Source organism: Haliotis rubra, unplaced genomic scaffold (genome assembly GCF_003918875.1).
Source record: "Haliotis rubra isolate DU_JTF1 unplaced genomic scaffold, ASM391887v1 Scf837, whole genome shotgun sequence".
Taxonomy (NCBI): domain Eukaryota; kingdom Metazoa; phylum Mollusca; class Gastropoda; order Lepetellida; family Haliotidae; genus Haliotis; species Haliotis rubra.
In genome coordinates this window covers 159583-303761 of record NW_025767565.1, presented here as the reverse complement: position 1 = coordinate 303761, position 144179 = coordinate 159583, and the positions used below count along the sequence as shown (strand labels likewise).

The 144179-nt window shown below is 43.0% G+C and overlaps 6 protein-coding genes and 1 long non-coding RNA gene across 8 annotated transcripts in view; 2 read left to right on the top strand and 5 right to left on the bottom strand.

Moving 5' to 3' along the window:
• LOC124262413 overlaps positions 1 to 2797 on the bottom strand; it is a 44615-nt gene extending 41818 nt beyond the window's left edge. Inside the window, exon 1 of one of the 2 annotated variants that reach the window (XM_046696891.1) lies at positions 2625 to 2797. In XM_046696891.1, coding sequence (XP_046552847.1) covers positions 2625 to 2676 — 52 coding nt within the window. In that variant the 5' untranslated portion in view covers positions 2677 to 2797. The remainder of the gene's footprint in view (positions 1 to 2624) is intronic. The other variant, XM_046696894.1, reaches the window with a different exon arrangement.
• A 2229-nt stretch (positions 2798 to 5026) lies between these two features.
• Positions 5027 to 20038, top strand: LOC124262415 (high affinity choline transporter 1-like). Its single transcript, XM_046696898.1, has 10 exons — positions 5027 to 5224; positions 7571 to 7806; positions 10141 to 10248; positions 11207 to 11362; positions 13199 to 13347; positions 14008 to 14133; positions 14382 to 14535; positions 16645 to 16752; positions 17339 to 17445; positions 17599 to 20038. Exons 2-10 carry the CDS (start codon positions 7626 to 7628, stop codon positions 18163 to 18165), a joined length of 1656 nt encoding a protein of 551 aa, XP_046552854.1. The 5' UTR covers positions 5027 to 5224; positions 7571 to 7625; the 3' UTR covers positions 18166 to 20038.
• A 2721-nt stretch (positions 20039 to 22759) lies between these two features.
• Positions 22760 to 77291, top strand: LOC124262404 (glycerol kinase-like). The gene is given in 18 exon segments (XM_046696885.1): positions 22760 to 22876; positions 49915 to 49988; positions 50067 to 50142; positions 50144 to 50174; positions 50791 to 50868; positions 56759 to 56838; positions 63176 to 63313; positions 64218 to 64327; positions 66331 to 66433; positions 67055 to 67122; positions 68168 to 68291; positions 68580 to 68658; positions 68787 to 68883; positions 70201 to 70285; positions 73726 to 73846; positions 74596 to 74739; positions 75161 to 75238; positions 75858 to 77291. Coding segments are annotated over 18 exon segments (1650 nt in total). The 5' UTR covers positions 22760 to 22810; the 3' UTR covers positions 75956 to 77291.
• On the bottom strand, positions 47078 to 58790 carry LOC124262405. Its single transcript, XR_006894583.1, has 3 exons — positions 58780 to 58790; positions 58510 to 58514; positions 47078 to 47248 (listed from the first exon to the last, which is right to left on the bottom strand). It is a non-coding gene; the product is annotated as an uncharacterized LOC124262405 (long non-coding RNA).
• Positions 77292 to 84169: 6878 nt separating the features above from the next.
• Positions 84170 to 85552, bottom strand: LOC124262409 (iduronate 2-sulfatase-like). The gene has a single exon (XM_046696888.1). It carries the CDS (start codon positions 85550 to 85552, stop codon positions 84170 to 84172), a length of 1383 nt encoding a protein of 460 aa, XP_046552844.1.
• A 2288-nt stretch (positions 85553 to 87840) lies between these two features.
• Positions 87841 to 88500, bottom strand: LOC124262408 (iduronate 2-sulfatase-like). Its single transcript, XM_046696887.1, has one exon. It carries the CDS (start codon positions 88498 to 88500, stop codon positions 87841 to 87843), a length of 660 nt encoding a protein of 219 aa, XP_046552843.1.
• Positions 88501 to 88655: 155 nt separating this feature from the next.
• Positions 88656 to 89222, bottom strand: LOC124262407 (iduronate 2-sulfatase-like). The gene has a single exon (XM_046696886.1). It carries the CDS (start codon positions 89220 to 89222, stop codon positions 88656 to 88658), a length of 567 nt encoding a protein of 188 aa, XP_046552842.1.
• Between the last annotated feature and the right edge of the window lie 54957 nt (positions 89223 to 144179).

Genomic DNA, 144179 nt, shown 5'->3' with positions numbered 1-144179 from the left:
TGTGTATATATAACGGTGATATCTGATATCAACAAGTTTAGATATAACGGTCATATCTGATATCAACACGTGTATATATATCGGTCATATCTGATGTCACAAATGTGCATATAACGGTCATATCTGATATCAACACATGTATATATAACGGTCATATCTGATATCAACAAGTTTAGATATAACGTTTATATCTGATATCAACACGTGTATATATATCGGTCATATCTGATGTCACAAATGTGCATATAACGGTCATATCTGATATCAACACATGTATATATAACGGTGATATCTGATATCAACACGTGTGTATACATAATGGTGATATCTGATATCAACACGTGTATATATAACGGTCATATCTGATATCAACACGTGTATATATAACGGTCATATCTGATGTCACAACTGTGCATATAACGGTCATATCTGATATCAACACATGTATATATAAGGGTCATATCTGATATCAACACGTGTGTATACATAATGGTGATATCTGATATCAACACGTGTATATATAACGGTGATATCTGATATCAACACGATGCTTCCATTCTCGTCTTATTGGACCTTTCGGCCGCTTTGACACGATTGACCACAGTGTTCTTCTCTCCACTCTTGAAGGAAGATTCAATGTCAAAGGCGTCGTGTTAAAGTGGTTCACGTCCTACATCTCAGACAGGAAACAATCAGTGGTTATTCAAGGTCAAATGTCTCTGCCTAGTGACTTAGTGTTTGGGGTACCACAAGGCTCAGTTCTGGGCCCTTTGCTTGTTACTGCCTACACAACCCCTCTTGGTGATATTGTCAGGTCCTTTAACCTCAGTATGCATCTTTATGCGGATGACACACAGGTTTACGTGTCCTTCAAGCCACTCGATTCTGCCTCAACATCCTTCACATTCACAGCAGTCCAGGAATGTGTTGACTGTATCAAAATGTGGATGTCAACGCACTGGTTGAAATTAAATGACGACAAAACCGAGCTCATCGTTTTCAGACCCCAGCGGCTCCGGGCAAAACTTGATCTTCCCACTTTCTCCATTGGGCACTGTGAAATCACACCAAGTTCTCAAGTCCGGAATCTTGGAGTAGTATTTGACCCATCTCTTTGCATGGAACCACATGTCAACAGTGTTTGTCGCAGCGCTTATTTCCACATTCGAAATATCGGCCTGATCCGCAGGTACCTTGACGAGAAAACAACGAGTGCTCTGGTGCAGGCGTATGTAACATCACACATTGATTACTGCAACTCTGGTGCAGGCGTATGTAACATCACGCATTGATTACTGCAACTCGTTGCTCAGTGGTATTCCAAATCATGTGCTACACAAACTACAGAGAGTCCAGAATTCAGCGGCAAGATTGATCAGCAGAACAAAGAAAATTGACCACATTACCCCTGTCATGAAAAATCTCCGTTGGCTTCCAATCAAATTCAGAATCCAATACAAAGTATTGCTTCTTGTTTTTAAATGCATCCATGGACTGGCTCCAGGATATCTTCCACAACCTGTAAAACCCTATGTGCCAACCCGATCTCTTCGCTCCAGTGACCAATCTCTTCTGCAAGTTCAATGTACAAGAACAAAGTCTTTTGGTGACTGAGCATTCACTTCAAATGGTCCAAAACTCTGGAAAAATCTACCTCAAGAACTTCGATCACTGACTGAACTTGCATCTTACAAAAGCCAGTTAAAGACCCATCTTTTTACCAAAGCTTACCTTTAGCTCCAGCGTGGACTCAGAGCGCCTTTGGGCGATTACATCGGATTCTGGCGCTATAGAAGTATTTGTATGTATGTATGTATGGATGTATGGATGTATGGATGTATGTATGTATGTAAGTATGTATGTATGTATGTACGTATAACGGTGATATCTGATATCAACACGTGTTTATAATGGTCATATCTGATATCAACACGTGTATACATAACGGTAATATCTGATATCAACACGTGTATACATAACGGTAATATCTGATATCAGCACGTGTATACATAACGGTCATATCTGATATCAGCACGTGTATACATAACGGTCATACCTGATATAAACACGTGTTATAATGATCATATCCGATATTAACACGGTCATATCTGGTACGCTATCTGATATCTACATGTACACAATAGTAACAGGATTATGTGTACCCGATTCAGTAGAGTATCGTTACAGTGTCATCATGTTGTGGTGTTTGGAAGAGAATGTTACAGATCGGGGATGCTTAAACATCAACTATATAGTACCCTGGGCCCCGTTTCACAAAGCCTACACTGGTCTTCAGAGACGTCAACGTGGATTGTGTGATCACTCAGTCTAGCCTACGTTCACTGGTCATCGTCACTCACTCTATCGCCCACTGGGTTATCCAGACATGCTTACTGACAGGCCACGGCCGCCGAGATAGAATGGCGGGTGGTTAAGCAACTCAACTACACCTCTTCAATATGCGCGTGTACTGGTGTGGATATAAACGAGTGTATGGCTATGTAGGTAGTGTTCAGACCTACCCTCTCACACAGCAGGACAGCATTGTTATCATGTACTGCCCCTGCAACGACGGGGGTGGAGAGGGGGTGGGGAGTAGATTACAGATTACATAAACCACCTACCTGTTTCCTTCTTTTTGAAGCCGAATAGTTGCAGGAATCCCTTAAACGGCATGTTGTGTCGATGCTGGTCGGTCGTGTAACTGCCTGGTCTGCTGTGGTTGTTCGTTGTCCCGTATTTCACTTCCGTGTTGCGGGCCCTCTGTCAACCGCGGTGTCATAAGCTTTCTTCCTCATACACTTCTCCGTTGTAGTGCCAAACGCCTCGTTGTAGCGCTACGTCAGCGTTATGCGTTGTTATCCAACCCTTCCCACTGCATGGGAACCCAGGACTGCGATATAAACATAGATTGTAATGCAGCCCGTCCATGGTGTTGTGTGTTTCTACTGTCATGTACACAATGTACAACTATCTATGTACTGGGATACATTCATGTACAGTCGTGTTGTACAGTGGGTGTGTCCATGTAGTTTTACGCTGTTGTCAACAGTATTCGCCTGCATACAGCGATCTGTACATACACTGATTCAGTACCAGGCAAACGCGTGGTTGAAGTCATGAGCAACTATTCACGCCACGGGTGGAAACAAAATCAGCCACGCTATCGAGGTCATTCAGGTCACTTGTCTGCTCCACATGAGGTAATTGGGACGAATATGATGTGGAACCCTCTCAGTAAACCTGTGAATGAGCATATAAATAATCGAATCTAGACCAGACAATCCAGGGATAATGATTGTCCCGTCCAGATCAATAGCATCTTTATCAACGTGAAGGAATCTTTTAGATAAGGATTTGGGGATGTCTGGCTTTTACACAAGCTGAGTTTTTAACATGTCACGTCAGACATTTTATTTACAGAATTGTTACCGCGATTTATCCGAAAGTCCCAAAATAGCGTATTATCACTATTTGAAATATTCTTTTCATCTGAGAACTATTTGAGTAGTTTTCTGTAGAGAAATTCAGCACCGCATTGTCTCGTTTTCGGCTAAGCTTACACAAATTAGAGACTGAACGTGGTCGACTTTCTAAAGTTCTTCGCGAACGTAGAAAACGAAAACTCTGCAACTTACATAATATCGAAAGCGATTTCCACACTTTGTTTATTTGTGTAGTTTAATGCCATCTTAGCCAAAGATACATACAACTTATACATGCCTCCAAATGTTTCGAAAAGTGTGTGTGTGTGTGTGAGAGAGAGAGAGAGAGAGAGTGTGTGTGTGTGTGAGTGTGTGTGTGAGAGAGTGAGAGTGTGTGTGTGTGTGTGTGAGAGAGAGAGTGTGTGTGTCAGAGAGAGAGAGAGTGTGTGTGTGTGTGTGTGTGTGTGTGTGTGTGTGTGTGTGTGTGTGTGTGAGAGAGAGAGAGAGTGTGTGAGTGAGTTTAGTTTTACGCCACACTCAGCAATGTCCCAGCTATATGGCGGCGGTCTGTAAATAATCGAGTCTGGACCCGACAATCCATGCAGTGATCAACAGCATGAGCATCGATCTGCGCAATTGGGAACCGATGACATTAGTCAACCAAGCCAGCGAGCCTGACCACCCTATATATATATCCACTCGTGAAGGTCCGGGTCAGTAACCCATGCTTGCCGTAAGAAGCGACTAACGGGATCGGGTGGTATACATATATAAAGAGCAAACATGATAACACCACACCACACAACCCAACACCTCTCTCCCGTGTGTGTGTACAGTTCCCGTGTACGTGTACAGTTCCTATCTCTATGAACAGCTGTCATTACTTGATAAGCAGAAAAAAGTGATGAACCGGCTCCCTCGAATCTTATCTAATCATGAGGAAAATGATACCTTGGTGTTCTTAATGGGGTTAAGTAATTCGGCTGACAATTAACAAGAGCAAACATGATAACGATATATTAGTCCATAATACACGTGCCAAACTAATTTTAAACACCCTCGCCGCGAGAGAGAGAGAGAGAGAGAGAGAGAGAGAGAGAGAGAGAGAGAGAGAGAGAGAGAGAGAGAGAGAGAGAGAGAGAGAGAGAGAGAGAGAGAGAGAGAGAGAGAGAGATGAAAACTAAGCTATAGTTTATTACGAAATATCTGTTTCAGTGCGCCTTACATCAGGCGTGTGAAGCTTTTGAACTCAACAAATTCTTACATCTTTCAGTGTTTCTGTAATAATGGAATGTACATTTTCCTGGGTACTGATTACTTAACTAGCGATTCTGGATCCCTGATGATGTGACAGACAGTACGTATACTCCCTCACTACTTCCTCAAGGTGGCCATATTGGAGTTTGAAGCTATGTTGGACTTGTTATATCCACAAGACCAAAGACTGACAAACTGACAACGTAAGGATGTCATCAATATGGTCTCTGATGTGACGGAGGGGATGACCCACGCCCTGCTACACCATGTTGTAACCAAACGAATCCTGTTCCGTTTCAGAACATCTTGCCAGTCCGTATTTTATAAGTACATTGTTTACGCACGTGTAGAAGTACAATATTGGGTCCAGTGGCACATATTGGAGGAATTTGAAGTGCAGTTTGGAGAAACTTGCATATAATGAATTAAAACTGACAGAGAGATGTGTGTTCCACATTTACTTTGTGTCTATAGTGTTGTCACGATCTAGATTTCGACGACTCGGCCGTGCCCCTGACTGAGATCAGTGGTATAGAATTACGGTGGGTATCCTAATTTCGTGATGTCATAACGAAATTTTTGGCAAGACTTCGGTCTTATGGACTCCACTGTGTAGCACCAGAGACCATATAATAGTCTATTGTATGGTCTCTGGTAGCACAGATTGGTTCAGTTCCCTTTTATTGTGTAAGTCATCAATTCTTAGGGTTGTGTATATTTGGTTACTACACACAGACACAATCTTCAGTGCTTGGATCATCTGTACAGCAATCTTTAGCAATCGTCATGGCAACCTTTTCGAGTGAGTACAAGTTATGCGGACATTGTTGTTTACATACCAGAAAACGGGTACCAGTCAAATTGCCCCAGGTACAAAATACCACAGCAAATTTGGTCAAAATGCCTCAGATTTTTTGTCAATTTGCCCCAGGTTTGGTCAAATCAGTGGTTAAATTGCCCCAGGGGGTAATCAAAATGCCCCAATTTATTTAAAATGATTAAATATATGTCATAAATGCATAGTTTTTGTCAACTTTGATAATATATTCTTCATATAAAAGTTATTATGAAAAAATATTTCTGATAAATGTTCCATTAGTAAACTCATAAGAACAAAAGCAATATTCCTGTACAGACAACACTGTAGCACCAATTATTGTGCATGTTGTTTACATTTGTGAATGCTTTTGTAAATAAAGAAATACAAGAATTAAAGGTCACATGCAACCAAAAAATCAAACATAATTAAAACACAATTATCACTTATTCATGACATATAATATACATTGCTGGTTATGAAAAAACATAAAAACAAAATTATAAGCGTACAATCGCAAATCAAAAGTGCGATATTTTGTACTTCGGTTTACTTCCCTCGAAACGAAGCAGCCGGGATACCGAACCCAGTCAGAGCGGGTGGGTGTGCACTCAAGTGTAACGGCTGGTTCATTTGCAGATGTCCTCACGGCTCATTGTGTGTGTATATATATAGAGATGTTAGGTTTTGTAAATACATGCTCATTATTTGTGTATAACATTTTGCAATCAAAGGACATCATAACATGTCATGTGTACAAGTATCACACCTGCCTGTCTGTGTAATTACATAATGTGACAGAGACCGAACTCGGGCCATAAATCAATGCGTTTTCTTTATGGTGTATAACCTGATAGGTGTTAAGTTCAAATTGCATGTGGTCAGTGATTGAAATTGTGTATTGAATATTGTCATTAGCAGACGGGCAGGCAGACACATAGGTGCCAATAAAACAGACATTGAGTTTTGCCGGTGACAACGACATATCTATATCACAGTTAGAAATTCTGTCGACGCTAAATAATGACATTGCTTTTAAGTATCGAACTGAGAAAGTGACTCGCTAAGAAGAACGTGTGGTGAAATAGACAAATGAAATTATATAAACAGTTTAATAGCTAATCTACTGTAATAACATATAAAAATCTCGCGCCGGTGAAATATCAACAAAACATTAGAAAAATAGCTCACACCAAAGCCTTCACTGAATATTCACCGGACAACCCGCTTTCAAGCTCTGCGAACCTATTTCACTGCACATGTGCTATGAGCGCACTTCAATTCCCCCAAGCGCTGGGGGAAAGTTGGTGAATCGTTTGAAGTACGATTTCGCGCGTTTTTTTTCATCGCATTATTTTTCAACTTTATAAGTTGAATTTGCATTTTTTGATGATTTGTTTTGGTAAGTCCATACTGAAAGGTATCAGAATCTGCAAAGTTGTGTTTTACGTTGCATGTGACCTTTAAGTAAAATGTTTGTATAATCACACTAATACACAAGTATGGCATTGGCATAATATCTATCAAAACAATCTACAGCTTTGTTAATCTATGGCATATATGCATTTATGGCATATATTTAATACGTTTAAATAAATTTGGGCATTTTGACTACCCCCCAGGGGTAGACCAAACCTAAGACCAAAATCTGCGGCATTTTGTAGAAGGGCTGACTGGTACCCATGACAACCTGAACCAGAGAAGGACTCCGACATGTTAATCGTGAACACACTGTAGATTGGGTTGATGGAGAATACATATCAACTGCATCCCAGGTGAAACACATTACATGTAACACATTATCCGCCAAGTCTGACCTCCCATTTAGAGGGTCACGCCTTCCTAAAGACCAGTTGTGGCAGTAGATATCACTGGACGAGTCACAGGAGGGGGTATGTGGGTGTAGGACGCATGTTTTAAGATTATGCCAAATGTTCATTATATTCAAACATCAAACTAGTTTCAATTTCTCAAGTGGATGAAAGAGATTGCAAAAAGTTAGTGAGAATGTAGATTTGTTTAACAGGATGGCGTTACAGTGAAACAGAAGGCATTTACACTTCTGTTGCAGACTCGGCTTCTATGAACCTGGCGGCAGCTCGAGTGTAGTCCGCTCACCCACAGGGATGGCGCTGAATGTCGTGGGCCTCATCGTCATCATCTTGTTCTACCTCCTGATATTGGTGGTGGGTGTGGTCGCGGCATGGAAGATCAAGGTCAAGGGTCAGCAGGAAGGGAGATCACTGGAAGCAACTCTTGTGGCAGGGAGAGACTTGCCCACAGTCGTGGGTGTGTTTACAATGATTGGTATGTTGGTGCGCTGGTGATAGTCAGGTTCGAAGTTGTCTTGTACTGAGGTTGGTTGGTTCAACTTGGTTGGTTCGTTGTTTAACGCTGCACTCAGAAATATTCCATCCATATGTCGGCAGCCTGTAAATAATCAAATCTGGACCAGACAATACAGTGATCAACAGCTTGAGCATTAATCTAAGCAATTCGGATACGAATACATGTGTCAACTAAGTCAGCGAGCCTGACCACCCAACAAGCATCAGTTTCTGAAGACGAATTCTAGCCGGGATCTTTGTACTAACGATTCTAGGGGCGGTGGGGTAGCCTAGTGATTACTGTGATTGCTCGTCACGCCGAAGTCCCGGGTTAATTCCCCACATGGGTACAATGTGTGAAGCATTTCTGATGTCCCCAGTTGTGATATTGCTGGAATATTGCTAGTCTGTCTCACAGTCCCTGAACCACATTAATTTCCCTACTGGCAAGCCCTCTCTGCAGTGCTAAAGCCCTAAATAAAGCAAATCTAGATTTCCTCAGGTTCTGAATCTCTGGTCTCCCTCGGGCTCCTTTTCAATATAAATGGGCTTGTTTGTTACTATCAAAATTATATATATTCAGAGACTAAGCCTTAGTCTAGAATATTGCTAAAGAGTGCATAAAACTTATTTGAGGATACCATGGCAAACTAGGTTTCCACCCTATCATATATGTATATCACCCCATCACCGGAGTGAGTTTCCTACCTGCCTGTGTATCATCTAGGTTTCCACCCTATCATATATGTATATCACCCCATCACCTGAGTGAGTTTCCTACCTGCCTGTGTATCATCTAGGTTTCCACCCTATCATATATGTATATCACCCTATCACCTGAGTGAGTTTCCTACCTGCCTGTGTATCATCTAGGTTTCCACCCTATCATATATGTATATCACCCCATCACCTGAGTGAGTTTCCTACCTGCCTGTGTATTATCTAGGTTTCCACCCTATCATATATGTATATCACCCCATCACCTGAGTGAGTTTCCTACCTGCCTGTGTATCATCTAGGTTTCCACCCTATCATATATGTATATCACCCCATCACCTGAGTGAGTTTCCTACCTGCCTGTGTATCATCTAGGTTTCCACCCTATCATATATGTATATCACCCTATCACCTGAGTGAGTTTCCTACCTGCCTGTGTATCATCTAGGTTTCCACCCTATCATATATGTATATCACCCCATCACCTGAGTGAGTTTCCTACCTGCCTGTGTATCATCTAGGTTTCCACCCTATCATATATGTATATCACCCCATCACCTGAGTGAGTTTCCTACCTGCCTGTGTATCATCTAGGTTTCCACCCTATCATATATGTATATCACCCCATCACCTGAGTGAGTTTCCCACCTGCCTGCCTGTGTATCATCTAGGTTTCCACCCTATCATATATGTATATCACCCCATCACCTGAGTGAGTTTCCTACCTGCCTGTGTATATCATCTAGGTTTCCACCCTATCATATATGTATATCACCCCATCACCTGAGTGAGTTTCCTACCTGCCTGTGTATCATTTAGGTTTCCCCCCTATCATATATGTATATCACCCCATCACCTGAGTGAGTTTCCTACCTGCCTGTGTATCATCCAGGTTTCCACCCTATCATATATGTATATCACCCCATCACCTGAGTGAGTTTCCTACCTGCCTGTGTATCATCTAGGTTTCCACCCTATCATATATGTATATCACCCCATCACCTGAGTGAGTTTCCTACCTGCCTGTGTATCATCTAGGTTTCCACCCTATCATATATGTATATCACCCCATCACCTGAGTGAGTTTCCTCCACCTGCCTGTGTATCATTTAGGTTTCCACCCTATCATATATGTATATCACCCCATCACCTGAGTGAGTTTCCTACCTGCCTGTGTATCATCTAGGTTTCCACCCTATCATATATGTATATCACCCCATCACCTGAGTGAGTTTCCTACCTGCCTGTGTATCATCTAGGTTTCCACCCTATCATATATGTATATCACCCCATCACCTGAGTGAGTTTCCTACCTGCCTGTGTATCATCTAGGTTTCCACCCTATCATATATGTATATCACCCTATCACCTGAGTGAGTTTCCTACCTGCCTGTGTATCATCTAGGTTTCCACCCTATCATATATGTATATCACCCCATCACCTGAGTGAGTTTCCTACCTGCCTGTGTATCATACTGTTCATGGTTTACTTCCCATCTTTCACTCACTCAGATCATGTGCTTCAGATCACGTGCGTCATCATTATGCCCAGAAGATCAGTGTTTCAGACAGTGAGGAACGACTTTATATGTTTCAGCAACAACGGTTGGAGGTGGCTACATCAACGGCACGGCAGAGTCGGTGGCAAGCTATGGGCTGATCTGGACGGTTGCTCCCCTCGGCATCTTCTGTGGCCTTTCTCTGGGTATACTCAACTGTGGATACTTGTAGTTGACTACAGATGGACCTTGGTTACACACATGTAGTTGACTACAGATGGACCTTGGTTACACATGTAGTTCATGAATGTGATATCAAAAAAAGTATTCACGGAAATTGAAATAATGTTTTTTTTGCATTTATTTCATAGTTTTGAACATAATTTAAAGTTTGATTGACAAATATTCTATGACTATTGTTTTTCCCAATTTATGATTTTAACACTTTTTGTAATATCATCCGAAATAGATGAGTTTGCAGGAGATCAAATCCTGTCATTTTTACCCCTTGAAATTTCAAGAAAGTCAAAATGTACATTTCTTATGCAAGCTATAGTATGCGAATGAGATGTACTCTCCATAGGTTCGCAAACGTAATATATATGGTTTTTTTCACCTATAAAATGGTATTGGGATGATGATTAGAGGACCAAAGTAAATGGCCTAGTTGGGAAAAACATAGTTATTTAAATATTTTTTAAACTAGCTATTTTAATGAAGTAATAAACAAAAAAATGCCAAAAAAACATTTAATTTCTATTTCCTTGAGTACTCTAATGGGGATTTTTTACTTATTGTGTTTCTTGACAAGTTCATGACAAGTAATCTTTAGAGAGTGACCTCCCTTTGGTTGAGTCCATTGAAGTATGTACCACTAAATGTGTGATGGCTAATGTTGACAAAGTCTCCTATCACCCCAGTTAATGGTGTCATGAGGCATTAGGTCACTTTCTTTGGAAAGCAAACTAGGATTGCAAGTTGTATGGAGTTACCTCCTTCAGATGCCGCTAACTTTATGGCGCCTCAGTAGACTCTGTCATAAGTGTCTAGTTATTCACTGACATATGTTTAATGTTGGCCATTGTTCAGCCACGGAGTGGAAGCGGAGTATTCCTTATTTACGCTGACCTATGTTTTTGCTGAAAGATGTTTATGCTGTTCCAGGGGGCGTCATCTTTGCCCGTGTTATGCGAGATCAGAAGTATGTGACGATGCTGGATCCGTTTCAGGTGCAATACGGGCACCTGCAGGTGCTGCTTGTGTACCTCGCCACACTGTGTGGAGATCTCTTCTGGACGGCGTCCATACTGTCTGCCTTAGGTGAGTGGAGTACACTCAGGTGTATGTTGTACAAGCAGGTGCCCCTCCCTCCATCAGGTGTATGTTGTACAAGCAGGTGTCCATATCTCCATCAGGTGTATGTTGTACAAGCAGGTGCCCATGTCTCCATCAGGTGTATGTTGTACAAGCAGGTGTCCCTGTCTCCATCAGGTGTATGTTGTACAAGCAGGTGTCCCTATCTCCATCAGGTGTATGTTGTACAAGCAGGTGTCCATATCTCCATCAGGTGTATGTTGTACAAGCAGGTGTCCATATCTCCATCAGGTGTATGTTGTACAAGCAGGTGTCCCTATCTCCATCAGGTGTATGTTGTACAAGCAGGTGTCCCTATCTCCATCAGGTGTATGTTGTACAAGCAGGTGTCCCTATCTCCATCAGGTGTATGTTGTACAAGCAGGTGTCCATATCTCCATCAGGTGTATGTTGTACAAGCAGGTGCCCCTACCTCCATCAGGTGTATGTTGTACAAGCAGGTGTCCCTACCTCCATCAGGTGTATGTTGTACAAGCAGGTGTCCCTATCTCCATCAGGTGTATGTTGTACAAGCAGGTGCCCATGTCTCCATCAGGTGTATGTTGTACAAGCAGGTGCCCATGTCTCCATCAGGTGTATGTTGTACAAGCAGGTGCCCATATCTCCATCAGGTGTATGTTGTACAAGCAGGTGCCCATGTCTCCATCAGGTGTATGTTGTACAAGCAGGTGCCCCTACCTCCATCAGGTGTATGTTGTACAAGCAGGTGCCCCTACCTCCATCAGGTGTATGTTGTACAAGCAGGTGCCCCTACCTCCATCAGGTGTATGTTGTACAAGCAGGCGCCCCTACCTCCATCAGGTGTATGTTGTACAAGCAGGTGCCCATGTCTCCATCAGGTGTATGTTGTACAAGCAGGTGCCCCTACCTCCATCAGGTGTATGTTGTACAAGCAGGTGCCCATGTCACTGTATGTGTTGAGATTTCAGTGATCTGGCCAAGTTATGGCTACTCTATATACTTCAGGGACAAGTCATGGCTACTCTATATACTTCAGGGACAAGTCATGGCTACTCTATATACTTCAGGGACAAGTCATGGCTACTCTATATACTTCAGGGACAAGTCATGGCTACTCTATATACTTCAGGGACAAGTCATGGCTACTCTATATACTTCAGGGACAAGTCATGGCTACTCTATATATACTTCAGGGACAAGTCATGGCTACTCTATATACTTCAGGGACAAGTCATGGCTACTCTATATATACTTCAGGGACAAGTCATGGCTACTCTATATACTTCAGGGACAAGTCATGGCTACTCTATATACTTCAGGGACAAGTCATGGCTACTCTATATACTTCAGGGACAAGTCATGGCTACTCTATATACTTCAGGGACAAGTCATGGCTACTCTATATACTTCAGGGACAAGTCATGGCTACTCTATATATACTTCAGGGACAAGTCATGGCTACTATATATACTTCAGGGACAAGTCATGGCTACTCTATATACTTCAGGGACAAGTCATGGCTACTCTATATACTTCAGGGACAAGTCATGGCTACTCTATATACTTCAGGGACAAGTCATGGCTACTCTATATACTTCAGGGACAAGTCATGGCTACTCTATATACTTCAGGGACAAGTCATGGCTACTCTATATACTTCAGGGACAAGTCATGGCTACTCTATATACTTCAGGGACAAGTCATGGCTACTCTATATACTTCAGGGACAAGTCATGGCTACTCTATATATACTTCAGGGACAAGTCATGGCTACTCTATATACTTCAGGGACAAGTCATGGCTACTCTATATATACTTCAGGGACAAGTCTGAGTGTCATCATAGACTTGCCGCTGACAGCAACCATCTGGGTGTCATCAGCAGTCGCGGTCGGCTACACTATGTTTGGTCAGCTCATCGCCGTCGCCTACACAGACATAGCTCAACTAGCACTCATCACATTTGGCCTGGTGAGTAGTTGGTTTGACCTGATCAGTAGGGAGGTGAGGCCTGATCAGTAGGAGGTGTGACCTAATCAGTTGGAGGGTGTGACCTGATCAGTAGGGAGATGTGGCCTGATCAGTAGGGAGGTGTGGCCTGATCAACAGGAGGTGTGACCTGATCAGTAGGGAGGTGTGGCCTGATCAGTAGGGAGGTGTGGCCTGATCAGTAGGAAGGTGTGGCCTGATCAGTAGGGAGGTGTGGCCTGATCAGTAGGGAGGTGTGGCCTGATCAACAGGAGGTGAGGCCTGATCAACAGGAGGTGTGGCCTGATCAGTAGGAAGGTGTGGCCTGATCAGTAGGGAGGTGTGTCCTGATCAGTGGGGAGGTGTGGCCTGATCAGTAGGGAGGTGAGGCCTGATCAGTAGGGAGGTGTGGCCTGATCAGTAGGGAGGTGTGGCCTGATCAGTAGGGAGGGTGTGGCCTGTTTGGGAGGGTGTGGCCTGTTTGGTAGTAGGGTGTTGCCAGAGTATGTCCTTAAATATGTTTGGCCTGTTTGGAAGGTGTGGCATGTTTGGAAAGGTGTGGCCTGTTTGGGAGGGTGTGGCCTGTTTGGGAGGGTGTGGCGTGTTTTGTAGTAGGGTGTGGCCTGTTACAGAGTATGTCCTTAAATATGTTTGTCTTTTTAGGTGCTGTCTGTGCCATTTGTTTTGACCAATGAAAATGTTGGAGACATTACAGCCAATTCTAGCCAATGGATGGGCAGCTTAGACAAGACAAGCTGTCTCACATGGGTTGATTTGTTCCTTGCAATGGTAAGGTGTACATTGGTAATCCTAGAACTGCCATTTAATGCTTAATGGCAAGTGTATGTTTATTTCTATTTAACAAACTGTATTATTTTGAAAAAAATCTATCTGGCCAAAGTAATGAAGAAAACGTCTGTATGTATTTTGTGTGTTACTACGGTGATGGATGATTCATGTGAACTAACATCTAGGATGTAGGTCATTGATAAGTTTACATAGTACTGTTGACGAGTCGTCACGATTCTGTGTTTTAGACCTTCGGCACAATCCCATGGCAGGCCTATTTCCAGCGTGTCCTGGCTGTCCGCAGTGGGGCCCAGGCACGTGTATTGTCCATCGTTGGAGGCTGTGGTGCCCTGGTCCTTGTCATTCCCTCCATCCTGATCGGAGCCGCATCAGTCTCTGCAGGTATGTAAATCTATCATCAGTCTGTGCAGGTATTTAGATCTGTCCTGTATGACCCTGTCTGTGCAGGTATTTAGATCTGTCCTGTATGACCCTGTCTGTGCAGGTATTTAGATCTGTCCTGTATGACCCTCCTGTCTGTGCAGGTATTTAGATCTGTCCTGTATGACCCTGTCTGTGCAGGTATTTAGATCTGTCCTGTATGACCCTGTCTGTGCAGGTATTTAGATCTGTCCTGTATGACCCTGTCTGTGCAGGTATTTAGATCTGTCCTGTATGACCCTGTCTATGTGCTGTGCAGGTATTTAGATCTGTCCTGTATGACCCTGTCTCCTGCATGTCTGTGCAGGTTTTAGATCTGTCCTGTATGACCCTGTCTGTGCAGGTATTTAGATCTGTCCTGTATGACCCTGTCTGTGCAGGTATTTAGATCTGTCCTGTATGACCCTGTCTGTGCAGGTATTTAGATCTGTCCTGTATGACCCTGTCTGTCTGCAGGTATTTAGATCTGTCCTGTATGACCCTGTCTGTGCAGGTATTTAGATCTGTCCTGTATGACCCTGTCTGTGCAGGTATTTAGATCTGTCCTGTATGACCCTGTCTGTGCAGGTATTTAGATCTGTCCTGTATGACCCCTGTAGGTATTTAGATCTGTCCTGTATGACCCTGTCTGTGCAGGTATTTAGATCTGTCCTGTATGACCCTGTCCCTGTCTGTGCAGGTATTTAGATCTGTCCTGTATGACCCTGACCCTGTCTGTGCAGGTATTTAGATCTGTCCTGTATGACCCTGTCTGTGCAGGTATTTAGATCTGTCCTGTATGACCCTGTCTGTGCAGGTATTTAGATCTGTCCTGTATGACCCTGTCTGTGCAGGTATTTAGATCTGTCCTGTATGACCCTATCTGTGCAGGTATTTAGATCTGTCCTGTATGACCCTGTCTGTGCAGGTATTTAGATGTGTCCTGTATGACCCTGTCTGTGCAGGTATTTAGATCTGTCCTGTATGACCCTATCTGTGCAGGTATTTAGATCTGTCCTGTATGACCCTGTCTGTGCAGGTATTTAGATCTGTCCTGTATGACCCTGTCTGTGCAGGTATTTAGATCTGTCCTGTATGACCCTGTCTGTGCAGGTATTTAGATCTGTCCTGTATGACCCTGTCTGTGCAGGTATTTAGATCTGTCCTGTATGACCCTGTCCGTGCAGGTATTTAGATCTGTCCTGTATGACCCTGTCTGTCCGTCTGCGCAGGTATTTAGATCTGTCCTGTATGACCCTGTCTGTGCAGGTATTTAGATCTGTCCTGTATGACCCTGTCTGTGCAGGTATTTAGATGTGTCCTGTATGACCCTGTCTGTGCAGGTATTTAGATCTGTATTCTGTCCTGTATGACCCTGTCTGTGCAGGTATTTAGATCTGTCCTGTATGACCCTGTCTGTGCAGGTATTTAGATCTGTCCTGTATGACCCTGTCTGTGCAGGTATTTAGATCTGTCCTGTATGACCCTGTCTGTGCAGGTATTTAGATCTGTCCTGTATGACCCTGTCTGTGCAGGTATTTAGATCTGTCCTGTATGACCCTGTCTGTGCAGGTATTTAGATCTGTCCTGTATGACCCTGTCTGTGCAGGTATTTAGATCTGTCCTGTATGACCCTGTCTGTGCAGGTATTTAGATCTGTCCTGTATGACCCTGTCTGTGCAGGTATTTAGATCTGTCCTGTATGACCCTGTCTGTGCAGGTATTTAGATCCGTCCTGTATGACCCTGTCCGTGCAGGTATTTAGATGTGTCCTGTATGACCCTGTCTGTGCAGGTATTTAGATCCGTCCTGTATGACCCTGTCTGTGCAGGTATTTAGATCTGTCCTGTATGACCCTGTCCGTGCAGGTATTTAGATCTTTCCTGTATGACCCTGTCCGTGCAGGTATTTAGATCTGTCCTGTATGACCCTATCCGTGCAGGTATTTAGATGTGTCCTGTATGACCCTGTCTGTGCAGGTATTTAGATCTGTCCTGTATGACCCTGTCTGTGCAGGTATTTAGATCCGTCCTGTAAGACCCTGACCTTGTGCTGTTGTTCCATGCCGCAGTCTGTCGGTTGATGTTGTAGACTGGAATGCCACTTCCCTGGAAGCGTCACCGTTGGCAACAGGAGAGTCAAGGATGGTGCTGCCGCTGGTGCTGAAGGAGTTCACGCCGACGCCGGTGGCGCTGTTAGGTGAGTATTGTTTTGCTCTAGTCTCTAGTGAGGGAAACATCATGCTTGTGAACTTTAGATCTCATCTGTTGTCCGCCTCTTCATCTCCTGATGTGCTGGGTATATCCATGTTGTTATCGCCGCCACAAAGTGGGAGGGGGGTGTTGGTTTGAGCTCTGTCCACCCATCAGTCCCAGATAAGGGGGAAAGATTTTCTCAAAAAAGTTACAGATGGTGAGACCAAATTTGGTGTGTGTTTTCAGGACATACATGCCGTGATGGTGTTTGAAAACGGAAACTGTGTTCCAATTTGTTATGAGTTATGGCCTTTGTCAAGGGTTTATTGACTTAGAGCATAATATACCCAATGGGGACAGATTTTTCTCAGAAACCATTATAGATAGGGAAACCAAATTTGGTATGTGACATGAATACTTTGATGAAGATTAAAGACAGGAACCAAATAGGAACAGAACACTGTGGCGGGGATATTGATGGCCATGTCTTCTTCTTGTACATACTATTGCTGCTGCCGTTACTGGGTACAAGTAAGTAAGTTTTGGCTGATAGTTATATGTGGTAGACAAACATCCTGTTTCTGTAACAGGCCTTGGTGCGATATCGGCGGCAGTGATGTCGTCAATGGACAGCTCCATCCTGGGTTCCAGCAGCATGTTCACCCACAACATCTACAACAACATCTTGAGGCCGCAGGTAGGTGGCCACACAAACATACTGTGTCCTCATCACCTCAAGCTTTCCTCTCAAACTGCAGGAATAAACCGGAATGTTACTGTGAACGTATTCCAAGCTGTGTTACACTATAGCCCGCACACCTCTGACAAATAACCATGGTGTCAATTTCAGGCCAAGAACTGGGAGCTGTTGGTGGTCCAGCGTGTTGCCGTGGTTACAGTAGGCGTGTTGGCCACAGTTATCTCCCTTCACGTGCGGATCATCTATGGACTGTTTATCCTGGCAGCTGACATTGTGTTCGTGATTGTGTTACCACAGCTGTCATGTGCACTCTTCCTCCCTCGCACCAACGCCTACGGTGCCCTCATCGGCTACATGGTGGGGCTGTTCCTCCGTCTTGGTGCTGGCGACAAAGATCTTCATCTGACGCCATTTATTCCATACCCATATTACACACCAGCTCATGGACAGCTGTTTCCGTTCAGAACCTTTGCCATGATCTGTTCTGCTTTGACTATTTTCATTGTGTCGGAAGTGTTCCGGAGTTTGTTCTGTTTGGATATTATACCCAGGAAGCTGGATGTACTGAAAGCATTTAGCCTACGAACCTCCTTCGTGCCAACGCAGAGCTCCACAGAACAGAGTATCGCTCTGGTGGGCCAAAGTGCAGAACAGGTCTTACCATCTCAGATGGAGCAGAGTAACTGTGTTAGGAGGGCAGAAGTTGGTGACTTATAGCTTCCTGGTGTTAATGGTGACCTAAACCATGTGTGACTGGAATATATTCCTCTTTTATTCCATCTTTCAGTAGATATGCTTCTGTTTTACAATGTGACTGGGTCATATGCTTGGGTTATGCCATGTGTGACAGGGTTGTATGCTTGTGTTATACTGCCTGTGACAGGGTTTTATCATGCTTGTGTTATGCCAAGTGTGACTGTGTCATATGCTTGTGTTATGCCATGTTTGACTTGGTTGTATGCTTGTGTTATGCCATGTTTGACTTGGTTGTATGCTTGTGTTATGTCATGTGTTACTGTGTTGTATGATTGTGTTATGCCATGTGTGACTGTTGTATGCTTGTGTTATTCCATATGTGACTGGGTCATATTCTTGTGTTGTGCCATGTGTCACTGTGTTTTATGTTTGTGTTATGCCATGTGTGACTGTGTTGTATGCTTGTGTTATGCCATGTGTGACTGGGTTGTATGCTTGTGTTATACCATGTGTGACTGTGTTGTATGCTTGTGTTATGCCATGTGTGACTGGGTTGTATGCTTGTGTTATGCCATGTGTGACTGGGTTGTATGCTTGCCATGTGTGACTGGGTGTTATGTGTGACTGGGTTGTATGCTTGTGTTATGCCATGTGTGACTGCGTGATACGCTTGTGTTATGCCATGTGTGAGTGGGTTGTATGATTGTGTTGTACTATGTGTGAGTGGGTTGCATGATTGTTATATCGTATCTATTTGTTGTATATTTCTGTTATATTTTAAGACATCAGCTATATGCTTGATATTCTGTGTATGTTATGTACATGTTTACGCCATGACCTACCATATCTCTGTTTCATGCTGTTTGTTTTACTGTGGGTTTTTTAGTGGCATTTGAGAAGTTGGGAAGTACAATATAGAACAAACTCTATGGATAACAACTACTTTTATTCATGAGTGTGACGTTTCGATAAAGATTCTTGTACCGTTGTCAAGCAGGGTGTCATCTGTATCGAAACGTCGCACTCACCAATAAAAGAAGTTGTTATCCATATGGTTTGATCTATTATGTTATAGAGTTTGATCTATTATGTTATAGAGTTTGATCTATTATGTTATAGAGTTTGATCTATTATGTTATATTGTGTGTATGTTATGTTCAGTGCGAGGAAGCAAACACGGAACATGTAGTGTACTTATCAGCTAAACACTGCTCCAGTCTGTCCTGTGATTGTATACGCTCTGATGGAACCAGTCACAATTACTGTTCACAGACATTTATTGTGCAAGCTGTAAATTGTTTTTACAGTATCTCTCAAAATTGCAAATCTTTTTGAATTATTTTTTGATTATCTCAAAATATTTGGAATAAAGCAAGGAAGCTGATTTTCAATATAGAAGTGAGAAGTGTGCAAGAGGACATGGCCATCACAAGGCCACGTGTGGAGTTTAAGTTGGCAATGTCACAATGTTTTAAGGTGTGTAACGCTGAAGACCCGGGTTCGAATCCCCACATGGGTACAATGAGGGAAGCCCATTTCTGGTGTCCCCCGCCGTGATATTGCTGGAATATTGCTAAAAGCGGCGTAAAACCGAACTCAGTCAGTCAGTCAGTGTAAGGTGTGTCGTGACATGGTGTGGAGACAGGTGCTCCCTTGCCACTGATACTGTGCCAGCATGTTACTGTGCCAGCATGTACCGGCACCGAAGTATTGGTATGGCATGGGATACACATAAAGGATGATAACTTCTGGGTGTCAACTTCTGTAAAATGAGGGTTTTGTTTGGCTGTTGTTTAACGCCAAACACAGCAATATTCCAGCTAGTGGCGGTCTGTAAATAATTGAGTCTGGACAATCCAGTGATCAACAGCATGAGCATCGATCTACACAAATAGGGAATGATGACATGTGCCAACCAAGTCAGCGTGACCACCCGATCCCGTTAGTCGCCTCTTACGACAAGCATGGGTTACGGAAGACCAATTCTGACCCGGATCTTCACTCCAAAACATTCTGTCCCTCATATGACAGAAGTTGACATCCCTAAATCTTCATGGTTTATGTCTCATACGCACTGTAAAATAGTCAAAATAGTAGTAGTAGCTGTTTTGTGTAAGATTGTGCCATATTTTTCTGTTATTTATTATTACGTTGACTTAATGTATAAAATGTTGCATAAATGATGTTAAGTGATAAAACATGTTGGGGAGTGGGAATCTCATGAGAGGTCATGTAGATGTTGGAGAGTGGGAATCTCATGAGAGGTCATGTAGATGTTGGAGAGTGGGAATCTCATGAGAGGTCATGTAGATGTTGGAGAGTGGGAATCTCATGAGAGGTCATCTTACATGTTGGAGAGTGGGAATCTCATGAGAGGTCATCTTACATGTTGGAGAGTGGGAATCTCATGAGAGGTCATGTAGATGTTGGAGAGTGGGAATCTCATGAGAGGTCATGTAGATGTTGGAGAGTGGGAATCTCATGAGAGGTCATCTTACATGTAGAAATCTCATGAGAGGTCCTACATGTTGCGATGGGAATCTCATGAGAGGTCATGTGTGTTGGAGAGTGAATCTTATGAGAGGCCAGGTACATCAGTATGCAAGATCATGTAGAAAAGGCCCTCCTTCATTGGGATTGGAGCATCTTGTGTGAATCTTACTCAGACGCATATATTGTTTTGTTTTCTTTGTTTTAGTAATTTGTTCTCAGGACTTGGTTTTGTTTTCCATAACCAAGTAATTTGTTCTCCTGTACTTGGCAAGTTTCCATAACCAAGTCCTGTTTTTCCCCTTCAGTCACCAGGGAAAGAGACCTTGATGTATATTTAATTTTATGGAAGGAGACCCAAATGTTACTGAGTTTCAGAAAGCAGGATTATATCTAGAAGGAGGTTTAAGTACTTAGTTGTCTTTGTGGGTGAACGTACTGGTGGTGCTCACTGCTTAACTCTGTAACGTGACTTGCATTGTCAATCATATCATTATTTATGAAACATAAAAGTATATTTCCTATCTTCATTGTCTGGCGTTATGCTCTATGGTGTATGCATGGGGACTTGTAGTGCACATGGTTTTCAAGTGATTGTCAAGTTACAAATTAGGTCCAATGTATCTTGGTCAGATTATGTATATGACAACCAGCCATTGCCTCAACATCAACAATAATGATAGTTGGGGGATTGTGTGTTGAAATCCCACAATATATGCCTCTAGGTGTATCAGCGACCAGGTAGACGTGAAACACCTACATTACTCTCCTCCAGCATGTCGGCATGCTGGTCGGCATGCTGGATGGTTACAGAAATACGTATCTGGACGGCAGAAACTGTTGATTAAAGCTATGAAGAAACAGACATGATTCCTACATTTACATGGAACGTGTGTATTTAACAACAGAAAGGTTTGATTAATGAGTGGAACCACACAATATTATCATACATTCCTGTGAGTGTCTTGAAGACCCTTGGAGGTGGAAGAGGGGAACACTGAGCTGGCGGATCCTGGATGTTGGAGAAGGTGGCAGTGCACATAAATCCTGAAGACCAAAGGAAATGCTTCCTCCTTCCCCTTCAGCAATTTTGTAGACAGAAATATTAAAACAATTATGCATTAAAATTATGGGAAGGGATTATGTATGCGGGACGGGGGTGGGTGGGTATCATTTACTTTGTACATAAATTTTATGGGGTCATTCACATTGTACATGCTTCTCCATAAAAATCATCATTTCTTTCCACACACACGCACACACACACACACACACCACCACCCATATGATGATCAGACTGTCCTACACTTACCATGTTTTAGAGTATGTTGTACGGTCCTGGTTGTGTTAGATAAGTGTTATAAGTATTTTGAGCGCCAGCTGTGAGTGTGGGTTCGAATCTCGGTCCGCCAGGATTGTGTTTCTCGGTCTGTCTGCTCCATACCCGAGTGGTAAACATGGCTATTGGTTGTTCTCCCACCTCTAGCTAACACGTACATGCCAAGACCGGAATACAGTTCATTGAAGTCAGTTCTTGTGAGCGGGCATCGCCCTCAGTTGAAGGCTGACACTTGTCGACAAGAGGTCTGACGTTCACAGTCCAACATCTCAAAACCTGTTCAATTGTCAGCTGTTTAAATTCAAATGTAAATTCACAGCAAACTGAAGTCCGCCAGCAGCGACATTAAGATATATTTCTTGGCAAAATATACACTTAAAATATGTAAAGGCGAGAAGAGAAGTCTTGCGTGGCATAGTAAATTACAAAACACACCCTTAATGCCGATCACTTAACATAACACAGAAAGGGCTTGAAGAATGGCAAGTACAACGGCTTATTCCGATCCTCTCCATGATCCCCGCTGTGCTTGAACTAGTTAATTATACGAAGTAAATACCTAGTTGAAATCTTAGTTTTCTAATAAAGCCGAAAATATCACCCTCTAGTGGATTCATGTAGAGGGAGAACAAATTGACAGCCAAACAAACTGGTCATTTTACAAGTTGATGCATTTTCAGAAATACCTAATCTCACAGAACATGTACACAGTTGAAAAGTAATCGTTTCCCAATCCCACTCCGTCTGAAAGCCAAGTAAAGTTTTAACAGAACCCGCTGGAATGGGAGATAACTCTTAGCCTGCACCCTGTGACAGCATTTGCAGCCGACAGTCACAATGTCGAAGAGTCGAGGGCCTCTCGTGGGTGCTATCGACCAGGGCACGAGCAGCACAAGATTCCTCGTGAGTGTTACCCATCTTGCTTCCATCATCTCGCTATACCCACTCGAGACAACTAACTATGGCTAAATGAGAGTGCGCACATGTTTCGTGAACTTGGAAAAGAAATGTTAGCACTACCACAAGGAAATGTTTTTCGTTTTAACCTTGCGTGCGTGCTTTTAGAAAAGTCATGTTAGTTAGTCACTAAATTATATTGACGACATTAAAATGATTGAATTTCTATTGATTGAAGTTACGAAGTCATCATTTTGAGTGCGTAGATCAGTTCGGGCGGGGTTGGCTGGGTCGGGGTTGAGCGTTGTGTTATCGAGATGTACCTTGAACCATGTCGTTATGAAGTGACAGGATAGTGAGTGTCGATCCTAGCAAGTATAACACGTCTAATACATTTAGCAAACAAACAGGGGTAGTCTGTCAGCTTGATGAATACTAATATGTTTTGACAGGCAGAGATATTACCCCAGCTTGGTTCGTGTTTCGGTTTATCAGCAGTAGAACATTGTCGGACAGGAACCGTGACGTTGTGACCCGCCCTTCAAACTTACCATTCAACGGTGTCGGTGTCTCTGCTCACAGCATCAGATCACTCTAAAGACATGGTGTTGAATATGTATTGGTGTTGGCCCCAAACATCAGTTGTTGCACTATGGATATTGTGTAGTACATGACTCAAACAGCAGGAGATATGGTTACTAAGAAGATGGGCTGTGCACAAACAGGAAGAATTGTGTCAAATTCTGTCTGAATACTTGATTGTATTATTGGAAAGCTGTGGACAAGTTTGATGGCTAAGATGTCACTTCTTGACAGTGTAACACTGAGTGTTAGAACATGGGAGATGTAGTATACACATACTACCACTAAAGATGTCTTCAGGTTATCTAGCTGTGGTAGTATTTGAATGTAGGGAACTTATCCGCATTTATTTATCTATTTATTATAATCTATTTATATAGCACCGAGTTCCAGCTAGGCTGCTCACAGACGCTTTGTTTTTCCCTTGATCATAGGATGTCAATCTCAACAGTACTTCGTAATATCAATCTCAACTCCCTGGGGATCATACAACTCTTGCAGCCCCTAGGCGCATCAAGTTAATGTGTCTTTCCCAACCTTACAAGGTACCCATTCACAGCTGTGTGGACTGGGACACATAGTCTCACAGCACTTTCTCCAAGTTTACTGCACGTTGCTGTACCTGCAACTAGGTGCAGGGATCCAGATAATTTTTCAACATCAGGAGTACATACTCCATATTTTTTCAATAGGGGAGTACTGGAAAACCTTACGAGTACATTTAGAGTACAGATTGGAATTTAGTGGAGTATCAGTAAGCTTGTGTTTCGTTTCATATATGCACCATATATGTTTTAGCCGTACATACGCCGATATGGCCCTTATCTGGAGCCCTGTAGGTGTCTGCGCGTATTCATGTGGCCACCATCTGGTCATATACCAATGGATTCGTGGGTCCTTTTAAGTGCTCAGGGTTGTGTACTGTACACTAGAGGTTGTGACAACACTGAAAGAGTCTGCACACAAAGTTGACTCCAAGGTTTTTTACAAGAAGAAGAAGAAATATAGTTTATTAACATGTCACATGCTGCAATTCATTAAAAAAGGATTTAAAAACAGCATCCGGCTGTATGGCCTATGAGACACAGATATCACAGTTGTATAGATACATTGGTAATAAAATCACACCCACACATAGTCACACGCAAGTCCAAACATGTGCACAAACACATGCACACATGCACGCACACACACACACACACACACACATTCACCTTCTTACTCTAAAAAGCATAAATTATGTAAATAGCAAACACCAGGTGGGCTCAATCCGTCACCTCAAGCTCGCTGGATTTCTAGCCTGGCACCTTAGCAAGCTCGCCCACCACACCCACGGCCATCACACATATATACTATACACTGACAGTCAAAATTCATTTTGCAGAAAAATTAAGTTTATAAGTATTCAGAATCATTTTGAAAGATGAACTAAGCTGATGACCTAAGAAAGATGCCTAAGCTGCTAAAGATAATGATGCCAAGTAACCCATACAGGCTATGGGACTCCAATACCTTCCGACTGAGTTCTCGCTGACATGGTGCATGTCATGGCTGGCTGATTTGTTCAGTCATCCTGGGCTGTAGTGTACTCAGGATTGGTTAAGGATAATCAAATAATTTCATTTAAGAATAAGATACCTTGAGAATCGGTGTGGCGTGTCACTGAAACTAGTGAAAGATAGTAATGTGCCTATTAAATGTGGAGCTGTATGTAAAGTGGAACAATGGATCTGTTGTTCTACACAGCAAACAGACAGCGTTGCTGTAGTGTTGAACATGTTACATTTAGAGGACACGTTTAATAACTAAATTACATATGTCCATGACTACAAGTACCCCTGGCCTTCACGTCTCACCCAGGACACATTGGCTGTGACAGACTTGTCTCACCATTGTCAAGTTACAGTGAGAGCACAAGTCCCAAACCTTCAGACTTGCATGGGGTTACCTAGCCTTGCTCCAACTCCAAGGCTGTACTGAATGCTAAGCCCATGGATGTATAGTAAACTATTAATTATTAGCTCAGAGACTTGTGCAAGTCTATGGTTACTGTTGCCTGGGCTGTGTGAATGTCAGACTTGTTGATTGTGTAGTTTGTGGCGTGTCATGTTCTGTATTATTTCTGTCTTGACTCATGAAAGTGACAGGTTCTTCCCTTGTTGTGATTTATGAGAGCAAAAAAACCCATGGCGACTCAGCTAATTCACATGTGCTTTGAGTGTGGTAAGCCAAAGTCCATTCTGGTCCTGGGCCCACTTGAGCTTTAAACTTGGGGCTGTTCAGAAATGGGTTAGGCTGTTCAGAAATATGATGGCCTGTTGGTATTCATGTTGTTTATATGCTAACCATAAGAACTGAAACCTTCATGATGAATGAGCAGGAGAAGACTTCTCTGGGCTGATGAGCATGCCCTGGCCTACCATTCATAGACCCGTGATGAGCATGCCCTGGCCTACCATTCATAGACCCGTGAAGATCCAGGTTAGAATTGGTCTTCAGCAACCCTCTTGTCGTAAAAGGTGACTAATGGGATTAGGGGTCAGGCTTGCTGACCTGGTTGACTGATGTCGTCATATCCCAATTGCATAGATCGATGCTCATGTTATTCATCACTGGCATTTAACAACCTACAAACCAACAAACCTACCATTTGCATTTGGGATGCTCTGCATATGTTGGTTGTAAGATGGGATGCTCTGCATATGTTGGTTGTAAGATGGGATGCAATGCATATGTTGGTTGTAAGATGGGATGCTCTGCATATGTTGGTTGTAAGATGGGATGCTCTGCATATGTTGGTTGTAAGATGGGATGCACTACATGTGTTGGTTGTAAGATGGGATGCACTACATATGTTGGTTGTAAGATGGGATGCACTACATATGTTGGTTGTAAGATGGGATGCTCTGCATATGTTGGTTGTAACCAGGGATGCACAGGATATGTTGGTAATAAGAGCTGCACACATGGCTTTTAGTTCTCTTGTTCTCCCCTTTCCATGGGACATGTATATTGAATTACTGCTGTGGGAACAGGTGGTTTTGTCTCTATCTGACACATCATAGAGCTGGGAGATATATCATTCTTGTAGAGCATTAATCACCAACAAATATTGACTACAGGACAACACATACACATACATGACAGAAGCCTCCTCTGATGACAAGTCACGAGACATGAGACAATGTAGTTACATGTTTCACAAGTATCCTTGTTATCTATATATTTATTTCGACTGTATTTTCCATCCTGCCATCAGATAGGGGATAGCACTTTACTTTGTCTGGTTTGGGAAAAGTGTGGTTGTTGACCCTTGTCTGACTCCACTCAGCACTGTGAGGGCACAGTGAGGTCACCAGTGTGGGGTGGCAGGGTCAGGACACTGTACATTAATCAGAGAGTGGAACCTGACACCCCTGACTGAGGGAGAGCAGCCTTCACCAAGGCTGTTTGTCATTATATAGACTAACGTTTAGTCCCTGAATACATATAATTGTGATAGTAGCAAATAAACCCATTTAAATTGAAAAGGAGCCCCAGTGAGACCAGAGATTCCTGAACCTGAGGACATTTAGACTTGCTTTATTTAGGGCTTTAGCATTGCAAGGAGGGCCAAGCATTGGGGAAAATAATGTGGTTCAGGGACTGTGAGACAGACTAGTCATTATACACCATCACTGTCTGTCTCTATAGTTCAGGCCTACCATACAAATGGTGAACAAATCATCAAAACTGAACTCATATACACCAAAACAGAACAATAATCACCAAAACTGCAACAATATCCTCTAAAACCGAAACAATACATCTGCAATGGAAGACTAATTGTTTGGAATGGAAACAAAACTCTCGATCAGCTACAAGATACGGTCGCCGAGCGTACAAAACGGCCTTCATAGCATCCCAACACAGCAGTCATAGCATCCCGAAACGGCATACAAATCGTCAAAGATGGCGGCGAGGGGAGACGAATAGGCTTTGGTACATAATGTATTTCATCACTATGAGTCTAATCTTGAAAATTTGATATCGGGATGTAGTGCATAAACCCCCTATTGTAGTAAGCTTCAAACCTATGTCCATACTTCTCAGTGTCAGGCTTGCAATTCTGCACAATGTGGTCCCTCGTTCAACCGAATAAGATTTCTTGTCAACATGCCAAGCTACAGTTTCTCTTCAGTTTTGTAAATAAAGTATTCATAGCATCACATTCAACATTACTATATTTTAGTGATTTAAAAAGTTTACAAAAACTTTGTTCATTCTCCGTGAATTGCATATCTAAGTGATTATTGGGAGGTATAGGCTCATGTCATCCCCATTATTGGGAGGTATAGGCTCATGTCATCCCCATTATTGGGAGGTATAGGCTCATGTCATCCCCATTATTGGGAGGTATAGGCTCATGTCATCCCCATTATTGGGAGGTATAGGCTCATGTCATCCCCATTATTGGGTGGTATAGGCTCATGTCATCCCCATTATTGGGAGGTATAGGCTCATGTCATCCCCATTATTGGGAGGTATAGGCTCATGTCATCCCCATTATTGGGTGGTATAGGCTCATCATAGAGTCATGTCATCCCCATTATTGGGTGGTATAGGCTCATGTCATCCCCATTATTGGGTGGTATAGGCTGCTCATGTCATCCCCATTATTGGGTGGTTTAGGCTCAAGTCATCCCCATTATTGGGAGGTATAGGCTCATGTCATCCCCATTATTGAGAGGTATAGGCTCATGTCATCCCCATTATTGGGAGGTATAGGCTCATGTCATCCCCATTATTGAGAGGTATAGGTCCATGTCCTCATTATTGGGAGGTATAGGCTCATGTCAACCCCATTATTGGGAGGTATAGGCTCATGTCATCCCCATTATTGAGAGGTATAGGCTCATGTCATCCCCATTATTGAGAGGTATATGCTCATGTCATCCCCATTATTGGGAGGTATAGGCTCATGTTTTCATTATTGGGAGGTATAGGCTCATGTCCTTATTATTGGGAGGTATAGGCTCATGTCGTCCTTATTATTGGGAGATATAGGTCCATGTCGCCAAAATGAAGATTTGTATCGATGCACTGTATCACAAGATATATAGAGAATACTACACGAGGTCTCATTACATACGAGTTATACGAAACGAGTGTCCTTCCCATGGTATCATAGGAAGGTCACGAGTTTCGTATAATTCGTATGTAATGAGACCTTGTGTGTGTATTTTATTTATTACCCACGTCTTACATGCATTAAGATGACAAAATAGCATATTTTTGTTCATATTTTGGTTTCAAACCGAAACCGGTTTCATGAAGAGGTTGCGGAAGAGTTTTGTACTGTAGTACAATATTTGCATGACGTCACACTGTAAAGACGTCACTACCTTGGTAACCGACGTCACGATGCATGTCAGTTGTCATCGCCTCGACAGCCTCCTACAGTAAACTACTCCGTAGAACCGCGTTTCTTGGTTTGCAGTTGCTTCATTCGGCTAGCATCACTGGTGGAAACATTGTGCTTATGTTTTTTGTCGGATATAATGTCTCAGTTTGACTCACAATTAAACAGCGACACGGCAACGTTCACAATGTTTACATTCCCACAATGCATTAAGTTGTAGAATGAATGAATTCGCGTGTTTGTTATGAGTGAAAAAATAGTTACGTCAGAATCTGACCTAGTTGAGAGGTTATCGGTTATCCCATCAAATCATTAGAATCTCAGGTCAAGTCGTTACGACACAGGTCAACGCAATATGACACTCGTGTGACATACGAGATCAGTATGCAACTACCAATACGCTGACCAATTGGGTAATAAAATGATGATCTCAATACCATCTATGAATCATTACACACCTTATTGATTCAAGTCAGAAGAAGAATGTGATCCCAAATGGCTGAAATCACCAAACTGTCCAGAAATAGTTAGTAACTGCTATGTTATGTATCCAGCTTACCTGAAGTGTCAGCACTGGGAGTTGGGGTCGGGTAGGTCAGGAAACTTAGATTGTAGCACTTAGTGTTCACCATCTCAGTCTGCACATTTGGCTTCTCCTCTGGAAATTTGACATCTCTTCTGGCTTATGAAGCTGAACATCGTCTGGGCATCACCAGAGCTATTGTACAGAATTCTGTTCCAATGTTCAGCATGGCTGTCCTGGCAAGTCCATAGTGAAATCATCTATACGTAGTTACATTCTTGGAATGGTAATTGGTGGTACCAGCTGGCTGCTCACTCCCGCTGCCATTCATGCACAGATGCCAACAACAGGTCAATTACAGAGCTCTTGTGTTTGTTAATGATTGTATGGTGTATTAAGGGGACCGATTAGGCTCACGTTTTAATTCATTAGTGAGAGTAGGGTTATACTGGTATAGCTGTACTGTCAGTATGTAGGGAGACTAATGTTTCAATTCATCAGTGAGAGTAGGGATATACTGGTATAGCTGTACTGTCAGTATGTAGGGAGACTAATGTTTCAATTCATCAGTGAGAGTAGGGTTATACTGGTATAGCTGTACTGTCAGTATGTAGGGAGACTGGTATAGCTGTACTGTCAGTATGTAGGAAGACTAATGTTTCAATTCATCAGTGAGTGTAGGGTTATACTGGTATAGCTGTACTGTCAGTATGTAGGGAGACTAATGTTTCAATTCATCAGTGAGAGTAGGGATATACTGGTATAGCTGTACTGTCAGTATGTAGGGAGACTAATGTTTCAATTCATCAGTGAGAGTAGGGTTATACTGGTATAGCTGTACTGTCAGTATGTAGGGAGACTAATGTTTCAATTCATTAGTGAGAGTAGGGTTATACTGGTATAGCTGTACTGTCAGTATGTAGGAAGACTAATGTTTCAATTCATCAGTGAGAGTAGGGTTATACTGATATAGCTGTACTGTCAGTATGTAAGGAGACTAATGTTTCAATTCATCAGTGAGAGTAGGGTTATACTGGTATAGCTGTACTGTCAGTATGTAGGGAGACTGATGTTTCAATTCATCAGTGAGAGTAGGGTTATACTGGTATAGCTGTACTGTCAGTATGTAGGGAGACTAATGTTTCAATTCATCAGTGAGAGTAGGGTTATACTGATATAGCTGTACTGTCAGTATGTAGGGAGACTAATGTTTCAATTCATCAGTGAGAGTAGGGTTATACTGGTATAGCTGTACTGTCAGTATGTAGGAAGACTAATGTTTCAATTCATCAGTGAGAGTAGGGTTGTACTGGTATAGCTGTACTGTCAGTATGTAGGGAGACTAATGTTTCAATTCATCAGTGAGAGTAGGGTTATACTGATATAGCTGTACTGTCAGTGTGTAGGGAGACTAATGTTTCAATTCATCAGTGAGAGTAGGGTTATACTGATATAGCTGTACTGTCAGTGTGTAGGGAGACTAATGTTTCAATTCATCAGTGAGAGTAGGGTTGTACTGGTATAGCTGTACTGTCAGTATGTAGGAAGACTAATGTTTCAATTCATCAGTGAGAGTAGGGTTATACTGGTATAGCTGTACTGTCAGTATGTAGGAAGACTAATGTTTCAATTCATCAGTGAGAGTAGGGTTATACTGGTATAGCTGTACTGTCAGTATGTAGGAAGACTAATGTTTCAATTCATCAGTGAGAGTAGGGATATACTGGTATAGCTGTACTGTCAGTATGTAGGAAGACTAATGTTTCAATTCATCAGTGAGAGTAGGGTTATACTGGTATAGCTGTACTGTCAGTGTGTAGGAAGACTAATGTTTCAATTCATCAGTGAGAGTAGGGTTATACTGATATAGCTGTACTGTCAGTATGTAGGAAGACTAATGTTTCAATTCATCAGTGAGAGTAGGGTTATACTGGTATAGCTGTACTGTCAGTGTGTAGGGAGACTAATGTTTCAATTCATCAGTGAGAGTAGGGTTATACTGGTATAGCTGTACTGTCAGTATGTAGGGAGACTAGTGTTTCAATTCATCAGTGAGAGTAGGGTTATACTGGTATAGCTGTACTGTCAGTATGTAGGAGACTAATGTTTCAATTCATCAGTGAGAGTAGGGTTATACTGGTATAGCTGTACTGTCAGTATGTAGGAAGACTAATGTTTCAATTCATCAGTGAGAGTAGGGTTATACTGGTATAGCTGTACTGTCAGTATGTAGGAAGACTAATGTTTCAATTCATCAGTGAGAGTAGGGTTATACTGGTATAGCTGTACTGTCAGTATGTAGGAAGACTAATGTTTCAATTCATCAGTGAGAGTAGGGTTATACTGGTATAGCTGTACTGTCAGTATGTAGGAAGACTAATGTTTCAATTCATCAGTGAGAGTAGGGTTATACTGGTATAGCTGTACTGTCAGTATGTAGGGAGACTAGTGTTTCAATTCATCAGTGAGAGTAGGGTTATACTGGTATAGCTGTACTGTCAGTATGTAGGAAGACTAATGTTTCAATTCATCAGTGAGAGTAGGGTTATACTGGTATAGCTGTACTGTCAGTATGTAGGAAGACTAATGTTTCAATTCATCAGTGAGAGTAGGGTTATACTGGTATAGCTGTACTGTCAGTATGTAGGAGACTAATGTTTCAATTCATCAGTGAGAGTAGGGTTATACTGGTATAGCTGTACTGTCAGTATGTAGGAAGACTAATGTTTCAATTCATCAGTGAGTAGGGTTATACTGGGTATAGCTGTACTGTCAGTATGTAGGGAGACTAATGTTTCAATTCATCAGTGAGAGTAGGGTTATACTGGTATAGCTGTACTGTCAGTATGTAGGAAGACTAATGTTTCAATTCATCAGTGAGAGTAGGGTTATACTGGTATAGCTGTACTGTCAGTATGTAGGAAGACTAATGTTTCAATTCATCAGTGAGAGTAGGGTTATACTGGTATAGCTGTACTGTCAGTATGTAGGAAGACTAATGTTTCAATTCATCAGTGAGAGTAGGGTTATACTGGTATAGCTGTACTGTCAGTATGTAGGAAGACTAATGTTTCAATTCATCAGTGAGAGTAGGGATATACTGGTATAGCTGTACTGTCAGTATGTAGGAAGACTAATGTTTCAATTCATCAGTGAGAGTAGGGTTATACTGGTATAGCTGTACTGTCAGTATGTAGGAAGACTAATGTTTCAATTCATCAGTGAGAGTAGGGTTATACTGGTATAGCTGTACTGTCAGTATGTAGGAGACTAATGTTCAATTCATCAGTGAGAGTAGGGATATACTGGTATAGCTGTACTGTCAGTATGTAGGGGAGACTAATGTTTCAATTCATCAGTGAGAGTAGGGTTATACTGGTATAGCTGTACTGTCAGTATGTAGGAAGACTAATGTTTCAATTCATCAGTGAGAGTAGGGATATACTGGTATAGCTGTACTGTCAGTATGTAGGGAGACTAATGTTTCAATTCATCAGTGAGAGTAGGGTTGTACTGGTATAGCTGTACTGTCAGTATGTAGGGAGACTAATGTTTCAATTCATCAGTGAGAGTAGGGTTATACTGGTATAGCTGTACTGTCAGTATGTAGGGAGACTAATGTTTCAATTCATTAGTGAGAGTAGGGTTATACTGGTATAGCTGTACTGTCAGTATGTAGGGAGACTAATGTTTCAATTCATTAGTGAGAGTAGGGTTATACTGGTATAGCTGTACTGTCAGTATGTAGGAGACTAATGTTTCAATTCATCAGTGAGTAGGGATATACTGGTATAGCTGTACTGTCAGTATGTAGGGAGACTAATGTTTCAATTCATTAGTGAGAGTAGGGTTATACTGGTATAGCTGTACTGTCAGTATGTAGGGAGACTAATGTTTCAATTCATCAGTGAGAGTAGGGTTATACTGGTATAGCTGTACTGTCAGTATGTAGGGAGACTAATGTTTCAATTCATTAGTGAGAGTAGGGATATACTGGTATAGCTGTACTGTCAGTATGTAGGAAGACTAATGTTTCAATTCATTAGTGAGAGTAGGGATATACTGGTATAGCTGTACTGTCAGTATGTAGGGAGACTAATGTTTCAATTCATTAGTGAGAGTAGGGTTATACTGGTATAGCTGTACTGTCAGTATGTAGGGAGACTAATGTTTCAATTCATTAGTGAGAGTAGGGTTATACTGGTATAGCTGTACTGTCAGTATGTAGGGAGACTAATGTTTCAATTCATCAGTGAGAGTAGGGATATACTGGTATAGCTGTACTGTCAGTATGTAAGGAGACTAATGTTTCAATTCATCAGTGAGAGTAGGGTTATACTGGTATAGCTGTACTGTCAGTATGTAGGAAGACTAATGTTTCAATTCATCAGTGAGAGTAGGGTTATACTGGTATAGCTGTACTGTCAGTATGTAGGGAGACTAATGTTTCAATTCATTAGTGAGAGTAGGGTTATACTGGTATAGCTGTACTGTCAGTATGTAGGGAGACTAATGTTTCAATTCATTAGTGAGAGTAGGGTTATACTGGTATAGCTGTACTGTCAGTATGTAGGGAGACTAATGTTTCAATTCATTAGTGAGAGTAGGGTTATACTGGTATAGCTGTACTGTCAGTATGTAGGGAGACTAATGTTTCAATTCATTAGTGAGAGTAGGGTTATACTGGTATAGCTGTACTGTCAGTATGTAGGGAGACTAATGTTTCAATTCATTAGTGAGAGTAGGGATATACTGGTATAGCTGTACTGTCAGTATGTAGGAGACTAATGTTTCAATTCATTAGTGAGAGTAGGGTTATACTGGTATAGCTGTACTGTCAGTATGTAGGAGACTAATGTTTCAATTCATTAGTGAGAGTAGGGTTATACTGGTATAGCTGTACTGTCAGTATGTAGGAGACCAATGTTTCAATTCATCAGTGAGAGTAGGGTTGTACTGGTATAGCTGTACTGTCAGTATGTAGGAGACTAATGTTTCAATTCATCAGTGAGAGTAGGGTTATACTGGTATAGCTGTACTGTCAGTATGTAGGAAGACTAATGTTTCAATTCATTAGTGAGAGTAGGAGTTATACTGGTATATAGCTGTACCGTCAGTATGTAGGGAGACTAATGTTTCAATTCATCAGTGAGAGTAGGGTTGTACTGGGTATAGCTGTACCGTCAGTATGTAGGAGACTAATGTTTCAATTCATCAGTGAGAGTAGGGTTATACTGGTATAGCTGTACTGTCAGTATGTAGGGAGACTAATGTTTCAATTCATCAGTGAGAGTAGGGTTATACTGGTATAGCTGTACTGTCAGTATGTAGGAAGACTAATGTTTCAATTCATTAGTGAGAGTAGGGTTATACTGGTATAGCTGTACTGTCAGTATGTAGGAGACTAATGTTTCAATTCATCAGTGAGAGTAGGGTTATACTGGTATAGCTGTACTGTCAGTATGTAGGAAGACTAATGTTTCAATTCATTAGTGAGAGTAGGGTTATACTGGTATAGCTGTACTGTCAGTATGTAGGGAGACTAATGTTTCAATTCATCAGTGAGAGTAGGGTTATACTGGTATAGCTGTACTGTCAGTATGTAGGAAGACTAATGTTTCAATTCATCAGTGAGAGTAGGGTTATACTGGTATAGCTGTACTGTCAGTATGTAGGAGACTAATGTTTCAATTCATCAGTGAGAGTAGGGTTATACTGGTATAGCTGTACTGTCAGTATGTAGGAAGACTAATGTTTCAATTCATCAGTGAGAGTAGGGTTATACTGGTATAGCTGTACTGTCAGTATGTAGGAAGACTAATGTTTCAATTCATCAGTGAGAGTAGGGTTATACTGGTATAGCTGTACTGTCAGTATGTAGGAAGACTAATGTTTCAATTCATCAGTGAGAGTAGGGTTATACTGGTATAGCTGTACTGTCAGTATGTAGGAAGACTAATGTTTCAATTCATCAGTGAGTAGGGTTATACTGGTATAGCTGTACTGTCAGTATGTAGGAGACTAATGTTTCAATTCATCAGTGAGAGTAGGGTTATACTGGTATAGCTGTACTGTCAGTATGTAGGAGACTAATGTTTCAATTCATCAGTGAGAGTAGGGTTATACTGGTATAGCTGTACTGTCAGTATGTAGGAGACTAATGTTTCAATTCATCAGTGAGAGTAGGGATATACTGGTATAGCTGTACTGTCAGTATGTAGGAGACTAATGTTTCAATTCATCAGTGAGAGTAGGGTTATACTGGTATAGCTGTACTGTCAGTATGTAGGAAGACTAATGTTTCAATTCATCAGTGAGAGTAGGGTTATACTGGTATAGCTGTACTGTCAGTATGTAGGAGACTAATGTTTCAATTCATCAGTGAGAGTAGGGTTATACTGGTATAGCTGTACTGTCAGTATGTAGGAGACTAATGTTTCAATTCATCAGTGAGAGTAGGGTTATACTGGTATAGCTGTACTGTCAGTATGTAGGAAGACTAATGTTTCAATTCATCAGTGAGAGTAGGGTTATACTGGTATAGCTGTACTGTCAGTATGTAGGAAGACTAATGTTTCAATTCATCAGTGAGAGTAGGGTTATACTGGTATAGCTGTACTGTCAGTATGTAGGAAGACTAATGTTTCAATTCATCAGTGAGAGTAGGGTTATACTGGTATAGCTGTACTGTCAGTATGTAGGAAGACTAATGTTTCAATTCATCAGTGAGAGTAGGGTTATACTGGTATAGCTGTACTGTCAGTATGTAGGAAGACTAATGTTTCAATTCATCAGTGAGAGTAGGGTTATACTGGTATAGCTGTACTGTCAGTATGTAGGAGACTAATGTTTCAATTCATCAGTGAGAGTAGGGTTATACTGGTATAGCTGTACTGTCAGTATGTAGGAGACTAATGTTTCAATTCATCAGTGAGAGTAGGGTTATACTGGTATAGCTGTACTGTCAGTATGTAGGAAGACTAATGTTTCAATTCATCAGTGAGAGTAGGGTTATACTGGTATAGCTGTACTGTCAGTATGTAGGAAGACTAATGTTTCAATTCATCAGTGAGAGTAGGGTTATACTGGTATAGCTGTACTGTCAGTATGTAGGAAGACTAATGTTTCAATTCATCAGTGAGAGTAGGGTTATACTGGTATAGCTGTACTGTCAGTATGTAGGAAGACTAATGTTTCAATTCATCAGTGAGAGTAGGGTTATACTGGTATAGCTGTACTGTCAGTATGTAGGAAGACTAATGTTTCAATTCATCAGTGAGAGTAGGGTTATACTGGTATAGCTGTACTGTCAGTATGTAGGAAGACTAATGTTTCAATTCATCAGTGAGAGTAGGGTTATACTGGTATAGCTGTACTGTCAGTATGTAGGAGACTAATGTTTCAATTCATCAGTGAGAGTAGGGTTATACTGGTATAGCTGTACTGTCAGTATGTAGGAGACTAATGTTTCAATTCATCAGTGAGAGTAGGGTTATACTGGTATAGCTGTACCGTCAGTATGTAGGGAGACTAATGTTTCAATTCATCAGTGAGAGTAGGGTTATACTGGTATAGCTGTACTGTCAGTATGTAGGGAGACTAATGTTTCAATTCATCAGTGAGAGTAGGGTTATACTGGTATAGCTGTACTGTCAGTATGTAGGGAGACTAATGTTTCAATTCATCAGTGAGAGTAGGGTTATACTGGTATAGCTGTACTGTCAGTATGTAGGGAGACTAATGTTTCAATTCATCAGTGAGAGTAGGGTTATACTGGTATAGCTGTACTGTCAGTATGTAGGAGACTAATGTTTCAATTCATCAGTGAGAGTAGGGTTATACTGGTATAGCTGTACTGTCAGTATGTAGGAGACTAATGTTTCAATTCATCAGTGAGAGTAGGGTTATACTGGTATAGCTGTACTGTCAGTATGTAGGAAGACTAATGTTTCAATTCATCAGTGAGAGTAGGGTTATACTGGTATAGCTGTACTGTCAGTATGTAGGAAGACTAATGTTTCAATTCATCAGTGAGAGTAGGGTTATACTGGTATAGCTGTACTGTCAGTATGTAGGAAGACTAATGTTTCAATTCATCAGTGAGAGTAGGGTTATACTGGTATAGCTGTACTGTCAGTATGTAGGAAGACTAATGTTTCAATTCATCAGTGAGAGTAGGGTTATACTGGTATAGCTGTACTGTCAGTATGTAGGAAGACTAATGTTTCAATTCATCAGTGAGAGTAGGGTTATACTGGCATAGCTGTACTGTCAGTATGTAGGAAGACTAATGTTTCAATTCATCAGTGAGAGTAGGGTTATACTGGTATAGCTGTACCGTCAGTATGTAGGAAGACTAATGTTTCAATTCATCAGTGAGAGTAGGGTTATACTGGTATAGCTGTACTGTCAGTATGTAGGAAGACTAATGTTTCAATTCATCAGTGAGAGTAGGGTTATACTGGTATAGCTGTACTGTCAGTATGTAGGAAGACTAATGTTTCAATTCATCAGTGAGAGTAGGGTTATACTGGTATAGCTGTACCGTCAGTATGTAGGAAGACTAATGTTTCAATTCATCAGTGAGAGTAGGGTTATACTGGTATAGCTGTACTGTCAGTATGTAGGAAGACTAATGTTTCAATTCATCAGTGAGTAGGGTTATACTGGTATAGCTGTACTGTCAGTATGTAGGAAGACTAATGTTTCAATTCATCAGTGAGAGTAGGGTTATACTGGTATAGCTGTACTGTCAGTATGTAGGGAGACTAATGTTTCAATTCATCAGTGAGAGTAGGGTTATACTGGTATAGCTGTACTGTCAGTATGTAGGAAGACTAATGTTTCAATTCATCAGTGAGAGTAGGGTTATACTGGTATAGCTGTACCGTCAGTATGTAGGAAGACTAATGTTTCAATTCATCAGTGAGAGTAGGGTTATACTGGTATAGCTGTACTGTCAGTATGTAGGAGACTAATGTTTCAATTCATCAGTGAGAGTAGGGTTATACTGGTATAGCTGTACTGTCAGTATGTAGGAGACTAATGTTTCAATTCATCAGTGAGAGTAGGGTTATACTGGTATAGCTGTACTGTCAGTATGTAGGAAGACTAATGTTTCAATTCATCAGTGAGAGTAGGGTTATACTGGTATAGCTGTACTGTCAGTATGTAGGAAGACTAATGTTTCAATTCATCAGTGAGAGTAGGGTTATACTGGTATAGCTGTACTGTCAGTATGTAGGAAGACTAATGTTTCAATTCATCAGTGAGAGTAGGGTTATACTGGTATAGCTGTACTGTCAGTATGTAGGAAGACTAATGTTTCAATTCATCAGTGAGAGTAGGGTTATACTGGTATAGCTGTACTGTCAGTATGTAGGAAGACTAATGTTTCAATTCATCAGTGAGAGTAGGGTTATACTGGTATAGCTGTACTGTCAGTATGTAGGAAGACTAATGTTTCAATTCATCAGTGAGAGTAGGGTTATACTGGTATAGCTGTACTGTCAGTATGTAGGAAGACTAATGTTTCAATTCATCAGTGAGAGTAGGGTTATACTGGTATAGCTGTACTGTCAGTATGTAGGAAGACTAATGTTTCAATTCATCAGTGAGAGTAGGGTTATACTGGTATAGCTGTACTGTCAGTATGTAGGAAGACTAATGTTTCAATTCATCAGTGAGAGTAGGGTTATACTGGTATAGCTGTACTGTCAGTATGTAGGAAGACTAATGTTTCAATTCATCAGTGAGAGTAGGGTTATACTGGTATAGCTGTACTGTCAGTATGTAGGAAGACTAATGTTTCAATTCATCAGTGAGGGTAGGGTTATACTGGTATGGCTGTACTGTCAGTCAGTGTGTAGGAAGACTAATGTTTCAATTCATCAGTGAGAGTAGGGTTATACTGGTATAGCTGTACTGTCAGTATGTAGGAAGACTAATGTTCAATTCATCAGTGAGAGTAGGGTTATACTGGTATAGCTGTACTGTCAGTATGTAGGGAGACTAATGTTTCAATTCATCAGTGAGAGTAGGGTTATACTGGTATAGCTGTACCGTCAGTATGTAGGAGACTAATGTTTCAATTCATCAGTGAGAGTAGGGTATACTGGTATAGCTGTACTGTCAGTATGTAGGGAAGACTAATGTTTCAATTCATCAGTGAGAGTAGGGTTATACTGGTATAGCTGTACTGTCAGTATGTAGGAGACTAATGTTTCAATTCATCAGTGAGAGTAGGGTTATACTGGTATAGCTGTACTGTCAGTATGTAGGGAGACTAATGTTTCAATTCATCAGTGAGAGTAGGGTTATACTGGTATAGCTGTACTGTCAGTATGTAGGAAGACTAATGTTTCAATTCATCAGTGAGAGTAGGGTTATACTGGTATAGCTGTACTGTCAGTATGTAGGGAGACTAATGTTTCAATTCATCAGTGAGAGTAGGGTTATACTGGTATAGCTGTACTGTCAGTATGTAGGAAGACTAATGTTTCAATTCATCAGTGAGAGTAGGGTTATACTGGTATAGCTGTACTGTCAGTATGTAGGAAGACTAATGTTTCAATTCATCAGTGAGAGTAGGGTTATACTGGTATAGCTGTACTGTCAGTATGTAGGAAGACTAATGTTTCAATTCATCAGTGAGAGTAGGGTTATACTGGTATAGCTGTACTGTCAGTATGTAGGAGACTAATGTTTCAATTCATCAGTGAGAGTAGGGTTATACTGGTATAGCTGTACTGTCAGTATGTAGGAGACTAATGTTTCAATTCATCAGTGAGAGTAGGGTTATACTGGTATAGCTGTACTGTCAGTATGTAGGAAGACTAATGTTTCAATTCATCAGTGAGAGTAGGGTTATACTGGTATAGCTGTACTGTCAGTATGTAGGAGACTAATGTTTCAATTCATCAGTGAGTAGGGTTATACTGGTATAGCTGAACTGTCAGTATGTAGGGAGACTAATGTTTCAATTCATCAGTGAGAGTAGGGTTATACTGGTATAGCTGTACTGTCAGTATGTAGGGAGACTAATGTTTCAATTCATCAGTGAGAGTAGGGTTATACTGGTATAGCTGTACTGTCAGTATGTAGGAGACTAATGTTTCAATTCATCAGTGAGAGTAGGGTTATACTGGTATAGCTGTACTGTCAGTATGTAGGAAGACTAATGTTTCAATTCATCAGTGAGAGTAGGGTTATACTGGTATAGCTGAACTGTCAGTATGTAGGAAGACTAATGTTTCAATTCATCAGTGAGAGTAGGGTTATACTGGTATAGCTGTACTGTCAGTATGTAGGAAGACTAATGTTTCAATTCATTAGTGAGAGTAGGGTTATACTGGTATAGCTGTACTGTCAGTATGTAAGGAGACTAATGTTTCAATTCATTAGTGAGAGTAGGGTTTTACTGGTATATAGCTGTACTGTCAGTATGTAGGAGACTAATGTTTCAATTCATCAGTGAGAGTAGGGTTATACTGGTATAGCTGTACCGTCAGTATGTAGGAAGACTAATGTTTCAATTCATCAGTGAGAGTAGGGATATACTGGTATAGCTGTACTGTCAGTATGTAGGAGACTAATGTTTCAATTCATCAGTGAGAGTAGGGTTATACTGATATAGCTGTACTGTCAGTATGTAGGAAGACTAATGTGTCAATTCATCAGTGAGAGTAGGGTTATACTGGTATAGCTGAACTGTCAGTATGTAGGGAGACTAATGTTTCAATTCATCAGTGAGAGTAGGGTTATACTGGTATAGCTGTACTGTCAGTATGTAGGGAGACTAATGTTTCAATTCATCAGTGAGAGTAGGGATATACTGGTATAGCTGTACTGTCAGTATGTAGGAAGACTAATGTTTCAATTCATCAGTGAGAGTAGGGTTATACTGGTATAGCTGTACTGTCAGTATGTAGGAAGACTAATGTTCAATTCATCAGTGAGAGTAGGGTTATACTGGTATAGCTGTACTGTCAGTATGTAGGAAGACTAATGTTTCAATTCATCAGTGAGAGAGTAGGGTTATACTGATATAGCTGTACTGTCAGTATGTAGGAAGACTAATGTTTCAATTCATCAGTGAGAGTAGGGTTATACTGGTATAGCTGAACTGTCAGTATGTAGGAGACTAATGTTTCAATTCATCAGTGAGTAGGGTTATACTGGTATAGCTGAACCGTCAGTATGTAGGAGACTAATGTTTCAATTCATCAGTGAGAGTAGGGTTATACTGGTATAGCTGTACTGTCAGTATGTAAGGAGACTAATGTTTCAATTCATTAGTGAGAGTAGGGTTTTACTGGTATAGCTGAACTGTCAGTATGTAGGAAGACTAATGTTTCAATTCATCAGTGAGAGTAGGGTTATACTGATATAGCTGTACTGTCAGTATGTAAGGAGACTAATGTTTCAATTCATTAGTGAGAGTAGGGTTTTACTGGTATAGCTGAACTGTCAGTATGTAGGGAGACTAATGTTTCAATTCATCAGTGAGAGTAGGGTTATACTGGTATAGCTGTACTGTCAGTATGTAAGGAGACTAATGTTTCAATTCATTAGTGAGAGTAGGGTTTTACTGGTATAGCTGTACTGTCAGTATGTAGGAAGACTAATGTTTCAATTCATCAGTGAGAGTAGGGTTATACTGGTATAGCTGTACTGTCAGTATGTAGGAGACTAATGTTTCAATTCATCAGTGAGAGTAGGGTTATACTGGTATAGCTGTACTGTCAGTATGTAGGAAGACCAATGTTTCAATTCATCAGTGAGAGTAGGGTTATACTGGTATAGCCGTACCATCAGTATGTAAGGAGACTAATGTTTCAATTCATTAGTGAGAGTAGGGTTATACTGGTATAGCTGTACTGTCAGTATGTAGGAGACTAATGTTTCAATTCATCAGTGAGAGTAGGGTTATACTGGTATAGCTGTACTGTCAGTATGTAGGAGACCAATGTTCAATTCATCAGTGAGAGTAGGGTTATACTGGTATAGCTGTACTGTCAGTATGTAGGGAGACTAATGTTTCAATTCATCAGTGAGAGTAGGGATATACTGGTATAGCTGTACCGTCAGTATGTAGGAAGACTAATGTTTCCAATTCATCAGTGAGAGTAGGGTTATACTGGTATAGCTGTACTGTCAGTATGTAGGGAAGACTAATGTTTCAATTCATCAGTGAGAGTAGGGTTATACTGGTATAGCTGTACTGTCAGTATGTAGGGAGACTAATGTTTCAATTCATCAGTGAGAGTAGGGTTATACTGGTATAGCTGTACCGTCAGTATGTAGGAGACTAATGTTTCAATTCATCAGTGAGAGTAGGGTTATACTGGTATAGCTGTACTGTCAGTATGTAGGAAGACTAATGTTTCAATTCATCAGTGAGAGTAGGGTTATACTGGTATAGCTGTACTGTCAGTATGTAGGGAGACTAATGTTTCAATTCATTAGTGAGAGTAGGGTTATACTGGTATAGCTGTACCGTCAGTATGTAGGAGACTAATGTTTCAATCCATCAGTGAGAGTAGGGATATACTGGTATAGCCAGTGTTCTGTCAGTATGTAGGGAGACTAATGTTTCAATTCATCAGTGAGAGTAGGGTTATACTGGTATAGCTGTACCGTCAGTATGTAGGAAGACTAATGTTTCAATTCATCAGTGAGAGTAGGGATATACTGGTATAGCTGTACTGTCAGTATGTAGGAGACTAGTGTTTCAATTCATCAGTGAGAGTAGGGTTATACTGGTATAGCTGTACTGTCAGTATGTAGGGAAGACTAATGTTCAATTCATCAGTGAGAGTAGGGATATACCGGTATAGCTGTACTGTCAGTATGTAGGAAGACTAGTGTTTCAATTCATCAGTGAGAGTAGGGTTATACTGGTATAGCTGTACTGTCAGCATGTAGGAGACCAATGTTTCAATTCATCAGTGAGAGTAGGGTTATACTGGTATAGCTGTACCGTCAGTATGTAGGAAGACTAATGCTCAATTCATCAGTGAGAGTAGGGTTATACTGGTATAGCTGTACCGTCAGTATGTAGGAAGACCAATGTTTCAATTCATTAGTGAGAGTAGGGTTATACTGGTATAGCTGTACCGTCAGTATGTAGGAAGACTAATGTTCAATCCATCAGTGAGTAGGGCTATACTGGTATAGCTGTACCGTCAGTATGTAGGAAGACCAATGTTTCAATTCATCAGTGAGAGTAGGGTTATACTGGTATAGCTGTACTGTCAGTATGTAGGAAGACTAATGTTTCAATTCATCAGTGAGAGTAGGGTTATACTGGTATAGCTGTACCGTCAGTATGTAGGAAGACTAATGTTTCAATTCATCAGTGAGAGTAGGGATATACTGGTATAGCTGTACTGTCAGTATGTAGGGAGACCAATGTTTCAATTCATCAGTGAGAGTAGGGTTATACTGGTATAGCTGTACCGTCAGTATGTAGGAAGACCAATGTTCAATCCATTAGTGAGAGTAGGGTTATACCGGTATAGCTGTACCGTCAGTATGTAGGAAGACCAATGTTCAATTCATTAGTGAGAGTAGGGCTATACTGGTATAGCCGTACTGTCAGTATGTAGGGAGACCAATGTTTCAATTCATTAGTGAGAGTAGGGTTATACTGGTATAGCTGTACTGTCAGTGTGTAGGAGACCAATGTTCAATCCATCAGTGAGAGTAGGGATATACTGGTATAGCTGTACCGTCAGTATGTAGGAGACCAATGCTCAATCCATCAGTGAGAGTAGGGTTATACTGGTATAGCTGTACCGTCAGTATGTAGGAAGACCAATGTTTCAATTCATCAGTGAGAGTAGGGTTATACTGGCATAGCTGTACTGTCAGTATGTAGGAGACTAATGTTTCAATTCATCAGTGAGAGTAGGGTTATACTGGTATAGCTGTACTGTCAGTATGTAGGAAGACTAATGTTTCAATTCATCAGTGAGAGTAGGGTTATACTGGTATAGCTGTACCGTCAGTATGTAGGGGAGACCAATGTTTCAATTCATCAGTGAGAGTAGGGATATACTGGTATAGCTGTACTGTCAGTATGTAGGAGACTAATGTTTCAATTCATCAGTGAGAGTAGGGTTATACTGGCATAGCTGTACTGTCAGTATGTAGGAAGACTAATGTTTCAATTCATCAGTGAGAGTAGGGTTATACTGGCATAGCTGTACCGTCAGTATGTAGGAGACTAATGTTTCAATTCATTAGTGAGAGTAGGGTTATACTGGTATAGCTGTACCGTCAGTATGTAGGGAGACTAATGTTTCAATTCATCAGTGAGAGTAGGGTTATACTGGGTATAGCTGTACTGTCAGTGCATGTAGGGAGACTAATGTTTCAATTCATCAGTGAGAGTAGGGTTATACTGGTATAGCTGTACTGTCAGTATGTAGGAGACTAATGTTTCAATTCATCAGTGAGAGTAGGGTTATACTGGTATAGCTGTACTGTCAGTATGTAGGAGACCAATGTTTCAATTCATCAGTGAGAGTAGGGTTATACTGGTATAGCTGTACTGTCAGTATGTAGGAGACTAATGTTTCAATTCATCAGTGAGAGTAGGGATATACTGGTATAGCTGTACTGTCAGTATGTAGGAGACTAATGTTTCAATTCATCAGTGAGAGTAGGGTTATACTGGTATAGCTGTACTGTCAGTATGTAGGAGACTAATGTTTCAATTTCATCAGTGAGAGTAGGGTTATACTGGTATAGCTGTACTGTCAGTATGTAGGGAGACTAATGTTTCAATTCATCAGTGAGAGTAGGGTTATACTGGTATAGCTGTACTGTCAGTATGTAGGAAGACTAATGTTTCAATTCATCAGTGAGAGTAGGGATATACTGGTATAGCTGTACTGTCAGTATGTAGGGAGACTAATGTTTCAATTCATCAGTGAGAGTAGGGTTATACTGGTATAGCTGTACTGTCAGTATGTAGGAAGACTAATGTTTCAATTCATCAGTGAGAGTAGGGTTATACTGGTATAGCTGTACTGTCAGTATGTAGGAAGACTAATGTTTCAATTCATCAGTGAGAGTAGGGTTATACTGGTATAGCTGTACTGTCAGTATGTAGGAAGACTAATGTTTCAATTCATTAGTGAGAGTAGGGTTATACTGGTATAGCTGTACTGTCAGTATGTAGGGAGACTAATGTTTCAATTCATCAGTGAGAGTAGGGTTATACTGGTATAGCTGTACTGTCAGTATGTAGGAAGACTAATGTTTCAATTCATCAGTGAGAGTAGGGTTATACTGGTATAGCTGTACTGTCAGTATGTAGGGAGACTAATGTTTCAATTCATCAGTGAGAGTAGGGTTATACTGGTATAGCTGTACTGTCAGTATGTAGGAAGACTAATGTTTCAATTCATCAGTGAGAGTAGGGTTATACTGGTATAGCTGTACTGTCAGTATGTAGGGAGACTAATGTTTCAATTCATCAGTGAGAGTAGGGATATACTGGTATAGCTGAACTGTCAGTATGTAGGAAGACTAATGTTTCAATTCATCAGTGAGAGTAGGGTTATACTGGTATAGCTGTACTGTCAGTATGTAGGAAGACTAATGTTTCAATTCATCAGTGAGAGTAGGGTTATACTGGTATAGCTGTACTGTCAGTATGTAGGAAGACTAATGTTTCAATTCATCAGTGAGAGTAGGGATATACTGGTATAGCTGTACTGTCAGTATGTAGGGAGACTAATGTTTCAATTCATCAGTGAGAGTAGGGTTATGCTGGTATAGCTGTACTGTCAGTAATGTTTCAGGAAGACTAGTGTTTCAATTCATCAGTGAGAGTAGGGTTATACTGGTATAGCTGTACTGTCAGTATGTAGGAAGACTAATGTTTCAATTCATCAGTGAGAGTAGGGATATACTGGTATAGCTGTACTGTCAGTATGTAGGGAGACTAATGTTTCAATTCATCAGTGAGAGTAGGGTTATACTGGTATAGCTGTACTGTCAGTATGTAGGAAGACTAATGTTTCAGCATTCATTCAGGGTCCTGGGGCCCGTTTCACAAAGCCCTCTTACCGGTAAGACCTCGTAAAGCAGGTCGTAGACCACCTTTTACTTTTTTACCCTGTTTAACAAAGACCTCGTATATTTACACCGTGCCGTAAACAGCCCAAAATTTAGGACCCTGATTGACCTGTCGTAAATGCTTTAGGAGGTCGTAAACACTAGAAAGATGGCGTCAACGATTATGGCACTGCAAGTGATTAAAACGCACTAACAAAGAAGACCTGAGAAATTTTGCGACAGGTCGAACGTGCTAGACACTCTGGATGATGCTGACATGATGTCGAGGTATAGATTTCCTAGGCATGGTTGTTTTCTAACTGTGCAGAAAGTTAGAGCCCCAACTGAACAAACCTACAAGGCGTTCACATGCTATTCCGACCTCCCTGCAAGTGTTGTGTACACTGAGGTATTTGGCAAAAGGGCTTTCCTCAGTGAAATCGGGGATCTCCCACGCAGTTTCCAGAGCTAGTGTGTCCAGAATAATCCGCGACACCACTAGTGCTCTGGTCGAGTCTCTGGACTTGATTAAAACCACCTGAGTGCCACAGGGATATACAAAAAGACTCGTGCAAAAAGTATTCGGACACTTGACGTAATTTCCATAGACTAACATGTGAATTTAGTCAATTAGTGTAGCATAAAGAATTTTCATGAATTTAATTTTAGTAAGATCCAAGTCAAATTTTGCACATTTGCGAAGAATCATCTTACCTACAATTGCATAATTTCTGTTTAATTTTCCGTTGCTTATTCATCGAATGGTAACAATTTAATCAACAAGTGTACAGTGCCATGAACGCTTTAAACATTGCGGCCTACGGGATTGGGCATTGTGGAACCATACATAAGTTGATAAATGTGATGTCATTAGTTATATAGTGGGTGGAAAATTGAACTGAAATTATGTGCGTAGAGCAGAGATGATTTCAAATTTGCCTGTCAAACTTAACAAAGATCTGTCTTAAATTCACTTCATGAAAATTATTTATGCTACACTTAAATAACATGTAAGTCGATGGAAATTAAGTCATGTGTCCGAATACTTTTTGCGCAGGTCTGCATGTCCTTCCTCTTCAACCCTCACTTTGAAGTCCAATAAAATTCTAAATATATCACGTACACAAATATACTTCACAGTTTTGTATTCTGCGTGAATTTCCCTGTTTCTTGATACCATCCACTATTATCTCAGACAAAGCTAAAGTGCTTATAATAACCTTTCAAAATAGGCTTCATCGTAAATGTCGCCATGTTTGACACAATACGAAATCGCGATTCACAGCGTTATTTGCTGTACAGTATGTTTTCAAATGTGAAAATCGGATAATTACTGGGTGTATTGAATTTCAAAAATATCATATTAATGATCATTGAAATCAGTTTTTCATGATATCACTAATGATAAATCTGAAACGCTGCCAATGAACCTTGAATTGGTGGGGATGTTTTCGAAAATATACCGAAGTGCGCTTTCCGCCATATTGGATAGTGTTTACAAAATCACGTCTCGCGAAGGCCGGTATTGAGACACCTTTGATACATCACGTATATTTAATAGTCAGCTGCAACAAATGCATCACTGAATTCCCCATACATTTTTAAATCAAATTACAACTGGTCTTTGTCACCAATACCAACTGTCTAGATAAAATGAAACAAAAGATATTGGGTGTGAAAACGAATGTTGTGCTCGGAAGACTGCGCTAGTTTGAAATGTAAACAAAGAAAATTCGGATTTTACACTGCGTAGCATTTTTTAAAATTCTTCGACATCCAGCCAGCTATTCATTGCTTGCAATGGCTCAATACCTTTAGAATATGCATAGAAAGAGTACCATAGCAAGAAAGAGGAAATTAAAACTAGATACAATGCAATGTTTTGATACTTCATAAGAAAAGTTTCCGTGCAGCGTGGCGCCATAACAGATGCAAAATCACGCAGAACGACAACGGTAATTATCAGCATTACTGGCATCTTCTCCAACATACAATGAAAACGATGAGAACATATAACAATACACAGAGTCACTCTGATTACTTACATCTCATATTTACAGTCAGACATCTCATATTTATGTACAAACGATCCCTGAATCAAGGGAAGTGTCCTCGCAAAATCCTGTGTACCCTTGTCAGCGAAGCCGCCATTTTGTAAGAAATCAGTCATCGGTTGTGATATATATGGCATTGTACATATTAGGCAATTTCTATGAGGTGAAGGTCGGTTGAAAAAGAGTAAGTTTACACAATCACCCTATCCTTCTGATTACACTTTCAGTTCTATGATGTATATTTTGCGTATCATTCAGATATTTTTTTTCATGAAACCAATTTCAGTACCTACATTAAGCCTTGTTCAATATCATATCATACGTAGATATAGGGTATACGTATTTAATCTTTGAAAGTTTGTGATTGTTTGAATAAAAGTTACAAAAGAAATTGACACATTTAGAGTATCACACCATATTTTAAAACTTTACACAAGTGTTAGTAGATCAAGCGTAGCCATAACTGCAACATTGACATTAGGTCCTATAGTGTGCAATATTCAATACATTGGGACTAATATTGCAGTTTCATATGAACAAGTTACCTTACCATACCTGGCCTGATGTGGAGCCCTGCAACCTATGTTGGTTGTACGCGGTGACCAAGTGGATGATAGTGTCTCAATAATGATCACTTTATTGTCTGCTCCATTATTGTCTTAACACAGCTGGAATATTGCAACAACAAATAAACGTAACCATGGTAACTGTAAGTGGTAAACAACAAGGAGTATGTGGGACATGAAATGGCTTCGTACATGGCCAGGTGGATCATTGCTGTCAACATGAGGGGGACACCTAGAATAGTAGACTTGCGTTATACTTATAGTCCTGTAGCTGACATCAGTGGGAGGTCCTGTATGTGGTGCATGTGTAGCTCACTTTCCGTGAAGGCAGATAAGTTGATGTAGTCTGGACCAAGGACATTTAGGTCTGCTGAATCAAATTTGGTTTTCATCAGCATTTTTTATGAATATTTGGTGGTATCATGTGGTATTTGTTACCTGATCTTACAAGGCCAAAAATAATTTTACTCTATTCAGGCTTTGTACTTGTTTGTAAATATATTAAAAAAACCACTGCACCTTACAAAGAGAAACTTTGCATTCTTGTTGACACTATGCAACACCAAACATTTTCGAATTTTTTTTATCCAATGTTCATTGCAGAAGCTATCTCGAAATTTGACATACGCATAGAGGGACTTACATGATCTGTATTTCCATGGAACTTAAACTTTGACCTTGATTGACCTTTGCTCGAAATGTCTCTCAGAAATGTTTCTAAGTGCATTTCTTTTCATACTAAGTGTGTTCACCTCCAGAGTGCTGAAGCTGAAATTTGTGAGTTTCTGCCTCTGATCACGTATTGTGTGCAGATCTTGATCAATGCATTCACAATTTTCCACTTGCAGATTTTCTCCAGTAAGACAGCTGAGCTCGTCACCTACCACCAGACTGAGATCCAACAACACCTGCCTCGCGAAGGGTAAGCAGATGTTTGTATGTCATGGCAACCAATGTTGTTTTGTTTTGTTTCCAAGATAATCATGTATTTTCTTTCCAGATGGGTTGAGGAAGATCCTCTGGAGATCCTGGAGTCCGTGCGGATCTGTATGACCACTGCCATCGACAACCTGAAGCGTCCTCGACATCCCAGTCTCGGACATCAAATGTAAGTCATATGTAGACATTACGGATGTCACAGTTGTCGACCTCAAATTTGAGTCGTGTATCACATGCCAGTCTCCCACAAAATCCATCGAATTATGAACTAGGCTCCACCTTTAAGTTTGAGTCGCATTTTAGACATCTGTTGGTTTGAAATGAGATCCAGCATCTTCTGTCTGAGGTGAGTTTTTTTTTGTTTTTCTTTAATAATACACACCTGTGACTAGCTGACCCGACCAAAGAAATCTGTGATTGACATTGTTAGAAATGCCTCATCACTGTCCTGGCTGTGTACATGAAGTCAACCATATCACCGTGGTGACCTCCTGACACGTGGTAACTATGCTCAACAAGCAGAGGATGCAGGGGACAAAACCCGAACCTCTCGGTATATCATGTAGGTGCTCAGTACTCGGATGTCCGTGTGTGTCTCTCTGACATGATGTCATGGATTGGTTGTCACAGGCACTACCATCTACTGTAAATCAGTTTCAGCTGCCAAAGTCTCTAAGGTTCAAGGTGAGACATTTGGCATAAAACATTGTCAGTCACATGTCTACATAACAGTCAACAGTTGTGAGATTATTTACACCAGAGTGATACACCGATACATATTTCAGGTATTGGAATCACCAATCAAAGGGAGACAACCATTGTATGGGACAAGACAACTGGAGAACCACTGTACAATGCAATCGGTGAGTCAAAGCAGCAGTATTGGCTATTGTTGGTTGTAGGTAAAAATAACAACTTCCATTATACCGTAACCATGGTAAGAATCTACCTGTAAGTTGAGTCTGGTAACGTGAGCTAATAACACACAAAGATACATAAACACTGTAGTGACATTGACATTGTACAATCTTTCTTTTCTTTGCCACCAGAAATTTTGAATTGAGTGAAAGAAAACCCTCATCTAACACAGGACACAATTTACGTTCAATGGTTTCCCATTTTGTGGTACAGTCCGTCTGAGTCAAAATCTCCCCAATGAATTGCACACTAACTCAAAAACAAATAATCGTAAATGACTCAAACCAACGCCAAAGTAAATAAGTTAAACACACCAACTGACCTTCTCAGTCTTTGATTCCAAGATCTTCACTGCAAAATTGTCCAGCTTGGATCGGGTCACAGCTTTGGATGTGAGGGGAATCACCTCAGCTTTCCACAGTTTCACAACATCATTCATAAGTTGAGTAGAGGGGTTCGGAACCGAAGTCAGGAGACAGCAGTCACGGTTTGCTGAGGTAATGTCTTTGGCCAATCGTTGGAGGGTCCATCCAAGCTTAGTACAGACAGCCACTGGTGCATATGACAGGCCAAAACAGATGAGAGTTTGTGGTAATATCAACTCTGCATGGTCAGAACCGATCAGAATCATGAATGTCATGCAGAACAGCATCTTGCTGATGAGCATATTCCCTCTGGAGGGATTTGACTGGGTAGGAATACTCTGACAGTGCTAGCTGATCAGAGGCAAACGCTTTGCGAATTGAGTACTTGCGGCGAGGATCGTCTCGAGGTGAGATAGTAAGGTTTACAGAATGTCCAACACAGTTGAATGGCTCACTTCGGATCGTAGTCAGTAGAATGTCATGTGGTTCAGTGTTAAGATCAAGTTGTCTGACAGCGGGCATCATGATCATTTTCCTCATCGATCCATCATCCAATACTGCAGAGGTGTCAAGAGTCTTTCCACTAGGTTCACTCAAGATGACTGGGGGCGGTGGGGTAGCCTAGTGGTTAAAGCACTGGCTCGTCACGACGAAGACCTCATCACGCTGGGTAGGATTGAAGACCCGGTTCAATCCCCACATGGGTACAATGAGTGAAGCCCATTTCTGGTGTCCCCCGCTGTGATATTGCTGGAATATTGCTAAAAGCGGTGTAAAACCAAACTCAGTCAGTCAGTCAGTCAAGATGACTGGCACAACTTTCAGGATCACTCTGTAGGATTGAGAAGGCTGGTCGAGGTAGAGAGGTGACTGGCACAACTTTCAGGATCACTCTGTAGGATTGAGAGGGCTGGTCGAGGTAGAGAGGTGACTGGCACAACTTTCAGGATCACTCTGTAGGATTGAGAGGGCTGGTCGAGGTAGAGAGGTGACTGGCACAACTTTCAGGATCACTCTGTAGGATTGAGAAGGCTGGTCGAGGTAGAGAGGTGACTGGCACAACTTTCAGGATCACTCTGTAGGATTGAGAGGCTGGTCTGGTGACTGGCAGGATCACTCTGTAGGATTGGTGACTGGCAGGTAGAGAGGTGACTGGCACAACTTTCATCACTCTGTAGGATTGAGAGGGCTGGTCGAGGTAGAGAGGTGACTGGCACAACTTTCAGGATCACTCTGTAGGATTGAGAGGGCTGGTCGAGGTAGAGAGGTGACTGGCACAACTTTCAGGATCACTCTGTAGGATTGAGAGGGCTGGTCGAGGTAGAGAGGTGACTGGCACAACTTTCAGGATCACTCTGTAGGATTGAGAGGGCTGGTCGAGGTAGAGAGGTGACTGGCACAACTTTCAGGATCACTCTGTGGCCCAGCTGAGAGGGCTGGTCAAGGTAGAGAGGTGACTGGCACAACTTTCAGGATTACTCTGTAGGATCACTCTGTAGGAGGGAGAGGTTGAGGTAGAGAGGTGACTGGCACAACTTTCAGGATCACTCTGTAGGATTGAGAGGGCTGGTCGAGGTAGAGAGGTGACTGACAAAACTTTCAGGATTACTCTGTAGGATTGAGAGGGCTGGTCGAGGTAGAGAGGTGACTGGCACAACTTTCAGGATCACTCTGTAGGATTGAGAGGGCTGGTCGAGGTAGAGAGGTGACTGGCACAACTTTCAGGATCACTCTGTAGGATTGAGAGGGCTGGTCGAGGTAGAGAGGTGACTGGCACATCTTTCTGTAGGATCAGAGGGCTTAGGTAGAGAGGTGACTGCTTCATAGAATATGACTGAGTTGAAGTTTGTTGGACGGTGTCATGTAAGATGGTTAGATGCATCTTTTGGCAAATGTTGCAGGGCTTCTTGAGATTTCAGGCATTAAGTGAATGAGATCTCCCACACTTCCAACACCTTTTTTGTCCCTTATCCATGTGATCACTTCATCAACCTTCAATCTCTTGAAACTGTTACAGAAACTGATGTGATGATGTTCGCTGTTACAGAAGAACAGTAGGACTTGTAAGTTGTTTTTCCACCTGTTGGAACAGCAGGTTCAGGTCTTGCATGACTGGGCGTAGTTACAGTGTTGAGAGAGACAGGATGTTTTGGTCGTTGTGACCTTGTAGGTCTAGATCCGCGGTGAAGATTCTTCTGGGATCGAGTATCAGACTTTACAGAGCTGACAGCCTGCTGGGCAATGCGACTAGCTCTGGACTTGGCCTGGAGCCAATCGTTCAGATGTATCAAAGTGTAGGTAGATTGTGCTTCATGGGTAAGAATACCATGGTTGAGACAGTACTCAATGAAGTATCAATTAGGTCATGGCTTCACCAATTCACCTCTTAATCCACTGTAACAGCATCAACCCTGCCTTTCGTTTCTTATCCCAGCTAATGTATATCATTAGACTATCAGCCACCCTTTTGTACACCTATTAGACTCATTGGCTTAAAGCATTGGCTCGTCACCGCGAAGCCCCGGGTTCAAATCCCACATGGGCACAATGTGTGAAGCCCATTTCTGGTGTCCCCTGCATTGATGTTGCTGGAATATTGCTAAAAGCGGCGTAAAACCAAACTCAGTCAGTCAGTCAATCTATCATTTACACAATGCCTAGTGGTTAAAGCGTTGGCTCGTCCCCCGGATGAATCCCCACATGGGTATATGTGCTAAGCCCGTTCTGGTGTCCCCAAATGTTGCTGGAATATTCAAAAGCGGTAAAACCAGTCTCAGTCAGTCAGTCAGTCTATCGTTTACTCACTTAATCCACTGTAACAACACCACATCTGCCTTTGTATATTTTAGTCTCTTTCATCTTAAAATCCCCTATTTATTGTATATACATGCTTAAAATCATTCTGGCTTCATGTACATTACTAGTATATATATCCTGTTTATCTGTTATTTAGCATTCATCTGACGAAGGGGCAAGGAATAGCCCAGAAACGTTGTGTATACAATAAAGAAGAAGTTGACATCCATAACATTTTGTCTTATACTCAATGAAACTCGTTTGGAAATGAAAGGGCAGTTTTGTCAATAATTTATCCACGTGGGATCCACATTTCAATTCAACACTCAATTCCGCTTCAATACTGGTCAACATGCCCACAAGAGATTGAACCGAGAGGGCAAAGTTGTCGAGGGCAGCATGATCGCTGGATTTTACAAAGGGCTGGATAAGATAGAGTTTAATTCTCCTAAAACCAGCTGGCGAGGAAGACCATATTTTTCATTTAGGGCTTTCAGCGCCATGGTATATGGCGTGGCGTGACTCAGATAGGCACAGGCTAGCTACTTGGTATTACCACCAAGGTGATCCATCAATATTTGATACTTGTACTTCTCACTCAAATGAGGGTGACCGTCAATGAGGTTTTCAAATGACATCTTCAATAGTCTGAAATCCTTCTCATTATCAGTATCAAATGTTGGTAAACTTGGTCTTGTTAGACCAAATGAGGAGGAAATGAGAAGTTCTGAGAGACCGGTTGGTGTTGGTGCAGTTGGTAGGTTGGTCATCACAGGTTGAGTAGCATGATGGGCAGTAGTAACCGGGTGAAACCACTCTGGACAGAAAGCCCTTGTCTGGACCGGACATGTCCTCTTGGTGGTAGGGTTGGAAGGGTCGGCGCTGAGGGAGGTAAGCTTACGTGAACTGTAGGTCAGGTATGTGTTCTGGACTTAGTGGGGGTATTACACGTCACCTGTGTCGTAGCACTTGCAGGTATGACACTGGAGGTTTGGTAAGTAGAGGTAGAAGGCAATGATGTGGTCGGAGCCAAAGAAGTGGCGGTAGGAGGTTGTGATTTTGTATGAGGAGTGGACGTAGTTGATATCAACATTGACACTATCATACTAGCCTCATTTAGTTCATCATGGGCTTGTCTAAGTTCACGAGCACGACAACTTTCTCCCTTTCTTTGAGAACGCGACAGGTAGTCTCTTGTGCCTTAAAGGCTTCATCATCAAGCTGATTCATCCTTTCATCAGCAATTTCGTCCTCCTTTTGCCCAATCATGAGTTCTTGCAATTTCGTTTTACTTTGAATTCGCTTAACGTGAGATTTTGCTCATCTGATAATCCTGAACGTGCCGAAAGACGACTGAAAACAGAAATTTTGCTTTGCCGACTTCGTCCACTTCCACAACGAGACCCCTGAGGTGATTTTATGAGTGCTTCACTTTTTACTACAGTTCGGTCGCACAGCTCTGAAAGCACGTTTGATACATTCAGTTCATAGTCTGAGAGATAATCAGGCGGTCGCCTCTCTCTAGAAGACTTCCTAGGTGCACTGGGATCACTCATTTTGTGTGACAATTACACGATAGTGTATATTTCAACAATTTAAAAGAATGTTCAATGTGTGAGAGGTACTGTCATTTCATCATACTCACAACACGATGCTGAAATTCAGCTCAGACAGCTGTCAATATCTGCCTCGCGGGACCATGTCTTAAAATAGAAGGCACTATTCGATTTGATTCAGTTTGACAGCTGTTTAATTACATCAACTTTACACAAAGTATATCGAACAAGGTTCAGCGGATCGGAGCACATGGTTCAGACGAATGGCACGGATCACAACAATAAAAAGTAGGACAAGGAAATGGACATAAAAAAACAGAAAAGGAACATTAAAACAAAATAGGATTTAATATTATCCCCGAAACTCTGGAACACTTCCTGACACTTTAGGACAAATGAAAATAATGATGGTTTGTTAAACAACTTTTTTATTTTGTTGACAAAAATTATAACAAAATTCTGCAGAGTTGGTGTGTTTTTCCTATTGACTTTGGCATTGGTTTGAGTCATTTATGATTATTTGTTGTTGTTTTTTTTAGTTAGAGTGAAATTCATTCGGGAGATTCAAACAGACTGTAGATGTATTTGCAAACTGAAAAGACAAATTGTAAAAACTATCCATAACAGGAGTGTGTGCTGATTCTCTTTCTTACATTCAGGGGGCGGTGGGGTAGCCTAGTGGTTAAAGCGTTGGCTCGTCACGCCGAAGACCCGGGTTCGATTCCCCACATGGGCATAATGTGTTAAGCCCATTTCTGGTGTCCCCTGCCGTGATATTGCTGGAATATTGCTAAAAGCGGCGTAAAACTAAACTCAGTCAGTCAGTCTTACATCCAGGACTTAAGTTTTAAGTTTGTTTTTAAGAAGCAGATATGAGATAGGCTGCTTTGCTCACAAGTTCCATCAAAATAGAAGCCTTGTCTAATTAGAGAGATTATGTGGCTATGTATCATGCCCTGTCTTCATACTGAGAGGGACACACTGGAAGTAAAAGGTCTTATTTTGAGTCAAATGGAAAGAAAAGTCTGTTTAATTCAATGAGAATCAACAAGACTGCAGTACCACAATTTAAAGCAGATGTATGTGTGCTGTGTACCAACTTTCTGTCTATGTTGCAGTGTGGCTGGACCTCCGAACAGCCTCAACAGTGGACAGTTTGGTTGGGAAAACACCACAGCGTAACAAGGATTATCTCCGGGTGAGTAGAGACAAAGTAACAAGGCCTATCTCCGGGTGGGTAGAGACACAGTAACAAGGACTATCTCCGGGTGGGTAGAGACACAGTAACAAGGACTATCTCAGGGTGGGTAGAGACACAGTAACAAGGACTATCTCCGGGTGGGTAGAGACACAGTAACAAGGACTATCTCCGGGTGGGTAGAGACACAGTAACAAGGACTATCTCCTGGTGGGTAGAGACACAGTAACAAGGACTATCTCAGGGTGGGTAGAGACACAGTAACAAGGACTATCTCAGGGTGGGTAGAGACACAGTAACAAGGACTATCTCAGGGTGGGTAGAGACACAGTAACAAGGACTATCTCAGGGTGGGTAGAGACACAGTAACAAGGACTATCTCCGGGTGAGTAGAGACACAGTAACAAGGACTATCGCGTATGTTGTCCAAGTCAAACAGTTTGCCGCCGAAGGCTGGAACCATCACCCATGTGTTATTGGCATTGCGAACGAGATTGTACTGCGTGTTTTTTAAGAGACCTCCGGTCTCGACATCGACTAAATCTTCTAGGTTACCACCAGATCGGCTGCTCACTTTGACACGTTTGTAAATGTTGTTTTTGAGTTGCAAGGCGTACAGTCTGCTGTCGATGCCGGGCTCGTCGAAACCGTGCGTGTCCCTGAGGTCGGAGATCGCTAGGTTCGCACATTTTCCCGGTTGCATTCCCGGACCCGAAGCTTCTGTCATCATTGTTTGATGTGCAGCGTCGCGCTGAGGTATCCTATATGAACGGGTTTATATTTTATATCTAAAACTGATAGTTTCAATTACGTGATGTTGCCTCGCGTTAATTTCTTGTACTGCAAGGTCGAAAACGATTCGGTTCTGCCGTCGTTGTACTTTTCCGTTTTCATCGGCACGGCTCTCAGCAGCGTGGAGGGTCGTTCGCCTTGAACGTTGTCCGTCATGCTCAGCTGATTGAGGTGAATGCACAGTTAGCGGAAGGGGACAAGGCTCGGCAATTTCAAGCCTGTGACAGTGTCTCGAGGTGCTATCTCGTAAGTCGTCAACCCTAGTGTTCTCGCCAAGGGTCGGCCCAGTTTGATGGGTTGGTCTCCATTCGTCAACTTGAACATGCCATCCGACTCGTTGAGTTTAAGCCTGGCTCCGACGGGTTTAAAAATTCCGTCGTCCAGCATACACACGTTATAATAACCGTTGGTCAACAGGTGGCGGCTATTATCGATAAACAGCTTGTTGTTGTTTCTCTTAGCGCTGATATTCGACCAACAACTGATGGAACCTGTCCCAGAACAACCACCAACAACGGAGGAGGAACCGATTAAGACCGTCACCCAAAAAAAGAATCCCCAGAAAGTAGCCGCCGGTCGCAAAGGCGTGCTGGCGAAACAGCAGAAAAAACACGTGAATGGGTCCCGTACGCCGTAGCGGCAGCATGCACCACCGTCATGACCGCATGGCTGTACAAATTCAAACCGGCAGCACCTCAATTAGCAGTAAATCGTCATATCATGTTATAATTTAAAAAATAATATTTTCTTTTATATATACACACCATGTCTAACCCCGACATAAAAACGTTCGTTAAGACGCGTATCACGCCGCCGTGATCAGCGGACTGGCCATATGCTACGCTTGATTGAGCAAAATGATCACCAAACAACCGGCACCCAAACTCGATTTCAACCTGCAAGACATGGGCATGCTCGTTTTCCCCTGAGTTGGGACTGGTGATGGCCACCAAAGCAATGCTCGTCAAGCAAGGCATCATTCCTGAAAACATATTAAAGTAGAAAATACATATAAAGACGTACATATAAAGATGGCCACAGTCGCGATCATGCTCGGCGTGACTTTAGTCAACGCCCTAGCCTTTTCGGGAAGCAATTACCTTTTTCCCCAATTAGGCATGCCCAACGCGGCCGAAATCGAAGCGGAACAGAAACGTCACGATTTGGCCGTGGAGAAACTCAGGCCGCGCAAGCCGAGTACGTGAAAAAACGCATGGAAAGAATCGATTTCATTAACGCCCAACTCCAACGCGAAAACCACGCCTTTCGAACGTTCAAGGACGTCGACGACGCCATGCAACAATACTACCTGCTTACCGGCAAACGATTGGAACCTCTCGGCGACGAACCCACCTTCTCCCAGTATTACACCCCTCCCAAGGCACAGCAAGACTGGGAGCAGATTTTTGTGGCCTTAGGATTAGCCGCCACCGTATGGACTGCCAAACAGTTAGACTAAAATATTTATTTATGTGTATAAAATATATTTACATGGGTATAAAGATGGGACGACACGCACCGTTTCAGTGTCAGTACGTGCTTCTCGGAAAAACCGAAACCTGCGGCAGGAAATGCACCGACTATTGCGGAATCCACATGATGTCCGTCAGAAAGGGTTACGTCAACTACACGTGCGAAATGTGCAGGATTGGCTTGAAATGTCATTATCGTCGTTGCAAAGCTCATGGAGCGGACGTGGTCCGAGGTCATCTCATCTACTTGACGAAAGGAGATTATCTCAACGAACGTAACCGACTCCTCAGAATAAACATTTAAAAAAAGATTTTACGTGCGCTTCATTTCAGAGAGAAGGCTGATGGAGTTACCTTCCTTGATTGAACAACCTATTAGACATTTGACTTCGCACTTGAACATAAAAATTATTTAATTTTAAAAAAAGAGTTTTCGCACATTGATATTGCAATCATGACGACCGTCGGTGAAGTCGAAGCAATGGCGAAAAAACGTGGATTGGTGGATTATTCTCGCATGAGGAAATCCCAACTGCTCACCTTGCTCGACATGAAGTATATCAAGCCCCCTACCGTGCGAGACCTCAAACTCCGAGCTAAAGAACGGGGGTTGAAGGGTTATTCTCGCATGAGGAAACCCCAACTGCTCACCTTGCTGGAAGACACCGAGCCGGTCAAGTTGAGATTCGTGCCGACGGACCACGCAGTGGGTAAGTATCTGAGAGGCTGGAAAATGACCGTGCAGTCTAACATCGACGTCAACAGCATCAAACCTCTGATCGCCAACAAAGTCGAAGAAGAGTTGGATGATTTAGAAAGTAACAAATACCAGTTGACCATCCACATGTCGCTCAACAAACAGCAGACGGATGGCAGTACCGAGTCCATCGAGCCTTACTTCAGAGGCAAGCAGGAAGTCGAACTTCAATCCGACTTGATCCCTTCGACCCTCGATACCTCGCTACAAAAAATACAAGAATCGTTGGAACGATGGACGCACAGGGGCTCCAGGTTGGTGGTGGGAAGTATCAACACCATCTATTTGGATATAGCGAACTACGTACCGTTCAGAGGCGGAACGTTCCTAGACTTGCCACCTTACTACAGAAATAAAAAAGCCATTAATAACATTAAAAATAAAGACGATGCTTGTGCAGTATATTCTTATTTCCAGTAGCTATTAATAAGAATAGACCTTCGAGCTACCGCGAAGACGACGGGCTTAACTGGGATGGCTTAGTTAAACCCACACCCATTTCCTACTGGACCCAATTTGAAAAACTAAACCATTTACAGTCCGTTTGAGTCAGAAACGGACCGATGAATTGCAAATTTTATCATTGTACAAAATTGCCACATAAATATAAAGAGTACGCATGTTTATCATTTACAAATACCCAACAGCTTTCTTATATTTGAAAATTTTTCGGACTCCACCAAGAAACTATCATCATTGAAAACGCAAAAGTTGTTATCTGTCGACGAGACCCAACTATCCCCCATCGGCCGATTTTACAGCGGCTTAACCGACTCGACCATCTCCCAGGACGATTACGACAGCACCCAGAGCGTGGGAGAAACTGTGGTGTCGACATTTGGGCGATTATCACAACCTCTACTTTAAAACGGACGTCCTGCTGCTGGCCGACGTGTTCGAGACGTTCAGAACGTGTTTGAAACAGTATCAACTTGACCCTGCCTGGTACTACACCAGCTCTGGTCTCTCATGGGATGCGCTCTTGAAGAAAACGGGCGTCAAACTGGAATTGCTCATGGATTACGACATGCACCTGTTCGTCGAGAAAGGGATGCGCGGTGGGATTTCCATGGTCACCAAACAGTACGCGAAAGTCAACAACAAATACGTGGAAAGCTACGACTCAAACGAAGCAAACCCACCAACGACCTCCTGTATCACTATCGGAATCTGCAACTGTACTTGTCCCTGAAGCTGACTATAATATATCGGGTGCTCAAATTTAATCAAAGTCCCTGAATGGAACCTTACATTTGGTTGAACACCGAGCTGCGAAAACAAGCCACGAGCGACTTTGAGAAAAATCTCTACAAACTCATGAACAATTGGGTGTTCGGGAAAACCATGGAAAACTTGAGAAAACGGGTGATGGTCAAACTCATGTGATCTCACGAGGAAGAAAAACTCAGGAAACCGGAGCAGGCTATTCGATAACAACTTGGCAGCGCTACACATCAAGCTCAACCGACCCGTTTACGTTGGGATGAGCATTCTCGACCTGTCCAAACATTTGATGTACGACTTTTATTACAACCAACTCAAGCCACAGTACGGCGATCGGTTCGAGCTGCTGTACACTGACACTGATTCCTTGTTGTTGAATATACGCAGCAAGGACGTATACGAGAACATGGCGAAACACATCGATTTGTACGACACCAGCGACTATCCGAAAGACCATCCAAGCCACAGCCAAGCCAACAAAAAAGTCCTCGGCAAAATGAGGTCCCCCATGGATACCAAACGATGGATTGCGAACGATGGCATCCACACTTATAGCTATGGGTATCAACAGTTGACCTCGACGTTGGGAGTTTCCGAGACCCCCAATAAAGGAAACTCCACTCGATGCGTCGAGGCAATTGAATGAACGATAGCGTGTATGCATCATGGAGAAGGTTTGCTACGGCTCTCGGGGTTACTGGAAAGGTGTGAGCGCCATCCCGAAGCTAGCCAAAGCCGCTCGTGTCTCCGAGGATACCGCCAAAGCTTGGCTTAAAAACAAGCCATCTGGCAAGTGTACCTGCCAGCTCCCCGATACATCCCGAGAAGAAAGTTTGGCATTTCGATACCCAACCGTACCCATCAAGCCGACCTCCTGTTTCTCTCGCACGACAGGGTGAGAAACAAAACGTACAAGTACGCCCTGACTGTCGTGGACGTTGCCAGACGCTACAAGGAAGCGGAGCCGTTAACGACCAAAGATTCGTCAGGTCGCTAAGGCCTTAGAAAGTCCAGGTGAGACGAGGCGTGGCTGGAGCTCACCAAAGCCAAGCCATCGTCGAAAGATTCAACAGGACTTTAGCCGAGCGTTTGTTCGGACATCAGTATGCCTCAGAGATGGTCAACCCAGAAAAACGATCGACGGAATGGGTGGTGCGCTTACCGCGAGTGGTGTCGGTGATCAACAACAGAGTCACTCGACTCCTCGATAAAAGACCCGTCGAAGCCATTCGAATGAAATCCATGACGACCGAATCAGCTGCGCCATTGGACCGGGTCGTTGTGAGGTATCTGTACGAGCCCGGTGAACTCGAAGGAGGGGATAAACGTCGGGCCACAAATCCTGTATGGTCCATGAAAACGTACCATATCGACCGAGTGGACATCAAAGACGACGAACCGAATTTGTATTACTTGCAAGACCGAGAGGAATTGATGATCGTCCCTCGCGACACGGTATTGCCCCCTTCTTATTAAAGATTCGTCTTATGTATCTCATTATCAACATGTGGAGATTGATCGAGAAACGGTTGTTCGGACGTGTCTGGGTGGACGTCAGTGGCCTCAATATTTACGCCGCCCTGCGTCGACTCATAAGTCGAGGGAAATTCACCAGCCTGTACGATAGTTTAGGTCTCGTGGGCACCGAACGGTTACAACGTCTCATGGATACGTTAGTTAGTCGCCCCATATTCCACCTACTCTGTAGCATCCTTGAACGAGTTGTCGCTCAATATTACAGATACCTTGTGTGAACGCTCTAACCATCACACTGGCGAGCCGGCTGATACTTCAATGCTCGGAACTTTGGGTCTAGGCTGACAGCACATGGAAGGATGCCTCACGATAGACCATCGCCGTTTTTAAGGGGGGCTGGGGAACTTATTTAATAAAAATAAGCCTCTAAGCCGCATGTGATGCAAAACCCCCACTCTATTACTACTGGTTAGATTAGGTGCCTGGCTCTGACAGTGTGGGTTCGAATGCCAGTTGGGACTCAACAAGAAAAGAGAACTTTAACTTTACTAAGAAAGTGTAATCCCACAGTGAGATATGTTACAATATACAGTGAGTGATCTCCCTTGTGTTGCAGCCCAAGTGCGGTCTTCCCATCACCACCTACTTCAGCGCAGTCAAACTCCGCTGGCTGCTGGACCACAGCGAGGAGGTGAAGGTCGCCGTCAAGGAAGGTCGGTGTCTGTTCGGCACAGTTGACTCCTGGCTGCTCTGGGTATGTGGTTCTCCTCAGCGATTTTAAAAAAGTGAACCAGGATGTAATCGACAATTCTGATCTGGAGTTTCCAGTAATTTTTATCCGCAATCTCTATGGGGACAAGTACAGGTTAGTGGGGACCCAGTGGGGACTCCTGAGCAATAGTTAAAGAGGGAACCAGGATGCAATCAACACACAGCACTGCCGATAACTGCCCACTTTGGTTAGTGTAGACCCATTCTAATCCAGAGGAAGACAAGTATAGGTTAGCGAGGACCCATTCTATTCTGGTATTTTCACAGGGGGACGACATGAGTTTGTATCACACATCATATACTGATCATGGTCCCATAGGTCAGTCAGGGTCTCGAGTAACACCTTGTGTGATTTACTAACTGTAAGAAGAGTCCCATTCTGTCAGTTCCGGGTCTCGAGTAACACCTTGTGTGATTACTGACTGTAAGAAGAGACCCATTCTGTCAGTTCCGGGTCTCGAGTAACACCTTGTGTGATTACTGACTGTAAGAAGAGTCCCGATGGGTCAGTTCCAGGTCTCGAATAACACCTTGTGTGACTACTGACTGTAAGAAGAGTCCCATTCTGTCAGTTCCGGGTCTCGAGTAACACCTTGTGTGATTACTGTCTGTAACAAGAGTCCCATTCTGTCAGTTCCAGGTCTCGAGTAACACCTTGTGTGACTACTGACTGTAAGAAGAGTCCCATTCTGTCAGTTCCGGGTCTCGAGTAACACCTTGTGTGATTACTGTCTGTAAGAAGAGTCCCATTCTGTCAGTTCCGGGTCTCGAGTAACACCTTGTGTGATTACTGACTGTAAGAAGAGTCCCGATGGGTCAGTCCCGGGTCTCAAGTAACACCTTGTGTGATGTTTCACTGAAGTTGGTCCATGTTTGTATCCTGACAGAAAATGACAGGAGGAACAAATGGAGGCAAGCACTTCACCGACGTCACCAACGCGAGCCGCACCATGCTGATGAGTCTACACACGCTTGAGTGGGACGACAGCCTTTGTAGGTAGGTGTCGGTTGACAATATAGACAGGTGTGTGTGTAGGTAGGTGTCGGTTGACAATATAGACAGGTGTGTGTGTGTAGGTAGGTGTCGGATGACAATATAGACAGGTGTGTGTGTAGGTAGGTGTCGGTTGACAATATAGACAGGTGTGTGTGTAGGCATTTGTCTGTCTCTGTGTCCTTGGAGGAAGATGTCTGTGTGTAGATTTCTTTAGGTAGGTGTCTGTGTCGGAAGGCGTCTTTGTAGGTAGATGCCTGTGGTTTACGTTCCTTGCACAGTGTAGGTAGGTGTCTGTGTGAGAAGGTATTTATGTATGTAGGTGTCTCCATACGAAGGGGTCTGCAAAAGGTGTCCTATGTAGGTTGGTGTCTGTCAGAAGGTGTGTGTGAAGACAGATGTCTATGTAGGTTGGTGTCTGTGGTAAGGTGTGTGTAAAGACAGATGTCTATGTGGGTTGGTGTCTGTCGTAAGGTGTGTGTAAAGACAGCTGTCTATGTAGGTTGGTGTCTGTAGATGTCTGTATGTAGGTGTTTGTATGTAGGTGTCTGTGTGCAGGTTCTTGTGTGTAGGTGTCTGTATGTAGGTGTCTGTATGTAGATGTCTGTGTGTAGGTGTCTGTGTGTAGGTGTCTGTGTGTAGGTGTTTGTATGTAGGTGTCTGTGTGTAGGTTCTTGTGTGTAGGTGTCTGTATGTAGATGTCTGTGTGTAGGTGTCTGTGTAGGTGTTTGTATGTAGATGTCTGTATGTAGATGTCTGTGTGTAGGTGTCTGTGTAGGTGTCTGTGTGTAGATGTCTGTATGTAGATGTCTGTATGTAGATGTCTGTGTGTAGGTGTCTGTGTAGGTGTCTGTATGTAGGTGTCTATGTAGATGTCTGTGTGTAGGTGTCTGTGTAGGTGTCTGTGTGTAGGTGTCTGTATGTAGGTGTCTGTGTGCAGGTGTTTGTATGTAGATGTTTGTGTGTAGGTTCTTGTGTGTAGGTGTCTGTATGTAGGTGTCTGTATGTAGATGTCTGTGTGTAGGTGTTTGTATGTAGGTGTTTGTCTGTAGGTGTCTGTAGGTGTTTGTATGTAGGTGTCTGTGTAGGTGTCTGTATGAAGGTGTTTGTCTGTAGGTGTTTGTGTAGAGGTGTCTGTATGTAGGTGTCTGTGTAGGTGTAGGCGTCTGTATGTAGGTGTTTGTCTGTAGGTGTTTGTGTAGAGGTGTCTGTATGTAGGTGTCTGTGTAGGTGTCTGTGTGTAGGTGTTTTTATGTAGGTGTCTGTATGTAGGTGTCTGTACATGTTTGTATGTAGGTGTTTGTATGTAGGTGTCGGTTTGTGATGTCTGTGTAGGTGTAGGTGTGTGTATGTAGGTGTCTAGGTAGGTGTCTGTATGTAGGTGTCTGTATGTAGATGTCTGTATGTAGGTGTTTGTATGTAGGTGTTTATGTGTAGGTGTCTGTATGTAGGTGTCTGTATGTAGGTGTCTGTACATGTTTGTATGTAGGTGTCGGTATGTGATGTCTGTGTAGGTGTAGGTGTCTGTTTGTAGGTGTCTAGGTAGGTGTCTAGGTAGGTGTCTGTATGTAGGTGTCTGTATGTAGATGTCTGTATGTAGGTGTTTGTATGTAGGTGTTTATGTGTAGGTACTTGTGTGTAGATGTCTGTGTAGGTGTCTGTACATGTTTGTATGTAGGTGTTTGTATGTAGGTGTCGGAATGTGATGTCTGTGTAGGTGTAGGTGTCTGTAGGTAGGTGTCTGTATGTAGGTGTCTGTTTGTAGGTGTCTGTATGTAGGTGTCTGTATGTAGGTGTTTGTGTGTAGGTGTCTGTATGTAGGTGTCTGTTTGTAGGTGTTTGTGTAGAGGTGTCTGTATGTAGGTGTCTGTTTGTAGGTGTCTAGGTAGGTGTCTGTGTGTAGGTGTCTGTTTGTAGGTGTCTGTTGTAGATGACTGTGTATGAAGGTGTTGTTGACATTCTCGGCAGAATCATTAGTCCATTTACCATCTTTTTCTGTTCCCCAGGTTCTTTAACATTCCAAAGGAGATCCTACCAGAGATCCACAGCTCCTCTGAGATCTACGGTCATGCTGCTGACGGACCACTCAAAGGCCTGCCAATATCAGGGGTAGGTGTCTTCAGCATTCCCCTCCAGTGTGGCAGGGAAATTATGGGGAGAAAACATATTTTATGTCTGAACTGGAAACACATCTAATCCCCTTATCTGCTTATATACAGAAAGAAATATGTTGCCTTGCTAGGGTGAATTCGGATGAGATGTTTTTCTGTTCTTGAGGAACACAGATCAGGAAGTTTCAACGAGTGAGTGAGTGAGTTTAGGCTTACGCCCCACGCAGCAATATTCCAGCTATATGGCGGTAGTCTGTAAATATTAGAGTCTGGACCAGACAATCCAGTGATCAACAGCGTGAGCATTGACCTGCACATTTGGGAACCGATGACGTGTCAACCAAGCCAGCGAGCCTGTACATGACCTGTACATACTATTTTTTTGACCTGAATCATACTATTTGTTCATCCCTACCTTAACCCAAGATTTTATGCAGCGTCCTGCCTTCACACAGCCTCCCTGTTCGCGGGTAAGAGTACTGGATAGTTTGTCCTGCCCATTCCAAGTAGTGAAAGTCGGAGACCTGCATTACTTTAGTCCTTCCTTCTTTGTGTAACTGGCACATGCCATGATATAACAGGAGTTGTTCAAAGCTGTATTAATCTAATTATATTTCAGATCCTTGGAGACCAGCAGGCTGCCTTGGTGGGCCAGACCTGCTTCCAGCTGGGCCAGGCCAAGAACACGTGAGTCACAACAGCTGTTTGGCATGTAGCTATGTCAGGGTGGACAACTGAACAGATATCTGACATGTAGCTATGTCAGGGGCAGACAAATAAAAAGCTGTCTGACATGTAGCTCTGTCAGGGGTGGACAACTGAACAGCTGTCTGACTTGTAGCTATGTCAGGGGCGGACAACTGAACAGCTGTCTGACATGTAGCTATGTCAGGGGCGGACAACTGAACAGCTGTCTGACATGTAGCTATGTCAGGGGCAGACAACGGAACAGCTGTCTGACATGTAGCTATGTCAGGGGCAGACAACTGAACAGCTGTCTGACATGTAGCTATGTCAGGGGCGGACAACTGAACAGCTGTCTGATATGTAGCTATGTCAGGGGCAGACAACGGAACAGCTGTCTGACATGTAGCTATGTCAGGGGCAGACAAATGAACAGCTGTCTGACATGTAGCTATGTCAGGGGCAGACAAATGAACAACTGTCTGACATGTAGCTATGTCAGGGGCGGACAACTGAACAGCTGTCTGACATGTAGCTATGTCAGGGGCAGACAACGGAACAGCTGTCTGACATGTAGCTATGTCAGGGGCAGACAAATGAACAGCTGTCTGACATGTAGCTATTTTAGGGGCGGACAACTGAACAGCTGTCTGACATGTAGCTATGTCAGGGGCGGACAACGGAACAGTTTTCAGCATGTAGTGATGTAAGGGGCGGACAGCGGAACAGTTTTCAGCATGTAGTGATGTAAGGGGCGGACAGCGGAACAGTTTTCAGCATGTAGTGATGTAAGGGGCGGACAGCGGAACAGTTTTCAGCATGTAGTGATGTAAGGGGCGGACAGCGGAACAGTTTTCAGCATGTAGTGATGTAAGGGGGATATCAGTCTGGCATGTCTAGAGTGTAGCTGTGTCAGGTGGACAATGGCCGGACATGTAGCTTCTAACTATCTAGATCATGTGACTTCCTAGATATGCATATGGGGATGTTCAGTGATCAGGGCGGGGAAACCATGTGGAGACCATGTCTCACTTCTTGTGTGTTTCAGATACGGGACTGGATGTTTCTTGTTGTACAACACAGGAACCAGCCCTGTAGAATCCAAGACAGGACTGCTCACTACTGTTGCCTACAAACTGGGCAAGTCCAAGCCTGTCGTGTATGCCCTGGAGGTAAGAGAACACTAAGGATCTGTCATTGATTCCTAACAGACTGACTGACTGACTGAGTTTGGTTTTACGCCGCTTTTCGCAATATTCCAGCAACATCACGACGGGGGACACCAGAAATGGGCTTCACAAATTGTACCCATGTGGGGATTCGAACCCGGGTCTTCGGCGTGACGAGCCAACGCTTTAACCATTAGGCTACCCCACCGCCCGATTCCTAACAGAAGCAAAAGATAACAATCTGCAGGTGTGATCCAAACAGTGTGGTAATGATGTCTGTGCATGTTGCAGGGCTCCATCGCTATAGCTGGGGCGTGTGTACGCTGGCTGCGGGACAACCTGGACGTCATCAAAACATCCCCTGAAATCGGTAGGTACAGAGCGTGTTAGACTACATCTTGCTAGCTATGAGTAAAGTATAAACCACAGATAGAACAAGTCTGCCTCAATAGCAGTACACTGCAGACAAGGTCCTTTCAACTTGTTGTTTTTGTCCAGATGAACTGGCAGCACGGGTTGACAGCACTCATGGCTGCTACTTTGTTCCGGCATTCTCAGGGCTGTTCTGTCCATATTGGCAGTCTGACGCCAGGGGGTGAGTACGCTATAGGTTATAGAGCTCGTTACCATCAAGTATCATGTATGTCATGTCAACTGTGTCACCTGACATGTCTGTGTTATAGGGTCACCTGTATTGTCTGTGTTATCAGGGTCACCTGTCATGTATGTGTTATAGGGTCACCTGTCATGTCTGTGTTACAGGGTCACCTGTCATGTCTGTGTTACAGGGTCACCTGTCATGTCTGTGTTACAGGGTCATCTGTCATGTCTGTGTTACAGGGTCACCTGTCATGTCTGTGTTACAGGGTCATCTGTCATGTCTGTGTTATTGGGGTCATCTGTCATGTCTGTGTTACAGGGTCACCTGTCATGTCTGTGTTATAGGGTCACCTGTCATGTCTGTGTTATTGGGGTCATCTGTCATGTATGTGTTACAGGGTCTTCTGTCATGTCTGTGTTACAGTGTCACCTGTCATGTCTGTGTTACAGGGTCACCTGTCATGTCTGTTTTACAGGGTCACCTGTCATGTCTGTTACAGGGTCATCTGTCATTTCTCTGTTATGGGGTCACCTGTCATGTCTGTGTTATAGGGTCACCTGTCATGCCTGTGTTACAGGGTCACCTGTCATGTATGTGTTATAGGGTCACCTGTCATGTCTGTGTTACGGGGTCACCTGTCATGTCTGTGTTGCAAGGTCATCTGTCATGTATGTGTTACAGGGTCACCTGCCATGTCTGTGTTACAGGGTCACCTGTCATGTCTGTGTTACAGGGTCATCTGTCATGTCTTTGTTATAGGGTCATCTGCCATGTCTGTGTTACAGGGTCATCTGTCATGTATGTGTTACAGGGTCACCTGCCATGTCTTTGTTACAGGATCATCTGTCATGTATGTGTTACAGCATCACCTGTCATGTCTGTGTTACAGGGTCACCTGCCATGTCTGTGTTACAGGGTCAGACATGACCCTCTCATGTCTGTGTTATAGGGTCACCTGTCATGTCTGTGTTATGGGGTCAGCTGTCATGTCTGTTACAGGGTCGCCTGTCATGTCTGTGTTACGGGGTCACCTGTCATGTCTGTGTTACTGGGTCACCTGTCATGTCTGTATTACGGGGTCACCTGCCATGTCTGTGTTACGGGGTCACCTGTCATGTCTGTGTTATGGGGTCACCTGTCATGTCTGTGTTACAGGGTCACCTGTCATGTCTGTGTTATGGGGTCACCTGTCATGTCTGTGTTATAGGGTCACCTGTCATGTCTGTGTTATGGGCTCACCTGTCATGTCTGTGGTATGGGGTCACCTGTCATGTCTGTGTTACGGGGTCACCTGTCATGTCTGTGTTACAGGGTCATCTGCGGGCTTAGTCAGTTCACCAGCAAGGAACACATCTGCCGTGCTGCTCTGGAGGCTGTGTGCTTCCAGACAAGGGAGGTAAGTGCGTCAGTCTTCTGTGTGTGTTATAGGCAGATAGCATAGGTCATGTATGAATCAGTAGTTACAGACAAGGGAGGTAAGTGTGTCAGTCTTCTGTGTGTGTTATAGGCAGATAGCATAGGTCATGTATGAATCAGTAGTTATAGACAAGGGAGGTAAGTGTGTCAGTCTTCTGTGTGTGTTATAGGCAGATAGCATAGGTTATGTATGAATCAGTAGTTACAGACAAGGGAGGTAAGTGTGACAGTCTTCTGTGTGTGTTATGGGCAGATAGCATAGGTTATGTATGAATCAGTAGTTACAGACAAGGGAGGTAAGTGTGTCAGTCTTCTGTGTGTGTTATAGGAAGATAGCATAGGTCATGTATGAATCAGTAGTTATAGACAAGGGAGGTAAGTGTGTCAGTCTTCTGTGTGTGTTATGGGCAGATAGCATAGGTTATGTATGAATCAGTAGTTACAGACAAGGGAGGTAAGTGTGTCAGTCTTCTGTGTGTGTTATAGGCAGATAGCATAGGTTATGTATGAATCAGTAGTTACAGACAAGGGAGGTAAGTGTGACAGTCTTCTGTGTGTGTTATGGGCAGATAGCATAGGTTATGTATGAATCAGTAGTTACAGACAAGGGAGGTAAGTGTGTCAGTCTTCTGTGTGTGTTATAGGAAGATAGCATAGGTCATGTATGAATCAGTAGTTATAGACAAGGGAGGTAAGTGTGTCAGTCTTCTGTGTGTGTTATAGGCAGACAGCATAGGTTAAGTATGAATCAGTAGTTACAGACAAGGGAGGTAAGTGTGTCAGTCTTCTGTGTGTGTTATAGGCATATAGCATAGGTTATGTATGAATCAGTAGTTACAGACAAGGGAGGTAAGTGTGACAGTCTTCTGTGTGTGTTATAGGCAGATAGCATAGGTCATGTATGAATCAGTAGTTACAGACAAGGGAGGTAAGTGTGTCAGTCTTCTGTGTGTGTTATGGGCAGATAGCATAGGTAATGTATGAGGGAGGTAAGTGTGTCAGTCTTCTGTGTGTGTTATAGGCAGATAGCATAGGTTATGTATGAATCAGTAGTTACAGACAAGGGAGGTAAGTGTGTCAGTCTTCTGTGTGTGTTATAGGCAGATAGCATAGGTCATGTATGAATCAGTAGTTATAGACAAGGGAGGTAAGTGTGTCAGTCTTCTGTGTGTGTTATAGGCAGATAGCATAGGTAATGTATGAATCAGTAGTTATAGACAAGGGAGGTAAGTGTGTCAGTCTTCTGTCTGTGTTATGGGCAGATAGCATAGGTAATGTATGAATCAGTAGTTACAGACAAGGGAGGTAAGTGTGTCAGTCTTCTGTGTGTGTTATGGGCAGATAGCATAGGTAATGTATGAATCAGTAGTTACAGACAAGGGAGGTAAGTGTGTCAGTCTTCTGTGTGTGTTATAGGCAGACAGCATAGGTTAAGTATGAATCAGTAGTTACAGACAAGGGAGGTAAGTGTGTCAGTCTTCTGTGTGTGTTATAGGCAGACAGCATAGGTTAAGTATGAATCAGTAGTTACAGACAAGGGAGGTAAGTGTGTCAGTCTTCTGTGTGTGTTATAGGCAGATAGCATAGGTTATGTATGAATCAGTAGTTACAGACAAGGGAGGTAAGTGTGACAGTCTTCTGTGTGTGTTATAGGCAGATAGCATAGGTTATGTATGAATCAGTAGTTACAGACAAGGGAGGTAAGTGTGTCAGTCTTCTGTGTGTGTTATAGGCAGACAGCATAGGTTAAGTATGAATCAGTAGTTACAGACAAGGGAGGTAAGTGTGTCAGTCTTCTGTGTGTGTGTTATAGGCATATAGCATAGGTTATGTATGAATCAGTAGTTACAGACAAGGGAGGTAAGTGTGACAGTCTTCTGTGTGTGTTATAGGCAGATAGCATAGGTCATGTATGAATCAGTAGTTACAGACAAGGGAGGTAAGTGTGTCAGTCTTCTGTGTGTGTTATGGGCAGATAGCATAGGTAATGTATGAGGGAGGTAAGTGTGTCAGTCTTCTGTGTGTGTTATAGGCAGATAGCATAGGTTATGTATGAATCAGTAGTTACAGACAAGGGAGGTAAGTGTGTCAGTCTTCTGTGTGTGTTATAGGCAGATAGCATAGGTCATGTATGAATCAGTAGTTATAGACAAGGGAGGTAAGTGTGTCAGTCTTCTGTGTGTGTTATAGGCAGATAGCATAGGTAATGTATGAATCAGTAGTTATAGACAAGGGAGGTAAGTGTGTCAGCCTTCTGTCTTTGTTATGGGCAGATAGCATAGGTAATGTATGAATCAGTAGTTACAGACAAGGGAGGTAAGTGTGTCAGTCTTCTGTCTGTGTTATGGGCAGATAGCATAGGTAATGTATGAATCAGTAGTTACAGACAAGGGAGGTAAGTGTGTCAGTCTTCTGTGTGTGTTATAGGCAGATAGCATAGGTTATGTATGAATCAGTAGTTACAGACAAGGGAGGTAAGTGTGTCAGTCTTCTGTGTGTGTTATGGGCAGATAGCATAGGTTTATGTATGAATCAGTAGTTATAGACAAGGGAGGTAAGTGTGTCAGTCTTCTGTGTGTGTTATAGGCAGATAGCATAGGTCATGTATGAATCAGTAGTTACAGACAAGGGAGGTAAGTGTGACAGTCTTCTGTGTGTGTTATAGGCAGATAGCATAGGTAATGTATGAATCAGTAGTTACAGACAAGGGAGGTAAGTGTGTCAGTCTTCTGTGTGTGTTATAGGCAGATAGCATAGGTTATGTATGAATCAGTAGTTACAGACAAGGGAGGTAAGTGTGTCAGTCTTCTGTGTGTGTTATAGGCAGATAGCATAGGTTATGTATGAATCAGTAGTTACAGACAAGGGAGGTAAGTGTGTCAGTCTTCTGTGTGTGTTATAGGCAGATAACATAGGTTATGTATGAATCAGTAGTTATAGACAAGGGAGGTAAGTGTGTCAGTCTTCTGTGTGTGTTATAGGCAGATAGCATAGGTCATGTATGAATCAGTAGTTATAGACAAGGGAGGTAAGTGTGTCAGTCTTCTGTGTGTGTTATAGGCAGATAGCATAGGTTAAGTATGAATCAGTAGTTACAGACAAGGGAGGTAAGTGTGTCAGTCTTCTGTGTGTGTTATAGGCAGATAGCATAGGTCATGTATGAATCAGTAGTTACAGACAAGGGAGGTAAGTGTGGCAGACTTCTGTTTATGTTACAGATAAGTAACATTGGTAACATAGGAATCAGTAGTTACAGGAAAGGAAGTAAATGTATTTGACACCGGTGTTTGGTATTAGAGACAGGTACGTGCATGTTACAGGCAAGGGAGGTAATATAAGAATAAGAAATGCTACAGACAAGGGAGGCAAGTGTGTAGAGGTGTTAGAGCATGCACCCAGACATCTGAGTTCTGTTGTCAGATCCTGGAGGCGATGGACAAGGACAGCGGCATCCCCTTGTCGTCCCTGCAGGTGGACGGCGGCATGACTGTCAGCAGCATCTGCATGCAGCTACAGGCAGACATCCTCGGCATCAAAGTCGGTGAGTTGCTAGATCTCGTTTAAACATATTGTATTCCATTCAAGAAGAAAGAAAGGGATTGGCAAACAAGCCTAACTGGCTTATATTAATGCTGCTCCATAATACATGTAAAGGTTCACATTTATGCGTAATGTTGTACATGTTTATAATAGTTATAACAAATTATCTCTGAATAATAACAATCTTGGATATCAACAATTTATCTTGGTTTTGTTTCGTGGCCAGTTGATACAAATAGGAAAATAATAGAAACTACAAAGACTTTTATGAATCAAATCGTTTTGATGTAATAATGAATTGATGGACTGACCATAGAATATCCATATTCGTCTGATGTGATACCGAGTTATTACCATTTAGCACATTTAGTTGCTACATTTAGCTGATACACTGACCAGCGTATGTAACACTGATGTAATGAAGAATACTGAATGTGAGAGTGACTGGCCATTGTAATAATGACTACTGACTAGTACATATGCCAGCACATGCAATAATGAATCTTAAATAGCACATTAGTCAGCTAATGTGATGAAGACTATTCAATATTACATTGACCAGTCAGTGATATAATGAAATACACAATGCCATTTAGAAAATGGTCAAATGTAACATATGTTATATTTGGGATTACACTTTCTTAGTAAAGTACAGATTCTAGTACTGTTTGGGTTGAGTGATATCATGAATATTAAAACATACATGACCAGCATATTTAGGAATGACCTGTGTGTATGTGATATTGACAGTGCGGCCGTCAATGCCGGAGACCACTGCACTAGGGGCAGCAATGGCTGCAGGAGCGGCGGAGGGCATTGAGATCTGGAGTCTCGACCCCAAGGACCTGACCACCATCACCACTGATGTCTTTGAACCCTCCGTGTCAAAACAGGGTAAGCTGCCTGTCTGTCCATCTGTCTGTCTGTCCGTCTGTCCATCTGTCCATCTGAAATCTCTGTCCGTTTGATTGTCTGTCTATAAGCATGCCCATCTGCCAGTCCATCTGAACTCTGTCCACGGTTAGGTTCTGTGAACTTCTAAGTAGCTCGTCTTTGAAATGATGCACATAAGCAAGAGAGTTGTTTGTCAGCTTCTTTATTATGAGGAGCACAGCGTTTGGGAGTATACTTACTGCTTCACCAGGTGAATGAGGAGTGAGGAGTGTTCCTCATAATAAAGAACTTGTCATCAATCAAATTCTTTTTCTTCTCAGTAGCTACTCCTGTGCTTCTGTGTCCTCATAGAATGTGTAAGACATCCAGTGTTACTGAGATATGTCATTGTGTTGATTGTGTTGATTGTGTTGTGCGACAGATCGTGACAAGCGGTTCCTGCGCTGGAAGATAGCCGTGGAGAAAAGCATGCACTGGGCTACAGACGAACAGCAGACAGGTGAGTGTCAGTTGGCAGGTAGTGATTCACTCCAACTTACGGCGTACTGTTGTAATCTGAAAACAGCATGTTAGTTGATAGAGTGAGTGAGTGAGTGAGTTTAGTTTTACGCCGCACTCAGCAATATCCCAGCTATATGGCAGCGGTCTGTGAATAATCGAGTCTGGACCAGACAATCCAGTAATCAACAGCATGAGCATCGATCTGCGCAATTGGGAACCGATGACATGTGTCAACCAAGTCAGCGACACTGACCACCCGATCCCGTTAGTCGCCTCTTACGACAAGCATAGTCGCCTTTTATGGCAAGCACATGGGTTGCTGAAGACCTATTCTACCCCGGATCTTCACGGGTCTAGTTGATAGAACACCACAAGTACATATATAGATGACATGTAAATTTTGAGAAAAGCAAAGTTCATATGTCGGTAACATGGAAAAATACAACCAGCTTCCATTTTCTCAACAGATATCAAGCCACTTTAATTGACTCTGATCTAATGCACATGTCTTTGATGACCTTTGTATATTGCCTGCTAGTCCAATGGTTTCCCTAGGTGAGCTTTGTGTAATCCATGTAATGATAAGATTCATTGGTTTGTGTCTCTGTCAAGCTTAGCTGGGACATCCTACATGCAGCGGGCGATTCCTGGTGGACTATACTGCTTCGGGTCGTTCGGGCTGATGATCCTGGCGGAGATTCTTGGTAACAGATGACAACGTCCTTCTATATAGGCAGCATAACTTTACTCAAACATAGTGTTCACCTGATGGCAGCAGCCTGGTGGTGGTAGCTCATGGTGGTATGTGCAACCTGGAGGAGACAGCGTGCAACCTGGGGTGGCTCATGGTGACCTTGTGCAACTTCGGAGAGTCAGGGGAAAACTCTTCATCCTGTTGGCAGCGGAACAACCATCAACAGCAAGAAACAACAGTGATATCAGCAGTAGTTGCGTGTTGAGTGAATCCTGGTCAGAAGTCTGACACAAGTGTGTGCAACCTTCCCACTGCCTGCACTGATGTCCTGAGCCCCAGCTTGCCAGCCGTATGACTCAATGTCCCAGTAACCCCGTGGCATCTCCCGGCTTCACACACGTCACACAGTCATACTGACACAGATAGTCTTCCACGATATCCCTCGAGTCAGTTATACTCACAGATTCCTGCCCTTCATACACAAGGCTCATTGCGTAACTCAACTCAACACCTCACTGGTGGGGGTTATGTCATGATGTTGCTTACAACTTAAACCAACTTATACCTTGTTTTGATAGCTTTTGCACATTATTGTCAGTTATGTTTGTCAGAATACATCACACATTAAAAGAATGACACATTTAGCCTGTTTGTGTACTCAGATGAAGGATGATTGTGAAGATATTATACATGTATAGACAGATGGTGATTACTTACTCAGAAGAACATTTCAGTCACAGGTTGAAACTTCAAGAACAGAGCTCATTATGGCCATAAGTATAAATATTGAACTAAGTATATATGTGGCTTAATAATGGAAACAGAAGTGTTGAGGAATTTCATGGATGTTGAAGAATGTCATGACTGTTGAATGAAGATCTCTTGCAGTATGTTTAAAGATCATGATGTTTTGTTTGGTGCATGTATTTATTCCGTTACAACCTATGCATTAAGGGAGCCTGTACTTAAACCTTCTTTGATGTTACTTCCAACACAGACACTTATTCCCATCCAATCTGAGACAGTTGCCAAGAAAATTTCAAAAGTAGCATACAGTGTATTGATAGAGTAAACATGTGTTGAGTGTATCAATTAAAACAACCAGGTGTATGTCTAGTCCGCTGACACACAAACATTGGTATAGAGCTACACAGGTTGTGTTTGTTCAAAGAGTTATTCCATCTCATTACTTTCACCGTCTTCAGTGGATGTCTGTGTGGTCATTAACTGGATCCACATCAACATCATGTCAAATGATCTACATACAAGTGGATAGAGGCTATATGTCTTATGTATACACCTGTATATACTATCCATTATAAACAGAACTTGAGAAAATATAATGTTTTCTATTTAACTTTGTTCTGTTGTGTTTTCTGGATGATTTGTTGAAATACCCTATTATAATTAAAATGGATGGAATTTGTGTTTAAAAAAAAGACGAAACCGTATCATAAATTTAATGGCAAGTTTACTTCAAATAACTGCAATGGGCTGTTGACCCAAAACTGACAGGTCATGGAACAAGATTTATGAGTCATAATGGAGCGTGACATAAGGTTGACAGAACAAGACAAAACATGTTTGACGTCATTTGACAACAGAACTGATAATGGTCTGTTGTTAACAAATCAGCGGGCCATTATCATTTGCAGCGGCCAACACATTTCTGATAACTGGAGGGCGGTTTCATGATAAGTCAATCCATTTTAGCTATAGTCTGAAATGATGTGCTCAAAATACGTTCATCATAATTTATTCTCCAAACAGTCCTTGCTCAAGACCATCAGTCTTATGTTCCTGAACAGAAGTGGTCCACGGCAGGCGGGCAGGGGCAGGGGCATTCATTTCACACCCAAACAACCTGCCACCTGTACTTTTCACACAGGAATTTTGCCTGAATGATATGAAAGAGAAATAATTTATCTTAGGTATGTTCGGTATTTCTGATCTAATTGTATGTAGAACAAAAGGTTTCAACATTGTACCAGTGGTGTACCTTGCGAGGTGATTGACCTGTGAACATCTGGGATAGATGTGGATACTTCTTCAGCAACCCATGACTGGTGAGAGGCAACTACGGGATGAGTTTCAGACCCGCTGACTTGGTTGCTGTATGTCATTGTTTTCCGATTGCGTGGGAATGATGGCAATCACTGGCGTATCTGGTCCAGACTCGATTGTTGCGGGAATATTACTGAATACGGTGCCAGACAGCAAACAAAAAATACCTGGTGATTCTAAATTCAAACAGTTTAACACAGAAAATGATACTTTAGAACTAAAATTTGAAATCATTAAAGTTGTTGTTACCACACAGTATAGATCGTATTCAAACACATTGTTCAGCGCCGCCATATTGGTGGAATATTGTGCGGCGTCAAACATCAAACAAACATTGTTCAGTATTTAGAATCACGTCATTCATTCTGCTCTGCTGGACAATCCCTGCAACATTTGTACCCCACCACATGACGCGTGAACCCTGTCTCCCGGTGACTCGGGTGCACCATTCAAGAAGGAAACTTTGTGGGTCAAAACGACTTTTTATCAGAATGGCATCATTATGTCACTTTACCATTTTACGCTCAAGACTAATATGATTTGTTGCGCAAAATGCTAAAGTAAACACTAAAAGATACTTTTTATTTTCAAGTTGTTACAAGGATATTCATTTCAAGCTTCCACTGCGCTGAATCAGGTCAGTTTGCTCTCAACGTTCCGGGTGAGGTGAGGTGAAATTGGGTTTTACGTCGTGCTTGAGAATATTTCGCTCATATGACGACGTGCATGCGTGTGTATGTGTATGTGCGGCTGCTTGTACTAGCCCAGACTGAAGCTGGTTTTATAGTGCTAGCCCACTGAGATACCATGCCGCAGTGAAGCATGAATACCCCACTCAGACACATTATACTGACTCCGAGCCGACCAGTCCTTGTACCTATTAATGCTGAGCGCCAGGCAGGGACCAACAAGTACCATATTTTAACGTCTTTTGGTTTGACGCGGTCGGGGATCGAACCCGCGACCTTCCGCTCTCCGGGCGGACGCTCTAACCACTACACCACGGAGGCGGTCCTCAACGTTCCGAGTATGAAACATTAAGAGCTGAAATCGGAATAGTTTGGTGCCAGATTTGTCTTCTTGCTGTTCTCGTGGCCAGTGTGTAGTTGTATAGTGGTGTAATAGTGTTAAACTGTTGTGGCAGAATGCTTCTGGGAATTATGCTGACGTTACTGGAGTAACAATTGTGTAGATCGATACTCATGCTGTTGATCACTGGATTGTCAGGTCCATTCTCGATTATTTACAGACCGCCGCCATATAGCTGGAATATCACTCACTCACTCACTGTATGAACCTGCTATGGTGGGTAAGAGTAATCTGGAAGCTTCGAGAACAGTAAAGACCAACCTGCCATGGGTATGTATTTGACATTCTAGGACGATTTAAGACTGTATAAAGCAGCAAGCACCTGTCTTTACAAAATCCCATTCTATCAAGCCCATCAGCTGTGTGAAGTTCATAGTGACCGGAATATACGGCATCGGTCCATTGTAGAAACTTGACCAAGGGTGCTTCTAAATGAATAGTGATATCACTGTTTATCCTTTCACTAGTGCCAGTTTCTACATTCACTGTACTTATTCTGACATTTGACTACCACTCTCTTGTATGAAGACCGCCTCCGTGGTGTAGTGGATAGAGCGTCCGCCCGGAGAGCGCGTCATACCAAAAGACGTTAAAATATTGTACTTGTTGGTCCCTGCCTGGCGCTCAGCATTAATGGGTACAACAAGGACTGGTCGGCTCGGAGTCAGTATAATGTGTCTGAGTGGGTATTCATGCTTCATTGCGGCATGGTATCTCAGTGGGCTAGCACTATAAAACCAGCGAAATATTCTCAAGCAATTTCACCTCACCTCACCTCTTGTATGACCTCACATATTTCACATACACAGGATATGTCTTCTGGGCTGTTTTACCGATACTTGATACACAGCACCACCACTATATACCCGTATATACATAACACGGGACCTGCTGACTGATTATCATCACGCCAGTACACTACCTTATTGGCATCACAAAAGATTTCATATAATTCACATATATAAATAAGTCATTGACGTGTTCTAACTAAAACATAACATAAAAATCATAATACACCAGTCGAATGTACAGGAAAACCAGCCAACCTGAGACGCACATACACTCTCCAACTGGATGCGAACTGTCACCTTTCACACACACACACACACACTCTCTCGATCTCGACTTGAATCAACCCAAGCGTACTTCCCAGATACATCCGATGGCCTCTAATACCACTCGTCTCACTGCTTCCATTACTGCCCTAGCTTGCGAACTGTCACCTTTCAAATCACTCAATACCCATCACACCTCAAGCATGACATAAAACATACATAATACTACTTGTCATGCTGACAAGGGACATGAACGTGTGTTGACATGAGAGCGATATAATCGTATCATACGATTGTCTAGTGAATAGCATGTTTCCGATTCTTTTGGCTTCAGATTTCTCGGTAAACTTAATACGTAGGTATTGTTGTGTTTGAATGGCATGTAGAAGTGATACACATAAGGGGAGATATTTATGGAGGCCTCCTTCTTTATCACAAGGAACACAACGAGTATATGTGTACTCCTTTATCCCTCCTTGTAGGCATTCTTGCTTTTGATTGAATGTGCCCAAGGTGTAACTTGTGATACATACGAATAGAGCCACCAGATCCAGGGATCGATATCTTGACGCAGCCACAAACGGGTGTGATGTTTCAGCAGGCAGCTGTTGGTCTTTGCATCCTTTCTTGTAACATCTGTAATATGTTCTCACGCCCGAGGCCCAACAATTACCTTGACAAAGATTCTGCCATATGCCGGAACATTTCATTAGAGCAACAGCCTCAGAATCTGGGCCCCCGTTGTTGATTGTTTTATTTAATTTGAGACCATCCATATGGTTTATTCAGGAACAAATAGGAACAAATATAATTGGGTAAGGAAAACTATTTGATAGATAAAAATGTAACTTGATATCCACTATCATTCCCTGGTAAGGGGTTAGAAGTTTGGAGGGCAGTAGTTTCTTATATTAGTACCAACAAAAGTATTTATAAGATTGGATAAAGCTCAGAATATTTTTGTTTGTTTGCAGATTCACCAACAGTCAGGTATGTGCACGTGTCACTAATGGGGTAAGGTAATACAGGAATGATTAAGAAGTTGAAATTTAATTCATATATGACCGACTCGCTAGATGAGATTTAGAATTGATATTTAATGGTTTCTTTGTTGATTTTGCTTGAGGTCACTGACTTAACTTGAGTCACAAGTATTTCTATATGAGTTTTTCAAATTTTAGAAATTGTACTATCAAGGGAAAAATTAAATGATCATACATTGCCAACATAATTATTCTTAAAGTCAATTTTCATAGCTAGGATATTATCTTTTTCAAGAGATTGTTAAGATGTGATTTAAAGTATGTGTGTTTATTATCATCATATTTCAAAAGTTATATTTCAAAAGTGAACTGTTTGTGTGTGTTGTATTATACTGTGGAAACTTTATGAAATATTGAATATTAAATCAACAATCACAATGAATTGATAATTGGAAGTCATTGGATATAACTGAAAATGTTGTTGACCTATCACATTTATAATGTAAAAACAATCCTTGTATTTACAGAAATTAAATATTTTCCGCTTTGCATGCTTGATATATATTTATAGCTGTTATATTTTCATGCTGTATGCACTATGTGCACTATTTTATTGCATTTAGCACCTAAAATAATTTTATTCACCATGAAAGAATTTCTAAAATCATGTTCGAGGTTTACAAACGTATCAACTGTCAAAACAATATTTCGCAATAATCGCACACGTGGAAATTGACCAATGAGAGTCGTTTTGTGATCCGAGTCATTCCGAGATTTTCGGACAGTATCGATGTTTACCGAAGGGCGGCCAGACGTTTGTTCAAAACGGAGGGTAGTGCTAATGCGAGGGTCAGTGTTGAAATATGAAATGCAGTTAGACAACCTGAATACGACGTGCAGAAGGCCAAAAGGATAATCTACAAGCTCAACACATTGTTTTGAGAAAAACGTAAGGTTTGATTGAACGCACGTTAAAATAGTCTGGCTGTCCGGTTTTCGATCAGGCCTTTAGGATCGCGAGTGTTACCCTTTGTGTATTTTATGTAAGTGGAGCGGGATAATTTTCTAAAAAATCTATTTCTTCACCGATTTCGTTCAAATGTGAAATATAAGTTACTCATAACATATAAAAACAATATACGGTGTCAAAAATGTAGATTTGTATTTTTTTAAAATTATTGTTCAAACCCTTGTGATTTCAGCCATATCGTGACTAAAACTGCTGTTGTTTCAATGTGGATGTGTTACCGATACTGTTGGAAGTTCAATATTTGTGAAGGCAGCATTCTGATTGCAGCTACTGTCCAACATACAAATGTAATTTCTGTGTAAATAGTTTAGATTTCCTTTCGCTTTCCAAGTTTGAATAATGAGCTTCCTGTCATCTTACAACTATGTCTCCGAGATGCTCGTCACGCACGCAGCTGCTGCTTGAACATCTTGTAGTTTCCCCTTGCACCAGATATCAGGTTATGGTTTTCATTCCATTATGTAACAGCTGCCGGTCGTTCGAGGGAGCTGTGACTGGTGCATTTAGACCTGACAGAGGTTTTATTGTTAAATTCGGCTAAATCAGATTCTGCTGAAGAATCTTACTTAAATGTGTCCTTGCTTTTTTCACTTGTTTGTAAAGATCCTAAGAGACAAGATCATGCATTATCCGCAGCGTTAGTTTCACACACCACCACTGAGTAGGTGAGTAAAGTTTTACGCCGCTTTTAGCAATATTCCAGGAATATCAAGGCAGGGGACACCAGAAATGGGCTTCATACATTGTACCCATGTGGGGAATTGAACCCGGGTCTTCAGTGTGACGAACAGACGCTTTAACCACTAGGCTACCCTGCCTTCCCCCACTATGACTAGGACAACAAAACAGTGGCATCACAAGACCACCAAACATATGCATTTTGACTACACCAAGCTACCATGACAATCTTCATGACGTGGAATGTGAGAGGGAATTAGCACCCACGCTGCTGAGTGGAACATTGTGTACTGGTGAATTGTCAGTCATTGTCGCGCTTTGTTCATCCTTGAAACTGAAGGAACACTAGCTCACTTAAATGTGTCGAGGTATTAATATGACAAGGCGTGGGTTTTTCTGAAAACAGTTTTATCATTGTACGTGAAGTGTTAGATTACTTCAGCGCCTTTAATGAACTTTCTCCACAGTAGATGCAGTAAAGTGGCCATGGCAGAACGTTCTGGTTTCGATAAATATAGGACAGGTGTTCGATATACTGGGGATTGATTGATGTATTGGAGATAGGTGGAGTCGATGCTATGTGTCTTTTCAGAAACTCAAAGGATTTTCTTGGATTGTTTGCAATCTCAGAAAAGAGCCAAGTTCCATTTTGTCAAAACGTTTGCTATTTGTACACAACTATCACCCATGACACACATAGTAACATTGATTCCTTTACGCCTGGGCTCTCGTCACGAAATATGGTGACCCTCTCTCTATCTTATATACGGCAGGTTCAGGAGGTTTTATCAAAGCCGAAAGCAAATGTCATCCAAAATCTATTGAGATGCTGGACGTTCTCACTGATACCATTTGTTAAAACATTCGGCGCTTGGCTTGATAAAAGTGTCAGAATCTATAAGGAAACGCCGCACTGTGCAATAAACAAGAACATATATATGTTTCTAACCTCAGTAGAGCAATCATCACGCAATTATGTTTTGTACTCTTTAGCAAGAACAGAACATGTAATTGTCTACAATGGGAATTATTGTTTGACTTCAAACATGTATTCAGTCAGATCGATGCCCATCTACCAACCAGATGATACCCGCGGTGTTGTATCGTCTTCATTATACACAAAGAATTAGGACTTCAGTGGAAGAATTGTTCTTCTTTCTGAAATCTTCCTTTGAGCAATCTTTTAATTGGCACTACATCTATTTCAAATACATCGATGTCCATTCACACGGAACTGTAATTGTAAACACAAACTACAGACATGTGTGGTGAAATAAGGTTATTTATCACAGGAAATTATCTAGAGTAAATGTTATCACAGAAGATGTTGACGACTTCAGGAGCGTCGTTTAGGTAGAGCTCCTCTCCAGCCCGTCTTCAGTTTCCTAGACAACTGGACCCTGATGTCTTTGTAGGATGGATCAAAAGCTCGGTTCCAGTTCTCCTGTGGGTCTTTGGTGTGATCATAGAGTTCCACTCCCTTCAGCTGGTCCCACATTGGTTGATAGATAGGCCTTCCCTTGAAGTTGATCCATTCCGTGTATCGATACATGTCAGTCCTCATGCTGTAGCCCATCACAATGTCTTCTTCAAGTGCGTTGCCCAACCTGGGATACTGAGAAAATGCTGCAGTTTTCCACGAATCCAGTGTCGGGTTTGTCATAAGTGGCACCATGCTTGTACCCTCCGTGCAAAGACTGACATTCTGGGAGTCTGGTGGACACACCTGAAGTTTTGGTAGTCCTGCAGCCTCAACGAGTGTTGGGTAGAGGTCAACAAATTCCGTTAGTTTCTCAGTGACAACGCCATGATCAGTAACTCCGGGAACATGGATCATCATAGGAGCATGGGTGGCATCTTCAAAGTTTGTCTCCTTCGCCCATTCAGCATGTTCCCCCAACTGCCATCCATGGTCCCCCCAGAAGGCTATAATTGTATCATTAGTCAAGCCCAAGTTATCCAACTCGTCAATGACTCTTCCAAGTTCGTGATCCATGTAGCTTATACAGCTGTAATAGGCTTGTCGCATCTTAAGAGTAAGAGTGTCTGGAAATGTGTAGTTAATGATGCCCACGTTTGTCAAGTGGTAGGTTTGCATGTCTTTAAAGTGGGCCAAATTACTGAAATTATGCCATGCAATTGCAGGCATTCCTACTGGAGCATAGTAATTCGGTGGTAGCCTGAGCCTTTCCAGTGGATAGTAATCCATGAATCGGGCGGGGAAGTTCCAGGTAATATGAGGTTTACGGAACCCTACAGCCAGAAAGAAAGGTCGCTCATCTGACTTAGCTGCAGGGGCCACTTCCTTTAGTGCCTGAATGGCAGACGCAGCCAGAACCTGATCCTGAAGTGGGTTTGCCTTTTCTCTTTCCTCTGAGACCGCTTCCATAAGAAGATCGTTATTTATGTAATCATCATCAGCATGGGTGTAGGGATCTGTCCACGAAACGGGATCGTCACCTCCGGAGGATGATCCTGGATGAAATACTTTCCCCATTCCGATGGTCCTATAACCATTTTGTTTGAAATACTGTGGCAATGTAGTGAAATTTCCTCCATACTGCCGGAAGTAAGGACCAATGCTCCAGATGTGGCTTGTGTCAGGGCGTCTGCTGGTGAGGAGGGCCGTCCTGCTTGGACTGCATACAGCCACTGAGACGTAAGCTCGCTTGAGGAGGAGAGATCTGGCAGCAAGCGCATCAATGTTTGGTGTGTGCATCTTTGGGTGAATAGGAGACGGAAAATCTGGTCCAAGGTAGGCTCCAAGATTGGGTCTCAAATCGTCCGAGACCAAAAACAAAACATTCTTCTTTGCGAGGACTATTCCAAGGAATAACAAGTTTAAGATAGCAATTCTCAGTAAATGTCTCATGATTCATCAACAGAACACCAGCTCAAATCTTTACTGAAGTTTCAGCGTGGAAAAATCCGTATTTATGTGGTGCCTTCTATCTAATTAGAACTAGGTGTGCTTATCTGTACTTGTTATGCAACTTTATACCTGCTATTATCAGTTGCATGTCGACCTACTAATGGCCAGCTGGAGGTTTCAAAATTCTTCAGATTGTAAATGTATTTTTTACCCCATTACATTGCGCTGGTGATAGTGTTTTAGGTTCTCTGCTGGCACACATATAGATGATTCTGCCAACGATGATTCTACACAAGTAGTATTCATTTAAAGTTTCAAGGAAGGCTGCATAACTTAATAAAATAATAATGTATACAAACGTATGTGCGTGCTCCGTGTATGTGACAAAGCAAGAAACCATGTTTCTATGTTCTTCATATCAGTCCTATTACCCCCTTCATCTGTATTACGGTGCGGTGGGGTAGTCTAGTGGTTAAAGCGTTGGCTCGTCACGCCGAAGACCCAGGTTCGATTCCCCACATGGGCACAGTGTGTTAAGCCCATTTCTGGTGTCCCCCGCCGTGATATTGCTGGAATAGTGCTAAAAAGCGGCGTAAAACTAAACTCAGTCAGTCAGTCATCTGTATTACGACATTCTACTGACTCCATATCATCGTTGGCTCTAACTCCTCAACAGAATATGTTCAAGGGTCACCTGATCTTCGACCATTCCATGCAGATATTATAATCACCAACTTGTATACACAGTTATAGTTGTGTTTAAGGCATAATATTACAATGCAGTATTTAGGATTAACTAGCGTGGCATCAATGTCATGGAATTAGAATTCATTGAGTTGTGTGTATTGCACCTTTAAAGCGTGTTTCTGTGACAGAAGTGGCTGGAGTGGAAAGATGCCGTGATCCCAGATTTCTTAGGAATGTCAGAAACGTGGGAGTCAGAAATCAGAGCGTCTGTTTTGACCTTTTGGTACTCCTGGATGCCTGCTCAGCAAATGTCTAAATTTGCCAGCTTGACATGTTGTTGTTCGAGATAAGTCAGCAAGCGTATCTCCAAGGTTTCGTCCACTTTTAACAATGTCAGCCACTGTATTCGTGACTCCAGTTTCAAACATCAGCAATGCCAAGGTGGTTTTACTTACTGACTTTGGTATTTGTTTTGTAATGAAGTGGAGATGACATAAAGCCCTGAGTCTCTGTGCTGGAGAGTGGGTAAAGTCGTAATGTCTTCCATAGGGAACACGACGCTCTCATTATCGTTAGCTGTCCCGCTAGTTAACTTTCTATGGTATCTAGCTGAGGTAAAAGTTGACATATTAAGTTCACGAGTTTTGTATCTGACGAAAATGACAGTGTATTAAATTTGTTAACTTTTAAATGTGTGGTATAGTGCGAATGAATAAAATCTTTCTTTCGAATCCACTTCTAAACATGGTTGTTAGTCTGCAGTGGAGAGGTTTCAAGTCCTAAATCTCTCATCTGAATTTACATCCTGACTGTACCATGACGTAAATGGGAACTCAGAACGTTCATGTTGTTTCAATATTCATAACATGAGGCATTTTGACTATTAAACTGAAAATCCTTCCCTACAGATTTCTTGGATCACAATTGGTCCAACATTGTTGGCACAGATGGAGCATCCACCAGTAACCTGTCAATCGCAATCCACAAAATGTAATTCTTGAAAAGAATGTTAACATGAATGAATTTGCTGAGATTGTTCAACACCTTGTCGGCAGATAGACTTCCTTTGCGTACAGCATATGGTAAAAGACACGATGGCATGGCTCGTTGTTTCTGTTACCGTCTTCATCATGCCCGTGTCTTTGACCGTTAGCTCCACCCATTGTACGACCTGAGCATGCTGTTATGAGGCCGTGTTTTTCATTGGGATACAATGCTTCAAGTGTAATAAATTTTGGGAATGAAAGTCAAACAACCAAGTTTAGTATCACCAAGTCCTCTGCAGCAGAACTTGTCTTACATTTTCAACTACTTTTCGGTGACATTGCTATCAATTCACACTAACCTGTAAATGGAAACAGAAAGAACAAATTTATTATGTTGCATAATAATACTATTAAATTTTATCTCAAGAAGAGTAAATGTTCTCATACTTGGTGTTGACGACTTCAGGGGCGTCGTTTAGGTAGAGCTCCTCTCCAGCCCGTCTTCAGTTTCCTAGACAACTCGACCCTGATGTCTTTGTAGGATGGATCAAAAGCTCGGTTCCAGTTCTCCTGTGGGTCTTTGGTGTGATCATAGAGTTCCACTCCCTTCAGCTGGTCCCACAATGGTTGATAGATAGGCCTTCCCTTGAAGTTGATCCACTCCGTGTATCGATACATGTCAGTCCTCATGCTGTAGCCCATCACAATGTCTTCTTCAAGTGCGTTTCCCAACCTGGGATACTGAGAAAATGCTGCAGTTTTCCACGAATCCAGTGTCGGGTTTGTCATAAGTGGCACCATGCTTGTACCCTCCGTGCAAAGACTGACATTCTGGGAGTTTGGTGGACACACTTGAAGTTTTGGTAGTCCTGCAGCCTCAACGAGTGTTGGGTAGAGGTCAACAAATTCCGTTAGTTTCTCAATGACAACGCCATGATCAGTAACTCCGGGAACATGGATCATCATAGGAGCATGGGTGGCATCTTCAAAGTTTGTCTGCTTTGCCCATTCAGAATGTTCCCCCAACTGCCATCCATGGTCCCCCCAGAAGGCTATAATTGTATCATTAGTCAAGCCCAAGTTATCCAACTCGTCAATGACTCTTCCAAGTTCGTGATCCATGTAGCTTATACAGCTGTAATAAGCTTGTCGCATCTTAAGAGTAAGAGTTTCTGGAAATGTGTAGTTAATGATGCCCACGTTTGTCAAGTGGTAGGTTTGCATGTCTTTAAAATTAGCAAAACCGCTGAAATTATGCCATGCAATTGCAGGCATTCCTACTGGAGCATAGTAATTCGGTGGTAGCCTGAGACTTTCCAGTGGATAGTAATCCATGAATCGGGCGGGGAAGTTCCAGGTATATGAGGTTTACGGAACCCTACAGCCAGAAAGAAAGGTCGCTCATCTGACTTAGCTGCAGGAGCCACTTCCTTTAGTGCCTGAATGGCAGACGCAGCCAGAATCTGATCCTGAAGTGGGTTTGCCTTTTCTCTTTCCTCTGAGACCGCTTCCATAAGAAGATCGTTATGTTTGTAATCATCATCAGCATGGGTGTAGGGATCTGTCCACGAAACGGGATCGTCACCTCCGGAGGATGATCCTGGATGAAATACTTTCCCCATTCCGATGGTCCTATAACCATTTTGTTTGAAATACTGTGGCAATGTAGTGAAATTTCCTCCATACTGCCGGAAGTAAGGACCAATGCTCCAGATGTGGCTTGTGTCAGGGCGTCTGCTGGTGAGGAGGGCCGTCCTGCTTGGACTGCATACAGCCACTGAGACGTAAGCTCGCTTGAGGAGGAGAGATCTGGCAGCAAGCGCATCAATGTTTGGTGTGTGCATCTTTGGGTGAACAGGAGACGGAAAATCTGGTCCAAGGTAGGCACCAAGATTGGGTCTCAAATCGTCCGAGACCAAAAATAAAACATTCTTCTTTGCGAGGACTATTCCAAGGAATAACAAGTTAAGTATCAAGCATCTCATTGTGCTGTCTCATTGTGTGCCTGAAATCTTCACTGAGCAGTTATTGTCCTGTTCGGTATTTATATAGAACTGGGTGTGTCTTGTCTGTGTTATGACTGCTATTATCAACTTTATGTCGACCTTAGATTGGCCATCTGTGCTTTTCCAAATATTTCAGATTGTTTTGAACATTCTTCCCTTCCATTATCAGCCTTACCTTGAGTGTAGTACAAATTAAGATAATTCTACCTCGTTTATTGCACGGCACGAAATGACCACGGTGCCTCATGTGTGGGGTATATACAGCGGACTTAATAAAATCAGGTGACCATCATCATTGATATACTGATTGACTTTTATCATGCCATGGATTATAACTGATCACTCTGTAACTTGGCTCATTATCTGATATCTGGCCAGGATACCATGGGTTAATACTGATCCCTCTGTAAATTGGCTCATTATCTGACATCTGGGCCAGGATGCCATGGATGTTTCTTTACCTCTGTATGAATCGCACGTGTCACACTTTTAGAATTGTCACGTGTCACCAAGTGCAGATACAGTCACTGAGAATAGACTGACTTGACGAAGTGGTGGTTTGGCTGTCATATAAAAACTACCAATCACTGTAAAAGCTTCAAAATGTCGTATTTAATACTACATTCTCGGATTCACTTGAAACCGCTACAGCTGACCACCAACGCCTCCTTATCAGTGGTTGACACTGATGGCGACATCCCAGAAGAAACGTTTTCTCAACAGTTTTCACAGCTACCCACTTCTACCGATCTGCATTGGCGTGTATCTGGCGCCAACCATTGGCGTGTATCTGGCGCCAACCATTGGCGTGTATCTGGCGCCAACCATAGGCGTGGTCACACTTTAGGCTTAGTGATAACTAGAGACCAGGATAATATCTTAACAGTGAGAGAAGTGACTGACAATCAGATCTCAGATACTTATTTTGCTGATGTCATTTACCAAACGCTAAAACCTGAACCTTTGGAAATAATTTATTTACAGAAAGATCATTGTGCATGATCTAGAGTTATAACTCAGGTCTGTCAGGCGGGTGATGTTTTAAGCTTGCTATTTTCAAACAGATTCCAGTCAGCTTTTGGATGATCATGCACCACCGAGAAAGTAGACTGTTATGTTGCGCCCCAGTACAGACTGTGATAATGACAATAGTAGAAAGTAGACTGTTATGTTGCGCCCCGGTACAAACTGTGATAATGACAATAGTAGAAAGTAGACTGTTATGTTGCGCCCCGGTACAAACTGTGATAATGTCAATATTAGAAAGTAGACTGTTATGTTGCGCCCCAGTACAAACTGTGATAATGACAATAGTAGAAAGTAGACTGTTATGTTGCGCCCCAGTACAAACTGTGATAATGTCAATATTAGAAAGTAGACTGTTATGTTGCGCCCCAGTACAAACTGTGATAATGTCAATATTAGAAAGTAGACTGTTATGTTGCGCCCCAGTACAAACTGTGATAATGTCAATATTAGAAAGTAGACTGTTATGTTGCGCCCCAGTACAGACTGTGATAATGACAATATTAGAAAGTAGACTGTTATGTTGCGCCCCAGTACAAACTGTGATAATGACAATATTAGAAAGTAGACTGTTATGTTGCGCCCCAGTACAAACTGTGATAATGACAATATTAGAAAGTAGACTGTTATGTTGCGCCCCCAGTACAAACTGTACAGACTGTGATAAATGACAATAGTAGAAAGTAGACTGTTATGTTGCGCCCCAGTACAGACTGTGATAATGTCAATATTAGAAAGTGGACTGTTATGTTGCGCCCCAGTACAGACTGTGATAATGTCAATATTAGAAAGTAGACTGTTATGTTGCGCCCCAGTACAAACTGTGATAATGTCAATAGTAGAAAGTAGACTGTTATGTTGCGCCCCAGTACAGACTGTGATAATGTCAATATTAGAAAGTAGACTGTTATGTTGCGCCCCAGTACAGACTGTGATAATGTCAATATTAGAAAGTAGACTGTTATGTTGCGCCCCAGTACAAACTGTGATAATGTCAATATTAGAAAGTAGACTGTTATGTTGCGCCCCAGTACAGACTGTGATAATGTCAATATTAGAAAGTAGACTGTTATGTTGCGCCCCAGTACAGACTGTGATAATGACAATATTAGAAAGTAGACTGTTATGTTGCGCCCCAGTACAAACTGTGATAATGACAATATTAGAAAGTAGACTGTTATGTTGCGCCCCTGTACAGACTGTGATAATGACAATATAAGAAAGTAGACTGTTATGTTGCGCCCCAGTACAAACTGTGATAATGTCAATATTAGAAAGTAGACTGTTATGTTGCGCCCCAGTACAAACTGTGATAATGACAATATTAGAAAGTAGACTGTTATGTTGCGCCCCAGTACAGACTGTGATAATGTCAATATAAGAAAGTAGACTGTTATGTTGCGCCCCAGTACAGACTGTGATAATGTCAATATTAGAAAGTAGACTGTTATGTTGCGCCCCAGTACAGACTGTGATAATGTCAATAGTAGAAAGTAGACTGTTATGTTGCGCCCCAGTACAGACTGTGATAATGTCAATATTAGAAAGTAGACTGTTATGTTGCGCCCCAGTACAGATTGTGATAATGACAATATTAGAAAGTAGACTGTTATGTTGCGCCCCAGTACAAACTGTGATAATGACAATATTAGAAAGTAGACTGTTATGTTGCGCCCCTGTACAGACTGTGATAATGTCAATATTAGAAAGTAGACTGTTATGTTGCGCCCCAGTACAGACTGTGATAATGTCAATATTAGAAAGTAGACTGTTATGTTGCGCCCCAGTACAGACTGTGATAATGTCAATATTAGAAAGAATAAGCAGCAGTCTAAAGCCAGCCTTAAAGAAGGTAGAACTTCTGTTGATTTTGCTCTAAGAAGTGCCACACAAAAGTACATTTTAGACAACACTAAGCAAAAGAAGCGGGAGAACTCTTTTCACTTTGTAAATATCAGGTGAAAGGGGACCCAAGAAGAGAACATTCTCAAGGAGATAATTCGATTTCACTGGCAAATGAATTTGGATCAGCCAGGAACTGCTGAAAAAAAGCAAGCTTGAAGTCCACCACCAGATCTTCAAAAGCTTGAAATTATCTTAATTGTGCTCTAACATATGCGACACAAATGTTAATTTTAGACAATATTATGTTAAAAGAGAGGAACAGACGAATCTAGCTTCACTTTTAAATGTTGCTAGGAAGGGATAATTCTATTTCACTGGCTCATGAATTTGGATCTTTACTTCAAGGAGAAAATACTGAAAATTAGAAACATTCCGAATGAAACATTTCTCTGATACTATCAAGAATTCTCCTTCTTACGTCGCTCCTTTACCCAGATCATATAACACCTGCTGTTTGGGCCGCTTCTATCTCATCTGGATAGTTTCCAGGTGAACTCCATTACAACTGGGTTTGGATCCAGGCAACCTAAACAGACATTGCCCTGTGTCTAATCTTTCGTTTGTGTCAAAGTGTTTTTAGAGGATAACAGCTTCGTAGTTAGAGCAACATTTACAACAACAGTATCCCTCAACATAGGCGGATCCAGAGAAGGATCCAGAGAAGGATCCAGAGGCGGATCCAGAAGGGGGTGCAGGGGTGCGCATCGCCCCTTTTGCCCTGAAAGTTTATTAAATGACCATTGAAACTGGAAGCTACGCTTCTTGTGCTCCTCGATCTGTCGTCTGCTGTTGACACTATTGACCATACGCTATTGCTAGACAGACTCAGGGAACGTGTTTGTATCTGTGGCACAGCCCTTCAGTTTATCCATCCCCATCTCTCTGACGATACCATGTTCGTTAGAGATATAGATGAACAATCTGACAGAGCCTGAGGGTTCTGTTCTCGAAACACTTCTATTTACTTTATACATTCTGCCCATCGGAGATGTTATCAAGAAACATTCTTTGAAATTCCACCTCTATGCTGATGATAAAATTGCAGAACTCTCTATCAACATCACAAGCCTCGAGCAGTGCATTGATGACATACGGCACTGGATGGGTCTGAATTTCCTCAAACTGAATGACGAGAAGACATAGTTTTATTCCCGGGTCCAGGCAACAACTAAGAACTCTTAATCATGGGTCCTTTTGTCTTCGGACTGGCAAAACTGCTGTTTCCTCAACAGCCAGAGTTCGTAATCTTGACGTCAATTTGATTCAGCAATGTCTATGGACAATCACGTCTCCCTCACAGGTCGGGCATGTTTTCATATAATATTAAACATCAACCAAATTCGCCGTTTCCTGGATACTTTAACAGCTAAATTGTTGATGCACTGCTTTGTGTCTTCCACGTTTGAATATTGCAATATTCTTTGAGTAAATCTTACAATTAAAGTCCTCGCCAAGTTACAGCACATTCAGAGCTCTACAGCTAGATGCACCTCAAACATTCCTTGATATGAACACTTCACTTCTGCTCTCGAAACCTTGCACCCGTATACTCTCGAATTATCTTCAGAAGCTGTACAAGACAAGACAAGACAATCGTTTATTGTATTTTAGGCCACCGGCCCTTATACAAGCGAGTTACATACATTAGGACATGGTTAACTGTAAGTGCTCGTTACGACGAATAAATGCATATTTAACATAGAGAGCTAGATTGCGTAGGGCGGATTCATTATTAGTTGTTAATAAACTGGTAAAAGCTATCAGTGGTGGTTCCGACAGATAACGTTCTGGGATATACATGTAACGTAAATCTTCATAAAATGGACAGTCAAGGGTAAAATGTAGTTCATCTTCTACTGAAGAATTACATAAAGGACAAGATCTTTCAGATTTTGGGATGGACAGTTTTCTGCCTCTATTTACCATTAAGTCCAACAAACCTGTCCTATATTTGACAAATATATTTCTGTTACACTTAAAAGTAAGTTTAGATAAATACAGTTCAGGTTGTAATAGGTGTTTAAATGCTCTATATAATTCGTAACGAGAGCTGCTTTCTAGAGTGAAATGCCATTCCTGGTGAAACATGTTTACCGCTCGATCACGAAATTCTTTTAAAAACATAAAGACTTCGCCCACACCCTGGCTTATCCATATAAACCCATATCGACGAGAAAACAAAAGGTTTCTGTATTATCACTTGTGATCGCCAATAATAACTATCCTTCATACCTTAAGGGTTTGGTCTGAATGTATTCTCCTGAACGTGCACATCGATCCTCCAGTGGGGGATCCTGAAGATAATCAGCCTCTGTCTACTTCTACGATGGCTTCTCAGTTCGTAGTAGCCAGTTACAGTTTTTCCAGAAAATGTTGACAAAATCTGTGTTTCCTAATAGTGATAATAGAATTGTAAAATAGGTGTTACATTATGTAGTAAGGTACTCAATATGGGAGGCAACTCTTGTAGGCTACTTAAACCTTACTACACCCCAAGAGTTATCTCCCCTGGTGTAGCAGACGGCTTCATTTGTCGACATGGCAGGTTTGACAGCAGAAGAGAAAAGAAAGCTGGTTTTAGATTATTTTGAGAGAGGTGTGACTAATCCAAAAGAGTTAGCTGGTAGACATGACATTTCTCTGTCTACAGTATACAGAACTTTGAAGAATATTCAGTCAGGAGTTGGGACTGAGCACAAGACAGGGACAGGGAGGCCAGGAAGTTCAGCACTACGGATCGCCGGCGACTTGGTCAGATTGTGAGTAGGGGGAAATTTGAAAGCCTTGAGAATATCAGAACTGAGATGAGTAATAGAGGAAGTACTCATGTATGTAATGAAACCCTTAGACAAGAATTACTTAATTGTTTTGAAAAAGCACGGAATTCCCCCACCATTGATGAATGAAGCACATATAGAAAGACGTTTAAAATTATGTAGGGCTCACAGAATCAAGACTGAGATAATGTTTTCTTTTCTGATTAAAAAGTTCTGTCTGGCTTTTTCCGAACTGTATGAACATTTGGACAAAAGATAACGTTAGAGTGTTTCTGGACTGGGGGTGGGGTGTGCGTGTGTGTGTGTGCGTGCGTGCGTGCCTCCAGCACACGTCCCACAGTCACATTTTATGGGGGCTTCAGTGCCATGCACGCATTTCTTGTGATTACGTCGGCCACACCCATACAGACCGCCACAAGCCATCTGTAAACACTGGTCTGTATATTCTGACTCCTTCAGCGGATAGAAGGAGATATATACAGGTTCCGTAAAGAAGAAGTAACTGATTGAAGTGTAATGTGTAGGAGTTTGTCAATTGTCAATAGTGTGATATACCATGTGAAGTTGGTTGTTTAACACAACACTCAGCTATAATCTAGCTATATCAAAGATGGTCTATAAATAGTCTGGACAAGACAACCTAGTGATAAACAGCATGGTTGAGTAGGGGGTATGTGTGTGTGTGTGTACACTGATGTACCAGCTGTGTGTAAGGATGTCACACTGGTGTTCCAGCTGTGTGTATAGTTGTCACACTGATGTACTAGCTGTGTGTAAGGTTGTCACACTGATGTACCAGCTGTCTGTAAGGTTGTCACACTGATGTACCAGCTGTGTGTATAGTTGCCACACTGATGTACCAGCTGTCTGTAAAGTTGTCACACTGATGTACCAGCTGCTGTCTGTAAAGTTGTACGTCATACTGGTGTACCGGCTGTGTGTAAGGATGTCAGACTGATGTACCAGCTGTGTGTAAGGTTGTCACACTGATGTACCAGCTGTCTGTAAAGTGTCACACTGATGTACCAGCTGTCTGTAAAGTTGTCACACTGATGTACCAGCTGTCTGTAAAGTTGTCACACTGATGTACCAACTGTGTGTATAGTTGTCCCACTGATGTACCAGCTGTGTGTATAGTTGTCACACTGATGTATCACCTATTTCTAAAGCTGTCACACTGATGTACCAGCTGTGTGTAAGGATGTCACACTGATGTACCAGCTGTGTGTAAAGTTGTCACACTGATGTACCAGCTAATGTACCAGCTGTCTGTAAAGTCGTCACACTGATGTACCAGCTGTCTGTAAAGTTGTGCGTCACACTGATGTACCAGCTGTCTGTAAAGCTGTCACACTGATGTACCAGCTGTGTGTAAGGATGTCACACTGATGTACCAGCTGTGTGTAAAGTTGTCACACTGATGTACCAGCTAATGTACCAGCTGTTTCTAAAGTCGTCACACTGATGTACCAGCTGTCTGTAAAGTTGTCACACTGATGTACCAGCTGTCTGTAAAATTGTCACACTGATGTACCAGCTGTCTGTAAAGTGTCACACTGATGTACCAGCTGTCTGTATAGTTGTCACACTGATGTACCAGCTGTCTGTAAAGTTGTCCCACTGGTGTACCAGCAGTCTGTAAAGTGTCACACTGATGTACCAGCTGTCTGTATACTTGTCACACTGATGTACCAGCTGTCTGTAAAGTTGTCACACTGATGTACCAGCTGATGTGCCAGCTGTCTGTGTGTAAAGTTATCGCTGTTAACTATCGACAGAAGATTCACAACCAGACCTTCTTTCTTCCATCAGCCCTTAAATAAGTTAATCGATTTGCATTCAAATAGATTCTCTTCATTGTGGTATCAGAGGAACTAATTAAAGAGGATGTGTCTGCACGTTTCACCATGACAACGCCTTGACGCCAGGTGTCGCTGTAATGAATCGGAAGAAGGTCAGTGGTCGCCATTCCTCTTTCCGATAATTGGCCTGATGCAACCGAAATGCAGTCCCATGAATAATTCATCGTGGACCAAGTCACCTGCCCTCCAGATGGCGCTGTTTGGATGGAGTGTGATAAGTCGCTACAAATAAGCTGAAGTCACGGAATGTGTCTGAATCTGCCCGGAGTGAGAGATTAACTCAACACCATGTTGTGTGTACTTCATTCCACTTGTCCTGCACAGGCAAGACTTACTGTTAAATTGGTGATGATGCTTTGCCGTTCTAGCGGCCTAAAACCTATTCAGAGTTAATGCAGATATACCTGGTGATATAAAAGTTGTCAACAACAACACTATCCTATACAAAATAGTCATACCAGCCTCTATGACAATGGTACAAATCATACCAGCCTCTATGACAATGGTACAAGTCATACCAGCCTGTAGGACAATGCTACAAGACACATCAGCCTCAAGGACAATGCTTCAAGTCATTATAGCCTGTGGGACAATGGTACAAGTCATACCAGCCTCTATGACAATGGTACAAGTAATACCAGCCTCAAGGACAATGCTACAAGTCATACCAGCCTGTAGGGCAATGCTACAAGACACATCAGCCTCAAGGACAATGCTTCAAGTCATACCAACCTGTAGGACAATGGTACAAGTCATACCAGCCTCAAGGACAATGCTACAAGTCATACCAGCCTCAAGGACAATGGTACAAGTCATACCGACCTCTATGGCAATGGTACAATTCATACCAGCCTGTAGGACAATGGTACAAGTCATACCAGCCTCCAGGACAATGGTACAAGTCGTACCAGCCTCAAGGACAATGCTACAAGTCATACCAGCCTCAAGGACAATGGTACAAGTCATACCAGCCTGTAGGACAATGGTACAATTCATACCAGCCTGTAGGACAATGGTACAAGTCATACCAGCCTCCAGGACAATGGTACAAGTCATACCAGCCTCAAGGACAATGCTACAAGTCATACCAGCCTCCAGGACAATGGTACAAGTCATACCGACCTCTATGACAATGGTACAAGTCATACCAGCCTCAAGGACAATGCTTCAAGTCATACCAGCCTGTAGGGCAATGCTACAAGACACATCAGCCTCAAGGACAATGCTTCAAGTCATACCAACCTGTAGGACAATGGTACAAGTCATACCAGCCTCAAGGACAATGCTACAAGTCATACCAGCCTCAAGGACAATGGTACAAGTCATACCGACCTCTATGGCAATGGTACAATTCATACCAGCCTGTAGGACAATGGTACAAGTCATACCGACCTCTATGACAATGGTACAAGTCATACCAGCCTCAAGGACAATGCTTCAAGTCATACCAGCCTGTAGGGCAATGCTACAAGACACATCAGCCTCAAGGACAATGCTTCAAGTCATACCAACCTGTAGGACAATGGTACAAGTCATACCAGCCTCAAGGACAATGCTACAAGTCATACCAGCCTCAAGGACAATGGTACAAGTCATACCGACCTCTATGGCAATGGTACAATTCATACCAGCCTGTAGGACAATGGTACAAGTCATACCAGCCTCCAGGATAATGGTACAAGTCGTACCAGCCTCTATGACAATGGTACAAGTCATACCAGCCTCCAGGACAATGGTACAAGTCATACCGACCTCTATGACAATGGTACAAGTCATACCAGCCTCAAGGACAATGCTACAAGTCATACCAGCCTCCAGTACAATGGTACAAGTCATACCAGCCTCTAGGATAATGGTACAAGTCATACCAGCCTCAAGGACAATGCTTCAAGTCATACCAGCCTCAAGGACAATGGTACAAGTCATACCAGCCTGTAGGACAATGGTACAATTCATACCAGCCTGTAGGACAATGGTACAAGTCATACCAGCCTCCAGGACAATGGTACAAGTCATACCAGCCTCTATGACAATGGTACAAGTCATACCAGCCTCCAGGACAATGGTACAAATCATACCGACCTCTATGACAATGGTACAAGTCATACCAGCCTCAAGGACAATGCTACAAGTCATACAAGCCTCTATGACAATGGTACAAGTCATACCAGCCTCAAGGACAATGCTACAAGTCATACCAGCCTGTAGGACAATGGTACAAGTCATACCAGCCTCTAGGATAATGGTACAAGTCATACCAGCCTCAAGGACAATGCTTCAAGTCATACCAGCCTCTAGGACAATGATACACGTCATACCGACCTCTATGACAATGGTACAAGTCATACCAGCCTCTAGGATAATGGTACAAGTCATACCAGCCTCAAGGACAATGCTCCAAGTCATACCAACCTCTAGGACAATGATACACGTCATACCAGCCTGTAGGACAATGGTACAAGTCATACCAGCCTGTAGGACAATGGTACAATTCATACCAGCCTGTAGGACAATGGTACAAGTCATACCAGCCTCCAGGACAATGGTACAAGTCTTACCAGCCTCTATGACAATGGTACAAGTCATACCAGCCTCCAGGACAATGGTACAAGTCATACCGACCTCTATGACAATGGTACAAGTCATACCAGCCTCAAGGACAATGCTTCAAGTCATACCAGCCTGTAGGGCAATGCTACAAGACACATCAGCCTCAAGGACAATGCTTCAAGTCATACCAACCTGTAGGACAATGGTACAAGTCATACCAGCCTCAAGGACAATGCTACAAGTCATACCAGCCTCAAGGACAATGGTACAAGTCATACCGACCTCTATGGCAATGGTACAATTCATACCAGCCTGTAGGACAATGGTACAAGTCATACCAGCCTCCAGGACAATGGTACAAGTCGTACCAGCCTCTATGACAATGGTACAAGTCATACCAGCCTCCAGGACAATGGTACAAGTCATACCGACCTCTATGACAATGGTACAAGTCATACCAGCCTCAAGGACAATGCTACAAGTCATACCAGCCTCCAGGACAATGGTACAAGTCATACCAGCCTCTAGGATAATGGTACAAGTTATACCAGCCTCAAGGACAATGCTTCAAGTCATACCAACCTGTAGGACAATGGTACAAGTCATACCAGCCTCAAGGACAATGCTACAAGTCATACCAGCCTCAAGGACAATGGTACAAGTCATACCAGCCTGTAGGACAATGGTACAATTCATACCAGCCTGTAGGACAATGGTACAAGTCATACCAGCCTCCAGGACAATGGTACAAGTCATACCAGCCTCTATGACAATGGTACAAGTCATACCAGCCTCCAGGACAATGGTACAAGTCATACCGACCTCTATGACAATGGTACAAGTCATACCAGCCTCAAGGACAATGCTACAAGTCATACAAGCCTCTATGACAATGGTACAAGTCATACCAGCCTCAAGGACAATGCTACAAGTCATACCAGCCTGTAGGACAATGGTACAAGTCATACCAGCCTCCAGGACAATGGTACAAGTCATACCAGCCTCTATGACAATGGTACAAGTCATACCAGCCTCCAGGACAATGGTACAAGTCATACCGACCTCTATGACAATGGTACAAGTCATACCAGCCTCAAGGACAATGCTACAAGTCATACCAGCCTCTATGACAATGGTACAAGTCATACCAGCCTCAAGGACAATGCTACAAGTCATACCAGCCTGTAGGACAATGGTACAAGTCATACCAGCCTCTAGGATAATGGTACAAGTCATACCAGCCTCAAGGACAATGCTTCAAGTCATACCAGCCTCTAGGACAATGATACACGTCATACCGACCTCTATGACAATGGTACAAGTCATACCAGCCTCTAGGATAATGGTACAAGTCATACCAGCCTCAAGGACAATGCTCCAAGTCATACCAACCTCTAGGACAATGATACACGTCATACCAGCCTGTAGGACAATGGTACAAGTCATACCAGCCTCTAGGACAATGGTACAAATCGCACCAGTCTCTATGACAATGGTACAGGTCATACCAGCCTCTTGGACAATTGTACAAGTCATACCAGCCTCTTGGATAATGGTACAAGTTATACCAGCCTGTAGGACAATGCTACAAGTCATACAAGCCTGTAGGACAATGCTACAAGTCATACCAGCCTCTAGGACAATGCTACAAGACACATCAGCCTCATGGACAATGCTTCAAGTCATACCAGCCTGTAGGACAATGGTACAAGTCACACCAGTCTCTAGGACAATGGTACAAGCCATGCCAGCCTCTAGGACAATGCAACAATTCATTCTATTCAAATGTAAAAGCTTTGCGCGATTTAGTCGATTCTCAAGTTGAAACTATAAGTTAATTCCAAATTAGTCCGCGAGTGAACCCAGTGTGAAACAACAAACGACAAGGGGACCGTTCTATAATCAACAACTGTATTATAGATGAAATAAGTCAATATTAATTACTACAAAGGAATTACAGTGGTGCAGATATAGAGTGGCAGTAAAGTTCAGTGATAACAGCGTGATGTTACAGCAAGCTTAGGGATTTGGTTTTCATTTTAAGAGGAAAGTCAGTGGGTTGTCATGAATAAACTTGAATAGGGAACACAGTAGTACCCAGGTACACTTCAAATTGATAACAAAGCAAGAGTTTCTGTGTCAGAGGTGAAATAATGTCTTAGATGTTTGTCATGTTTTCGTAAAAGTCTGATGCATCTTCCTGCAACAGACAGCTCCAATATCAGAAGTATCAATAGTCCATTTTGAAAGCTTGTCCAAACTTTAGTGCTTGCAGGACAGGAGAGAATGAGAATCTTGAGAACGTCTTTCGTTTTATCAGAAGTAGCCTGACAACTGAGGTGCTGTCCCAGTCAGATTCCACTCTTTGGTTCGGTCAACTAATGACAACTGAGGTGCTGTCCCAGTCAGATTCCACTCTTTGGTTCGGTCAACTAATGGCAACTGAGATGCTGTCCCAGTCAGATTCCACTCTTTGGTTCGGTCAACTAATGGCAGAGGTTGCCACCACACGCGGGGAAGTCTAACAGCTGTACGGTTATAACCAGGGCCTCGTTCCTCAAAGCGATCGTAGTGCCACGACTGTCGTAGGTCTAACAACTGTACGGTAATAACCTGTGCCTAGATTTTCGAAGCTCTCTTAGCGCTAAGATAGTCGCAAGTTAATGTTAATGTATGGCACTATCTTAGCGCTAAGAGAGCTTCGAAAATCTAGGCCCAGGGCCTCGTTCCTCAAAGCGATCGTAGAGACACGACTGTCATACGTCTATGTTAAAGTATGGGAGTTGCGATCACCTTAGTGCTACGATCGCTTTGAGGAACGGGGCCCAACTTAACTCTGTCTTGATGTAATGATGGTAGAGTCACAGAAGCTGAAATATCTCTGTACTTTACAAACACCAACAGGCTTTACAGACATGGTCTTGTTGCTGGTGTTTCGGCCACTACTAAGTGCATTAGCCTGATAACCTTCAAGCATCCTGGGATACTACGTCAGAGATCTCGCGAGAATAGCTGTGTATTGGATCAGATGTACTGGCTGGTACTGGCGTGAGGCCGAAATACAGGCAGAGCCGTAGGTAACATATTACCATCAACGAGAACAGTTTCTTGGTAGCTACATATGCTGCCTGCTCAGATGACGTCACTTCAGTGTCTAGCTGGAGCCTGACCACCCGATCACGTTAGTCGCCTCTTACCACAAGCATGGGTTGCTGAAGATCAATATTATAACCCGGATCTTCACGGGTCGGTGTCTGCAAGAACAAGAACATCTGAGTGGTGCGCATGTTGAACAAGTTAAAGTAATTATATTACCAATCTCAATTAGCCATTGCGTGAAGATGTGCGATTCTGCCATAGCCAACATCACCAATAACCAATTCCCACAATAGATATATTAAAGATCTATTGCATTACCTATGGCCAGGTGAGTGGGCAGTCCCTCCGCTGTGGCCACGGTATGGTAGCAGGGATGTCTGTGTTGTATACGCAAATCTCTGAACCTGATCAGTTAAACTTTAATAATAAGTATTATCACCCCAAAATACTATCGACATTACCGACCAATTGTCAGATATACATGTATTAATGAGAATATTTTGGCAACAAGAATACTTCATGTTGATTATATTTAGACAGGAAACACGTCTAAATGAACCAACATTGAGTCATGTAACTGCGAGTACTTATAATAGTTGGAATAATTGTACAGGAGGACTTATAATAGATGGAATAACTGTACGTGAGGACTTATAATAGATGGAATAACTGTGCATGAGGACTTACAATAGATGGAATAACTGTACGTGAGGACTTATAATAGATGGAATAACTGTACGTGAGGACTTATAATAGATGGAATAAGTGTGCGTGAGGACTTATAATAGATGGAATAACTGTACGTGAGGACTTATAATAGATGGAATAAGTGTGCGTGAGGACTTATAATAGATGGAATAACTGTACGTGAGGACTTATAATAGATGGAATAACTGTACGTGAGGACTTATAATAGATGGAATAACTGTACGTGAGGACTTATAATAGATGGAATAACTGTACGTGAGGACTTATAATAGATGGAATAACTGTACGTGAGGACTTATAATAGATGGAATAAGTGTACGTGACGGAGGACTTATAATAGATCGAATAACTGTACGTGAGGACTTATAATAGATCGAATAACTGTGCATGAGGACTTATAATAGATGGAATAACTGTACGTAATAGATGGAATAACTGTACGTGAGGACTTATAATAGATGGAATAACTGTGCGTGAGGACTTATAATAGATGGAATAACTGTACGTGAGGACTTATAATAGATGGAATAACTGTACGTGAGGACTTATAATAGATGGAATAACTGTACGTGAGGACTTATAATAGATGGAATAACTGTACGTGAGGACTTATAATAGATGGAATAACTGTACGTGAGGACTTATAATAGATGGAATAACTGTACGTGAGGGACTTATAATAGATCGAATAACTGTACGTGAGGACTTATAATAGATGGAATAACTGTACGTGAGGACTTATAATAGATGGAATAACTGTGCGTGAGGACTTATAATAGATGGAATAACTGTACGTGAGGACTTATAATAGATGGAATAACTGTACGTGAGGACTTATAATAGATCGAATAACTGTACGTGAGGACTTATAATAGATGGAATAACTGTACATGAGGACTTATAATAGATGGAATTATAATAGATGGAATAACATAGATGGAATAACTGTACGTGAGGACTTATAATAGATGGAAACTGTACGTGAGGACTTATAATAGATGGAATAACTGTACGTGAGGACTTATAATAGATGGAATAAGTGTGCGTGAGGACTTATAATAGATGGAATAACTGTACGTGAGGACTTATAATAGATGGAATAACTGTACGTGAGGACTTATAATAGATGGAATAACTGTACGTGAGGACTTATAATAGATCGAATAACTGTACGTGAGGACTTATAATAGATGGAATAACTGTACGTGAGGACTTATAATAGATGGAATAAGTGTGCGTGAGGACTTATAATAGATGGAATAACTGTACGTGAGGACTTATAATAGATGGAATAACTGTACGTGAGGACTTATAATAGATCGAATAACTGTACGTGAGGACTTATAATAGATGGAATACTTGAGGACTTTCCTGATGTGATCAGTGACTACAGGGGCAAATATACATTTCCACCAAATGAAAAACCATGGAATAATTCTGAATTCCCGAAAGCAAAAGGGAACAGAAAAGGTTTCTGAAGATGATGCGTAAAATATATGTAGACAAGGACAGAGTACTGTGCAGAAAACAAAGAAATATAGTAAACAGTAAAGCTCTGAATTGGCAGATAAATTGTATTGCAATATATTGCGACTCAGGTACCTGTATTGCGATACGTAATGCTATATAGTAGGTACTAAAATATTTGACAGTTAGTGACACTAATTAATTGTGCATGGCCATCCTCTTTTCAACATTATAATTCAACATGTATGCTATGGTTCTGCTAACAGCAATCTCAAAATTAGGTTGCATTGTCAGGGTTTTTTTTCGGTTTTATACAGTTTATAGTATTACAGTTTATAGTATTACAGTATCATAGTATTACAGTTTATAGTATTATAGTATTACAGTATTATAGTATTACAGTATTATAGTATTACAGTTTATAGTATTACAGTTAATAGTATTATAGTATTACAGTATTATAGTATTACAGTATTATAGTATTATAGTATTACAGTATTTTAGTATTACAGTTTATAGTATTACAGTATTATAGTATTATAGTATTACAGTATTATAGTATTACAGTATTATAGTATTACAGTATTATAGTATTACAGTATTTTAGTATTACAGTTTATAGTATTACAGTATTATAGTATTATAGTATTACAGTATTATAGTATTACAGTATTATAGTATTACGGTATTATACTATTACAGTATTACTGTGGTGGCCGTTTTGTCATTGAATAATGAAGGAAAACATGTGTTGTGAATGAAAGTCTGTGTAGATTCTAATTTAAACCATAAAGATAATCATATAAACCTCATATATGTTCTTTACCCAATATACCGGTTCTCAGAGGAAATATTGCAATACGTATCGTTTGACAAGCGTATTGCGATATACTAGTTATACCGTACAGTCAGTAAACAGTTTGCATGTGTGCCATATTTAGCCCGAGTTGTCGAGGGAATACAGGTACTGAAAACACCGGGGGCTGTGCCCTATATTCTGACCTAGCTCTCAAACGTCATGCAAAGAATGAAAAAAGGTGTTACCCATAAAACGTGTCACGTGTTCATTTTCGTGCAACTTCTAAATGCCTTTCAAAAACCGAATGAAATGTAAATCCGAAATCTTTGACAAGATATTATATCGATGCCTGACGAGCCCCTGTTACGTGTTGAAGCAGAAACAATAGTTTCAAGAACTTGCAGTGAAAACGACAACTGATGTTCCGTGGAAGGTTATACAGAAGCAATCACAGATATGCCTTTAGAAAGATATTTTATTTCAAATGTGTTCAATATATAACAGTTACAAAAGCGAGTCTGTAACACATGATCATGCCCCTCCAGCCTGTAACACATGATCATGCCCCTCCAGCCTGTAACACATGATCATGCCCCTCCAGCCTGTAACACATGATCGTGCCCCTCCAGTCTGTAACACATGATCGTGCCCCTCCAGTCTGTAACACATGATCATGCCCCTCCAGTCTGTAACACATGATCGTGCCCCTCCAGTCTGTAACACATGATCATGCCCCTCCAGCCTGTAACACATGATCATGCCCCTCCAGCCTGTAACACATGATCGTGCCCCTCCAGTCTGTAACACATGATCGTGCCCCTCCAGTCTGTAACACATGATCATGCCCCTCCAGCCTGTAACACATGATCATGCCCCTCCAGCCTGTAACACATGATCATGCCCCTCCAACCTGTAACACATGATCGTGCCCCTCCAGTCTGTAACACATGATCATGCCCCTCCAGCCTGTAACACATGATCATGCCCCTCCAGCCTGTAACACATGATCATGCCCCTCCAGCCTGTAACACATGATCATGCCCCTCCAGCCTGTAACACATGATCATGCCCCTCCAGCCTGTAACACATGATCATGCCCTCCAGCCTGTAACACATGATCATGCCCTCCAGTCTGTAACACATGATCGTGCCCCTCAGTCTGTAACACATGATCATGCCCCTCCAGCCTGTAACACATGATCATGCCCCTCCAGCCTGTAACACATGATCGTGCCCCTCCAGTCTGTAACACATGATCGTGCCCCTCCAGTCTGTAACACATGATCATGCCCCTCCAGTCTGTAACCCATGATCATGCCCCTCCAGCCTGTAACACATGATCATGCCCCTCCAGCCTGAAACACATGATCATGCCCCTCCAGCCTGTAACACATGATCATGCCCCTCCAGCCTGTAACACATGATCATGCCCCTCCAGGCTGTAACACATGATCATGCCCCTCCAGCCTGTAACACATGATCATGCCCCTCCAGTCTGTAACACATGATCATGCCCCTCCAGCCTGTAACACATGATCATGCCCCTCCAGCCTGTAACACATGATCATGCCCCTCCAGGCTGTAACACATGATCATGCCCCTCCAGCCTGTAACACATGATCATGCCCCTCCAGCCTGTAACACATGATCATGCCCCTCCAGCCTGTAACACATGATCATGCCCCTCCAGCCTGTAACACATGATCATGCCCCTCCAGCCTGTAACACATGATCGTGCCCCTCCAGCCTGTAACACATGATCATGCCCCTCCAGCCTGTAACACATGATCATGCCCCTCCAACCTGTAACACATGATCATGCCCCTCCAGTCTGTAACACATGATCATGCCCCTCCAGTCTGTAACACATGATCATGCCCCTCCAGCCTGTAACACATGATCATGCCCCCTCCAGCCTGTAACAATCATGCCCCAGTCTGTAACACATGATCATGCCCCTCCAGTCTGTAACACATGATCATGCCCCTCCAGCCTGTAACACATGATCATGCCCCTCCAGCCTGTAACACATGATCATGCCCCTCCAGCCTGTAACACATGATCATGCCCCTCCAGTCTGTAACACATGATCATGCCCCTCCAGTCTGTAACACATGATCATGCCCCTCCAGTCTGTAACACATGATCATGCCCCTCCAGTCTGTAACACATGATCGTGCCCCTCCAGCCTGTAACACATGATCGTGCCCCTCCAGCCTGTAACACATGATCATGCCCCTCCAGCCTGTAACACATGATCATGCCCCTCAAGCCTGTAACACATGATCATGCCCCTCCAGCCTGTAACACATGATCATGCCCCTCCAGTCTGTAACACATGATCGTGCCCCTCCAGCCTGTAACACATGATCATGCCCCTCCAGTCTGTAACACATGATCATGCCCCTCCAGTCTGTAACACATGATCATGCCCCTCCAGCCTGTAACACATGATCATGCCCCTCCAGCCTGTAACACATGATCATGCCCCTCCAGTCTGTAACACATGATCATGCCCCTCCAGCCTGTAACACATGATCATGCCCCTCCAGGCTGTAACGTAATCTACCCTAACAGAACAGTGTACTTCAAGTGCATATATTATGTTGTACATCTAACATTGTCCGTTATGTGTTCTCCTGTTACACGATGGGTTTTGTTTCCGTCATCTGTTTTCAGATTATACAAAAGTATATAAAAACGACTTCAGCTCCGTACACAATGAAGGGCTTGTGAATCAATAAGCTCTGAAAAAATGTCTCCCGTTTCTGTAAATGAGTGATTGTGTCGTGTCAGGCTTTCCATTTCCGTCACGAATTGCAACGACTTTTTAGAGGCTTCCCACTTTGGGCAACATCCAAGCGAAGTCGTTTTTTCTTGATCGTACACATCACCCTGGACCACGAAGTGGATACACACTATTGTGGTCTCCGTTATGTCTCCACTGTGGTGGCCGTTATGCATCCACTGTAGTCTCCGTTATGTCTCCACTGTGGTGTCCGTTATGTCTCCACTGTGGTGTCCGGTATGTCTCCACTGTGGTGTCCGTTATGCATCCACTGTGGTGTCCGTTATGCATCCACTGTAGTCTCCGTTATGTCTCCACTGTGGTGTCCGGTATGTCTCCACTGTGGTGTCCGTTATGTCTCCACTGTAGTGTCCGTTATGTCTCCATTGTGGTCTCCGGTATGTCTCCATTGTGGTCTCCGTTATGTCTCCATTGTGGTGGCCGTTATGTCTCCACTGTGGTGTCCGCTATGTCTCCATTGTGGTGGCCGTTATGTCTCCACTGTAGTCTCCGTTATGTCTCCACTGTGGTGGCCGTTATGTCTCCATTGTGATATCCGCTATGTCTCCATTGTGGTCTCCGTTATGTCTCCATTGTGGTGTCCGTTATGTCTCCACTGTGGTGTCCGTTATGTCTCCATTGTGGTGGCCGTTATGTCTCCATTGTGGTGGCCGTTATGCATCCACTGTAGTCTCCGTTATGTCTCCACTGTGGTGTCCGTTATGTCTCCACTCTGGTGGCCGTTATGTCTCCATTGTGGTGTCCGTTATGTCTCCATTGTGGTCTCCGTTATGTCTCCATTGTGGTCTCCGTTATGTCTCCATTGTGGTCTCCGTTATGTCTCCACTGCAGTCTCCCTTATGTCTCCACTCTGGTGGCCGTTATTTCTCCATTGTGATATCCGTTATGTCTCCATTGTGGTCTCCGTTATGTCTCCATTGTGGTGGCCGTTATGTCTCCACTGTGGTCTCCGTTATGTCTCCATGGTGGTGGCCGTTATGTCTCCATTGTGGTGTCCGTTATGTCTCCACTCTGGTGTCCGTTATGTCTCCATTGTGGTGGCCGTTATGTCTCCACTGTGGCCGCAGTTACGTCTCCACTGACGAAGCCGTTATGTGTCCACTGTGGTGGCCGTTATGTCTCGACTGTGGTCTCCTCTATGTCTCCACTGTGGTCTCCGTTATGTCACCATTGTGGTGGTCGTTATGTCTCCATTATGGTGGCCGTTATGTCTCCACTTATGATGGCCGTTATGTCTCCACTGTGATGGCCGTTTTGTCACCATCGTGGTGGCCGTTATGTCTCCATTGTGGTGGTCGTTATGTCTTCATTGTGGTGGCCGTTATGTCTCCATTGTGGTGGCCGTTATGTCACCATGCTGGTGGCTGCTATGTCTTCACTGTGGTGGCCGTTATGTCTCCACTGTGGTGGCCGTTATGTCTCCATTGTGGTCTCCGTTATGTTTCCACTGTAGTCTCCGTTATGTCTCCACTGTGGTGGCCGTTATGTCTACACTGTGGTGGCCGTTATGTCTCCATTGTGGTCTCCGTTATGTTTCCACTGTAGTCTCCGTTATGTCTCCACTCTGGTGGCCGTTATGTCTCCATTGTGATATCCGTTATGTCTCGACTCTGGTGGCCGTTATGTCTCCATTGTGGTGTCCGTTATGTCTCCACTGTGGTGTCCGTTATGTCTCCATTGTGGTCTCCGTTATGTCTCCACTGTGGTGTCCGGTATGTCTCCACTGTGGTGTCCGGTATGTCTCCATTGTGGTCTCCGTTATGTCTCCATTGTGGTGTCCGTTATGTCTCCACTGTGGTGTCCGTTATGTCTCCACTGTGGTGTCCGTTATGTCTCCATTGTGGTGGCCGTTATGTCTCCATTGTGGTGGCCGTTATGTCTCCATTGTGGTGGGCCATTGTGGTGGCTGTGGTGGCCGTTATGTCTCCACTTTGGTGGCCGTTATGTCTCCACTGTGGTGGCCGTTATGTCTCCACTCTGGTGGCCGTTATGTCTCCATTGTAGTCTCCGTTATGTCTCCACTGTGATGGCCGTTATGTCTCCACTCTGGTGGCCGTTATGTCACCGCTTTAATTTCTACTATGTCACCACTTTGGTGGCCGTTATGTCACCAATGTGATGGCTGCTATGTCACCACTGTGATGGCTGCCATGTCACCGCTGTGATGGCTGCTATGTCACCGCTGTGATGGCTGCTATGTCACCACTGTGATGGCTGCTATGTCACCACTGTGATGGCTGCTATGTCACCGCTGTGATGGCTGCTATGTCACCACTGTGATGGCTGCTATGTCACCGCTGTGATGGCTGCTATGTCACCGCTGTGATGGCTGCTATGTCACCACTGTGATGGTTGCTATGTCACCACTGTGATGGCTGCTATGTCACCACTGTGATGGCTGCTATGTCACCACTGTGATGGTTGCTATGTCACCACTATGATGGCTGCTATGTCACCACTGTGATGGCTGCTATGTCACCGCTGTGATGGCTGCTATGTCACCACTGTGATGGTTGCTATGTCACCACTGTGATGGCTGCTATGTCACCACTGTGATGGCTGCTATGTCACCACTGTGATGGCTGCTATGTCACCACTTTGGTGGCCGTTATGTCACCACTGTTATGTCACCACCACTGATGGCCGTTATGTCTCCACTGTGGTGGCCATTATGTCACCGCTTTAATTTCTGCTATGTCACCACTTTGGTGGCCGTTATGTCACCACTGTGATGGTTGCTATGTCACCACCGTGATGGCTGCTATGTCACCACTGTGATGGCTGCTATGTCACCACTGTGATGGCCGTTATGTCACCACTGTGATGGCTGCTATGTCACCACTGTGATGGCTGCTATGTCACCACCGTGATGGCTGCTATGTCACCACTGTGGTTGCTGCTATGTCACCACTGTGGTGGCTGCTTTGTCACCACTGTGATGGCTGCTATGTCACCACTGTGATGGCTGCTATGTCACCACTGTGATGGCTGCTATGTCACCACTGTGATGGCTGCTATGTCACCACTGTGATGGCTGCTATGTCACCACTTTGGTGGCCGTTATGTCACCACTGTGATGGCCGTTATGTCTCCACTGTGGTGGCCGTTATGTCACCACTGTGGTGGCCATTATGTCACCACTTTGGTGGCTGCTATGTCACCACTTTGGTGGCCGCTATGTCACCACTGTGATGGCTGCTATGTCACCACTGTGATGGCTGCTATGTCACCACTGTGATGGCTGCTATGTCACCACTGTGATGGCTGCTATGTCACCACTGTGATGGCTGCTATGTCACCACTGTGATGGCCGTTATGTCACCACTGTGATGGCCGTTATGTCACCACTGTGATGGTTGCTATGTCACCACTGTGATGGCTGCTATGTCACCACTGTGATGGCTGCTATGTCACCACTGTGATGGCCGTTATGTCACCACTGTGATGGCTGCTATGTCACCACTGTGATGGCTGCTATGTCACCACTGTGATGGCTGCTATGTCACCACTGTGATGGCCGTTATGTCACCACTGTGATGGCTGCTATGTCACCACTGTGATGGCTGCTATGTCACCACTGTGATGGCTGCTATGTCACCACTGTGGTTGCTGCTATGTCACCACTGTGGTGGCTGCTATGTCACCAGATGGCTGCTATGTCACCACTGTGATGGCTGCTATGTCACCACTGTGATGGCTGCTATGTCACCACTGTGATGGCTGCTATGTCACCACTGTGATGGCTGCTATGTCATCAATGTGATGGCCGTTATGTCTCCACAGTTGTGACCGGTATGTCACCACTGACGTCCAATACGTCTCCACTGTGGTGGCCCTACACCACTTCACACCACCCTACTCCACTTTACACACGCCTACTCCACGTTACATCACCGTACACCACTTTGCATCAGCTTACACCACTTTACACCAACCTACTCCATTTTAGACCACCCTACACCACCGTATACTAGCCTACTCCACTTTAGATCAACCTACTACATATTACACCAGCCTACACCACTTTACACCAGCCTACACCAGTTTCCATCAGTCCACACCACTTCACACCAGCCTTCAATACTTTACACCACCGTACACCGGTTTACACCACCCTAAACCATGTACACCAGTCTACTCCACTTTACAACACTTTACACCAGCCTACCACTCTTTACACCAGCCTACTCTTCTTTACACCACCCTACACCAGCCTACTACACTTTACACCAGCCTACTCTACTTTACACCACCCTACACCAGCCTACAACACTTTACACCAGCCTACTCTACTTTACACCAGCCTACACCAGTTTACACCAGCCTACTCCACTTTACACCACCCTACACCAGTTTACATCAGCCTACACCACCCTACTCCACTTTGCACCACTGACATAATAAATACCACAAAGACGACCAGAGAATGGCGTCAGTAACGGTAGCTAAATCATTTCAAGAACTGCAGTTTCCCGGGCATATTCCGGACTGCACATGAAGATGTCCGACCCAGGGAGAACTCAGCTGTTTCCCTGATTTGTTTCACTGCTGTAATTTCTTGCCACAGTGTGCCACCAATGAGAGGGAGATGTATAATGTAATCACCACATGACGCGGCTTATTATATCAATGTGGGGAGCTTTAGACGCTGTAGGGAGCTACAGACGCTATAAATTAAGGCCTCAAGGCTCTGTTTTAGACGCAGTGTAAGGAGCTGACATGACAAATTGTGCCATTAGCAGAATCATCTATTCTCTCCTAGACTTGCCCTTAATCAGACGACATAGGGAGAACTGTTTCCTTCTTAAATAAAGGTATCAAATCAGGAGTTATTGCCTCAGGAAACAGTGGACTGGTGTCGTTCCTGATGAGACACGACGCTGGGGTATATTTGGGGAGCAATGGTAAAGTAGACATCAATTTTCACAGCCTGTGACGTTCACGTCGCACATGTTGTTCACAAACAAGACAACCCTCGCACTGCTTGTTCATTCATAGAAGGGGCGGTGGGGTAGCCGAGTGGTTAAAGCATTGGCTCGTCACGCCGAAGACCCGGGTTCGAATCCCCACATGGGTACAATGTGTGAAGCCCATTTCTGGTGTCCCCCGCCGTGATGTTGCTGGAATATTGCTAAAAGCGGCGTAAAACCAAACTCAGTCAGTCAGTCATTCATAGAAGGATTTCAGTTGTCATGGCGACATACTTCTGCATCTTTATTATAGTGTTTGTTGTTTGCACTCAGCAATATTCCAGCTATATGGCGGCTGTCTGTAAATAATCGAGTCTGGACCAAACAATCCAGTGATCAACAGCATGAGCATCGATCTACGCAATTGGGATACGATGACATGTGTAAACCAAGTCAGTGAGCCTGACCACCAGATCCGGTTAATCGCCTCTTACTACCTTTCTTAAAATCCCGTCAGGGGCGGTGTGGTTAAAGCGTTCGCTCGTCACACCGAATATCTGGGTTCGATTCTCCACAGGGGCAGTAATTCTAGCGATAAAGACAGTGGTGACAATGTTTGACTCTAATCTTGAGAAATTAGGTGTAGATAGAGTATATGATCACAATCTCGTGTGTCGTACCTTGAGTTGACATGTGCGACGAGAGGTTATTGCAAGCTCCCTTTATATACACAAACATAAGTAGCAAGAACATTCTATAATATTCCATAGTTTAGTAAACACGGTGGAAGCCTCTCGAATGTGTTGTGCTACAGACAGAGTTTGGGACTGCGTGTTGCCATGGAGACCGACAGGCGTCTTGCTCCCCTCGGAGTTGTGGCGATGACGTGTTTGGGATGTTGCTGCACAGTGTTGAAGTGCAGCTCCCTCAGGTCGGGATACTGTGGTCACAAATGTGAAACCACAATATTTCGTATCATTTTCAAAAGTGGTGGTGATGATGATTTTTATGCAGAAGCATGTACAATGTGAATGACCTCCCCTAAATGTTACGTACAAAGTAAGTGCCCCCTTACATATCATGTACAAACTCAGTGACAAAACCCCAGTGTTTTACATATTTATATGTACAAAATTGCTGCCTCCCAGTGCATGTCTACACAATTGATGACCAACCCCTATATCCCCAGGAAAAAAAGGGTTGACAAACCCACCCCACCCCACCCACCTAAAATCATCATCACCCCTAGCTATAATTAAATTATGAACGGTCCCGAACAAGTACAGAATTATTGCGTCATTTTCACATTCAACAGATTTCGTAGATTATAAGGTTAGTTTTTACCTATGTTTAATTAGAACTTTCAGGTTTCCTTTATGGCTGTTCTGGGTCACCAGCGTGATTAACAATATTCGTCTGGTTGTGTTTTATTTAGCGCAGACAGATGCCTACATACGATAGCATCCATTCTGTGGCTTCTCGCCTTCGCGTTATTAATTGTCTTAGACGACGTCAGGTCACGTGGTCAACACGCAGACGTCAGAGGAAACAAGATGTCTGAGGTGATCCACGACCTGTTGATGGCGGACCCAGCAGCGCACACCTGCAGTTTCTCGGCTGTAACTAGATGAGTGTTACGTTCTGACTCCGTCGTCGTCCCTGGGCGCTGTCCCTACGTCTGTTACTACTCTCTTCTGTCCTGTAACGACGTGTGTACCACTGCAACTACGTGTGAACCTCTTAACGACGTGTGAACCTTTGTAACGACGTGTGAACCTTTGTTAACGACGTGTGTACCTTTGTAACGACGTGTGTACCTTTGTAACGACGTGTGTACCTTTGTAACGACGTGTGTACATTTGTAACGACGTGTTTACCTTTGTAACGACGTGTCTACCTTTGTAACGACGCGTGCACCTTTGTAACGAGGTGTGCACCTTTGTAACGACGTGTACCTTTGTTACCTTTGTAACGACGTGTGTACCTTTGTAACGACGCGTGTACATTTGTAACGACGTGTGCACCTTTGTAACGACGTGTGCACCTTTGTAACGACGCGTGTACCTTTGAAACGACGTGTGTACCTTTGTAACGACGTGTCTACCTTTGTAACGACGTGTGCACCTTTGTAAGGACGTGTCTACCTTTGTAACGACGTGTGTACCTTTTGTAACGACGTGTACATTTGTAACGACGTGTGCACCTTTGTAACGACGTGTGCACCTTTGTAAGGACGTGTCTACCTTTGTAATGACGTGTGCACCTTTGTAACGACGTGTGCACCTTTGTAACGACGTGTCTACCTTTGTAACGACGTGTGTACCTTTGTAACGTCGTGTCTACCTTTGTAACGACGTCACCCTCCAAATCACATGTCCCGTCACCCACCGGGTCACATATCCCGTCACCTTTTCTTTCACATATCCCGTCACCCTCCTAGTGACATGTCCCCTCACCCAACAATCCTAATATCCCGTCACCCTCCAAGTCGCATGACCCGTCACCCTGCCAGTCACATATCCCGTCACCCTTCCAGTCACATATCCCGTCACCCTCACAGTCACATATATTTCGTCACCCTCCCAGTCACATATCCCTCACCCACCCTGTCACATATCCCGTCACCCTGCCTCTCACATATCCCGTCACCCTCACAGTCACATATCCCGTAACCCACACTGTCAGATATCCCGTTATCCTGTCAGATATCCCGTGACCCTGCCTGTCACATATCCCGTGACCCTCCCAGTCAAATATCCCGTCACCCTCACAGTCACATGTCCCGTCACCCTCATAGACACATATAACGTCACCCTCACAGTCACATATGACGTCACCCTCACAGTCACATGTCCCGTCACCCTCCCAGTCACATATAACGTCACCCTCACAGTCACATATAACGTCACCCTCACAGTCACGTGTTCCGTCACCCTCACAGTCACGTGTCCCGTCACCCTCACAGTCACATATATCGTCACCCTCACAGTCACGTGTTCTGTTAACCTCACAGTCACATGTCCCATCACCCTCACAGTCACATATAACGTCACCCTCACAGTCACGTGTTCCGTCACTCTCACAGTCACGTGTCCCGTCACCCACCCAGTCACATATAACGTCACCCTCACAGTCACGTGTTTCGGCACCCTCCTAGTCGCGTGTCCTGTCACCCACCTAGTCACATGTACCGTCACCCACCAAGTCACATATCCCGTCACCCTCCAAGTCACATGTCCCGTCACCCTCCCAGTCACATAGAACGTCACCCCCCTAGTCACATATAACGTCACCCTCACAGTCACGTGTTTCTTCACCCTCCTAGTCGCGTGTCCTGTCACCCACCCAGTCACATGTCCCGTCACCCACCAAGTCACATATCCCGTCACCCACCAAGTCACATGTCCCGTCACCCTCCCAGTCACATATAACGTCACCCTCACAGTCACGTGTTCCGTCACCCTCCAAGTCACGTGTCCCGTCCCGTCTTACCGACACAATGATACAAGTGCAGCTGTTTTACATATTATCTGTCAACCTCCAGCAAGTTGGTGATGTTCCAGTCCCATTTTGTATGACTTTTTGCTTGGTCTTGTTGATTATGACGGGAATTCATCTAATACTATACTGATCATATTTTATACGATATTATCTGAGGGCATACTACTATCGAAGAGGTACCAAATGACAGATCGTTTTTCATTTTCAGCAATTGTTTGAGAAATGACATAGTCGACTTGACATATCACATTGCTCCCAGAGAGAATTGGCACCGCTACCTGGTAACCTGATATGGTCATGGCAGTGTTATGTTCAGTGTCATGACAGATATAGTGGTCACAGTCTGATAGTGGACAGATTTAGAGGTGACAGTGTTATGGTGGACAGATATAATCGTCAAAGTGTTAAAGTGGACAGATATAGTGGTGACAGTGTTATGGTAGACACATATAATGGTGACAGTGTTATGGTGGACAGATATAGTGGTGACAGTGTTACGGTGGAGAGATATAGTGGTGACAGTGTTATTGTTTGACAGATATACTGGTGACAGTGTTATGTAGGAGAGATATAGTGGTGACAGTGTTATTGTTTGACAGATATAGTGGTGACAGTGTTATGTAGGAGAGATATAGTGGTGACAGTGTTATGTTGGAAAGATATGGTGGTGACAGTGTTATGTAGGAGATAGTAGATGACAGTGGTGACAGTGTTATGTTGGAGAGATATAGTGGTGACAGTGTTATGTTGGACAGATATAGTGGTGACAGTGTTATGTAGGAGAGATATAGTGGTGACAGTGTTATGTTGGAGATATATAGTGGTGACAGTGTTATGTTGGACAGCTATAGTGGTGACAGTGTTATGTAGGAGAGATATAGTGGTGACAGTGTTATGTTGGAGATATATAGTAAGATACAGTGTATGGTGGAGTATAGTGGTGACAGTGTTATGTTGGACAGATATAGTGGTGACAGTGTTATGGTGGACAGATATATAGTGGTGACAGTGTTATGGTGGACACATATATGGTGACAGTGTTATGTTGACAGTGTTATGGTGGACAGATGTTATGACAGATATAGTGGTGACAGTGTTATGTTGGAGGAGATATAGTGGTGACAGTGTTATGTTGGACAGCTATAGTGGTGACAGTGTTATGGTGGAGATATATAGTGGTGACAGTGTTATGGTAGACACATATACTGGTGACAGTGTTATGGTGGACAGATATAGTGGTGACAGTGTTATGCAGTGTTATGTTGGAGAGATATAAGTGGAGAGATATAGAGTGGTGACAGTGTTATGGTGGAGAGATATAGTGGTGACAGTGTTATGGTGGACAGATATAGTGGTGACAGTGTTATGGTGGAGAGATATAGTGGTGACAGTGTTATGGTGGAGAGATATAGTGGTGACAGTGTTATGGTGGAGAGATATAGGTGGTGACAGTGTTATGGTGGACAGAGATATAGTGGTGACATATGTTATGGTGGAGAAATATAGGTGGTGACAGTGTTATGTGGAGAGATATGGTGACAGTGTTACAGTGTTATGGTGGACAGATATAGTGGTGACAGTGTTATGGTGGAGAGATATAGTGGTGACAGTGTTATGGTGGAGAGATATGGTGGTGACAGTGTTATGGTGGAGAGATATAGAGGTGACAGTGTTATGGTGGAGAGATATAGAGGTGACAGTGTTATGATGGAGAGATATGGTGGTGACAGTGTTATGGTGGGGAGATATAGTGGTGACAGTGTTATGGTGGAGAGATATAGTGGTGACAGTGTTATGGTGGAGAGATATAGTGGTGACAGTGTTATGGTGGAGAGATATAGATGACAGTGTTATGGTGGAGAGATATAGTGGTGACAGTGTTATGGTGGAGAGATATAGAGGTGACAGTGTTATGGTGGAGAGATATGGTGGTGACAGTGTTATGGTGGAGAGATATAGAGGTGACAGTGTTATGGTGGACAGATATAGTGGTGACAGTGTTATGGTAAACACATATAATGGTGACAGTGTTATGGTGGACAGATATAGTGGTGACAGTGTTATGGTGGAGAGATATAGTGGTAACAGTGTTATGTTTGACAGATATAGTGGTGACAGTGTTATGGTGGAGAGATATAGTGGTGACAGTGTTATGGTGGACAAATATAGTGGTGACAGTGTTATGGTGGAGAGATATAGTGGTGACAGTGTTATGGTGGACAAATATAGTGGTGACAGTGTTATGGTGGAGAGATATAGTGGTTATGGTGGACAGATATAGTGGTGACAGTGTTATGGTGGACAGATATAGTGGTGACAGTGTTATGGTGGACAGATATGGTGGTGACAGTGTTATGGTGGAGAGATATAGAGGTGACAGTGTTATGGTGGAGAGATATGAGTGGTGACAGTGTTATGGTGGAGAGATATAGTGGTGACAGTGTTATGGTGGAGAGATATGGTGGTGACAGTGTTATGGTGGAGAGATATAGGTGGTGACAGTGTTATGGTGGAGAGATATAGTGGTGACAGTGTTATGGTGGAGAGATATGGTGGTGACAGTGTTATGGTGGAGAGATATATGAGTGGTGACAGTGTTATGGTGGAGAGATATATAGTGGTGACAGTGTTATGGTGGAGAGATATAGTGGTGACAGTGTTATGGTGGAGAGATATAGTGGTGACAGTGTTATGGTGGAGAGATATAGTGGTGACAGTGTTATGGTGGAGAGATATAGTGGTGACAGTGTTATGGTGGAGAGATATAGTGGTGACAGTGTTATGGTGGAGAGATATGGTGGTGACAGTGTTATGGTGGAGAGATATAGTGGTGACAGTGTTATGGTGGAGAGATATAGTGGTAACAGTGTTATGGTGGAGAGATATAGTGGTGACAGTGTTATGGTGGACAGATATAGTGGTGACAGTGTTATGGTGGACAGATATAGTGGTGACAGTGTTATGGTGGAGAGATATAGAGGTGACAGTGTTATGGTGGACAGATATAGTGGTGACAGTGTTATGGTGGACAGATATGGTGGTGACAGTGTTATGGTGGACAGATATAGTGGTGACAGTGTTATGGTGGAGAGATATAGTGGTGACAGTGTTATGGTGGAGAGATATAGTGGTGACAGTGTTATGGTGGAGAGATATAGTGGTGACAGTGTTATGGTGGAGAGATATAGTGGTGACAGTGTTATGGTGGAGAGATATATAGTGGTGACAGTGTTATGGTGGAGAGATATAGTGGTGACAGTGTTATGGTGGAGAGATATAGTGGTGACAGTGTTATGGTGGAGAGATATAGTGGTGACAGTGTTATGGTGGACATATGGATAGACAGTGACAGTATTATATGGAAGACAGGTAGGAAGCAGTGACATGGTGACGGAGAGACAGGTATGCTGGAGTGACATGGTGGAGAAATATAGGTGAGTGACAGTGTTATGGTGAAGGAATATGAGTGGTGACAGTGTTTATGGTGGACAATGGAGATAAATAAGGTGACAGTGTTATGGTGGAGAGATATGGTAAAGTGACAGAGTTATGGTGGAGACAGATATAGTGGTGACAGTGTGAGTCAGTGGTGGAGAGGAGAGATATAGAATGGTGACAGTGTTATGGTGGAGAGATATGAGTAGTGACAGTGTTATGGTGGACAGATGGAGAGATGGTGACAGTGTTGTGAGTGGACAGACATAGTGGTATGAAATCAGGAGAGATATAGAGGTGACAGTGTTAATGGTGGAGAGATATAGTGGTATTGACAGTGTTATGTGTGACAGAGGAATATGGTGGTGACAGTATGTTATGGTGGAGAGATATAGTGGTGACAGTGTTATAGTGGTGGACATGATGTAGAAACAGTGTTATGGTGGACAGATATAGTAACAGTGTTATAAGTGGTCAGACAGTGTTATGTTATGGGAGAGATATAGTGGTGACAGTGTTATATAGTGGATAGTGGTAGTGGTGACAGTGTTATGGTGGAGAGATATAGAGGTGACAGTGTTATGGTGGACGAAGATATGATGGTGACAGTATATGGTGGAGACATATGGTGTTATGGTGACAGATATGGTGGGATATGGTGGACAGATATAGAGGTGACTGTGTTATGGTGGAGAAATATAGAGGTGACAGTGTTATGGTGGAGAGATATAGAGGTGACAGTGTTATGGTGGAGAGATATAGAGGTTACAGTGTTATGGTGGACAGATATGGTGGTAACAGTGTTATGGTGGAGAAATATAGAGGTGACAGTGTTATGGTGGAGAGATATAGTGGTGACAGTGTTATGTTGGAGATATGACAGTGTTAGTGGTGACAGTGGTACAAGGTGGACTGTTGGACAGATATAGTCGTAACAGTGTTATGGTGGAGAAATATAGAGGTGACAGTGTTATGGTGGAGAGATGTAGTGGTTACGGTGTTATGGTGGACAGATATAGTGGTGCAAGTGTTATGGTGGACAGATATACTGGTCACAGTGTTATGGTGGAGAATTATGGTGCTGACAGTGTTATGGTGAACAGATATAGTGGTAACAGTGTTATGGTGGAGAAATATAGAGGTGACAGTGTTATGGTGGAGAGATGTAGTGGTTACGGTGTTATGGTGGACAGATATAGTGGTGCAAGTGTTATGGTGGACAGATATACTGGTCACAGTGTTATGGTGGACAGATATGGTGGTGACAGTGTTATGGTGAACAGATATAGTGGTAACAGTGTTATGGTGGAGAAATATAGAGGTGACAGTGTTATGGTGGAGAGATATAGAGGTTACAGTGTTATGGTGGACAGATATAGTGGTAACAGTGTTACGGTGGACAGATATAGTGGTGACAGTGGTATGGTGGACAGATATAGTGGTAACAGTGTTATGGTGGAGAAATATAGAGGTGACAGTGTTATGGTGGAGAGATATAGAGGTTACAGTGTTATGGTGGACAGATATAGTGGTAACAGTGTTACGGTGGACAGATATAGTGGTGACATTGCCAGGGTGGAGAGATATAGAGGTGACAGTGCTATGGTGGAGAGATATAGAGGTGACAGTGTTATGGTGGAGAGATAGTGGTGACAGTGTTATGGTGGAGATGGGGGAAATTATGGTGGATATAGTGGTGGACAGTGATCATGTTATTGTGGACCGGTGGTAACGGTATACTGGACAGTGTTATGGTGGACAAATATAGTGGTAACAGTGTTATCGTTGACAGATATAGTGGTGACAGTGTTATGTTGGAGAGATATGGTGGTTACACTGTTATGGTGGACCGATATAGTGGTGACAGTGTTATGGTGGAGAGATATAGAGGTGACAGTGTTATGGTGGACAGATATAGTGGTGACAGTGTTGTGGTGGACAGATATACTGTTCACAGTGTTATGGTTGAGAGATGTAGAGGTGACAGTGTTATGGTGGACAGATATGGTGGTGACAGTGTTATGGTGGAGAAATATAGAGGTGACAGTGTTATGGTGGAGAGATATAGAGGTGACAGAGATATGGTGGACAGATATATGGTAGGTTACAGTGTTATGGTGGACAAGATATGGTGGTAACAGTGTTATGGTGGACAGTGTTATGGTGGAGATATAGGTGACAGTGTTATCTTGGAGAGACAGTGGTGACAGTGGTATGGTGGACAGATATAGTCGTAACAGTGTTATGGTGGAGTATAGAGGTGACAGTGTTAGAGATGTAGTGGTTACGGTGTTATGGTGGACAGATATAGTGGTGCAAGTGTTGTGGTGGACAGATATACTGGTCACAGTGTTATGGTGGAGAATTATGGTGCTGACAGTGTTATGGTGGAGAGATATAGAGGTGACAGTGTTATGGTGGACAGATATAATGTTCACAGTGTTATGTTGGAGAGATGTAGAGGTGACAGTGTTATGGTTGAGAGACATAGAGGTGCAAGTGTTATGGTGGACAGATATAGTGGTAACAGTGTTATGGTGGACAGATATAGTGGTAACAGTGTTATGGTGGAGAGATATAGTGGTGACAGTGTTATCTTGGAGAGATATAGAGGTGACAGCGTTATGGTGGAGAGATATAGAGGTGACAGTGTTATCGTGGATAGACAAAGTGGTGGCAGTGTTATGGTGGACTTTGTGGTGAAGCAGTGTTTACGTGCGTTGTCCATAGTATTCAGTTGTTAGCCATTACTTTGTCACGTGGCTGGTTGATGGAACACATCTTTGACAACTGATGGTGGTTGTGCTGCGCGGCAACTGAAATCGATTTGGTCTAGTATTGATTCAGCGAGCCCCCTGACGCGGCGCAGATGGGGACAAGACCATGGGGAGCCAGGGGGACTTGGAATTGTCAGAAGTAAGTTAATTCACAAAATCACAGCTCCGAATAGAGCGAGATTAAAATCTCCAGATGAAGAAGTCTGGTTAAAGGCTGGGGGCACCTACGGGAATACAAAAGGAAAATTTAGATTAATTCTGTATGTTGTTAACGACATACAGAATTAGGCGATTGGGTTGAGAGCTGGTTAAAGGCTGGTCTCCAGACACAACCCAACAACAGTGCCCGTCTTCTGTACATGCCAACGTGTAGCAAGCGTCGTCGGCAGAAGGGCTGCTTAATTAGCACTGATAAAAACTGCTGGAAGAAAGAGTCTTAGAACTGTAAACCCTGAAGTAGCGGAAGGAATCCCAGACCCATCAGTCGCTGACAGGAATACAAATGTTCATGGCCCCACGACCGGAACTAGTTGCCACACAATCGGAGATCTCCATGAAACCTCTCTGTCCGCTTGTCCGTTCACAGTTCATCCCATTCTGTGTAGTCAGTGGCGTCTCTTCACTATGTGTATCTCAAAGTCTATGTAGTCAGTGGCGTCTCTTCACTGTGTGGTTCTCCCAGTCTGTGTACTCAGTGGCGTCTCTTCACTGTCTGTATCTCCCAGTCTCTGTAGTCAGTGGCGTCTCTTCACTATGTGTATCTCCCAGTCTCTGTAGTCAGTGGCGTCACTTCACTGTGTGTATCTCCCAGTCTCTGTAGTCAGTGGCGTCACTTCACTGTGTGTATCTCCCAGTCTGTGTAGTCAGTGACGTCTCTTCACTGTCTGTATCTCCCAGTCTGTGTAGTCAGTGACGTCTCTTCACTGTCTGTATCTCCCAGTCTCTGTAGTCAGTGGCGTCTCTTCACTGTGTGTATCTCCCAGTCTATGTAGTCAGTGGCGTCTCTTCACTGTATGTATCTCCCAGTCTGTGTAGTCAGTGGCGTCTCTTCACTGTGTGTATCTCCCAGTCTCTGTAGTCAGTGACGTCTCTTCACTGTGTGTATCTCCCAGTCTATGTAGTCAGTGGCGTCTCTTCACTGTATGTATCTCCCAGTCTGTGTAGTCAGTGGCGTCTCTTCACTGTGTGTATCTCCCAGTCTGTGTAGTCAGTGGCGTCTCTTCACTGTGTGTATCTCCCAGTCTCTGTAGTCAGTGGCGTCTCTGCACTGTGTGTATCTCCCAGTCTGTGTAGTCAGTGGCGTCTCTTCACTGTGTGTATCTCCCAGTCTCTGTAGTCAGTGGCGTCTCTGCACTGTGTGTATCTCCCAGTCTATGTAGTCAGTGGCGTCTCTTCACTGTATGTATCTCCCAGTCTCTGTAGTCAGTGGCGCTCTTCTTCTGTGTGTGTACCTCCCAGTCTATGTAGTCAGTGGCGTCTCTTCACTGTGTGTATCTCCCAGTCTGTGTAGTCAGTGACGTCTCTTCACTGTCTGTATCTCCCAGTCTGTGTAGTCAGTGACGTCTCTTCACTGTCTGTATCTCCCAGTCTCTGTAGTCAGTGGCGTCTCTTCACTGTGTGGTTCTCCCAGTCTGTGTACTCAGTGGCGTCTCTTCACTGTCTGTATCTCCCAGTCTCTGTAGTCAGTGGCGTCTCTTCACTATGTGTATCTCCCAGTCTCTGTAGTCAGTGGCGTCACTTCACTGTGTGTATCTCCCAGTCTCTGTAGTCAGTGGCGTCACTTCACTGTGTGTATCTCCCAGTCTGTGTAGTCAGTGACGTCTCTTCACTGTCTGTATCTCCCAGTCTGTGTAGTCAGTGACGTCTCTTCACTGTCTGTATCTCCCAGTCTCTGTAGTCAGTGGCGTCTCTTCACTGTGTGTATCTCCCAGTCTATGTAGTCAGTGGCGTCTCTTCACTGTATGTATCTCCCAGTCTGTGTAGTCAGTGGCGTCTCTTCACTGTGTGTATCTCCCAGTCTCTGTAGTCAGTGACGTCTCTTCACTGTGTGTATCTCCCAGTCTATGTAGTCAGTGGCGTCTCTTCACTGTATGTATCTCCCAGTCTGTGTAGTCAGTGGCGTCTCTTCACTGTGTGTATCTCCCAGTCTGTGTAGTCAGTGGCGTCTCTTCACTGTGTGTATCTCCCAGTCTCTGTAGTCAGTGGCGTCTCTGCACTGTGTGTATCTCCCAGTCTGTGTAGTCAGTGGCGTCTCTTCACTGTGTGTATCTCCCAGTCTCTGTAGTCAGTGGCGTCTCTGCACTGTGTGTATCTCCCAGTCTATGTAGTCAGTGGCGTCTCTTCACTGTATGTATCTCCCAGTCTCTGTAGTCAGTGGCGTCTCTTCACTGTGTGTACCTCCCAGTCTATGTAGTCAGTGGCGTCTCTTCACTGTGTGTATCTCCCAGTCTGTGTAGTCAGTGACGTCTCTTCACTGTCTGTATCTCCCAGTCTGTGTAGTCAGTGACGTCTCTTCACTGTCTGTATCTCCCAGTCTCTGTAGTCAGTGGCGTCTCTTCACTGTGTGTATCTCAAAGTCTATGTAGTCAGTGGCGTCTCTTCACTGTATGTATCTCCCAGTCTGTGTAGTCAGTGGCGTCTCTTCACTGTGTGTATCTCCCAGTCTCTGTAGTCAGTGACGTCTCTTCACTGTGTGTATCTCCCAGTCTATGTAGTCAGTGGCGTCTCTTCACTGTATGTATCTCCCAGTCTGTGTAGTCAGTGGCGTTTCTTCACTGTGTGTATCTCCCAGTCTGTGTAGTCAGTGGCGTCTCTTCACTGTGTGTATCTCCCAGTCTGTGTAGTCAGTGACGTCTCTGCACTGTGTGTATCTCCCAGTCTATGTAGTCAGTGGCGTCTCTTCACTGTATGTATCTCCCAGTCTGTGTAGTCAGTGGCGTCTCTTCACTGTGTGTATCTCCCAGTCTGTGTAGTCAGTGGCGTCTCTTCACTGTATGTATCTCCCAGTCTCTGTAGTCAGTGACGTCTCTTCACTGTGTGTATCTCCCAGTCTGTGTAGTCAGTGGCGTCTCTTCACTGTGTGTATCTCCCAGTCTGTGTAGTCAGTGGCGTCTCTTCACTGTGTGTATCTCCCAGTCTCTGTAGTCAGTGGCGTCACTTCACTGTGTGTATCTCCCAGTCTCTGTAGTCAGTGGCGTCTCTTCTCTGTGTGTATCTCCCAGTCTGTGTAGTCAGTGGCGTCTCTTCTCTGTGTGTATCTCCCAGTCTATGTAGTCAGTGGCGTCTCTTCACTGTATGTATCTCCCAGTCTGTGTAGTCAGTGGCGTCTCTTCACTGTATGTATCTCCCAGTCTGTGTAGTCAGTGGCGTCTCTTCACTGTATGTATCTCCCAGTCTGTGTAGTCAGTGACGTCTCTTCACTGTATGTATCTCCCAGTCTGTGTAGTCAGTGACGTCTCTTCACTGTGTGTATCTCCCAGTCTCTGTAGACAGTGACGTCTCTTCAATGTGTGTATCTCCCAGTCTGTGTAGTCAGTGGCGTCTCTTCACTGTCTGTATCACCCAGTCTCTGTAGTCAGTGACGTCTCTTCAATGTGTGTATCTCCCAGTCTGTGTAGTCAGTGGCGTCTCTTCACTGTGTGTATCTCCCAGTCTGTGTAGTCAGTGGCGTCTCTTCACTGTCTGTATCTCCCAGTCTCTGTAGTCAGTGGCGTGTCTTCACTGTATGTATCTCCCAGTCTGTGTAGTCAGTGACGTCTCTTCACTGTGTGTATCTCCCAGTCTCTGTAGTCAGTGACGTCTCTTCAATGTGTGTATCTCCCAGTCTGTGTAGTCAGTGGCGTCTCTTCACTGTCTGTATCTCCCAGTCTCTGTAGTCAGTGACGTCTCTTCAATGTGTGTATCTCCCAGTCTGTGTAGTCAGTGGCGTCTCTTCACTGTGTGTATCTCCCAGTCTCTGTAGTCAGTGACGTCTCTACAATGTGTGTATCTCCCAGTCTGTGTAGTCAGTGGCGTCTCTTCACTGTATGTATCTCCCAGTCTGTGTAGTCAGTGGCGTCACTTCACTGTGTGTATCTCCCAGTCTGTGTAGTCAGTGACGTCTCTTCAATGTGTGTATCTCCCAGTCTGTGTAGTCAGTGGCGTCTCTTCACTGTCTGTATCTCCCAGTCTCTGTAGTCAGTGGCGTCTCTTCACTATGTGTATCTCCCAGTCTCTGTAGTCAGTGGCGTCACTTCACTGTGTGTATCTCCCAGTCTATGTAGTCAGTGGCGTCTCTTCACTTTGTGGTTCTCCCAGTCTGTGTACTCAGTGGCGTCTCTTCACTGTCTGTATCTCCCAGTCTCTGTAGTCAGTGGCGTCTCTTCACTATGTGTATCTCCCAGTCTCTGTAGTCAGTGGCGTCACTTCACTGTGTATCTCCCAGTCTTTGTAGTCAGTGGCGTCTCTTCACTTTGTTGTTCTCCCAGTCTGTGTGTACTCAGTGGCGTCTCTTCACTGTCTGTATCTCTCCAGTCTCTGTAGTCAGTGGCGTCACTTCACTGTGTGTATCTCCCAGTCTATGTAGTCAGTGGCGCTTCTTCACTTTGTGGTTCTCCCAGTCTGTGTGCTCAGTGGCTCTCTTCACTGTCTGTATCTCCCAGTCTCTGTAGTCAGTGGCGCCTCTTCACTATGTGTATCTCCCAGTCTCTGTAGTCAGTGGCGCCACTTCACTGTGTGTATCTCCCAGTCTCTGTAGTCAGTGGCGTCTCTTCTCTGTGTGTGTATTTCCCAGTCTCTGTAGTCAGTGACGTCTCTTCACTGTATGTATCTCCCAGTCTGTGTAGCCAGTGGCGTCACTTCACTGTGTGGTTCTCCCAGTCTGTGTAGTCAGTGGCGTCACTTCACTGTGTGTATCTCCCAGTCTATGTAGTCAGTGGCGTCTCTTCACTTTGTGGTTCTCCCAGTCTGTGTACTCAGTGGCGTCTCTTCACTGTCTGTATCTCCCAGTCTCTGTAGTCAGTGGCGTCTCTTCACTATGTGTATCTCCCAGTCTCTGTAGTCAGTGGCGTCACCTCACTCTGTGTATCTCCCAGTCTCTGTAGTCAGTGGCGTCTCTTCTCTGTGTGTATTTCCCAGTCTCTGTAGTCAGTGACGTCTCTTCACTGTATGTATCTCCCAGTCTGTGTAGTCAGTGACGTCTCTTCACTGTGTGTATCTCCCAGTCTCTGTAGTCAGTGACGTCTCTTCAATGTGTGTATCTCCCAGTCTGTGTAGTCAGTGGCGTCTCTTCACTGTCTGTATCTCCCAGTCTCTGTAGTCAGTGACGTCTCTTCAATGTGTGTATCTCCCAGTCTGTGTAGTCAGTGGCGTCTCTTCACTGTGTGTATCTCCCAGTCTCTGTAGTCAGTGACGTCTCTACAATGTGTGTATCTCCCAGTCTGTGTAGTCAGTGGCGTCTCTTCACTGTATGTATCTCCCAGTCTGTGTAGTCAGTGGCGTCACTTCACTGTGTGTATCTCCCAGTCTGTGTAGTCAGTGACGTCTCTTCAATGTGTGTATCTCCCAGTCTGTGTAGTCAGTGGCGTCTCTTCACTGTCTGTATCTCCCAGTCTCTGTAGTCAGTGGCGTCTCTTCACTATGTGTATCTCCCAGTCTCTGTAGTCAGTGGCGTCACTTCACTGTGTGTATCTCCCAGTCTATGTAGTCAGTGGCGTCTCTTCACTTTGTGGTTCTCCCAGTCTGTGTACTCAGTGGCGTCTCTTCACTGTCTGTATCTCCCAGTCTCTGTAGTCAGTGGCGTCTCTTCACTATGTGTATCTCCCAGTCTCTGTAGTCAGTGGCGTCACTTCACTGTGTGTATCTCCCAGTCTTTGTAGTCAGTGGCGTCTCTTCACTTTGTTGTTCTCCCAGTCTGTGTACTCAGTGGCGTCTCTTCACTGTCTGTATCTCCCAGTCTCTGTAGTCAGTGGCGTCACTTCACTGTGTGTATCTCCCAGTCTATGTAGTCAGTGGCGTCTCTTCACTTTGTGGTTCTCCCAGTCTGTGTACTCAGTGGCGTCTCTTCACTGTCTGTATCTCCCAGTCTCTGTAGTCAGTGGCGTCTCTTCACTATGTGTATCTCCCAGTCTCTGTAGTCAGTGGCGTCACTTCACTGTGTGTATCTCCCAGTCTCTGTAGTCAGTGGCGTCTCTTCTCTGTGTGTATTTCCCAGTCTCTGTAGTCAGTGACGTCTCTTCACTGTATGTATCTCCCAGTCTGTGTAGCCAGTGGCGTCACTTCACTGTGTGGTTCTCCCAGTCTGTGTAGTCAGTGGCGTCACTTCACTGTGTGTATCTCCCAGTCTATGTAGTCAGTGGCGTCTCTTCACTTTGTGGTTCTCCCAGTCTGTGTACTCAGTGGCGTCTCTTCACTGTCTGTATCTCCCAGTCTCTGTAGTCAGTGGCGTCTCTTCACTATGTGTATCTCCCAGTCTCTGTAGTCAGTGGCGTCACCTCACTGTGTGTATCTCCCAGTCTCTGTAGTCAGTGGCGTCTCTTCTCTGTGTGTATTTCCCAGTCTCTGTAGTCAGTGACGTCTCTTCACTGTATGTATCTCCCAGTCTGTGTAGTCAGTGGCGTCACTTCATTGGTGTATCTCCCAGTCTGTGTAGTCAGTGGCGTCACTTCACTGTGTGTATCTCCCAGTCTGCGTAGCCAGTGGCGTCACTTCATTGGTGTATCTCCCAGTCTGTGTAGCCAGTGGCGTCACTTCATTGGTGTATCTCCCAGTCTGTGTAGTCAGTGGCGTCTCTTCACTGTGTGTATCTCCCAGTCTGCGTAGCCAGTGGCGTCACTTCATTGGTGTATCTCCCAGTCTGTGTAGTCAGTGGCGTCACTTCACTGTGTGTATCTCCCAGTCTGTGTAGTCAGTGGCGTCTCTTCACTGTCTGTATCTCCCAGTCTGTGTAGTCAGTGGCGTCTCTTCACTGTATGTATCTCCCAGTCTGTGTTGTCAGTGACGTCTCTTCACTGTATGTATCTCCCAGTCTGTGTAGTCAGTGGCGTCACTTCACTGTGTGTATCTCCCAGTCTGTGTAGTCAGTGGCGTCACTTCATTGGTGTATCTCCCAGTCTGTGTAGTCAGTGGCGTCACTTCACTGTGTGTATCTCCCAGTCTGTGTAGTCAGTGGCGTCTCTTCACTGTCTGTATCTCCCAGTCTGTGTAGTCAGTGGCGTCTCTTCACTGTATGTATCTCCCAGTCTGTGTTGTCAGTGACGTCTCTTCACTGTATGTATCTCCCAGTCTGTGTAGTCAGTGGCGTCACTTCACTGTGTGTATCTCCCAGTCTGTGTAGTCAGTGGCGTCACTTCATTGGTGTATCTCCCAGTCTGTGTAGTCAGTGGCGTCACTTCACTGTGTGTATCTCCCAGTCTGTGTAGTCAGTGGCGTCACTTCATTGGTGTATCTCCCAGTCTGTGTAGTCAGTGGCGTCTCTTCACTGTGTGTATCTCCCAGTCTCTGTAGTCAGTGGCGTCACTTCATTGGTGTATCTCCCAGTCTCTGTAGCCAGTGGCGTCACTTCATTGGTGTATCTCCCAGTCTGTGTAGTCAGTGGCGTCACTTCACTGTGTGTATCTCCCAGTCTGTGTAGTCAGTGGCGTCACTTCACTGTGTGTATCTCCCAGTCTGTGTAGTCAGTGGCGTCACTTCACTATGTGTATCTCCCAGTCTGTGTAGTCAGTGGCGTCACTTCACTGTGTGTATCTCCCAGTCTGTGTAGTCAGTGGCGTCACTTCACTATGTGTATCTCCCAGTCTGTGTAGTCAGTGGCGTCACTTCACTGTGTGTATCTCCCAGTCTGCGTAGCCAGTGGCGTCACTTCATTGGTGTATCTCCCAGTCTCTGTAGCCAGTGGCGTCACTTCATTGGTGTATCTCCCAGTCTGTGTAGTCAGTAGCGTCTCTTCACTGTGTGTATCTCCCAGTCTGCGTAGCCAGTGGCGTCACTTCATTGGTGTATCTCCCAGTCTGTGTAGTCAGTGGCGTCACTTCACTGTGTGTATCTCCCAGTCTGTGTAGTCAGTGGCGTCACTTCACTGTGTGTACCTCCCAGTCTGTGTAGTCAGTGGCGTCACTTCATTGGTGTATCTCCCAGTCTGTGTAGTCAGTGGCGTCTCTTCACTGTCTGTATCTCCCAGTCTGTGTTGTCAGTGGCGTCACTTCATTGGTGTATCTCCCAGTCTGTATACTCAGTGGCGTCTCTTCACTGTCTGTATCTCCCAGTCTCTGTAGTCAGTGGCGTCTCTTCAATGTGTGTATCTCCCAGTCTGTGTAGTCAGTGGCGTCTCTTCTCTGTGTGTATCTCCCAGTCTGTGTAGTCAGTGGCGTCACTTCATTGGTGTATCTCCCAGTCTGTGTAGTCAGTGGCGTCTCTTCACTGTCTGTATCTCCCAGTCTGTGTAGTCAGTGGCGTCTCTTCACTGTCTGTATCTCCCAGTCTCTGTAGTCAGTGGCGTCTCTTCAATGTGTGTATCTCCCAGTCTGTATACTCAGTGGCGTCTCTTCACTGTCTGTATCTCCCAACTGGCACCCACTCTCTAACCTATCCAGTCACCAGCAACCCTCCCAACCCTTGTATGACTTCAGTATGTTACCTTCACAGTCACGAAGTGTTTAATCGGTTTCGAGAATCCATATTTATATATTGCACGTGATTGACAGTTTGGGTGACGAATGTGTGGATGACCTATGAGTTATACGGCTTCTCTAGAGAAGTTTAGGAAGTTCAGATCACGAATGATTTAATACCAGGACTGAAAGAAGTGCAGCTGTTTCCTCCGCCTCAGTTCGTGTTAAGCCAGTCCATTGATCCGCGCAGGTGGACGACTGCCTCGAGTGCTAAGGCAGTTAAAGTTTTAAGGTCATACAACAGAACGGAGGGTACGTATCACTGCGGGAATGTCAATGCAGAAAAAGTGTTTATATAATCCTCTGCAAAAAAGAAACGCAAAAGTTGTTTTCAGTTCTGTACTTTATGCATTTTAAATAATGATAAACAGATCTTTGTAAATTGTTCAAATTTGAAGCAAGTCATTGTCACAGACCAAGGTTCATCGTGGTTCACTTGTCGTGTGACAAGGTGAAGGTCATCTATTCTCATCATGGTCGTAGGGCAGAACAATCGGAATATCTCAATATATACTAGGCACATAAAGAAACTTAAAATCTAAATTTAGCAAACCTGTGTAGACACATAAGGATTTAAACTCAGAGATTAGTGACATGTATCCAACATGCATGCACGTGCCACGTTCCGTGATGTCAGTGGGTTCGTCTTTGAGACGTGCAATACGTTGTTGCACGTGAAATCCGGGAAAGAGAAACAGAGCAAATGAATGCCACACAATACTGTCACTTTGGAAAGCTCAACCCCTGCCCTTGCGATCGTTCAAAAACTTAAACGGCTATTGAAACGTATAGCATGCCAAGGCTCACGTCTGCATAACGTCATGAGGCCATTGGGATGGTCCGTGGGGGAATGTCTCAACGACAAGTGGCTGCACATTTCCACTGCCACCGGAACACCATTTCTGCACTGGTGAGACGCTACCAGAACACAAATGACGTCATCGATCGGCCACGTTCTGGACGTCCACGTGTAACAACGCCAAGACAGGACAGATGGATAAGGGTGACCCATCTTCGCCACAGGTTTCAGACTGCAGTGATGACTGCCCGAACCATCCCAGGACTTCGCCGTATCCACCCCAACACCGTTCGACAACGTTTACGTCATCACGGGATCAGACCACGACGTCCCGCCATACGGCCTATCCTGACACAACGTCATGGACAAGCCCGCCGAATGTGGTGCCGAAAACATGTCCCCAGACCCTTGTTTTGGTGGAGAAATGTTGTTTTTACAGATGAGTCCAGGTTTAACATTTCCCATAGTGATGGACGTCAACGTGCCTATAGACGCGTGGGAGAACGTTATGCACAGGCCTGTGTCTTGGAGAGGAATCGCTTTGGTTGTGGTTCCGTGATGATTTGGGGTGGAATAACAGCACGCCAAAGAACTCCAGCTTAACTGGTGTGGGCTACAGGGATCAGATTCTTCGACCTGTGGCAATTTCTTTTTCTGCAGCGTCATGGCCCTGGGTTAACATTCCAACAGGACAATGCCCGCCCTCATACGACAAGGGTTGCTATGGATTTCTTGCAACACCACAACGTTGATTTACTGCCTTGGCCTGCAAATTCACCGGATCACTCCCCGATAGAGCATGTTTGGGACGAGATGGATCGACGTCTACGCCGTCTTCCTCATCCGCCAGATAACGTCCTTGACCTTGCAACAGAACTTGAGAGACTCTGGCATTACATCCCACAAGCCTTCTTTGCAAGTTTGATAGGCTATATGCGTCGTCGATGCACTGCTGTTCTCAATGTCGATGGTGGACATACCCGTTACAGAGCTTGTGACATGGTCGTTTGACCCCTGTCCCGCTTGTGGACTCGTGATGTCATTGTGATTGACTTTTCAATTGAAATTCTCCCGACATGTTATGGTCTCATGATCCCTCCATTAAAGTTTATATGTACCTTTGACATTGTTATCGTACTTATCAACTGGGATAATATTTTGACAATGCACAGTTTCTTTATGTGGCTAGTATATGTATACATGTTCGGAAGGCGAGTTTTCCGGATGTCTGAGTTTCGGATAAACGGGGCACGACTTTACATCGAGTAATTGTGATTTCTCCTTGATGTGTACAATCGGAACATCTAGGAATTCTTCGTTTTTTATCGCGATGTCAGGATCCGCCGCCACACTTTGGTCGCATCTGTGTAAAGTACAAACAGCACATGTTACAACGAGCAGGAATGAGTGAATTGGGTTTACAAACAGCACATGTTACAACGAGCAGGAATGAGTGAATTGGGTTTACAAACAGCACATGTTACAACGAGCAGGAATGAGTGAATTGGGTTTACAAACAGCACATGTTACAACGAGCAGGAATGAGTGAATTGGGTTTACAAACAGCACATGTTACAACGAGCAGGAATGAGTGAATTGGGTTTACAAACAGCACATGTTACAACGAGCAGGAATGAGTGAATTGGGTTTACAAACAGCACATGTTACAACGAGCAGGAATGAGTGAATTGGGTTTACAAACAGCACATGTTACAACGAGCAGGAATGAGTGAGTTGAGTTTACAAATAGCAAATGTTATAACGAGCAGGAGTGAGTGAGTTGAGTTTACAAACAGCCACATGTTATAGGAATGAGTGAGTGAGTGGGTTTACGAGCAACGGCAGGAATGAGTAGGTGAGTTTGGTTTACAAACAGCACATGTTATAACGAGCAGGAGTGAGTGAGTTGGTTGGGTTACAACAAACAGCACATGTTACAACGAGCAGGAATGAGTGAGTTGAGTTTACAAACAGCACATGTTATAACGAGCAGGAATGAGTGAGTTGAGTTTACAAACAGCCATGTTATAACGAGCAGGAATGAGTAGGTGAGTTTGGTTTACAAACAGCACATGTTATAACGAGCAGGAGTGAGTGAGTTGGGTTCACAAACAGCACATGTTATAACGAGCAGGAATGAGTGAGTTGAGTTTACAAACAGCACATGTTATAACGAGCAGGAATGAGTGAGTTGAGTTTACAAACAGCACATGTTACAACGAGCAGGAATGAGTAGGTGAGTTTGGTTTACAAACAGCACATGTTATAACGAGCAGGAGTGAGTGAATGGGTTCACAAACAGCACATGTTATAACGAGCAGGAATGAGTGAGTTGAGTTTACAAACAGCACATGTTATAACGAGCAGGAGTGAGTGAGTTGGGTTCACAAACAGCACATGTTATAACGAGCAGGAATGAGTGAGTTGAGTTTACAAACAGCACATGTTATAACGAGCAAGAATGAGTAGGTGAGTTTGGTTTACAAACAGCACATGTTATCACGAACAGGAATGAGAGGGTGGCTTTGGTTTACAAACAGCACATGTTATAACGAGCAAGAATGAGAGGGTGACTTTGGTTTACAAACAGAACATGTTATAACGAGCAGGAATGAGTGGGTGAGTTTGGTTTACAAACAGCACATGTTATAACGAGCAGGAATGAGTGAGTTGAGTTTACAAACAGCACATGTTATAACGAGCAAGAATGAGTAGGTGAGTTTGGTTTACAAACAGCACATGTTATAACGAGCAGGAGTGAGTGAATTGGGTTTACAAACAACACATGTTATAACGATCAGGAATGAGAGAGTGAGTTGGGTTTAGAAACACATGTTATAACGAGCAGGAGTTAGTTTTGTTTACAAACACCTCATGTTATAACGAGCAGGAATGAGTGAGTTGAGTTTACAAACAGCCATGTTATAACGAGCAGGAATGAGTAGGTGAGTTTGGTTTACAAACAGCACATGTTATAACGAGCAGGAGTGAGTGAGTTGGGTTCACAAACAGCACATGTTATAACGAGCAGGAATGAGTGAGTTGAGTTTACAAACAGCACATGTTATAACGAGCAGGAATGAGTGAGTTGAGTTTACAAACAGCACATGTTATAACGAGCAGGAATGAGTAGGTGAGTTTGGTTTACAAACAGCACATGTTATAACGAGCAGGAGTGAGTGAGTTGGGTTCACAAACAGCACATGTTATAACGAGCAGGAATGAGTGAGTTGAGTTTACAAACAGCACATGTTATAACGAGCAGGAAGCAGGAATGAGTGAGTCATTTTGGGTTCACAAACAGCACATGTTATAACGAGCAGGAATGAGTGAGTTGAGTTTACAAACAGCACATGTTATAACGAGCAAGAATGAGTAGGTGAGTTTGGTTTACAAACAGCACATGTTATCACGAACAGGAATGAGAGGGTGGCTTTGGTTTACAAACAGCACATGTTATAACGAGCAAGAATGAGAGGGTGACTTTGGTTTACAAACAGAACATGTTATAACGAGCAGGAATGAGTGGGTGAGTTTGGTTTACAAACAGCACATGTTATAACGAGCAGGAATGAGTGAGACTTGAGTTTACAAACAGCACATGTTATAACGAGCAAGAATGAGTAGGTGAGTTTGGTTTACAAACAGCACATGTTATAACGAGCAGGAGTGAGTGAATTGGGTTTACAAACACATGTTATAACGATCAGGAATGAGAGAGTGAGTTGGGTTTAGAAACACATGTTATAACGAGCAGGAGTTAGTTTTGTTTACAAACACCTCATGTTATAACGAGCAGGAATGAGTGAGTTGAGTTTACAAACAACACATGTTATAACGAGCAGGAGTGAGTGAGTTCAGGTTGGTTTACAAACATCACATGTTATAACGAGCAGGAATGAGTAGGTGAGTTTGGTTTACAAACAGCACATCCTATAACGAGCAGAAATGAGTGGGTTGGTTTGGTTTACAACATCACATATTATAACGTGCAGGAGTGAGTGAATTGGATTTCCAAACAGCACATGTTATAACGAGCAGGAATGAGTGAGTGAGTTGGGTTTACAAACAGCACATGTTACAACGAGTAGTAATGGGTGGGTGAGTTTGGTTCACAAACAGCACATGTTATAACGAGCAGGAATGAGTGGGTGACTTTGGTTTACAAACAACAGATGTTATAACGAGCAGGAATGAGTGAGTCGAATTTACAAACAGCACATGTTATAGCGAGTAGGAGTGAGTGAATTGGGTTTACAAACAGCACATGTTACAACGAGCAGGAATGAGTGAGTCGAGTTTACAAACAACATAAGTTATAACAAGGAGTTAGTGAGTTGGGTTACAAACAACACATGTTATAACAAGAAGGAGCTAGTGAGTTGGGTTTGCAAACATCACATGTTATAGCAAGAAGGAGTTAGTGAGTTGGGTTTACAAACAACACATGTTATAACAAGGAGTGAGTGAGTTGGGTTTACAAAAAACATGTTATAACAAGAAGGAATTAATTGGGTTTACAAACAACATGTTATAACGAGGAGGAGTGAGTTGGGTTTACAAACATCACATGTTATAACGAGGAGTGAGTGAGTTGGGTTTATAAACAACATATGTTATTACAAGAAGGAGTTAGTCTGTTGGGTTTACAAAAGCACATGTTATAACGAGGCGTTAGTGAGTTGGGTTTACAAACAACACATGTTATAACAAGGAGTTAGTGAGTTTGGTTTACAACAGCACATGTTATAACGAGGAGTTAGTGAGTTGGGTTTAGAAACAGCACATGTTATAACGAGGAGTTAGTGAGTTTGGTTTACAAACAGCACATGTCATAACAAGAAGGAGTTAGTGAGTTGGGTTTACAAACAACACATGTTATAATAAGAAGGAGTTAGTGAATTGGGTTTACAAACAGCACATGTTATAACGAGGAGTTAGTGAGTTGGGTTTAGAAACAGCACATGTTATAACAAGAAGGAATTAGTTGGGTTTACAAACAGCACATGTTATAACAAGAAGGAGTTAGTGAGTTGGGTTTACAAACAAAACAACACATGTTATAACAAGGAGTTAGTGAGTTGGGTTTACAAACATCACATGTTATAACGAGGAGTTAGTGAGTTGGGTTTAGAAACAACACATGTTATAACGAGCAGGAGTTAGTGAGTTGGGTTTACAAACAATAGAACTTTTAACGAGCAGGAGCTAGTGTGTTGGGTTTACAAACAGCACATGTCATAACGAGGAGTTAGTCTGTTGGGTTTACAAAAAGCACATGTTATAACAAGAAGGAGTTAGTGAGTTGAGTTTACAAACATGACATGTTATAACAAGAAGGAGTTAGTGAGTTGGGTTTACAAACAGCACATGTTATAACGAGCAGGAATGAGTAGGTGAGTTTGGTTTACAAACAGCACATCCTATAACGAGCAGAAATGAGTGGGTTGGTTTGGTTTACAACATCACATATTATAACGTGCAGGAGTGAGTGAATTGGATTTCCAAACAGCACATGTTATAACGAGCAGGAATGAGTGAGTGAGTTGGGTTTACAAACAGCACATGTTACAACGAGTAGTAATGGGTGGGTGAGTTTGGTTCACAAACAGCACATGTTATAACGAGCAGGAATGAGTGGGTGACTTTGGTTTACAAACAACAGATGTTATAACGAGCAGGAATGAGTGAGTTGGGTTTACAAACAGCACATGTTATAACGAGTAGGAGTTAGTGAGTTGGGTTTACAAACAGCACATGTTATAACGAGAAGGAGTTAGTGAGTTGAGTTTACAAACAACATACATGTTATAACAAGGAGTTAGTGAGTTGGGTTACAAACAACACATGTTATAACAAGAAGGAGCTAGTGAGTTGGGTTTGCAAACATCACATGTTATAGCAAGAAGGAGTTAGTGAGTTGGGTTTACAAACAACACATGTTATAACAAGGAGTGAGTGAGTTGGGTTTACAAAAAACATGTTATAACAAGAAGGAATTAATTGGGTTTACAAACAACATGTTATAACGAGGAGGAGTGAGTTGGGTTTACAAACATCACATGTTATAACGAGGAGTGAGTGAGTTGGGTTTATAAACAACATATGTTATTACAAGAAGGAGTTAGTCTGTTGGGTTTACAAAAGCACATGTTATAACGAGGCGTTAGTGAGTTGGGTTTACAAACAACACATGTTATAACAAGGAGTTAGTGAGTTTGGTTTACAACAGCACATGTTATAACGAGGAGTTAGTGAGTTGGGTTTAGAAACAGCACATGTTATAACGAGGAGTTAGTGAGTTTGGTTTACAAACAGCACATGTCATAACAAGAAGGAGTTAGTGAGTTGGGTTTACAAACAACACATGTTATAATAAGAAGGAGTTAGTGAATTGGGTTTACAAACAGCACATGTTATAACGAGGAGTTAGTGAGTTGGGTTTAGAAACAGCACATGTTATAACAAGAAGGAATTAGTTGGGTTTACAAACAGCACATGTTATAACAAGAAGGAGTTAGTGAGTTGGGTTTACAAACACATGTTATAACAAGGAGTTAGTGAGTTGGGTTTACAAACATCACATGTTATAACGAGGAGTTAGTGAGTTGGGTTTAGAAACAACACATGTTATAACGAGCAGGAGTTAGTGAGTTGGGTTTACAAACAATAGAACTTTTAACGAGCAGGAGCTAGTGTGTTGGGTTTACAAACAGCACATGTCATAACGAGGAGTTAGTCTGTTGGGTTTACAAAAAGCACATGTTATAACAAGAAGGAGTTAGTGAGTTGAGTTTACAAACATGACATGTTATAACAAGAAGGAGTTAGTGAGTTGGGTTTACAAACAGCACATGTTATAACAAGGAGTTAGTGAGTTGGGTTTACAAACATCACATGTTATAACAAGAAGGAATTAGTTGGGTTTACAAACAACACATGTTATAACGAGACGGAGTGAGTTGGGTTTACAAACAGCACATGTCATAACGAGCAGGAGTGAGTGAGTTGGGTTTACAAACAGCATACGTTATAACGTGGAGTTAGTCTGTTGGGTTTACAAAAAGCACATGTTATAACAAGAAGGAGTTAGTGAGTTGGGTTTACAAACAACACATTATAACAAGAAGGAGTTAGTGAGTTGAATTTACAAACAACACATTATAACAAGAAGGAGTTAGTGAGTTGAATTTACAAACATGACATGTTATAACAAGAAGGAGTTAGTGAGTTGGGTTTACAAACAACACTTGTTATAACAAGAAGGAGTTAGTGAGTTGGGTTTACAAACAACACTTGTTATAACAAGAAGGAGTTAGTGAGTTGGGTTTACAAACAGCACATGTTATAACGAGGAGTGAGTGAGTTGGTTTATAAACAACACATGTTATAACAAGAAGGAGTTAGTCTGTTGGGTTAACAAAAGCACATGCTATAACGAGGCGTTAGTGAGTTGGGTTTACAAAGAACAGATGTTATAACAAGAAGGAGTTAGTGAGTTTGGTTTACAACAGCACATGTTATAACGATGAGTTAGTGAGTTGGGTTTAGAAACATCACATGTTATAACAAGAAGGAGTTAGTGAGTTGGGTTTACAAACAACACATGCTATAACAAGAAGGAGTTAGTGAGTTGGGTTTACAAACAGCACATGTTATAACGAGGAGTTAGTGAGTTGGGTTTACAAACAACACATGTTATAACGAGGAGGAGTTAGTGAGTTGGGTTTACAAACAGCACATGTTATAGCGAGAAGGAGTAAGTGAGTTGGGTTTACAAACATCACATGTTATAACAAGAAGGAGTTTGTGAGTTGGGTTTAAAAACATCACATGTTATAGCAAGAAGAAGTTAGTGAGTTGGGTTTACAATCAACAGATGTTATAACGAGCAGGAATGAGTGAGTTGAGTCTACAAATAGCACATGTTATAGCGAGTAGGAGTGAGTGAATTGGGTTTACAAACAGCACATGTTACAACGAGCAGGAATGAGTGAGTTGGGTTTACAAACAACATAAGTTATAACAAGAAGGAGTTAGTGAGTTGGGTTTACAAACATCACATGTTATAGCAAGAAGGAGTTAGTGAGTTGTGATAACATACAACATAAGTTACAACAAGAAGGAGTTAGTGAGTTGGTTTACAAACAACAGATGTTATAACAAGAAGGAGTTAGTGAGTTGGGTTTACAAACATCACATGTTATAACAAGAAGGAGTTAGTGAGTTGGGTTTACAAACAACAGATGTTATAACAAGAAGGAGTTAGTGAGTTGGGTTTACAAGCAACAGATGTTATAACAAGAAGGAGTTTGTGAGTTGGGTTTACAAAAAGCACATGTTATAACGAGGAGTGAGTGAGTTGGGTTTACAAACAACACATGTTATAACAAGAAGGAGTTAGTGAGTTGGGTTTATAAACAACACATGTTATAACAAGAAGGAGTTTGTCTGTTGGGTTTACAAAAAGCACATGTTATAACGAGGAGTTAGTGAGTTGGGTTTAGAAACAGCACATGTTATAACGAGGAGTTAGTGAGTTGGGTTTACAAACAACACATGTTATAACAAGAAGGAGTTAGTGAGTTTGGTTTACAAACAGCACATGTTATAACGAGGAGCTAGTGAGTTGGGTTTACAAATAACCGATGTTATAACAAGAAGGAGTTAGTGAGTTTGGTTTACAAACAGCACATGTTATAGCGAGAAGGAGTAGGTGGGTTGGGTTTACAAACAGCACATTTCATAACAAGAAGTGGTTAGTGAGTTGGGTTTACAAACATGACATGTTATAACAATAAAGGAGTTAGTGAGTTGGGTTTACAAACAACATATGTTATAACAAGGAGTTAGTGAGTTGGGTTTACAAACAGCACATGTTATAACGAGGAGTGAGTGAGTTGGGTTTACAAACAACACATGTTATAACGAGCAGGAATTAGTTGGATTTACAAACAGCACATGTTATAACGAGAAGGAGTTAGTGAGTGAATCCCAGGAGTATTGGAGAATGAGGTTTCAGTACAAAACACTGAATGCAATTACGGGTATGGATATGAGGCATTATATAGTGGATCTGGACCTAAAGGAAATAATTAATTAAATTCGCACAGATATTGTGATTAGGGGAAGTGCCCCAGTGGAACATGTTTCTCAGTAGGTGATAGCCCCGAGTTCTCCTATCTTCATGTCAAAGTGTGGTTTGCTTTCGGACGGATGAAAACACCGCACTGGCTCCTGGTGTTGATCAAGGAGATTTCAGACACACGTACCTGACAGTATAGGAATGACGACACCTGTGATTATATCGACAGAAGCAGCAGGAGACTAGCCTGAACATCCGTCTCCGGCCACTGATGTCTTTGTAGGGATGTTGCCAGATAGAACTTCTGTATCTCCCACCAGACACGGGGACCCTAACAAATGGGAATAAAGTCTTACTGGAAGAAAAGACACTAGGCGTATACAACGTCATAGGGGAAGAGACACCAGGTATAGCTGACGTCATAGGAAGAATAGACACCGGTATAGCTGACGTCATAGGGGAATAGACACCGGGTATAGCTGACGTCAATAGGAAGAATAGACACCGGGTATAGCTGACGTCATAGTGGAATAGACACCGGGTATAGCTGGCGTCATAGGAACAATAGACAACGGGTATAGCTGACGTCACAAGGAGATGTGTATTTTTCAGGTTACCATCTGGAATGACTGTATCTTCCACCATAGAGACATGGACCCTAACACATAAGGAATAAAGTCTTATTGAAGAAAAGACACCAGGTGTATCTGACGTCATAGTGGAATAGACACCGGGTATAGCTGGCGTCATGGTGGAATAGACACCGGGTATAGCTGACGTCACTGGGAGATGTGTATTTTTCAGGTTACCATCTGGAATGACTGTATCTCCCACCATAGAGACATGAACCCTAACACATAAAGAATAAAGTCTTATTGGAAGAAAAGACACTAGGTGTATCTGACGTCATAGTGGAATAGGCAGCGGGTATAGCTGACGTCATGGTGGAATAGACACCACTTGTAGCTGACGTCATAGTGGAATAGACACCGGGTATAGCTGACGTCACTGGGAGATGTGTATTTTTCAGGTTACCATCTCTCTTGTGTTATAATTCTCAGCAAGGCGAGCATTTCGTGACTGCTAGTTAAAACATTTGAACCATAGTGCCTTTGATGGGTCCCAAACCTGACGTTGCACGTGCAGGTCATGGCAATCACGCACCCCAGCAGGTCCAGGGAATCTGACAGAGTTCTGTTTTCATGAACTCTACTCATGCCAGAAACACACACACCCAGATGTGCATATGGTTTTATAAGGCAACCTCACATCACTGTATTTTCGTGTAATAAATGAATTTGCTTCATGAAACTTTGTTAAAAATTGCTAAAATGGGTTTTGCGTTTTCAATGTGTGTCAGTATATTTTCCAGGTTGATTCGTATGTGTCTTACTGGTGAATGATGTCAATCCACTAAAACGACTGGGACGTTTATAGTCGAATTTGAGTGCTAAAAAATAGATCATGACGTCACTGTGGCTAACGGATGAGTGTGAGATCATTCCAAGATAAAGTCGGTCTCACGGGTGTTCATTTAGGTCAAGGTTACGTGAGGTCAATGACCCTTGCAGAAACATCCCACGGCACCAAAATAGGTCACACAGGTGTTTACGTAGGTCAAGCTCAAGGTCAAGGAAAAGTGGACTCCGGCAAAGGTGATCCGACCATAGTACTACCATTACGACCTGTGTACTGTAAATACTTACGGAAACAGGTTATGCTCGTTTTGAGGCACACACAGATTTCGCTGAAAAATATTTACACAAAACAGATTTCATATGGTACGAATTACTTTTTAAGGCGTTTAATCACTCAGTAAAACGTCATACATTACTGACCGTAATAGCCACGTTCCGCGTTCAGATCGTTTACTGCATCCGACTTACTATGTATTTCTTTTACCTCGGATTTTTATTTTTGTGTCTACGACAGAAAGAAGTTAATTGTTTATGACATAGAATGACCAGAAATTATTGAGAATTTTAGGAATATGTTTAATTGGATTTCTAGTATGAACAACCTTGACCAGCTATCTAGTGCTTGGTTTCATTCAAGAGAGACAACTCTGTAAATCCTTTTTCATTAGTTTGTGAAGAGTTATCCCCCTTTGTTTACTTGCTAGCAGACGACATTTTCAGTGAACCTCAGTTTGGATGATTTAGAGAAGAGCAAGTTGATTTTAGAGTATTATAACAAGGACATCAGATCAGCTAAAGTGATTTCAAGTAGAACAGGCATCCCTTTGTCCACTGTGTATCGTGTTTTAAAAATATTGAAAATGGATATGGCATTGAGCACCAGGGAGGCGCAGGTAGGCCCAGAAAATTGACTGTTGGTGACAGGACGCGGCTTGGTATTCTTGTTTCTAAAAACAAACGAAGGAGTTTAGAAACCTTAAGGCTGGATATGATTGATAGAAAAACTGTGGCTGTCTGTAAGGATACAATTAGAACTGAGCTGCATTCAATTGGTTGGCAGAAAAGACGAGGAATTCCATCACCGATCATCAAACCTGAACAAAGGAGTGAAGGTTGAACTGGTGCTTACAGCATAGACATTTTACCTGGGACAATGTGATTTTCTCAAATGAAAGTTCTGTGTGGCTGTTTCCTAATACACTGAAATTCTGGACCAAACAAAC

Excerpts from the sequence above, each read along its gene's own strand:
- LOC124262407 (XM_046696886.1), bottom strand. The coding sequence starts at position 89,222 with ATGCACACACCAAACATTGATGCGCTTGCTGCCAGATCTCTCCTCCTC.
- LOC124262408 (XM_046696887.1), bottom strand. The coding sequence starts at position 88,500 with ATGGATCACGAACTTGGAAGAGTCATTGACGAGTTGGATAACTTGGGC.
- LOC124262415 (XM_046696898.1), top strand. The coding sequence starts at position 7,626 with ATGGCGCTGAATGTCGTGGGCCTCATCGTCATCATCTTGTTCTACCTC. Across the intron at positions 11,363-13,198 it reads GTCCATACTGTCTGCCTTAG|GGACAAGTCTGAGTGTCATC; the intron begins GTGAGTGGAGTA and ends TATATACTTCAG. Across the intron at positions 14,134-14,381 it reads TTGATTTGTTCCTTGCAATG|ACCTTCGGCACAATCCCATG; the intron begins GTAAGGTGTACA and ends TCTGTGTTTTAG.
- LOC124262409 (XM_046696888.1), bottom strand. The coding sequence starts at position 85,552 with ATGCACACACCAAACATTGATGCGCTTGCTGCCAGATCTCTCCTCCTC.